The following is a 125,103-nucleotide window of genomic DNA, read 5'->3' as shown; positions in this document are numbered from 1 at the left end:
ATGTGGTCAATAGACTTCTACAGCACTCTTTTCATTTCAGCCAAATCTTGACAGCACAAAACCAATATTCTCACCTCATCAGAGTCTCAATCTGTTGCTTTGTTTCCTGTCACGATGTCCAAACATCAGAAGCTTGCAGAAAGTCCCTGATGTCCTGACAATGTTTAAAATTATGTGATGCCTGGCCTACAGAGGGCAGCACAATGCTGCTGTCTGGCTTGAATTCAGTTAGTCTTCATTTCTGGGTTTTCTTAGACACTTTCATCTGTCTTTGAACATCTCTCGTTCTGTCTTTACTGGCTGATCTGTAAAAGTCTGTTGCTTTATGACTATTGTAAGTTGGATTTGACTGAATTTTCTCAGGATTGAATTATACGTACATAGCATAAATATTTGAGCTTCTACTGAGTTACTGAGTGAGGGCTCCAGCTTTACTCTAGATGCTTAAAATTAAAAACAGAAATGAGGCAAAAATCGGACATGATGTTTCTTGTGAGCTAGCTGCTGCTGTTATTTTTTTATGTCCAGTTTGATCTATTTCTAGGTAGATATTTAAGACACTGTGTAGGCTTTTGACTCAGGAGCACCCAGCCTGCAAGGAGAAGCATGTAGACCTAGCTAGTCAAACAGCATATTACTCCCGTTTTACAGGAGATGCTGACTGATACTTTAACACCCAATTAATATATATGTAAAATTATTCTAGAGCCTTTTTAAGAAATGCATACTACTTATTTATTTTCATCCGAAAGCAGTGCATCTTCACCCTGTGCTCCTTTTGAAGCCTGCCAGCAATGAATGTTTGAGTAGAGATCATCATATAAAACACAAATGGGTCGGTGAAAGCTTGAAAAAGATCTGGTTTACAATCTTAACATCATGGTACTCTTGCTGCTGTGTACATATGTGCTTGAAAGATCATTCCCTTAATTTAATTTGGCCTGAATGCAAGGTAACAGTACTATATTGCAACATAAGAATATGAATATGCAATACATACTGTGCAGGTACATAGAATAATGAAGACTGATCTAAACTGTGAGGATTTTCTTTTCCTTGTTTATCCTTGATTTTTTTTTTTTTTTTTTAGTATATTATTTTTTATGCGCAATGAGCCTTTTAGGAGAAAAGCTCATTGTTATTCCTATCTATGCCAAACCCAATGCAATGCCACTCTGCTCTAATCATGTGTAAGATGCATTAGTATGTTTTCTATATTTCATTTTTGTTGCGCCTGGACATGTTTAATGTTTTTATATAAGATTTTAATGTTTTTACATGCTATGAAAATACCTCCTCTTAAGCTCACCTCAGGAATTGTTAATCTGAAAACTCAGGGATGGTTTTAGATTGAATTTGAGGAGTCAGTGTTCACTCCAGAACAAGCTAGGATTAAATGCTCATTTAACAAAATGTGAAAAATGTAACAAAGAAGCCAAACTACTGAAAATGGCTTTGTGAGTGTCTTGATGCTCATTTTGTTTTTTTAAACATGGTGAAAATTTATTGGCAAATTTTTTAAACTTTTGGTCAGGAAAGCAATCTTGCCCTAACATTGTATATCAACACAGAGTAATGGTGTTTTTTACATCTCCTTTGCCTAATATGAAGAAAGTGTTCTACTATTGTTGTATTCTTTCCTCTGTAATCGTTGTAGATTGGGATAAAAGTAGGATATTTTAAAGGGACTGGGGCTAGTAGTATATAATCGTTGTCTCATCTCAACACGTTGATAATTGGTGTTTCAGACTATCAATGCTTATGACAAAAAGAATGTGCCACAAATGACTTAACACACAAATAACTTATTTTATTCCAAGTGGATTTTCCACAAATTCAGAATGTGTGACGTTAAATCATTCAAAAGTATGATTTAGTTGTTGAATCATTTCACTCAAGAATTATTGGAATGCAAGACCTTACATTAAGTGAATATCTTTCATTTACAGTGCCAGTATATACATCAATTTTAGCAATTCACTCTCTTTTCCTTATTTGTCACTTATCTGAGCACTGAACTTCATTTGTTAAACTGACTTAGGCAATGTTTACATGTAATTCTCAAATTTGGAGTAAGTTAAACTGCTATTAAGGGTTAGGAATTAATTAGTTGTACTTTGCTATCTCAAATTATAACATTGAACCTCAGAAGTTATAAAAACCTACAAATTTATTGTCAAGTACTTGGTTCCTTTAAAGTGCATCAGCTTGTACGACTAGCCCAGGGTAACGTTTGAAGCAAATCAAGGCATTTTAATAGTTTTTCTTTTTGTACTCATGTTGTTTTTGACCATCAGTCAGTTCATTTGTGGTGTTATTGTATTTTATAAGACATATTTCTACAGAGCTACATCAGAAAAATGTGCATTTACTATTAATGAATGTATTAGTATTTACTGTCATAAAACTCGCAATTATCTGTAACTCAGGAAATTTAATGATTATAGTCTGTCAGTGATGAGCGGCATGTGAGATTTTCAAAGTAGTTTCTATATGTAAAATGTTGCTTCATTTCATAATAAACTTGTCAATATTATTTTCTTGCAGCTTTTCATTTTAAAATCTATGTCGTCAAGAGTCCTGTTTTGTTACTTCTGAAGTCAACTCAGTGACTACAATCAAAAGCAATGTATTTATCATGCTGTTACATATTCTGTCTACCTCTTGTACACCTCACATGAACTTTAATACATAGAAAATACATATAGGTTTTAATGTAATTTATGCATTTCCAAAATTTAAAACAATAACTTGCTGTCAGGAGAAGGACTTGGAAAAAAAAGGTAATTAGATGAGATACTAATTGTTATCTTATTTTCTTTTCTTAAGTATTTCTTTTTTATTTTTGACCAGGAAAGATCCAGAGATTTAAATTTTCACAAGAGTGCTGACAATATAAAAGCAGCTCACAATGCAGCTGAAATATAACACTCAGAGTTGACACAGTAAAGAACATAAAAAGGTTTTCATTTGCAAACTTATCAATTTATATAAAAAGGTTTTACAATGTTGAAAGATTGTGATATAAATTCAACTCAATATGGAGCTGATTCTATAAAGTATAATATCTGAAGGCTTAAGTACTAGCTACTTGGTGCATTTAATAGAAATAGGCAATATACATAAACCTGAAACTACTGCACTTTTGAGGAAATAGGATTTTTAGTATGAAGGAAGAAGGACCCTCCCATTCAACATAAGAATACAACATGGTATGAAAAACATAAATTGGTAGATTGTACCAAGTGTATGTTGGCACTGTGGACATACAGGACACATGAGACATAAATGTAGCATATATACAAATCGTTCACCAGCTCTAAAAGAAAATATGATTCTAGAGCAGTTTTAACTTGCTTTTTTACCAACTGCTTGATGTATGATCAAGCATGATGAGATCATACATCAAGCATGATGTATGATCTGTATGACACTGCTTTGATAATCACTTGATGAGGATGACATTCAATTAGCCTCCAATAATGAAGTGAAGAATTTCTATGCTATTTTTGACAAGGCTATGTCACTTAAATCCCATTCTAAACAAGTTTTTAGGATTTTCTTATTTCATCTCCGGAATATTGCCAGAATCAAACTATCTCATTATTTTGAGATAGTATCTTATTATAATGAGATAATTTATATATATATATATTTTTAACAGAGTGGAGGAAACTGGCTTCCATAAGGTTCACGTTTCATGAAGTGAAAAAACAAGAAATTAATTTCTCTCGACTTTGAGACAGAGTCATGTAGTACCGCGAATATCCATTAGGGGCGCTAATCTCTATTTATATTTTCAATGACAACCTCGTGCAAAACAAACATGGCTGCCGCCGCTACACTAGTCTCGCAGTCTAATGCTGCCTTAAATTACAGCTATTATTAAAAATATATGTATTACTACTAGCTGTGAAGTTGTATTTTGCGTTAAAATGGGGCTTCCGGTTCTCTCGGCTATTTTCAGAAGCCGGGTAGTTTGTGAAAGAGGCATTCTGGCTCTTTTGAATTGTCCGAAGCACATGAAAGCTAGAGTTTCTCTCTTCAGCCATTCAGCTGGACGCTGCGCACAGACCTGTCAAGCTCTGATCTACAGAAAACACGGAGACCCTTCTGGAGTGGTTGAGTAAGAATATGCGTCTGGAAAAAAAAACATTAAAGATTAAGTTTTTCTTTATATTGCAAAGAAGACTTACCTCTCTTTGGATCCATGTTGGGGCTGCACAGCGGCCGTAGTTGGTAGCACTGTTACCTTGCAACAAGAAGGTCCTGGGTTCGATTCCCTGCCCGGGTCTTTCAGCACGGAGTTTGTGGGTTCTCTCCGCCTTCCTCCCACAGTCCAAAAACATGACTGTCAGGTTAATTGGTGTTTCTAAATTCTCCCTAGGTGTGAGTGTGTGCGTGGTTGTTTTTCCTGTCTCTGTGTTTCCCTGCGACAGACTGGCGACCTGTCCAGGGTGTCCAGGGAACGTTAGCTGGAGATAGGCACCAGCACTAGGGACAAGGGTGTAAGAAAATGGATGGGTCCATGTTGCTTACCTCGTATGTCTCCTCAGTGCATCACATCTGTTGCATCTCCCCTCTCTGTGGTTGTTGTCTTGCTTTGTGCTCATAAGTGTCCGCCGAGGTTCTTGTATGGGAAATCCCTGAGTAGGACCGGGGTTGTGGTGAATGTTTTTCCCCCTCGATCACAGTCTCACCTTGCAGGGGACTGATGACATTGCAGCCCACACACCAACTATAACAGCTTGTTTTCATGATTGAAAACATTCAATCAGTTTTATGATTGACACATAAACAACATTGTATGATTGATACAATCACGCCTACCATATGAAAACAGATGTTTTTACACATCAACATAAATTAATGCACTTATATTAAAAGAAACGTTTTGAATTTATTTAACAACCCACAAAGAGATACCTTGAGTTTATTTTGTTCACTATTTTTATTGATCCCTTTCACTTTTATTTCTTGAGATAATAAACTCCTGTCTCACAGTTTCATAGGGCTGGATTTGCCATTTTCCCAATCCCACTTTACTGACATTGGTTTTGATCATTAAGAAAAACTAAACTTTAGTAATTGTCTACGGTAACAATTGTTTTTTTTAACTCATTCTAGGGCAATGAGAGCAGGTGGGAAGAAAACTAAAGCAATTTTAAACCAAAACCAAACAACAGAAACCAGTACATAATACTTTCTAACTGTTCAGGCCTTCCACTGAAACTGTACTTTCAGCAACTTAATATTGAGGTAAAACATAGTGCATTAGTTAAATTATGAATGACTACAGACTTGTAAGTTGACAGTTTTGTGTATTTTATTTTTTTTTATAAAAAAAACATATTTTGACATGTTTTTAATTCTGGATGGAGTCATTGACAGAGAGCTATTGGCAGTTTTACTGATGTGTATTTGGGTTTTATTCACCAAAGGAAGCACTTAGTTCAATTTTTAACAGTTTTTCTCACTCACTAACTTTATGTAATCTTTGTTTTGCTCTTTGAGAGAAAGTAGTTCTGACTACTTATGTGTGTGGCTGCGTATATTTCCTGATGACATTCTTAAGTTTGTTACCTCTTTAATTGTTCTTTCCCACTAAATCAATATGCCTGATTTATGAGGTGTTTTTTGACCTGGATTGCTGCAACTTACTGTATCTGTCCCTTTTTATTTCCCTTAGAAAGTACCCCTGGTTTTGTGCTTAATTGTTTCTTTTTTTGTAGTGTCATTGAAATTAACGTCATGTGTTACTGTGCTTTTTTGTTTTAAATTCCATTGAAGGTACCCTTGGGTACAGATGTTTTTGTGTAGCAAACCTAAATGGAAGGATTGATTGAGCTATGAACTCTGCTTTTCCTTTTTTTTTTTCATAAAGAGTACATATGGCACAGTTTTTTTTTCCACTTTTTCCCGATATTCATGTTATTCTGACTGTAAAGCAACATAATAAGACTAAAGATATCATGGTCTGTGTTTTTTAACTGAATGTGTATTGTATTTTTTTCCATTCCAGGTTGGAAGATGTACCAGTGCATCAAACAGGTGCAAAGGAAGTCCTGGTTAAACTGCTGGCATCTCCAATAAATCCATCTGACATAAACATGATTCAAGGTATTGGTTGGTTTCATTCCACATAATGCAACAACAAAAAAAACTACATTATTATGAAAATACTATTGGAATTCTAACAGTTTTTTGTGGTTTTAGGTACCTATTCTATTCTGCCAGACCTTCCTGCCGTTGGTGGCAATGAGGGAGTGGCTCAGGTTTTAGAAGTGGGCAGTCAGGTGAAGTCTCTTAAAGCAGGAGACTGGGTAATCCCCAGAGACGCAGGACTTGGTAAATTAAAACGATTCCTTAGTTTAAGACAGTAACATTTTCTGTTATCTTTTTGATCTGTTTTTGTTTGATTTGTGTGAGCAGGAACATGGAGGACAGAGGCAGTGTTAGCTGAAGATGACGTTATCTCAGTACCAAACGACATTCCTCTGCTCTCTGCTGCCACACTGGGAGTCAATCCCTGCACCGCCATCAGGATGCTCTCTGACTTTGAAGATTTGAAGCCAGGTAAGGTTTTACACACGTAATCCATATGTTCTTATTTCACCAAACTCTAAATCATTGGGGTTTCTAGTTTCATAAAAGCACCTCGGTATTCATTCGGAGTGAAGACATTTTTCACTACATTCATTGCAAATTTTTTATGATAAATAAAATTTTGTTGTGGAGGTGTCTTGACAATATCATTTTCCTAAATTTTCTGCCCTAATAGGAGACTCTGTGATCCAGAATGCAGCCAATAGTGGAGTAGGGCAGGCTGTCATACAAATTGCTGCTGCAAGAGGAATAAACACCATAAATGTTATTCGAGACAGGTAAAATGCCATTTAAGCAGCCAAATTTAACAACATTTTTATTAACCTTTTAAATATTTTTTTCTTCTTTTAAACCATGCTGAGGGTCTTGTTTGTTTCATACTCTCCAAAGGCCCGATTTCACACAACTCAGTGACAGGCTAAAGGCTATAGGTGCCAGTCATGTAATCAAAGAAGAGAGCCTGAGGCGACCAGAGATGAAGGAACTGTTTAAGGTCTGTTGTTTTGAAGATAAGCCCACTGATAAAAATAGAGATGTGATGTGGTTTTGGCCTGTTGTTCATTGATACGTTTTTTTCACAGACATGTTCAAAGCCCAAACTGGCTTTAAATGGTGTCGGAGGAAAGAGTGCAACAGAATTGCTTCGTCATCTACAGTGAGCATCTTAGATAGTCTTTATTCATATATCTTTTTTTTTAGTCTTAACAAATGGCCTGTTATTTTTCTTTTCCATTCATTTGATTCTGTTTCTAGAGTTGGAGGGTCTATGGTGACATACGGAGGAATGTCTAAGCAGCCGGTGACTGTTCCCGTGGTAAGGCATCACTTTAAACGATAAGAACAGAAAAAAGATAGATACAGTGACTTACAAAATTATTGATATGTCTTTAACATTTTCACATTTTGTCACATCACTACCATGTATTTTACTGGCATAATTATGAAGTGAAGGAAAATAAAAATCTTAAATGCATTTCTATCCAATAATAGATTCTTTGCAAATTTCTATCCAATAATTTCAGAATGACATTTTGTTGCAGTTTTGGCAGCAAGTATTTTGGCGCTTGTCTCTACTCGCTTTTCTTATTTTGAAACTAAAACTACTACCAGTTCTCCATTGAAACAAAAATGATCAGGAATTGAAAGGGACCCCTTGTTTTAATTTTTTAGCTATAGATTCTCAATTTGAAGTATTTCTGGACATTAACCAGGCAACTCTAAAACATAATCAAGCTTCAATCTAAAACACTCCTCTACAGATCTGGCTGTGTAATGTAAATCTCTACAGCTCCTCCAGAGTTACCAGAGGACTCTTGGCTGCATGTCTGATTAGAAAAGCTCTCAATTTGATATGGTGTCAGTTTATAGGCAGATGGTTATGGCTTGGGTGGTTTGTAGTTTGAATAGACCTATTTGAGATGTTTACAGCTTGGGATATTGTTTTAAAGCCTAATCCTGCCGTTAACTTATCAACAAGTCTCTGATAGGTCTCCTGTGTTCTTTGGCCTTGAGTAACAGAGTAATCTACACACAGGTGGACTTTCTTAATAAAATTAATAAAGTTGCTGCATTGGGTTTTATTTTCGAGTATCAAAGTTAAAGGGCTTGAATGTGTACGTATGTCACCCTTTTAGAAAATTAATTTTAAAAATAGATGACTATCCTTTTCAAACATTCAGATAAAATCAGAAATGTGAGAAATGTTTAGGGATATGAATACTTTTGCGAGTCACTGAAAATTAGATTAGCTGTTGCTGAAATGTTTTCCAGTTGTACACTAATTCAATATGGTGTCTCTAGAGTGCTCTCATTTTTAAGGATGTAAAAGTTCGGGGGTTTTGGGTGACACAGTGGAAGAAAGATCACTCTCACGGTAAGCAAGCATATTACCTGCTGTGTGAAATGAGAGTGAGAGTATCACAAAGAACTTTTAAAATAGGTTTGCTGTTATAATTTTTTTCCCTAGATGGGAAGGCATTCAGAGCCATGCTGGATGAACTATGCTCTCTCATCCAGCAGGGGAAGCTAACAGCTCCTGCCTGCACAGAGGTGCGCATACAAGACTATAAAAAGGCACTGGATGCAGCCATGCAACCTTTTTCTTCCCGTAAACAGATCTTAATTATGTGAATGTTCTGCTTTCATTAACCAGTCACCACAATGTTGTGACAGAAGTGAGTGAACTAAAGTGTAACCTGAGGCCCATGTCACATTATTGTTGATCCAGTTACCAGTAAACCAGTTACTGTGCTCAATAAACATGCTTTCTCAACAGCCTCAAAGTTCGCTGTCTGTCTTTTCACCTCATAGTAATGCTTCTCGGTGTTCGGTTTACAAGCAGTAACAAAAATCATATCAAACCTTTATTTGAACATAGGAGATAGCAAAAGCTATAAAAATACTCAGATAACAGCTATCTGTCTTGCTCAACAACAAATCACTGCGCTTCTAAAAAAAAAGAAATATGAAGAGGAGCAACACTGTTATCAGGAAGTGTATTTATTGCTGCAGAAATAAAAGTGCAGTGAGGTGGTTTTTTTTGTTGTCTTTATCTCTCCATTTAAATAACAGTTTCAGTGGAGAAAACATTTACCATAACTTCCTTCAAAGTTTTGAGTTATGAGAATACAATTGTTATGCACAGTCTAATTTAAGCTGAATGTCAATTACAATATTTTTTTAATGTGTAAGTGAAAACCTGAAACCACTTCTACATTAGACGTTTACAAGAAATGTCAACAGAGACCTGTCACTGTTATATATGGGTGCTGTTATTCTGGAGTCTCCAATATCTGTTGCTCTATGAACTAAGGTGTTTTCTCAGCTTTTATTTTAGGTGTGTAACATACAGTTTGATGTTCTTTGCCTCCTGAAGCTATTGCTGCATGACTTTGCAGCACAAACTATCTTCCAGTAAAGTGTGCCACATTAAATTCAGCTCATCAACTTATATATGCATTAAAATAAATGAACACTTAATTCTCCATTAATATTGATGGACACAATTCTCTGTGAAAAGCCAGCTTCGTTAGCAGTTAACTTATGTGTATTACCTTCGTTACTGAGGGTGACCGAGCTTCCGCAGTTTTCTTCTTCATTGTGTAGGCCATGATATAGAGACAGCATATTTTTATATATGTAAATAATTTTTATGTTATGTACAGTTATTACTTTTAGAGGAACTGATTACCCATAATCATAAAAATTAACAAAAATAAACATCTGAAACATCATTTGTGATAAATCTGTTTATGCATTTTTTGGATTGAATGCCTGAAATAAATAAGCTTTTTAATAATATTAAAATTAATTTAAATGCACCTCTAAATGTCTTAGAAACAAACTGCGATGCTGATCATCTCTATCACCCAGCGACCAACACAGTTGCTGCCATAGAAACAACCAGCAGCAGCCCTCCATAAATAGAAACGGCTCCTTCCTTCAACAGACATTGCTCATACCTCTTAAAGTCTACTTCTCTTGCTGCACATACATGATCAACACGGCAGTCGCCGTCACACTCTGTCAGGTCATAGCTGACAGAGTTGAACTCATAGTACTTCTGCAGGTAGCAGCGATCAGCCGCCATGCGTTCCAGAACCTGGTGCATGGAGCCTGGAGAAGCATCGGGTACTCTGAAGCTCTCTGTCAGACGGTACTCTTTCTCCCAGCGTTCTGCGTCTGCATTGGCGTGTGTGAGGTTCAGATAATATGTCACCACATCCTGTTCACACAATGGGGTTGAAAGACAACACGAAGCAGAACATTAAGAGTGAGAAGTATTATTTTTCTGGAGAGCTTATAAACTCCTAACATAAAAACAGTGTCACCCTCAAGCTATGGCTCCCATTGAAACGATTGCATGAGAGAGCATTACTTACTTTCACTAGCAATGTTTCAGTGTCATATTCAAAAACACGAATCCCAGGGTTGTTAGCTCCGTCCTTGACACCAGGAAGTGTTGTTTCCCATGGTGTGATGCCTGGGCTCAGAAACATTGCACTTATGGGCAAGCCTGTGAAAACAAAGTTCAAGTCTAACAGTTGCAAAGAAATAGCATTTCAAATGCAGTCGCGAAACACTTTGATGTACCTTTTGTGGTGTAGAACATGCGAAAGCTGTCAGTATGATGATGGCCAAAGAACTGCCCGATTATAACCGAATGATGCTTCTGAATCAGTTCCAAATATTTCGTGTTGAACTTTTGTGTGAACCATGATATACTTCTTTTCTTCTCAAAGAAACCTGGAGGAACATGACCAATGATGTAGACCTGAGAAAGTAAACCAAGTAAAGTTAGCTCAAATAACTGCTTAGTTTTCTTTATTCATGTTAGAATTAAAACAAACAAAAGAGGTTTATTCTTTCAAACTTGGCCATTTTTACACATTGCTTAGTCATGTAAAAAAATTATTAAGAAATGTTCATGTCATTTTTATCTCTGGAAGAGAAAGTGATTAACTTACAGGTAAATCCCTCAAATGTCATTCTTTAAATAAAATATATCGACAGAAATGTCCATCCTGCCCACTAACAACTAGTGTCACTCCATGCACCCACATTTTTTAGTGTGGGTATTAAATTTTAGCAGGTTCTGTTTTTTCATGACTGTTTATATCGCTTGCACATACAATGTCACGCTTTATACCTTCTCTTTGTTGTTGCTGGCTGCTGTAAGGGTCTGATCCAACCAGCTAAACTGACCTGCTGGATCTTCATCATTCATGGTCACCTTGTTCTGATAGTAGTAGAGGTTGGTGTTGAGGACCAACACTCTGTAACCTGCTCGGTTCAGGAGTTTTTCTGTGTAATATCCACCTAATCGAAAAAATACATACAGTGTATTTCACTGCCTAGTTTTGCTATGAACCGTGCAGGTGTTAACATTACAAACTGATCTTTGGAGAACAAATGTGCAAGAGTCACCGTTTTTAAATGTTTCTTTGGAGTCTGCCTCCAGCCAACCACGCCACATTTCTGCTATTTTGTCATAGATGGAGTTTGGGCCTGGAGGAAGTTGACTCTTGGGGTGGTAGTCATGGTTCCCCAGTGCAGAGTACACTTTTGTATCTGTAAAAGACATATGATCAAAACATTTCATTTATTAGATTAAATGTGTAGATATTGGTGTTAAATTGTTTTCTATATAAGCACCCAATGATGTCTTACTTGGAAACACCTCAGTTATGATCTGAGTGAGATTGCCAATGATGTTGATCACCTTCTCTTCTCCTAGATCCTCATTTGGGACATGCGGGGTGTCATCTCTGTAATGTTTTAAAATAACCATTTTAAGGATTAAAAACTCAAAAAGAGGGAACTGGTTGTTTCAATTCAAAAATGCAGTGATGGTTTCTGGAATCAGTCATAACAAGTGATGTTAGATAGCTAAATTAGTTCATTATTGCTTCTTGGTATGTCTGCTAAGGGGGGATTGGTAGCCCAACTGCGTTATACACATTGAAGGCAATCGAGAAAAAAAAAACACACAACTGCATTAAGTTTGGTATTCAATGTCATGTGATTCACAGATTATTTTTGTTTTTGCAGTTTCTTTTTAAAATCTAGACCAGAGGACTGCAACCTGCAGCTCTGGAGCCACAAGTGGCTCTTTATAACTCTGGCTAAGAAGATGAAGAACAACTAATATTTATATATGCAGATGCAATAACAACAACATGCAGGTTTTGCATTTGCTAAGTAATGTCAGTTTTTTTTCTTGACATTAGTTTGGAAACATACTTTTATTTTTTCCCCACAATTTTCAACAAAGATCAAGAAGACAATGTCTCAATCTTCTGTTGTCAATATTGGTTTTAATTTTCTTTTAATACCAAAGAAGATAAATAAAATCTTTACTCTTCACAAATTGACAGCAAATCTCCTACAGTAGATATTAATCAAAAATCAGAAGTTTCTTTTTTTTATAAGGTCTTGTAGCATGTGACTCTAAACTTGGTTTTTAGCTGCACTGATGCTAAAATTGGCTCCAGAATCCTTTGTCTTGACTATTTTTGAGATTTCAATCTGTCTGTCTTTCTATCTACCTATTTGCTGTATCTTGGTTCTCATTGGTTCTTATAATGAGAAACAATGAGAACCAAAATAGGTGTTGAGCTGGAAGGGGGGGCTGCAGGAGGACATGTTAGCCCTGGACAAAGTTCATGCAAAAACCGTCACTGCCAATATATTTGGAAAAGCAAAATGATAGCATATGGTTTTCATTTAGTTGCAGGGCAATGATGAATCATAAGTCCCATATTTTCCTTTACTGTTTTGCAAAAAGGCAAACTTAAGTCGTGTTTCCTTTTATAGTCCTTCGGGTTAATCAGATTTAACCAGAAAGACGAATCCAGTTTTTCATCACAGCAGACCGATACATAGCCTACCCTGTCCACACAATGAAGTCTGGATCTGGCAGAATCCTCTTCATGGCGTAGACCGAGGAGTTGATCAGGTGCCATGGCGCGTCACAGGCATAGGCTCCAAATTTACCAGCACTGAGCGCTGGACGTTTACCGCTGGATGCGCACACTAGCTCCGGGTTATCCGTTAGTTTGTACGTCGGGTCCCAGTGCAAATCCGTGATATGCCAAAACCTCCCTGGATAAAACCAGCGCGTAATTACGCATAGTAAGTGACCTCTTTAAAGGTCATCTGATACCGGAGAGATTTAAGAAGTCTCACAATGTGCAATAACTTTGCTTCTTACCTGACAGTGCAAGAGCCTCTCCACAGAATAGACAAGTTAAAAGCAACCTTACAGGAGACATGTTGGACACCTTGTCAACGGGAAACATTCGACAAAAGCAAAGGAGAGGTTTAAAAGGCAAGTGATTAAAGGGCAAAGAACGATAAGATATCTAAACGTCGTCACCTTGACGTTTATAGCCAAATATCTCATGAAATCACTGCAGATGAAAAAATAAGCACGAGCATGCTATGACGTTATCATTTTCAATATGCGCAATTAATGCAATAGATAGAAAGCAGAGTGACGAATCACTTTATTTGGCTCTTTGACCCCGCACTGATCACTTCTCGTATGCCAGTTCAGAATCCAAACACTAAACAGTATATGGAACGAATGGGAGAAGGAACTGCCAGGAAAGGCATTCATACATAAACTATTTTTATGTGGGCTAAAGATATCCAGATACTGTTGCCAGTTAAGTAAGATCATGCTTCAGTCTACAATAAAGAGGTGTCCAGAGTACAAGTTGTATATCATCTGTGTATTACATATGGCTTTAGATTTATTTTGTCTTTGAATTATGGGAAAATATGAAAAAATAGATTTGATTCACAAATTCATTTAAACTATTTAAACTCACACATATGCTTATTACACAAAAAGAGATATGGTCAATTGTTTGTTGATAATGTATCTGTTTAAGTCAATGAAAAAATTCTCAGTAATTTGGGATTTTCATTGTCAGCAAGCTATCATCAAAATAAACAGAAACACGTGACAAATGTCCCTCTGTGTGTGTGAATCTAGAATACATATTTTATGACTTCAACTACCAAAATAAGTTACATTTTTCAATGACATTCTAATTACTGAGAAGCACATAAACAGATGGCATAAACGGGATTATTCCAAATAGTGGCTCCTGTGTTGCGTTCATGGTACAGTCCTTTTTAATATCACTTATTTCAGAGCAAAACTATGGACAGTGAGATGATTAGAACTGAAGTGGGATCAAGTACAAAGATCATTATTGTAACAATGTCAGCGGAAAAGTTTTTTTCTTTTTTTTTGTTGATAATCCATTCCGCATTTAGTAGGATGAGAATTTGCTAAAACTTATTTTTAAATTCTAGGATTCAGAATTTTGTAACACTATTTTATTTTTTCTTGTATGTAATATTAACTATTTTAGTTGGGAATTTAAATATTTCCAACTAAATATTTATATGCGGAAATCTTAACCTACAAGTGTGCAGAGCATACTCAATGTTTACAGCAGTGAACGCTGTCTTGTGCTATAATTTGCCCTGATGTTTGTCTGCGAGGTTTCCAATACCATATCATAAGTCTTACTTCCTACAGAACCACTAAGTACAGATACCCAACAATTCTTATATATATAATAACATCAGTGGTTACCTTCTTAACGAGACAATATTAAAATATATGAGCTAAAGTTCACCTAGCAAGCAAATATCGGGGCTAAAATATACCCACATTCACTCCAGTTTCGCGGGATTTTAGGCTGTGCGCATGCGTCTTGCATAAAGTTTAGCGCGGGTACACACAAGAAGGGTAACAGCTGCTAATCCCCACTGACTACCTTGTTTAGCAACGTATTAATCCATTCACATTAGTTTTTAATACTTTATATCCGTAGTGCCAGTATGTGGAATCAGGGTGAGTTCACTTTCCACGCTATTCTGTGTGTTTATAAAGCGGACCTTATTTTGTTGGTGCTTTCTCCCTAGGCTAACGTTAGCTCAACAACCGTGTTGTTTTGTTGTTAATGAAGTGATTGTTGGTTAGAGTTGAATCCGGTTTTCTTGGAATTAAGGTGGATATGAAATAAGCGCCTACTTTTTGTACTCCCAGGAGGATACAGCGAGTCTGGGATGGTGGGGGGCTACACTCAGTCCCCTGGAGGATTTGCATCCCCTTCCCTGTCCCAGGGAGGAGAGAAGAAAGGGGTGAGTGATTATGTGACGATAATGTCAGAGAGTAAAATATAGTGGTTATGAAATCTAAAACTATAAAAAAAATTGAGTTAGTATTTTGTAATTTGTTACTGCCACCTAACCTAACATGCTCCTGTTCTTTTTTGAACATGTCTTTTCAGCACGTTATGTTGAAGAATATAGATGTTAATAGACTGAAAACTGAATTACAGGACCTTAAATATAGTTCTATTTTTTTAATTTGTCATCAAATTAGAGGACCCGGGCCACACAAATAATCCCCTGCACAGTGTCCCAGCTGATGTCCGCCTCGCAGGTCGATGAGGTCTTCAGAGTGGGAGATGTGGAAGTGACACAGGTACGCTGAAGAAAAACTGGGTGTGAATCTACATGTCGCTGACTAATGTTCCAGACAAAAGAGGCTGCTCTTGTTTGAATGACCAAGTTCCCCTTGAAAAATCTAGATTTTAGTATGTAATTTGTACTGCAACATAAAATCCGTCCACATTTTCTATTGCACCAATCAATCAACCAGTTTATTCCAAGCTATTTATTTTCTTTGTTGGCACTGATTGGAGATTATTTTTACTTTTTTTTTTTTATTAATCTTTAATCTTATTAAATGCATCAAAACCAATACATTGTTTTGAATTTATTAAAAATCAGATCAACATTATGTGGATAAATTTTGATCCTTATATGTGTAATTCCTTTATCTAATTGATTGAAAACTAATACCACTGTTAGCAGTTGTTTATTAGATTGTTTGTCTTTTGTATGGTTTGGTCCTTGCCATTCAAGGTTGGAATTAGCAGGTCAGACCTAAAATACAAACAAACAAAAAAGGATATCATAATTGTCCATTAAAAATTTGATCAGTTAATTTTTATTGATGATATAAAGAATCTGAAAACTCTAGAAAATGTTAGCTTCTTTAGCAACCAAAATCACCTGTTTTGTTTGCCAAAGAAGCAACCAAAATAGCTATTAGGCAGCACAGGTGATGGCTGCCTAATAGCATAAACTCCTGTATTATCGATCAGTGTAAATAAACTATGATCTCAGACATCCACTTGGTCTTACGAAGAACAAGAAATTCTAATACTTTTGAAACAAATATTTTTATTTCTGTGCTTTAGTCAACAGTACATAACACACAGACACATAAATATGAGTCTTTATGTTTACTTTATTTTTGAGTTTTAAAGATTTTTTTTTGGTATGTTTGTTCTAGGTCACCATTGTGGGCATCATTAGAAGTACAGACAAATCTATGACCAATATCCAGTACAAGGTGGACGACATGACTGGCGCTCCTATGGATGTGAAGCAGTGGGTAGACACAGAGGTACCCACTATCTGTCTATTGTGTATTCATCTGCCACAATAGACAGAAGTTTATTTAAATATAGAAGAAGTCTTTGTCATGTCAATTTTATAAGAGGAAGCTGCTGCTGCTGCTGCTGCTGCTGTTCTATGACATTTGTTGAGAAGTGTATATTTGCTGATCATCAGCATGACCGTTCATTGTTGGTGAAAATAATAGACAATGTACCCCCTGGAGCAGATTTTTATTTATTTATTTATTCACATTTGCATATTTTGTATTGTCTTTTGATTGTTGTAGATCTTTTTTAAAGAAACACTTGTGTCCTCATATGACTTTTATGATCAATATTTTGCATTATAGTACAGTTGAAAATGTTAAAGTTATAAAGCTTTACTCAGAAGAGATGCTGAAGTCAGAAGCAGCCCTTTAACTTCTTTCTGTTGGACTCAAAGTCTTGTTCATCCAATCTTTCATAGCCTCATCACCACCAAACAAAATGTGAGATTTGGGCTAATTTGCGAGCTTATTATCAGCTGCTTTTCCTATTGTAAAGCTAATGGGTTCATGTACATTTAGGCAACAAAAACACTATGTAGAAAGATAAATAGCACTGGCACAAAAGCAATGCATCGGGCTACAATGTCAACCATTGGTGCAATGAGTGCTCTATTTTGTCCATTAGGTAATGATTGCTTGGAAGAGTTCATACACTTGGTTGCTAGTTGTGTTGTTTGATTTTTGTTTCATATTTTAAGTATTGGGTACAGTTTCTTCCTTTTTCAAACAAAATGTGTCACTTTGGCCACAAGTGCCGCTGTTTTTGTTTGTGTTAACTTTTGAAAATGTGGAGCGTGAGTTTGCAGCTATATAGAAACAAGAAAGAAAAACTGTCAGTGGTTTCACATTTAGCACTATGTACACACAGTTGTAAGTTGTGACAAGAAACTTGGCTAACAACATCAAATTGTCTGGGCAGACATGAACTGACCAATTAAAAAACATTTTGAAAAAATGTAGTCATAACGACAACAAAGAATTAAGCAACCAAACAAACTAACCACTGTGTAAACCTTTAATATTAGGAAATAATAATTCTACCCATATGTTGTTGGTTTTTTTACCCCTCCAGGGGGCCTTTTGTGGGCTGTAGTGTCCCTTATATGAAAGTAGACTGACGGGACAGTAGGCTCTGGCTTCACCATAACCACACACCATTGAATCTCTATCTTTGAGTTTTCTGTGTCAGTAAAGCTAATATTTAACCAAATAGCATTAACTTGTCATCAAGGAGGTTTGTGCATCACTGTTGCAGATAGGGGAGCTTTACTGAACTTTATAAATTGCTCTCAAACATCAGAGTCTAGCTTTAGCACAGCTAGCATCTGTCTGTCTTCCTGCCTCATAGGGAAGATGCTCACAAACGACTCTTTTGTTAGTCTTGTCCACTAAGAAGGTTGCATATGTATTGTTTGTTTTTCCGAAGTTAAGACGTCCAGCAGCAACTCATTGCTTTGATCAGATGGGTAGCTACAGGGAGGGGAGGGCCTGAGTGTCTCTGTTATTGATCTTCTGCAGTAGAAAGAAGTGCAGCAATTTGGTCAAATGAGTATCTTTGAATATCTATATTGTTTTGCATTGAATATATTTAAATAGATTAGTTTTTACATTCCTACAGGAAACCTTGGGTTCCTCAGTTCTATTCATCCTTTTTTTATATCTATTTATCTAGGACCCGAGTGTGGACAGCACAGTGTTGCCCCCAGGAACCTATGTGAAAGTGTCAGGGAATCTGCGCTCCTTTCAGGTAAACAAGTTTGACCTTAAAAATGTAACCTTGTATGGTCAGATAAGAGGTTTCATCTGCCACAATAGACAGAAGTTTATTTAAATATAGAAGAAGTCTTTGTCATGTCAATTTCATATGAGGAAGCTGCTGTTGCTCTTTCATAACAATGTGAATTCATACAAACTAAAGGTTGTTTTTGTTTTTATTTTTTAATTCTTCCTCAAGAACCACAGATCTGTTGTGGCATTCAGCGTCAGGACCCTGGAGGACATGAATGAAATTACATCGCACATTCTGGAGGTTGTCCATGCGCACATGGCGCTTGGCAAACCTCAAACCATGGTGAGAAACTGCCTGCTTATCCTGACTGAGTCACTTATCTGTTACTAAAACGTGAGAATAAGGAAGTACGGTTCAGTTTATGTGTGTCGCAGCTTTGTTTAATTTCCTCATTTTAATAAATTCTCAGAAACCCAGTAGAGTGTTTTATGAAGTGCACTCAAGCAGAATCTCCACTTTTAGAAACTAAAGATGATCTTTAAAAGCCGAGTGACTGTGGTTTAGCTTCTGCCTTGGTCACAATTCAGAGAACAGCAACCTGAATTTTAACACAGGAACTAAGATGTGTTGTGTTTGAGTTTCTAAGTACATATGACTGTCAAATTCAACATGGATATAGCAGTGACTTGCAAAGGTTTTCAGATCTCTCAAACGTCATGGGTTGTGATGTTTTAAGTACTGTGCAAACATTTCATTAGAACTAAAACCAAATAAAAGTAGCAAATAATTGTGGAGTGGAAAAAAAAGATGCACTCTTCACATTTTTTTTCTTATGGTATAGCATGCATTATTATTCAGTCCTATTTACTCTGATACCCCTAAATCAAATTAAGTGCAACCATTTTAATCTCTGTGTAAATACAGATATTCTTTGAAGGCCACTGATGTTCTTTAGCCATTTTTACACCAGAACTGAATGGTTAAGAGAGCATGACTCAGAGAAACATTCAATATAGCGAAAACCAGAAGCAAGGATTTCAGTTGCCCACAAATTGCATAGGGAAATATGGTGCTGTGGTTAGGTGAAGCAGAATGTCACTCTAAACACACCAACCTTACAGTCCAGTGTGGTGGTAACATAATTTTGCAGTGGGTATTTTTTTCAGCGAGTACAGAAAGGCAAATTTAGATGCGGAGAAGACGGATGGAAATTAATGAACCCTGACCCTGCAGGAATACCAGTCTAAAAACTTTGGTTTTGCGACGTTCATCTTCCTGCAGAAAAACACCCCTAAGTAGACAGAGATAAAATGGAACAGATAAGATCAAACTGTATTCATACAGCATGTTGGAATGTCCCAGTCAAAGTCCAGAGCTAAAATCTTTGAGAATCTTGACAAGACACATAGATGCTCTCTAGCTGTGTGTTGTGATTTTATACACACAACCTACTGTATATGGACTTATTTATTAATAAGGTGACATCTGATCATAATCAGTTGCAAAAGGTTCATACAACCTTAAAAACCTTTTATCTTTTTCCTTTTTCTTCACAAATATGCACTAGTTCATGTTTGTTGGTTTATTACAAAAAGAGAAATAACTGAGTTGTAGTTTTACAAAATATGCAAACGTTTTTATTAACTTCAAGACATGAACAGATTTGGTTGGTCACTTCCATGGTTATTTTTGCAAATTTTGCCTTGTTCTAAATTCAAAACATGGAAGTTATTTTTCATACATAGTAGAACACTTTGTAGAATTTCTTCCACAGGTTTTTAGTAATAAATACATCATTAAGGAATTCAATTGCCCTCAACTCTCTCATATAAATTGACAATTGCATTTTAGGACTTGCTGCAGATTAAGGGAAAAAACCCATCAGTACCTCTTCTGTTTTTTTCTCTAACAGCCAGCTATTGGTGGAGGAATGGCTGTAAACAGCATGCCAATGCTCCAACAAGGCCCAGGGATGACTGCAGGGAGCTATGCAGGCACCAATGAGAACCCACTAATGGTCATTAATGGGTTAAGTGGGAATCAGAACCAGGTTGGTCTAAATAAGGAACAAAGTGTTTCCAATCATTTCAACCTAATAAGCTTCCATATTCTTCTTATCTTTTATTTCAGCAAAGTTTTTTTTAAGCTTGGTTAATACATAAATGTTCTTTTTTTTCCCCCTCTCACAAGGTGCTGAGTTTGATAAAAGGCTGTCCGGACCCTCAGGGTATTAGCATTCAGGATCTGAAGCAAAGGCTCAGCGGCATCAGTCTTGCAGTGATCAAGTAAGATACATTTTGCTTACAGTTTCTGTAAAAAAGTAATTGAACATAAATGTAGCAATGTGATTTTCTGTTGAGAATAACCAAGCTAGATAACTTAAATATTTCATTTTAGTCATCATTGGACAGACTTGTCTTCTTTTCTTTTTTTCAATATCACAAAACTGAGATAGTAGGAAAAACACCTCTTGAGGAAATGTCTAGCTTTCTTGGTACTTCCTAGCAAAGTAAACCAACTTCTATGTTGCTTTTTTTCAAAATGTAATGTTAAATAAATGAGTTGAGGATCTTAATTTGACCTTTGGTTTATTTGAAAGAAGCATTTAAAGTGGCTTTATGAAAGGTTACAGTTTCATAAATATTTAGGTTCAAAATCTGAAAGCTTTTTTTTTTTTTTTACTAAATAAGCTTCTTATATGTTCAGTTAAAACTTCAGCGATTTGATTTCAGTGATATTCTTGTACTTTAAACAGTTAGCTTTTATCATCCTTCTTCCTTCTGAATTAGATTAAAAGTTACTATCCAAAAATGTTTTTTTTTTCATTGGTGGTGAGTTCAAATGTCTCTTTGATCTAATAGACAAGCAGTGGAATTCCTGAGCAATGAAGGCCACATCTTTTCAACTATAGACGAGGATCACTACAAATCAACAGACAACGACGACTAACCCACTTCAGCAGCACTTGAGTTAAATGTTTGAATTTAAGCTGTTAGCTTGATCAGTAAAGAGTTAAAAACTGCAAGTGCCTGACGCCTTTACCAGTGAATGAGTAAGTGAAACTTTGTCGTCATTTACTTTGAGGTACTCTGGCCAATGTTTGAAGAAAATGGGGTTTGAGGAAACTTTTGGTTTCACATCCTGTTTTCCCCGGGGCTCACTTCTGCCTCCGAAGTGTGCAAGTCAGAAAAAGAATCCGTATATGTTTCTTTTTTTATATGTTCTGAAGTACTGCCCCCTCTCCTTCTGTAAAACAATTATTACTTTTAATAATTTGCAACGTATGTACTTCAACATCTAAAATTCACGTTTGATAAAATTAAAGATTCTACCAAAAGACTTTGCTTTCTTGATTGTTTTTATTACTTTTTCTTGACATTTTAAAAATGAAAGAGAAGACACAAATACACTTTTCACCATTTTATTGCATTGATTGTTCTACTTGATGCGTTTCATGACAGTTTTTGTTTTGTGCAAATGTATTACATTTTAAATGATAGCTTTAAAGTAGAATCTCTACTTCAGCCTGAACCACAGCATAAATTTGTATCTCAGGATCACACAAAAGTTGTCGTAAAACACATTTTAACAGTTTCCAAAAGCCATATGGACCCCAGTGCACTCACTGACATTTTTCTTTGCAGCTTAAAATATTTACGGTAATCAAAACCAAATGCAGAGTTTTAACATGTTGTCTTTATAGATGCTTGTGGTTGGGGGAAGAGTTGGAACTTTCTGAAGTGGTTTAGTTTGGCTCCCATCGACTACTTTCTGTTTAGTTTGCATAGCCACAGTAGCACAATGACATACACAAAAAAACGCCTTTTCAGGCAAATACAACCCCTCCCTACTTCAATGAGTCATAGCAGTTTGCAATTTAAGCTATTACCTTCATTATATAATTGCTTTTTACATTTTGAAGGTGCTATGCAAAAAACGCCTTGTATACAATAGATAATTGCTTAGTATTGCACTATAAATACAGGATCTGTACACGTAAATACAAAAGTCATCCTGACATATACACCACACTTCACTATATACATTAAAAATCCTCTAAAAGTTTTTTTTGAAGCACATGGATAGTATTAGTTTGTGAGTTCCAGTGTAGTAATCATGACTACTACTATTACATATTTCACAGGAGACTCTTGGACTAGTAGAAAAAGGAAAGCTACAAGTTTTTTGTTTCTTGTAAATAGGCACCATACCCAAATAGAGGAAGTTCTGCTCTTTTTATTTTTTTCTTTTGGGAAAAACTAAGAAAAACTGAGTATTCCAAGTACCACTAACCTATGAGACATTTTAAAACTATTATAGAAAAGCAATTATAATTTTAGAATGAATTCTATGAAAATGCCTATGCCTGTTCAGCGCAGAAAGTCATGTTGAAATATGCTTCATATCCAAATACAGTCAAAACAGACATTGAAGCTCGGTCTTGGTCAGCTTCTTATTGACGTTTTGACATCAATAACGTCTGAAGCAACTTTTCAAACCCAATGTCACTTTGCTTAGACATCGTCTGTTCCATGAAACATTACTCGGGGGGCTGCATGGTTGCAGGATGTGGTTTAACTGTGAATTTTCTATATACTGAAACGCCAGTATTTCCAAGATCCAGGTTGTAAAAGTAAATTGTCTTCTGAAGTCTGAATCACGGTTTGTACAGTTGGTGATTTCACAACAACCTAGACTTCAAAGTCCAATATGGCTGCTATGTGCTTAGAACATACATAATATCTGCACTTCTGGTTGTCTTCTTCTCAACAATTTACTCTCTTCTAACACTGTTCAACTTTTATTAGAGAATATCCTGCTACAATTTAATTCAAGACATTAAAAGAACAATTTTTATTGCCTTGTATTTTTCATAGCAGTTGGCCTGGTCACTGAACACAGCACAACGCAGCCACCAGAACTTACTGCTTCATTCACCTCTGCTTCTTATGGTGTTTCTTAAAATGTCTTGCACAATAACTGCTTTTTAAGTAGTTTTGACTGAAGCAAAGAATGACGTGCTTAAGTGGTTCACTTTTTTGCTGCTTGTGTCTATTATATTTTCACCACAGTTCAGCTCACAGTGGCTAATTCTGTTCATATTTATTTCCAGGCCTTGCAGAAGTGTAAAATCTGTCCTGCATTTTGCACCCTTTACAATGACAGACCCAAACTAAATCCTGATCGAGACCTACAGTAGATCCAATTGAGGATCTGTTGCAAAACTCAAAAACAGTCCCATCCAATCTGACTGAGAGGAATAGGCATAAATGTCACTCTCTAGATATGCCAAGCAGGTAGAGAATACTGCAAAAGATTTGCAGGTGTAAATGTAGGGGAACGTGAATCTTTAAAATATTAATTCTGTGACTAAATACAAATGCATGCTACACTTTTCAGATTATTATTTGCAAAAGAAACCAACTGTTTCCTTTTTCTCGAACTCTACCGTTAGTTACTCTTTTTATTGGGAAGTTGCATATTTTGGGGTTGCAATATGATAAAACGATGAGATACCATTAGTTTTTCAAAATAATAAATATTCAATACCTATATGTATTAAGTAGCACTGAAATGTCTGCAAGTAAAACCACTGGTATCACTGGTATCTGTACATCAGTTTGAGAATTGTAGATAACCACTATACACAGCTGTAGGTTTTTGCAGCTGCAGACCTTAGTAGCACAGAGTACTTTTTGTTGCGTCAAGACATTGAGCTTCTCCGTCAGTACGCTCTGAATAATGTTAACTAATAACTGCTGTAACGCAAATATACACAAGATCACCAAGAACTATTTAGGATGTAAGTGAAGTGACTGGCAACTGATAAGAGAATACAGAAGTGTTTTGAAGCAACAACCTCGTTCCCTTTAACAATGATGAAGCTAATAATTTTTGACAACACCACACTTTAGCCATCAGAGTGGCAAAGCAGAAATGGCCAATAATTTCAAAGAACAACCGCATAAATTTGGCACGACACCTCAAAACCCTACAAGATTTTGCAGAAATTAAGAACCCAGAGAAAATTGCCCATGCATCACTATTGCCCCATCAAAAACAGTGAGTGAAATTTGCTTTGCTTTGACACTTTCCTAATATACCAGATACCCCTGGACTTCTGAAGGTATCCATTAACTGCACTTGATTTCCTCGCAAATCCCACATTTTCTAAAACTTGCTGTGCTCCCCACATGGTTTGAAGAGCATTCCTCACTATATGGCTGGGTGTGCTATCCGCTTAAAGACACCAAAGCAATCAGGAGAGTATTATTTGTGACAATGCTTAGGTAAATGTTACTGTTGGTCTCATAATAGCTTGCTTGTTGGTGGCATGTATGCTGTCAGAACCAGCAGTGACGTCTACAGCAGTTTAAATTATAGTAGCTTGTCTGTTGACTCAAACCACTGGTCTGTGCCTTATCTCCCCCATGAAGCAATGAAACGTGGTGTCTGTTCCTCACTGACCCACTTTTGATAAATAATTACCAAAGACTGGGGATAACCAATAAAAGCTGCATTTTTGGAGTTACTCAGACGCACCAAAAATGTAGCACTCTTAAACTTTCTTGGAGTCTTACACTCACCACTGCTGATAGCACATCGCTGTGACATTCAAAATTTACCTGGCTGCCTAATATACATCACCCTGTAACAAGTGCAAATGATGAAGAGATAAGCAGAGTAACTCTTTTCAACCATCGGTGGTTAGAGGAAAAGCTCGAGCCTCACTCCAAACGAGTCTGCTGTGAAATACTGTAGGATCGTACTGGTATAAAGTTTTTCATTGGTGTAATAAAGAGGTAATTCAGGGAGGATTCTTGCTGACCATATGAGAAAAGCATTTATAACACAAGTACTTTCTCAACAGTGGTCATCATTGTAATAATAAATTTTTACTATGTACTAGTAATAAAAGACTGAAGGATGTGATCGCATCGTTTGAAAGGTCATGAACAATGCAGAGGCCGCTACTCTTCTAATTTAATCACTTTTAAACTCGACACTCCCTGGTTACCTCAGATCCAGCTCAGAGTAATGTTTGCAAGATAGGACTTTCTTTTTAATAGAACATCACGTTTTCTTGAGCTGTCTTAACCACAGCCACCAAAGTTTCATCCACAGTTTCATAGTCATGGTCACTTTCCACGTCTGCAGCCACATCACACACATGGTCTGGGAAAGAAAAAAATAAAATATTTTAATCAAAGAGAATAATTCACTATATCCCTTTTCATCTCCAACCATCTTATTGTAAAATGTTATTGCTTTTTCTACAACGTGTGCTCAAAGAAAACTAAATGCATTCTATTTATCTGAAGAGCTTTGATTAATCAAGCCAAATGTTTTTCTGAACTTCTGACAAGATGGTAGAGGCTGTCCATGACCCTGTTCAAATGTTCCATTTTTTGTGAAATTAAGACATTAGATATTGATTATTCATTACAAAATTATTCCCATCTTTAATGGGAAGTATAAAAAGTATATTAAAGTATAAAAAATAAGACGCTACTGTAACCCATTTGCACAGTTTATATACTTTTAGCATTCAGTCTTCTTGAGTTTACATCTGCTAACATTTAAAGTTTATTTCCTGTCGGGGTTTTTTGTAAATGTGTATTCCGTAAAATACTTTTTAATTTATCTGCAAACTATCTTATTGAACAAAGTTAGGAGAAGGTTAGTTTAATATCCACTACATTATATATTCAAAGAGAATGCAGTCACCATTACAAAAACTGTACATCTATCCAAAACTGAGGAAAAGAAGAGACTAAACTGGTCAAGTAAATGAGAGCAACACAGAATAAGCTGCAGCATCTTCTGGCAGGTACTGGTTGATAAAGGATTATGGTTGAAAGAACAGTTAAAATGTCCCATAGCCTTCTTAGAGTGTGTGTGATTTGGTGTGAAGAGTCCAAACTGGACTGAAATAAGCAAACAGAAAAAACCCCCAGAACAAAACAACATTTTGTATTTTATGGTTTTTATGTGGAAAAGATGCTGTGAAATCATCAAAGGTTACTTTTTCAGATGGAACTGATAGTTTTGACATGATCATTTAAAATTCAGATTTGATTCAAAACATTCAAGTATACAACTTTGACCAGATAACTGCATGAGAAAAAGAAATGTTTGCAGATGGCCAAGATTTGTCAAAAAATTTCCACAGGTCTCCTGAAGAGAGCTTCAGACAACAATTTTTCTCACAGTCTGAGAAATATGGAGATATGTGGTTTGCACTCTTTTGTTACCATGATTTGTTATAAAACCAAAAATGTTAAATTCTCTATGACTTCACAGTTAAATTTAGAGAAAATATGTTTAAATTTTAACTTAATATCTCAAATATAAGAAGAAAATTCTTACCCCTTTTTATTGATTGGTTTATCTTAACGTAAGTGTTTGGCGTGGCCTTGCTTGTGATATCTGCAGCTGAGTACTTTCGCGGTACCAGTGGAGGAGGTTCATCATTTACGCCATCCTGCATTAGAAGAGGAAGTCAGAAATCTTTTGGTTATTACAAAAAAATGACTGTGACCGCAACAAAAAAGAAGAAAAAAAAAGTGGAAGCTTCTAAAGACAAACGTTCCACTGAGCTTTAAAGAGAAATATGAAAAATGGGGTGTACTCACTGGAGGCAGTGGAGCCGGGGGCCGTTTTTTGTGATTCAACGTCAAGTCATTGAGCTTCTCCGTCAGTACGCTTTTGTCTTTGTTTTTCTTTGCCTTGGAGGATTTCTTTGTGGATTTAGATTTTTTTTTGACTAAGTTTGATGATGACATATCTCGTTTTGGTGGTCGAGGTGGAGGAGCCTCATCTGAGTTACCCTTTTTGCGAAATTCATAAAAGAACGTGTCTGTCATCTCACTAACCTTTTCTGTGAAACACTTGGGGAATTGGTCCCGAGGCCAAGGAAGAGCATCCTTGGTGAAAGAGACGGACAAAGAGAGCCACTGGGGGAGGAGATGGAAACAATGGTCAGGTCTGTCTGGAAAGCTTGCCTGAATGCTTGGCTCCAGCATTGCTCCCTCTATCCTCAGACAAGAAAACCCAACTAATGGATCAGTCTCTAGTTCAGTATCTCGACTCACCACTTTGACATCCAGTGGCAAACTAAACTCCTTACCCAAATCACAGAGTTTATACTTTTTGTTTTCACCAAGAACCTCTACAAAGTGACCCTGCATGTAGAGAGGCAGTAAGACCTCCTCTTTTGCCTCTTCCTGTTTATCCTTCTCTTCTTTCTCGTCATCTTCATCTTCCTCCTCATCGTCTGGCTCTTGGAGACGATAACACAAAAGAGCCTCAACAGACTGCTTCTCCCCTTTATTGTTTTCACAAGGCAACTCCATTCTAGTACAGTCCACAATCTGTAGCCTCTCCCCAATGCTGAGGCCTGGCAGTCCCTCCTCCTCGACTTCCTCACAGTTCCTTGTCACGCTCACTGTGAGGTTGTGTGTCTGCGTTGAAGCAACATACACCTCGTACACTGAGTTGAACTCTCTTGGCCTCCTCCGAAACCGTCCACCATACTGCAAGGATACGAGGAAGTACTGCTGAGTCTTCCGGCCCTTCAAGCTGGACATCAGGACCATGGGCGTAGTTCCTTTCTTGTGCAAAATCAGGTTGGTGCTCTTGACCAGCCCTGGCAGCCATGCGCACTTGAAAAAAGAGCGGCTCTCCGGTTCCTCTAATATCTCTGCCACCACAGGAAATGATTCGTCTGGCTGAGACAGGACCTCTGTCAGGTTTAGAGGTGTCACAAAATTTGCATCTTTACACACATCAGTGACATCGACCACATCCACCTCCAGGCTGGACGGAAATCTTAGTACATTCTTCCTCACTGTGCAAATGAGAGAAAATACAAAGAAGAGGCAGACAATTCATAAAGTGAATCAGAAAACACCTCTTCTTTTTCAGTATTTGAACTGAACATTTTTGTGCTGCAAAAATAGCAGCACTGTTGAATAAATATTTCCATTTACTGCCCTTAATGTCTTAAGGAATGAAATATTATAATCAAAATAAACAGTTGCAACTAAATGTATATAAAATACATAAGTATATTATTTTTTCCTCATTATTTTTCATTAAATCAGACTAAACCTTTCATGTTTTTAGTCAATTAGGATGACCAGAATTATTTTTATTTGCTGAATGTCAGAATAATGTTAGAAATAATTATTTTTGAACATTTGTATTACTGTTTCCAGACTGTTTTACATACACTGACATTAATGTGCCAGTGTTAATGTCAGTGTATGTAAAACAGCACAATGGTTTTGAAAGGCTCTCATTCAGAACTTCTGAGTTAAATGGAGGACAGATAACTTCCTTGAATGATATTATGGGAAAATAAAAACAAATCAATATATCAAGAGAATTCAGATGCCTGGTTCATAAATCGGTACAATAGACAGGGTGCCTAAACATACAATGTAAATATCTGGTTTCAGCTGTACCTAGGAGGGTAGAAAATTGTAGAATGATTGCAATCTGACAGTGAGAACATTTTCAACTCTGTCACCTCCAGCTCAGCGTACTGAAATTTTTTTTTTGCGGCGCTAGTGGCTTGTATTTTTTGTACAGTAGGCAGACAGGAAGGAGGATGAGAAGAGGGGGGAAGACATGCGATAAAGGTCGTCGGGACCGGGACTTCAACCTGCGACGTCCGCGTCGAGGACTAAGGCCTCCAAGCGTGGGGCGTGCTAACCCCCTGCGCCACCACAGCATGCCCCAGCGTCCTGAAATTTGAACAGTGCTTCTGTCTACAAACCACATATTACAGCAGGCTACTCTCCTATGTTGTAGTATTTCCTTTTCCAACTTGAGGCTATCCCATTGTCCTGTACGTTACTCCTGTCTTGACACTCGCCTCCACCCAATCCACCCTGTCTGCAATCTCTTCTTCACCACTGTTTTGCACGGTCAGCTGTTTTCGATGATTGACCCCAGCTATGGGAACTCATCCACTTTCACTACTTCTGTTCCTTCCAGCTTCACCTTCCAAGCCCTTATTCAGACACAGATATTCTTCTGCCTTGATCTTATTGACTTTTCTTCCTCTTTTCTTTTAGCAAACCTGCATTTCTCTTGTTCTTCGTTTGCTCTCTACTTTTACCGGAATCGTAATACCACCTGCAACCATCTTGGTCCACAGAGCTTCCTGTCTGACCTCATCTATCAACTTATTCATCACCTTCACACAAGAGGAGAGCTGATCCTTGATACAACCCCACACCTACCTTGAACCCATCAGTGACTCCAACGTACGCCTCACCACTGTCTCACTCTCTTCACATGTCCTGTATTATCCTACACATTTTTATGCCACCCTGACGTCCTCATACCATATCACAGTTCCGCTCTGGGTACCACATTATGCTTTCTCTATAGGTTCACAAAGACATAGAGCAAAAACTGTACCTGTGGGGTATTTTCTGTGCAAACCATCCCCCTTTTTCTATCATCTAGCATCTTCTCACGCTTCAGGATTCTGATAAACAAGCTGGTCAAAAACTCCCCTGCACTCTTTTCTGGACATATCTATACATTTTTATGTACGTATGTAATGCAGACAAGCGCCTTTCCACACTTGATTGCATTCAAAGCTCTGCAGTGCTGCAGTTATTTTTCTCTTCCCTTTTCTCTCCAGACAAATCTCACCACAAATATGTAAAAAGTAAATCCATTCAAATCAAACTTTTGTTTCTACTCTCCAGAACAAAAATATACAATTTTATAATAGAGCAAGTTGTGTTGATTTTGAAACAACCTTTTTTCTTTGTGTTTAACTACATAAAACAACACTGAAAATAACAACATATTAATTATTGTCAAAACACTGAAATGTATATCATTTTTAAGCAAATATTCAGTACAGAGAAGGTTATACTTACAGTTCATGATGGCCTGGACCTGATAAACTGGACTCAGGATAAGGATCCGCTCACACTTGGTGGTCTTAACGAAGCGAAATCTTCGACTGCGCAGGCAAGGCGAAGCCATGATCTCCTTCAGGGTGTAGCATTCCTCACTCTCGCATTCAGAAAATTCGCCTCGAGAAGACAGAGGAATGCACACCTCGGCTGAGGCCTCCGTTTGGCCTTTTACATGGCAACGCACCAGATCCTCTTCACCGTCATGCTTCTCGATAGAGAGCACGGTCAGGGCTTTGCCGGCCCCCAGCTTCAGACTGCCGAAGGTCATCTTGGAGTGGCTAGTGAAGGTAAAAGGAAGGGAATCATCCAGGCCCACAGGCCTCAGACTCAACATCTCCTCGACTGATGTGTACGGCATCTGCTCAGGGACCACTTTGAACAATCCTAGAAAGAACTAAAGTATGTTAGTGAACAGCAAATAGATTTAAAAAAGTATAGATTTTATTCAAATTATGTATTTCCAGCCAACCTGTGTGAGTGATTGGCAACTCAAATTTCTCATTGTTAGTGACATCTTCACAGGAAACAGATTGCAGTTCAATACCAATGACCTTTATGAGATCCCCAGTAGAAAAGCACACTTCACTTCCAGAAATTTCATATATTGAACCTGATGACAAAAAATAAGCCAAGAAAAGGACAAAAGATACTTTTAGTCAGGAAAGATTCTGTATTTTATAATTGTTTTTGACTAATTTTTTCCCCCTTGAAACTCGTGGACATGAATTTAAAACCGCAACAAATTCTTGACTCTCGTATTTGGCAACAGTAACCAATGATCTAGAAGTAACTGAGGAAAACATACTCACATAAAGGTTTGCAAAAGATTTACACTTATTTAGACAACCAGACACAATTGAATCCAATCTAATCTCATGTGATAATTCCTGATTGTTTAAACTTTGTACTCAGACAATGTCAGTTGAATTTCCCACCAATAAAAAAAAAAGGAATTGCTTACCTTGGAAATACACTCCAGAACAAACTTGCAAAATTTTTGGCAAACTGGTGCTTTCCAATGAGGCGATGAATTCTTGAAGCGGCAAAGCAATGTTGCCTGCCATTGCTGCTCACTGAGCTGCAAATAAGAAACGAAGGCAGGCGGCAAATGACAAGTGCAGCAAAAAGAGGAGTTGCACTCACAGCTCAAAACCACAGAAGTGAATGAGGAAGTTACAGGAGCTAAGCTTTTGCACAAGGTTTTTTTTTTTTTTTTTCATTTACTGAAGGAGCCTACGTGTTATTACTTGGACACTGTTTTATTGTAAAGATGTGGAAAAACTGGCTTTTAACATTTCGCTTTTAATTCATAATTCACTCCTTCATTCATTTCACTTGTCGGGCTCCATTATTTTGAGTACTAACATACTGAAACCAAAAAAAGAGGGACATTTTTAAAGGAAATATGCTTAAATTGAAAGAATAAAATATATTTCTGTGTCTGACAAAATATACAGTAGCTGAATTTGTTATTTTGTCAAAACACAAGGCTTTTACATTATATTATGTCTGCTTGAATAACTACCCATAAGCCACAACATTAAATCTTGCTCAGTCTGATGGAAAGTACTGAAAAGAAAATCTTAAAAACAGAAGTTGTAACTTAAAACATGAGCCAGAGAAAAATTAATCATCAATTTAAATCAATCAAGCATCAGCATTTTCCAAAAATAATAAGGCCATATGACACATCCTTATGCTGGCAAATTAAGGCAGACTGACAAATGCAAGGAAAAGTAAGCAGCCTCACTTCCCTATGCTGCAAAGAGACACTACAACACAGAAAGCATTCTCCTGTTTCTCTGAAAGGCCTAGAACGTAAACCCACAGTTTTGAAATGAGGCAGAAAAAACCTCAAACAACAGCCTGATCTGTTGGTTTGATCCCCCTCCCCCTACACCATCAAACAAAAGGTGCTACGTCCTTGCAGCAAATATAATACTCTGAGAAACATGTGGTGCTCAGGCTTTCAAACCAATGTCACAATATCTTTTTTTACAGTGCCACTTTCATGCTGAGACGTTTGGAATGAGGAGTTGGAGACCTCTAGTGCTTCTTTTTAGAATATATACTTTTTTTTTTTATTGATAACTTTGATTGTAGTTCAGATCAGTAATATGTTATGAAAAGAAAAAAGGTCAAGTTGTGATCTAGTACTGAGTTCAATCAAGAAAGGAGGTATCTAATGCTCTGATTTTCTGTGACACTTATTCCCTTTGTTATATTTGTTTAGTGGGAAATTATTTCTGTTTTACTTTTTGTCTGATGTAAAAAGTGTTTATATTAACAAAATTTTTAAAATACATGATTGGGGAATGGGGCATGAATCAGATCATCAGTAAAATATAGGAGATGTGAATCTCCTAACACCTGTGTTTGCTCACTGAGAAACAATTTAGCATATTTATATCATGTTGCATGTAGATCAAAGCATACTACCCACTCAAATTTCAGCCCAAAGATTCAAAATCTTGGAGAAGACTTGAAAACCAATTTTTTGAGATGCCCTACATGCAATCTGGACACTCTTGAGTTGTGAAGAACAGAAAATGTATCTATCTTCAGATGTGCAAACTTTTAAGAGTTATTGCAGAAGATATGCACCTGTAATTGCAGTAAAATTTGGTTCTACAAAGCATGGAACCAGAGATGCAGAACTTTCATTTTCCTCTTCCTTATCAATTCTACTTTTTTGAGTAGGTTCATTTCCTAGGAAAAAAACACATTTAAAGTCTGTGAAGTATAATGTGAAATAAAAAAAAAAACATTGCCCTGCTTCTACTGTTTTTCACATTTTTAGATGTTTAACTTTTTTTCTTAAAGAATACAAATATCAACAGATTGCATGTATACAATAACCTTTAATTATGTTCTTTGATATGTTCTAACCTTGAAATTACATAGTTTAATTATGCTGCACTAATCTGCATTGTGATGTTTTATCATGTAAAGCACTTTGAACTGCATCGTTGCTGAAATGTGCTATAGTCTATAAACTTGACATGATTTGACTTTGTTACACTTGGATAAAGCATAAAGTTGCAATTAAGGTAATAAGCTGCACATTTCGGAGTATGTTAATAGTTATTAAAGTAATCTATTTTTAATAACTACAATGTATTATTTTTCAAACGTATCCTGCCTTTACAGTCTCTTATTATTTTTATATTTTTTGTATTGTGCAAATATTCATGCCAAGTTTCCGTTGTAACACCTGCATTTTCTCACTGTGTATAATAAAGGATTAATATATTCTATTATATTCTATTCTATTCAAAAGTTGTAGTTTAGAAGCTTCGGTTACGGATAATATGATAAAACTACAACTCCCAGAGACACAGACCACTGTTCTCCCAAGATGCACCTCGGCTTTAATGCGCTGAAGCAAGATGGCGAGTAAAACAAGCAAAGACGGTCCTCCTCCTTTTGATTGTCCATCATGGTGAGCCAAATGCACACGCCAAAGTAGTAGCACGATGTTTGTAGATCATTACTAGTTGCAAACCAACAAAACAACGAACTTTAAAGTGTATGCGAGACTTTTATTAGAGATGAAATCATATCTTTTGCTAACATTAAATAAAGCTAGCAGGCTAACCCGTCAATGTTGGCAATGAATTAGCCAGAAAGATCAATGCATCGTGTCTTTCATTTGCTGAATCCTGTTTACCAAATTAAAAATGTTGTAGTTAAAATTGTGATTATTTTTCTTGATTAATTTTTATCTTTGATTTGGTAAATATGATTTCTGCAGTGTTCATACTAAGTAAATCATCACAGGAGTTTCTAACCTTTTGCTTGCAGGGCAGGCAAACCACCCACAGGGCTTCATCTGGACGTGATGAAGGGGGACAAATTGATAGAGGTAAGTGAAGCTCTACAGATGTAGGTTAACAATGCAGTGGTCGTTTTAATGTTAGAAATGTGCACCAGATACGAGTCTGACAGTCTGTTGCGTCCCAGATGTGGGGTTCCTCTGTGGCTGCTCGGCTTCAAAAGGTGCGAGAGCAACATCAGCCATGAGATTTAAGCCCTTTAGTGGAAGCAACACTGAAGAGTTATAACTCAGAGGCACAGATGCATCAGGATGACCTGATTTAGATGTGCTTTCAGTGTGTTATTCACAAAGACCTTCTCTCTTTATAGAAACTGATCATAGATGAAAAGAAGTTTTACCTGTTTGGAAGGAATCCCGACTGGTGCGACTTCACCATCGACCATCAGTCTTGCTCTCGGGTTCATGCGGCGTTAGTCTACCACAAACACCTAAAAAGGGTCTTCCTCATAGACCTAAACAGCAGTAAGAGATCTTTTACAATCACACTTTTTTTTTTAACCAATTTTCATTTGGACTAGAAAATATGTGGGTATTAATTGTGCAGAAAGACCACAATTGCCCCAAAGTCAATGTGGGCAAGAAATATGGTATATTAATAGAACTATTTTAGCAATCTTACATTTTTATTGTATTTTTGTGGTTCTTAACAGGAAATTTTGCTGATTTCACATTATATTTAAAGCCTTTAATGTATTTAGATATGTTTAGATATAACATTTTGTAGCCCAAACATTGTGCCTTTTATAATCTTCATGGTTTTCTTAGAAATGCGTTTATTTGCTGATGCTCATTTTAATGGACTCAAATTTCTCAAGAACTTAGAAATAACTATGTCTAATGTGTGGGTGAATTCAAAATGTAACCATCCTAACCCTGAAATAAAAATGAATGCATTAAAAAAATAAAAATAACAAAACCGATTTCCTAAAAACAACCCAGTATTTTGGACAAATGCAATCCAATTAAAAAGAATTACAGCATATCTCTTTTACATGTTTAGATGTTATAGTGCATGTTATAGACAACTGAAATTGTCTATAACATGCACCATATTATAAGATTTTGAAATACTCATTCAAAATGTATAACAGTTGTGTCTATCTTACATTTGAGTAGGCCTGTCGCGATAAACGATAAATCGATTAATCGTACGATAAATTAAAGCTATCGACGTCATTTTAATTATCGGCACTATCGTCTCTTCCGACCTTTTTCTCTTTCAGCTAATGAGACTGAATGAAAAAAAGCTCAACTCCGGTGCTCTCCACTGACTCCTCCCTTCCTCATTTCCTTAGTGTAAAGCCCAGTGCGCACTATACGATCTTAGAACTGTCGGCCGATTGTCGGCCCATTTTCAAAACCTGACAGACCACACATTAGCCGACAGAAATCCTAGGTATGACGGTTCGATCGGGTTCGTTCCTGCCGTGTGGTGTCCAACAATGGGCACAAAATAATGGCTACAAGTCCAGTGAACTAATTTTAAAACCAGGTATTAATTAATGCTTTACTACAATCTATCTGCAATGCATGTGGCTAGTGTCAGCGTAAAGTCCTGACTGAATGAAAATCATTAGAACCTATTTACGTCACGTTAACAAAGAACAGCTGAAAAGTTACCGGGTTTATCAACTGCGGTAGCAATTTCGCTCCAACTCCTCCCCTTGTCATTTCTATATTCTTTGCATATTGAATAAACATTAATGTTGTTTCCACATATCATCTCCAATGTCCGCTGGACTTCGGGTTGCGCCATGTCAGCTGTTTGGGACGTAATTTCCCCTCAGAAAACACGGAGGAGAATCCGCGCTTTCTGATTGGCTACCTGTCACATTCAACAGGCTGCGTTAAGATCCCAGTCGGGGAAAAACCTCTGATTTAGATCGGAGCGGCAACGAGGATCTACGGTAACACACAACACAATCTTAGAAAGACCAACGTTTTAAGATTGTTGTAAAGGGGAAAAATAGGATAAAAAAACCGTGTAGTGTGAACTATTGCATCAGGTAGTCGATGTGCCCATTTTCTCTATTTAAATCTAATTATTACTGAAGGGCAACATAATATACAGACTTCATAATCTGCACTCTTTTGGTTGAATGCAGTATTTATTTCCACTTTTACTTTATGTTGTTTAGTTTTTTTTTTCCAAGTGAGTTTTTTGTTAATGGAGACTGAGAATCCATTTTACTTTTGTTTTTGGTTGTTTTGTTTATTTTGTTTATCAGTTCAAGTGTTTAGTGTTCTTTTGAAAATAAACTGTATCTATCTTTGGCAGGAAATAGCATGCATTATTACATCATTTTCAGTGTAAAAAGGTCTTCAAACAATATTATCGTTTATCGCAATAATTTTTGAGACAATTAATCGCTCAGCAAAATTTGCTATCGTGACAGGCCTACATTTGAGACAAAGAAACCCCTCTGATTTAGAGTCGTATATTGGATCATTAAATCATTCATGTGTTCAGTGTAACTATAGCCTCTCTGTTGTGAATGATCATTAATTATTTATCAGAACCAAACACACAGGAGTCAAACACTGTGTGTAGGAAATATCTGAGTGTCTTATGTAACTCAGCAGTTAAACTGGATTTTACAAGTATCTATACATGCAGGAAAAATTATTATACATTCCTCATGTTTTCTTTGCTATATCAGTGATTAGTGTGATTTTCTTTTCTAAGATAAGTGTCTAATCTCTGTAGGATATGTACAGTGCATTTGAAGAGTATTCACCATGTTTCACTTTATCCACATTAACTGAAACTGGATAAAAAAAATTTCCTCTAATCTCTCCACACAATTCTCAAAAATGACATTGTGATACAAAGCTTTGAGATTTTAGTAAATCTGTAAGACAAAAAAAAAAAAAGTAAGATATCACATGAACAAAGGGATTCACAGCCTTTGCCTGGTACTTAGTTGATGCAACCAAGAGTTTGGGTCTTACATTTTTATTTAGTGAGTCAGTAGCTGCAAAGTTTAGGAACCAATTTTCTAACGGAAACTGGCCTTTACGCTAGCATGGTGCATTCACTGATCAGAAAAAGATCTGGTTATTTTAGCTTTTTGCAGCTGGTGCATCAGTGCATCTCTTGGTTAACATTGTTTTAGACTTGTAAATGGACTGAAGTTAGAACAGTGCCTTATGAGACATCAATATAAACTTCAACGCATGTTTCTGTGTAATATAATGCCATTAAAATATTTTTCATCAGCTTTCAAGGTTTCCTAACATTAGACATTTTTACTTCAGCACACGGTACCTTTCTTGGCCACATTCGCCTTGAGCCCCACAAGCCTCAGCAGGTTCCCATAGACTCTACCATATCTTTTGGGGCGTCGACACGGACTTACACCATTAGAGAGAAACCCCAAACCCAAGGCACCGCTGGCACAGGAGACAGCAAGTTGGGGGATGAAGATGAGCTCAAAGGACTGCTTGGACTTCCAGAGGAAGAGACAGAGCTGGAGGTACGTTATTACTATATTATTAAACATTATTATTATTGTAGGTTTTAGCTATGATGATTTTTTTTGTAAATCTTTCCATTTACTAAGTATGTCACTTTGAAGTTATTCATGTTTTGTGGTAATATCCAGTCCAGTGGAGTATAATTTAAAAAAACTGGTCTTGACATAATAAGCATCTATGCACCACAAATTTGGAACAAACTTCCAGAAAACTGTAAAACAGCTGAAACACTGACTTCCTTTAAATCTAGACTAAAAACCCACCTGTTTAGGATTGTATTTGAAATGTAATCAATTACAAATTTATTGATGGACTTGACTTAATGTTGTGTTTTGATTGTTGATTCAATGTTGCATTGTGTTTCTGTGTTTGATATGATGTAAAGCACTTTGAAATGCCTTGCTGCTGAAATGTGCTATACAAATAAAATTTGATTGATTGATAATAATCACTTAACTTTTTTTGTAATTTCTAGAACCTGACAGAGTTTAACACAGCTCACAACAAACGCATCTCCATCATGACAATCGAGGAAGGCAACCTGGAAATCCAGAGGCCAAAGAGGAAACGCAAGAACTCCAGAGTTACTTTCAGTGAAGAAGATTCCATTATTAATCCAGGTAAGTTTAATGTTTTGGGACTGATGTTTGTGAGAATAGTTAAACTTTTTTGTTTTTCTTGATTCAACAGGAAAATAATTAATTGAACTACTTTGTTAAAGATACTTTAATCAAAATTTCTCTGGGTTCTGTGTAGTCTGTCATAGTGTGATCACATGAGACTGAAAATCAACAAATGCAAGAGTAAAAACTTTATTTGAAGATTCTTTGTCCCCTAAATTTAAGCTTGGAGAATAAAATATTTATTATCTATGAACTGATTTTAGCAGACTCCCCATCAGAGAGCTGGATTTTGAGTCAATATAAGAAAATCAACTTTTTATGTTACATTTCTATTTAATCACTGTCAGCCTGCTCATTAATTACCCAAATAAGTTTTTTTTGTCTGTACACTGAAGTGTAACAATGTTTTTTTTTTTTTTTCATTCCTACAGAAGATATAGACCCCTCAGTTGGGCGCTTTAGAAATATGGTGCAGACAGCTGTCATCCCCATGAAGGTAATTCTTGACTGTATTTAAAATGATTCTCTCAGCTAAAAGATTTTGCTACAAAACGACTTAGTTTGGCTAATACACTGCTAGTCTTCTCTATGGCTTGTGAAGCTTTTGTTTTTTCATTCCTCTGCAGAAGCGGAGATCTGACAGCCAAAATACTCTGGGTTTTGATGACCTGGCTTCCAAGCGCATTCACGGCTACAACTTGGGTGGAGGTCTGTACGGGGACTTGCCCCCAACCAGCCACGAGAACAAGCCAACAGGAGCTCCAGGAGGTGCTACTATGCAGGGCGGGCTGCCTCTGCCCTTCCCCAACCCGGCGCCTGAGGTAGATCTGGCCCCAGAGGCTCCTCAGCCCCCGATCACACTCAACCCCACACCAGTGACAGCCCCCTACCTACCAGAGACCGTCAACGAGCCACGAAAAAAGAAGTATGCCAAAGAAGCTTGGCCGGGGAAGAAACCCACCCCTTCACTTCTCATCTAACCAGTTTTATAACACTGCTGACTCTCAGGTTCCCAGCAGGACCATCAGGGACTGTGACCTGTCAGAGGTGGAGCTCTTCGCCTCTGTTTTTATTTGTTATATTATACGAGTGCAAAATACACAACGCATCCTCCACAAACTACATCGACAGCAAAAGTATTTAGTTTTTGTTTTTTTTTACAACAAAATACCTGGCAGTTAAATGAACTACAGAGTGATAGACTATATGGATATAATGATGGAGTTATGTGCTGAATGACTTTGAGTTGATGTAAACTTGTATTTTATACATGTCCCAACATTTTTTCACTCTTTCAGAATATTGATAAAACTATTAAAGAGTTGCAAAAAAGTGGTTTTATTCGTATCTTACTGTGAGAAGTCAAGATAGCCCCAAGACTTCAAATGTAAGCAAAATTTTGTCAAAACACAGCTCTATTTTATTTTTAAAGCAAGTTGATAGAATGAGATCAGACATTTTACGAAAAAATGTTTTCTGTCTGTTTAGGAAGCTGTCAGTTGTGCTGTGTTGCATTTCCCCCCTTAGGCCACTTGGTGGTGACTTAAGCAAACAGACCGGTTTCTGTTAGAAGCTGAAAACTTTAGTTTTCATTTGCATCTTAAATCAGTGCTCTGTTATACTAACATCCTGTTTTTTTTCTGTTACAATAAGTGCGAAGTACTTTCTCATATTCCTCGAACAAACATACTGTAAAAAAAATATTTTTTATGCTTTTTTGGATTACTATTTAAAGGGTACAAGCATAGCAGATTGGAGAAAAGCACAATATCACAATAACAATTAACTACAACATAAAAGACTACTAAAATGTTATTCAAATTGTTGTAATGCATACTTAGCATTATTATCTGTAAAATGCTGCCTTTCCTACCCAGCTCAAGATATGTCTGCGGATTAGAAAACTAAACATTAGGCTCAGCCTTTCCTTAAGGCTTAATTTTGAATATGGTTTTATTGAGTGTTCAAATTTGAAGAATTGTATGAATCTATGTAATAAAATGATTCACATACAAATGCCTCAGACAAAAATTGCATCAGAAACACTGTAGTTATGCTTTCCAGTATTTTTTTGTATTTAAAAAAAAAAAAGTCTGGCAGCTTTGACATCTGGTTGGTTTATAATTGTTGAATTTCATATCATCTGGTCAAATTGGAGATTCCCTCTAAATTACAAAAATACTGACTGTTTTTGTGGATTTTCTGGTGCAAAAGAAAAATAAGTTGTTTTATTAAAAAAAACTACACCAGTGACTCTACATTTGATTGGTTGTGTGGATTTTGTAATATGTAAATAAAAACAAAAAATACTTTTTTGACACATTAGCTTGTCTGTTTCTTCTGTAAACAGTTTGTGCATTGACAACTTGCAATGTGTTCCATTTATACAGTACCTTGCAGAAGTATTAAAACCTTTAACTGATCATCTCACATTACCACAAATATTTGTTTTTAAGGATTTTATAAAACATAAAAAGGAATGATAAATGTGAATAGTTTTGTAATTATTGAATGAATAATGGAAACCTGCAAATTATGGATGTCATTATTCTCGGTAACTTTGGCTGAAAATTCACTGCAGATCATCCAGTATAATCCATAAGGTTCACTTTCTGACAGAGCAAATATATAGCAAGAGCTACAAAGGAATGGTTAAGAAATAAAGAGTCTTGTGTTTGATGGTCCAGTCAAAGTCCAGTTGAGAATCCATGAGCACCCTTGAAATTTGATTGTCACAGATTCTCTCCATTCAATCTGACTGAGACTGAGCACTTGAAGAGTGGCCAAAAACATTATTCTATGTGCAAAACCGACAGAGAATCTATAAGATTAATAATGAAATTGAAACATTTAGGTTGGAGAATAATGACTCAGTAAAGATTTATTTAAATGTGTGCCATTTTTTAAAGTTTTTGTTTTTAAACCATTTTGAAAGCCATGCACCCTTCTAGTATTATTGCACAATTATCAGCTACTCTGTGTTGATGAGAGACAGCTAGCTCAAATTGTAGCAGTGTCAGTTAAAGTGGCAGGTCCAATGGCAGGTCACACCGGAAGTGCTGCTATCTGAAACTGGTGTTGGTTTGGCACCTAAACTCCTACTAAAATACAAATAGGTTTGTGGTTGTAAAGTGTCAAAATGCGAGGTCATAGATGTGTAAATACTTTTATGAGGCACTTCCTGTGAAAAAAAGCTTTCTGTTGGTTTGATGCCTCCGCTAAACTACTGTAGGTATTTAGTACAGGACCCTATTTAGAAAATAAGGTCCAGTAATTGTGAACGTAGATTCTGTGGAGACCAGTGGGACACAGTAACACTAAAACTTGTATATTTTATCATTTGCTCTCTTATCCTGGTGCAGTCAACACAAACTTAAATGTATTTTTTACATCTCAATCATTCATTCATTTTGAGTTTGGAGCCTGCAAATGGGCAACACAACTGTTAGGATGTCATTTTTGTTCTTTTTCTATCAGAAAAGAAGTTGAATGCAGAAACACAGTGCATCTCAAAAGTATACACACCCTTGTCAAAATGTTGGGGTTATATGTCTCAGCATGCAATCTTGAGTTGCGTCCTGTAATACCCAGTTCAAAGGTGTGATAAAAAAAATTGCCTTATTTTTAGAGTTGTGCTTTTCAGTGTTGTAATTCCTTTGTAATAGCATATCTTGAGGTCATTTCCAGTGAACTCAAATTCAGACTGCGTTTTACTCTTCAGACTCTCATGGAGTTAAACATTCACTATTGACCTAATTTAAATGGAGAAATGTAACGCAGAAAATCATTTTGAGATTAGGTGACATGGCTCATAAATACATACAAAGTAACTATTTTTACTCTGCTACACAATTTTAGTTAAAACCTTTTAGGTTATTTAACCAGCCTGCACTAAGGTACACTTAGTGCTTATAGTTTAAAAACATTACACCCTATTCTTTCCTTAAATGTTTACTGTTTTAACCATCAGTCTGAACTCATGAAGTCTCCACTACAAATAAATGTGTGTACGGTACTTATTTTCTTGTTCTGTTTTAATTTACCCCAACAACAGAAATACAACATATTCCTAGCTGCAGAAATGAACTGTTAATGTAAAAAAAAACCATTCAATCTCACTGTTTTAGTCACATTCTTCAGTATTACAACAAAGTGCAATGTGTTACAACAATGTATAATGCAATGCTTATAGTTTTGCTTCAAGATTAAGCTTATCTCCAAATGTATAACAAACCCATTTTAAGATAAACATTTCAAATATTCCTAGAAAAACGGTTTAAAACACAACAAATTTCCTCGTCACGAGACATTAGTGTAAAAATTTACTCAAATTGCACTTCATGATTTTTAAAAAAAATCTAATTCACTTTCTAAGCAATTTGTTTCTCCTTGATTGAATCCAACAGAATCTTTTTCTCCATCACATTTCTGGTTCCACTGGTTTGATCTTGATGTGGATGCCATTAAGTGAGCGGAGAACCAGTCTGGGAATCATCTTGGGCTTAATGTTGGGGTCCTCTATCAGCTCGTACCGCTTTAGTGTCAAGGCCGTCACCACCTTCAACTCATTCATTGCAAAAGTCTGGCCGATGCAGTTTCTAAGGGAAGACAACATTAAGAAGGACATTAAAGGGTTAAGCAGAAGATAAATGATCAAAAACAAGTTGTAGCAAAGCAGCCATGCACTCACTTTACCTTTCCTCTGCTTTACCCTAGCCCCACATAACAGGACCTTTATTATGCATGTAAAACTAGGTGTGGGTGCTACGTTACACATTCACAAGCTGCAGATTGATATAAGGTTAAAGACAAAGTGGCTATAAACTGAGATAAGCCAAACAGTCACAGTGTCGAGTTTTTCCAAACCTTGGTCCAGCTGAGAAAGGCACAAATGCATGAGGTGACCTCTTAGAGACATTTTCTGGGAGGAAACGCAGCGGGTCAAAGACCTATGGCAGCACAGGAGGAGAGAAAACGTCAGGTTTTCTTACAGGCATATCAAAGAAAATGCATGTAGAAAAAAACCCCCAATCTGATCTAAGTTTATTTAAATCAAATCCTAGGTGAATAAAACACACAACAAATTCAAACATAGTTCATTACATAAAAAAAAGCCAAAAGTGTTAGTAATTGGATATTTCTTATGGCTTTGTCAGTTTTTCTCACTGATGTGGGGGAATTGTTTCCTCACTTCAGCTGAATTACTTCATACGTCTCTATAAAATATTGTTATATGAAGGATTCTGTTCTTGGGCAACAAAACAAGGCCAAATAAAATCACCAACCCTGCCATGTATTTTGCTTTCTTATCTATGGCTGAATTTGCTGAAATGTGCACATACTGACTTGTTGCTCAAATGCTGATAAATCCCCTTTTTTTCTATTCATTTAATGCATCAAACTAGTAACTTCTACCCGGTTTGGTCAGTAAATACATCAAGTACCGTAATTGTATACATTTTTTTTAGTATTTAAAAAAATCAGATGTAGGTTGGGAATTTATGATTTGATGCATAAATGTGGATCGTATAATAATTTCTTCTTTTTCTGGTGGATTAAAAACTTAGAGTTGCAGAACCTGTAATATATTTTCTATATTTTCTTTTCTAAATTCTTTTAGTACACTCCTCAGAAGAAAAAAAGATCAGAATAATAACTTCTGGACAGCCTGATCTATCCTGTATTAATGCTGTTTCTATAGTTTGGATCCATTTAAAAATTACATTTTCCAATGCCATTATGGTTATAATAAACTTTGCATGACTTACATGTGGGTTTTCCCAGACTGTTGGGTTTCTGTGAGTTGCAAACATACTTACTCCAATGTGAGAGCCTTTAAAAAATAAAGCTGTATTTTAGTTAGGACAGTGAACAAAATGCAAAAGTGAAATATGTATACACCTCTTCTTCAAACCTGCCTTGAAGTTAACATTGGGTCATCGCTGTAAAACTGCTTGTGTCAATACGTTTCTGAACATGCTGTAGGGATAAACTCGGTTTGTATAGAAAGTGCTTTATAGCAGTCTGCATAAAATAATGCTTATAATGACGTTTTTATGTGACTAAGTAACACAGTGACAGGGAATATACTACACAGTGCACATAGGAAACAAATATTTTTTTGCAACCACAGCTTCACTTGTTAATGTGTGGAGATTTTTATGTTAGACTTGTTTTGTAACAAGTTCCACATAAAACCAGTTCCACGGCTTAGAAAGTTAATATTTTATTTTCTCTTGTAAAGTTTACATGCGGTGCCCATCAACCTCAGTGTTTTTTTTTAAACAAGACACTAATGTCACTGACCTGCTGGCAATGTTCTTCCATCGAAGAAGGTGATAGGTTTAGTGATCTGCCTGGATATTCCTGGCACAGGAGGGTAAAGACGAAGGGATTCTTTGATGCACATTGTGGTGTATGGAATTTTATTAAGATCCTCCCTTAATATGGGACAAGAGACTTAATGTTATTCACAGAGAGGCGGTAAAGGTGTGCATAGTTTAGATTTAACTATTAATCTAGCACAGCTGAGGGCCAACTTTCTTATACAAGCATCATTTTCTCAAAGTTTGCCCACCACTCCATGGTGTCTTTGCCTTGTAAAGCTTCACAAATTTCATCCCTGCAGAGCTTCTGGTGCTCTGGGTGGCAGGCCAAGCAGTAGAGGATGAACGAGATGCCACTGGCTGTGGTGTCGTGGCCCTCGAACATAAACGTGTCCACTTCTGCTTGCAGGTCTTCATCCGACAGGCCCTGCTGGTTTTCATCCTGAAGAACGAATTAAAAATAAAAACAATTGCAGACCGTAAAGGCTACGTCGCAGGTCATTAGCCCAAGCATTTTTACAGGGATGTGCAGATTGTTTGGATGCGCCACACATTTAAAATTTTTCTGATAAAACAAACAACAAAAAGACATTCAAAACACATTGGCAAGCATTAAACACTTAGTCTCAATTATTTCCGATAGCTGTTACTCAAAGCAGCTTTTAAAATAGTGATGTTCACATCTGTAGGTTAACCACACTGTTGCTATTTGTTTTATTTTACGATTCTGTGGTAAATGTTCTTTAATCTGTCATTGCCCTCGTATCTCCATTCTACCACTTTGCTTCAGATAGAGGACGGCAACCTTGTTGTTCTTAAAGAAATCCTTATCAGCTGCTCAGAGTTGTTAAAAGAGACTATAAATGTTGCAAAAGGAAACATTCTTAGCTCTCTCTAGTTTTTCCCCTCAGCTTTTTGGCATAGAGAAACAAAATGGTGAAAAACTGCCTTAACAGAGAACATTAGTATGCAGAGCATGTTTACTTGCTGAGTCACTTCTGGCTGCATTAACGCTATGACCTTGTGTTGCCTCATCTCTAATCTGTTATCAGGTTTATGTAATTCCTTTTTCAATTTCAATTTTATTTTTCAGTGCTGGCCACATTGATTGGCAGCCTTGTAATAGCATTTAAAAAGCTTTAATGTAAATTCATCTTTTTACTGCACTGGCATAAATTCTACTTTTAAAAAATTAAATGTTAAGCCATTTTTATTTACAACATATCTTTTGATCGTCCTGTCCTCGCATATTTTTCTTCTCTTAAGTTCAACCAACAGGTTTTCTGTGGTATTTAGATTTGGTAGGCATATTCAAAGAGTATTTGATGTTATATACTCTAACAGGACTTTGGAAGAGAGACAGGCCCACAGCATCACATATCCTTCACCAATCATTAATTAGATTTTTGTTGTTTCATTTTTAAGTGTCAGATTTCAGAAGTATGAAAAATGTCTTCATTCTTTTAATAGTATTACACATCTTTGCCCAACAGACAGGTTGGGCAAGGTTCTCTATAAAACTCTAAATGCCATTTTGCTCTTCACTTTTATTATGAGTCCGTTAAACATTAACATTGTTGTATTAGTAAAAGTCTTATCACAATGTATTTAGGTACCTAGAAAGTCATATTAACTTTTAAAAAGTGAAAACAAAAAATGCATGAGACGTTTATTTAAAACTGGTTCATTTTGGGTACCAATAATTGTGCAACTGATGATTTCATTAAAAAACATTTTTCTGAATGTGTTGCTTTTTCCTCCCATGAATAAATGTTGTGTTTTCTAATGACGTTTTCTAATCTAATACCAAAAGATGAATTTGTTTTGGGTTATTTATGCATCTTCACCAGTTTTCCCTATATGCCCTAATTTGATGCATGAGGTACTTGCTTTACAATTATTTGCAATTATGGTGTTTGATAGTGTTTTTGCTTTAATCGCTTTTTAAATATGATTTTAGCTAAACCTCTGGTGGTGCTTTTAGTCAGCTCTCACTGAACAAATAAACAAAAGCCACACTTTTGCTTTTAAATCAGTAGTTTTGAATTGATGTCTCATACTCGTGCAAAGAGAAGAATGTCCAGAAAATCCAAGTATCTTTTGGCCTGTATGCGGCCCAGTTCCGTCTCTTCCTTTAGTGCTTCTTTCCTCCTTTTGATGACCTCATCTTGAAAAGAAAACAAACGTTTACTCTTTAAGTGGACAGATTATATTAAATAAAGATGTCGCTGAGTTCAGGGCTTACCTGTATGACTGTGAGCCACCTTGTATGCTTTCCTGTATCTGAAACCATGTGGGCTGAGGTGGAAAATGAGATTGCTGTGGTATGGAAACATCCTCACCCGTAAGTTAATAAGATTGGTGAGCTCATACACTGCTTTGATGTAGGCATTTGTTCCCCTGACAGAAAAAAGCAGGGAAACATAAAAGGTGATATCTTCCTTCTGCTTGTTAATAAAGCATCTGAACTTGTTTTGGATGGACGCAGAAGCTGAAATGGTGATTTTTGTTAAGGTTACTCACCCCTCTGTCTGACAGTTGCTGTTGCAGCTAAAGGCACACTTCAGGATGCTATCCAGTGTCATCAGGCTGACATGCTCAAACAATTCCAAGGTCTCTTTAGAGTTGGCATAGCGTTCCCATTTGTCCTTAAAAATATAAGGAAACAAATGTAACATGCAAGCAAAAAATGGAAAAAATGGGATACAAGCATTAACAAGCATTAACCTCAGTTCAGGTTCAGTCAGAGGTTATACTCGGCAGCAGCATAAACAAATTTATCTATTGGTTCTTTTCAAGAGTTGGAAAAAGAATGCCACACAACTTCAAGACTTTTTAAAGTAGAAAAGTTTTATTGGTTTTAAACTATTAGGGACTTTCCCTAACCCGCATACATACTCAAAAATACACCCACACTGATATTTAGATAATTTGTTCTATGCAGGTTGCAGAGAAACCACAATTTTTGTAGCCTTAACAAAGATTCTGGCAAAATTCTCTCAACATGTGTTGCTAATCTAGTTCTGATTTATATGTTTTTTGGGGGGGCACCTTTGCACTGAGCTGGATTTAGGCGTAGATCTTATCTTATCTTAGGGTTCAGGTTGACTAAAGAAGTTTGTCCTATCCTTATTCTTACTCAAAACCAGTGTTGATGTGAATTCACAATATTTGAGTCATTACAACACACAAGGTGTCCAAATTTTAACCATCTGATCCAACCTATCTCGCAGTTGAAGGACTGGTTGAAAAATATTGAGAACCACCATATTGTAGGCCTGTCATAATGTGAAAGATGCTGGGACAAACTGTTCACATTAAAGCGAGTTTAACATAACCACGGCCAGAGAGTGTGCTGACCAACAAATAAGCCTATGCTTAAAAAGCAAAACCTGCAAGCTGACCACATTAGGAATCAGAATGACTTCCGGAAAGAGTGGTTTCACAATTATTTCACTCTTGAAATGGGATAGGATTAGGACAATGCATTGCCTTGTTAGCAACATGTCTAATTATTATTAATTAATAAATTACATACCAGCATTGTTTTGGCAGAGTCTGACATCAGTTTCACGTATGGTTTTAAAACATCATAATGGAAACCTGGAGTCAGGAGCCTCCGGTGGCGAAACCACTTCTGGCCTTCTGACACCAACAAACCGTTTCCTAGAGAAAAAGAGACACAATGAGAGCGAGTCAGTAAAATGTTAAAAGTTAACCCTTCATTAAGACAAAACAAGCAAGTAGGAGAAAGCAAAGTCGTCTTACCAATCCAAGACTCGATGAATTCATATGCAAATTTATCCTTTGGCTCTATTATTAAAAAAAAGTAAATGAAAGGCAAGTTAAATTGATGCTTACATTATGGTTATGATACTGTAACAAAGAGTTAAAGTGAAAGAAAAATATGTTCCCACCTGTTGATGCTAGTATAGTTTTGATATAATCTGGGTGGTGAATATTGAGAATACAAATAGATGGGCCGAACCATATAGGGAAAGCATAGGGATAGCTCTCCGCCCACTTTAACAACTTGAACAAGTCGGTCCCATCTTGTTTAAACTAAAGAAGCAACAACAATACAAGACATATGAAAATACACACACATGCATACACTGGTACACTGCACAAGCTGAGATATTTACACACTCAGGTTCTAATTTGCATTAATCAACAAATATATGTCCAAATAACCGAACATATAATTAAAAAGCTTTAATATATATATTACTTCATTTCAATTTACAACTTCAAAAAACCATAGATGATTGAATGGTATCCACCATAGTTATCAAATTCTAACATGTTCCAAATTCTCCAGATTATAACAACTTGTCATATTAATGCATTACAGATATTTGTTTGTTTCCAGTATAGGCCATTGTAAAACCTAGTTGATTGCAAATTATAATTGCAGTCACATTGATCTTAAATTTTTAGAATTTCATCCTCTTAATGTTTTCACAAGTTGAGGATAATTTTCCATTATGGGGGCACAACAAAGAAAAAGTTATTCCCAGCTGTTTTTATTTCCCACTTGATTTTACCCATTTTTTATTTTATTTATATAACACAACACATATATATATATTCTAAGTTGAATATTTTATTGCTTATATCCGTTATTTTGTTACATTAATTTAGTAAATTAAACATTAATAGCTTTTTTCTTTCTTCGTTGTATTATTATTTTTACTATGACTATAACTAGTAGTAGTAGCAGTATTAGGAGTGGTATTATTACTGATATTTGTATTATACTTGTATTAATTCCAGTTATTTAACAAAAGGCTGAATGCTTAATATAAACTTTATGCCTCTCTCTCTCAGCAATGTCATTGTGATTATTATTATTAGTGGTGGTTTATATAGAAATTAGAATAAACTTCAAAGATTGTGTAAAACTTTAAACAAAACTTCAATTAAGAATTTTAAACTTGATTACACACAATAAAAGCCTTGACGTTGAGACTGTATTATAGCTTCCTTAAGGCTGCAGCTGCATTGCTGGATGCCACTAAAACTCGTTACCTCCAGAACATTTCCAAACAACAAGTGTGGCGGGGGTCCTGGAAAGGCGTCAAAGCTCTTCAGAACAGACTTCCGTTTGAGGAGGATGAAGGTTAATTTGTACACGGCGGCAACGAGGCACAGCACAGCTAAAAAGTAGTGCATATGAGGCCAGGCCAGCTGGTATTTCAAGAGAGCTTCTGTCAACTGCATTCTGACGACGTCCGTGTTGTGCAAGCGGAGAAATGACGCTCCCTCTGTGTGTGCAGCGACAGGCAGCCGGGCTTTGTGGTTGTGTGATTGACTGAGGAAGGCGGAGATTGGACATGTCGAGGCGGGGTCTGCACCCGAGCCTGCACTTGCTGACGAATATTTAAAGGGATTTGGGCCATCAACACTTAAAATGTTTCTGATTATTGCAAGTGTTCAATTAAGCAGCATGTTTTATGCCATCATGTCAATTGGTTGAAAGCTAATCCCTTTTTGATTTAATTTTGGTCAACAAAATGTTGAAATGATTTAAATGCGAAATAAAAATGTTTTTGGCGCGTCCTACATCTAAAAACATACTTTTTACTTCCTAGGTAACAAACCGGTACATCGCAGTAAAATTGATTATATTTTTTATAAATAAAACATGAAGAACAATCTATGAATTTGTAATGATTACAGTGACATATTTAACCTGTTTGTAACACTGATGAAATTGGCTTAAGGTTAGTAAAAACCCACAATTAATTTTCTCAGACAATTCAATATTGCTAACAAAAATTTTATGTTTAATAAAGAAATGTTATTATGGCTTGTTAGTAACACGATTTGACATTTGTTAAGCAGGCAACAAGAAGAGTAAACCACAAATTCTCATTATTAAAAAAAGCTGACTGTTCACAGAATGCTGCGCAATAGTGGAAAGTTTAGTGGAAGGAAACATGTCATAGAGTACATGCACAAGCAACATAATCTCAGCCTTGAGAGGATTATGAAGGAAAGTCCATTCATTCAGGACTCTTGCCTTTGTGGACCTCCACACAGAGATGCATCCTGGGAAGAATAGTTCTTTTGATTCTGGTTTTCATCAGCTACAGATACTTTTACATTTAGAAAAAAAACCCACAATAAATTATAATGAAGGAAATTGTGTGTCAAAGCAAAGCCAGGTTACAAGTGATTGGTGTCAAACTATTATTTGCTATATTGTGTTTGTTTTTGTACTGTATTGATTGCACATATTGCTTAATCATTGAGTAATTGGCAAATTCTTTACTTTATCAGTGTGTCAGACTAAACCCTTTTGTTGTTATCACTGGGGTTTTGAGCAACATTCCTGATTTCATCACTGTTCTACCTAAAAGAATGAAATGTACATCTTCCATGACAAATATAAAGGATGTTTTGACATTTATAATGTCTCTGGCAGATTTCAATCAGTACATGATGTACTCTCTATCCACTCAGCAAGCTAACTTTCCACACAATCTACACAGTGCCTTGCAACAGTCTTCTTACCTCTTGGTTTTTCTCACATTTTGCTTTACAACAAAGAACAAATCTTTGTTTGTTGTATGAGGAAGAATCATCATTATAACGTGGAAGTGAAAACTTGCTGTAGTGTCAATATGGACTTTTCCATCTATTACTAAATAAGGGAATAAAAAAGTTTCTAGGTGCCATTATTAATAATATGTAAATAAAAGAAATAGAAGTAAACATTCCCTTAAAATTATTTTATCTTTGAATTCCTGTATATTTCCTATCTGAAACTTATTTCTTGGTTGAATGAAAATCATTTTAAATCTAAATCTACTTAGGGTACGAAGTTTGGAGATAGAGACACTACTGCTTTCAGTTCAGTGTGTTCAGTGTATTTGACCTAGTATTAGACCTCTTGACCTAGAACTTCCTTTTGACCTAGAACTTCCTTTTACATATAGGCTCATCTTAATTTATTTAATTTGCTTTTATTTCATTTTTTTTTTATTTTGTAAATATACTTTGTAATTTTTACCTTGTGCTGCAGACGCACAATTGAATTTTCTGCTAGAAAAATTTCAATTTATATTTGGGGAAAATTTCATAAGACAGATGAGAAACACTTTAACCCGCTCCTGGATGTACTCAGCTTGTGTGACTCACGTCTGTTTCATGGTGCTCATGCTAAGCTGTGAAACAATGTTTCCACTGTTGGTTCACTGTCAGAAAATACCTCTAAAAATTAGAGTTTGCGAATTAACCTGAAAAACATTTCTGACAATCAAACTATAATAACTTTAGATGTTTAAGCTTCAATTTAGATTAAAGCTGGCTTTCACAAGGTCAATTAGTATTTTTCTAAAAAATAAAAAAAATTCTAGTAACATATGCACAGAATTATAGAGAACTGACACCTCTGTATGAGAAATCAAACTTGTTTGTGATGCACATGCAATATCTCGACACCGAGGAGATGCAGAAAGCGAAATACATAAGGCGCAGCGATAGACAAAAACGTGTGGGCGAGAGCTTTGTTAAATTTCCTATGCAGTGGCTGTTGGACCACTTCCTATGTGTCAGCCTCAGCTTAATTATGACACTCAAACTAAAACCTTGTGATGCTGCACAGAGTCTCTGAACTATGTTTTGATGAGCTGTGATGATGGTTTGACTGGAGAAGGAGTCTTTGATTTGCTTCATTCTGCCTTCGTTTATGCAAAGACATGACTTCATCACCTCGAAACGCGTTCATTTGTGTATTTTTTCTGACTTACTGGAACGCAAGCATTTTCCCAGGAAATGGTAAGTAGCTGATAAAATCACTGTCATCTCAATGTATTTCAAAAGCAACATTTTGAACCTGCCTCTTGCTTTTATGACTAACTGAAAATGGATACTTTAGCTGCAGCACATCAGCGTCGATCCTGGCTGAGATGTCGAGTTCTGATACATTGTCAGGGTCACAGTGCTGACTCGGGCTCTTTCAAATGGTTTTACAAGGAGGACAAGCACAGTAAGGAAATCCAGCTATTCTTTCAGAATAAGAATGGAATAAAACACTATGATGTCAGTCGTCCAAAAGTAGACGTTATGGCAAATCGTTCTCTGGTTATAAATAATTTTACTGACAAAGATCAGGGCGACTATTGGTGTGAAAACTGCTCTCAAGAAACCTGTAGCAGGGAACCATCCAGCTTCATCACTATTCAGAAAGGTTTGAGCTGCTGTCATTAATATAAAAGTATTAATCTGTATCATTCATTCAGTTCTAAAGTTCTACATCTTAAAGCACAATTTCATTGTGAGTTTGTGTTTGTTTTGATTTCAGAAATTATGGATGAAATGCAAGAGACATTTTACATTCTTTCCGGCAGCAGTTTCACCCGCTCATGCCCAGGTGAATTTGCTAACTTAAAATGGACATTTGAAGCCAGTAATGCAACCCAAAGGGAATTAGAACTAAGATCAGAAATGGTTACTGTTACTACCAACAAGACCTTGTATATTGGATCTGTAAAAAATACTAATGCTGGGAAATACACCTGTTGGGTGAATAGATGTGGTGGTCCGAATCAGAAACAGCTCACAATCAATTTATGCGTCGTCACAGGTGAGCATTTGATATTTCTCCAAAGTTTTGTTCTAAACTTTCTCCTTTCTTTTAGATTTATTAGATGAAAAATGTTTGTCTAACACTATTTGTTTGCTTTCCGACAGTTTCCCGCAAAGAGCATTCTATTTTCTCTTGTGCTGTGACATGCGATGTGGGATTAAAAAAAAATGTGAGTCTTCTGATGAGCAATCAAACAATATCAGTGGACATAGATCCATCCGGGTCCTTAATCTGTAATTCAACTGAGATCTTGGATGGGCAGCCTATACCAACTACAAACAGCTACACAGTGTCAGCTGCTTTAAACACAACAATGGGTGGGTATTTTTGTTCTACAGATTCAAATACGTTTGTTGGTATCATTGTACCAAACTTAAAAAAGCTTTAAATAAATTCATCTCCTATTGTAAAAGTACTACATAGTCCGAGTAAAAATGCTTAGAAAATACTATCTTTAATTTGAGTAGATGTACTTAACTAGAAAAAAAAACAATGTTAAGAAATAATTGTTTGAAACAAAATAACCTGTCAACAATCCTAAAAGTCTTATTAAAATAGCTACAGCTAACGCTCATTTGTGAAGTTTATACTTTACTTTTTAAAGTGCAATATTCCAATAAATAATCTGCTGTTAAGAACTTATTGAAATTTGATTTTTGTTGCTCACGATTAGTGTCTTATACTACAGTGTTCATTCCTGATTGTTATGGAATTTTCTCATGTTATATTATATTTTTGTCCCTGTATTTTCATTTGTCTATTTCTATCAGTATTTTCCCTGCTACTCACTTGGTTGTTCCGTTAGTAATCACTCTGCTCTATATTTATTCTCCTTTGTTCAGTAATTCATTGTTGGATTCTCCTTCTTTCTGCATTTTCTTTGCTTTTATACTCCCTGGTTATGGCAGATGTCTCCTCCCACTGTTATTTGTAAGTTTATCTTTGTCCTTAAATTACTTCCAGTGTGTATTGCCTATCCCATGACTGGGTTGGGTCCTTTACCACATACGGCGTACATTTCGTTTTGCTATGGGTACGTAACTGAACAAGGACTCATCTTTATTTTGCCTCCATGTATGATGAGCAGGATTAAAAGGAAGGTGAAAAATATCTCCCAAATTTTAGAGTACTGGAGATATGGTATCTTTTGTCACAAAGTCTTCATAATAACCATCAGATACTGCTTGCAACTGAAACCAAGCAGGTGTTTTATGGGTGTAAACATATTTTTTTGTCTTATAATACCATGATGAGTTTGCTCAATTCTCTTCCAAAGAAAGTGTGATTTGATGAAATGACATCCAGTTTTTCTGAAACGGTCGCTTTAATGTAGGCCTGGGGTAAAACAATCAATAAATATTTGGGGAATACATTTTCCGTCCACTTTTTAGTAGAACTGAAGATTTGTGATGCCCTGGGTCAGTTTCTTGTTCATAATTGACTTTTTAAATTGCTGCAACATTTTAACTAAAAATCTTGTGTACTCCACAACTTAGTGGAACATTGATCATTATTTGTTCTTTTTAGCAGAATACTTATTGAAAACATGTGGCACAATCTGTGCATAAACATCCTGCACAGATTCTGAAACATTATTGGACAAGACTTAGCATTGTCCTACACGGAGTTATGGTTTAGAAGTAAGAACAGTAATGCTCTCATTAATTTTTTTGCTGGAGATATTGTTGAAAACAAATATTTTTCTTAACATGGATTCAATTGTCAAAACACTAAACTCAAATGTTGAACTTTTCAAGAAGTTTCAGTGATATAATTCTGCTGCAATAACAGATTAATTTAATTAGAGATTTTCTGTGCATTTTTACAGCAGCGTTAGCAAACATGATCATGTCTGTATATCTCTGTCCTTAAAAAAATATGTTAAAATGACTTCATATTAAGGATTTTAAAAATTTTGTTTATATTGTTTTACAGGTGTTTTTGAGAAGACTGAATCGTTGATGCCAATTATTTATGGAGTTGTAGCTGCCTTAACATTTTTTATTTTACTTGCAATATTAACTTTCTGTTTGAAATCAAGAGTACAGGCTGGTAAGGCTGCAACTATTTACTTTTTTAAAAAAAACAACACTTCCTGTGTTTTATGCACAGCCGGCAGTTTGCAGTCTTGAAATTTATGCGCCCCCCAAATCTCTTTGTGTTTCTGTTTCTCCTTAGCATTTCCTTTTCATCTTTCATGTTGTGGCTTCACTCATGAGGTGAGAACAAATGCAGATAGATGCTGGTTTCCAGTGAACTTTGTACAAGCTTAAAAAGGCATGGCACTGACATGCCATCTTTGTTGTCTTGACCACATTATGAAACTTGTTATTTCATGCAGGCGGAAGAGGAGTCCACAGTAATTTATTCATCTGTTATCATCAGGACACCAGCAAAAACAAGAAGTCAACACACAGTTCCTGAAAGCTGTATTTACAGTGAATTACAGTGTAGAGGAAATACCATTTAGTGTTGATAGAAGTCAACACTAAATGGAACTTTTGGTGATCATAATTTCCATACTGTCAATAGATTTTGTAATACATTCCACGGCAGTGACTTGTGTTTCATGACACGTTGAAAACATCCACACACCTACAGGAAGTTTTTCATCTAGTTTTTGAACTACTGAAGAGAAATGATGTAATCTATTTATGATTTTACAATTATCTTGAATCAAGGAAACATAAGCTGCTCTGTTTGGCTTATGTTAGTCATAAATAATTCTGAGCCATTTTCCAACCAAAAATTATGTATCAGTTAATATAGAAGTCTAAATTTGAATTGTGTTTCAATGTTATCATATAGATAAGTGGTTGAACAATTTTCTAGAATTATCTAAATTTTATTTCCAATAAAAGGTATCCCTTTTTTACTCACATAGATATCAATCCTCAAAGTTTTTATAATTTTACATCATCCAGTTATGCTACCTTGTATTATTATTATTATTATTATTATTATTATTATTGTTGTTGTTGTTGTTGTAGAATAAGTATAATTTAAATTATTAACATTTTGCTACACTTAGAAGACTTTTGATATTTTGGTTTTATTTTTAAAAGGCCACTTTGCTACATGACAAAATTGCAACAATGGATTTATGTCACTGCAAAAGAAATCTAAAGGAAAGAAAAAAGAGATTGGAATAAATATTTGCTTGGAAAACCAATAACCGAGTCTGATTTTGATTTTACACCCACTCTAACCTCTAGAGGGCAGTAGTAACCTGGATGAAGTACGCATGTTTGCCTTTACTGAGAAGAAGAAGGAAAGCTGTTTTTCTTTCAGGCAGTAGGTGCAGATGTGGCGACAGTTTCAGTTAAATTGTAGCGAATAGTTTTGTTTTGATTGCCAACTTTTTTTTCTTTTTTTTACAATCTTGTGAAATGTTCAGACAATTATTGGCGTTACTGCGTTGCGCCTCAATCGCGATTAGTGAAGTAGCTCGGAGCTAACTGGGAAGCTACTAGCCTAGTGTTGAATGGGCTAACACTGAGGTTAGGCAAGGAGATACAAAATATACGAACATTTCCCCGGTTGTCCTCATTCGGCGGGGAGACACATTGTCTTTCTTGTATTTTTCAGGTAAAATTGTACAAAACACGCTGTTCATAAGCGGTGTGCATAACAGCTAGCTTTATCTGCTAGTTAAAATGGAAGTTGGTAACGCTCTGACAATTGGGAAACACATGTTACAAAAAGATTGCATTTTGCACTGAAAACAATAAATCAGTGTCTTCGATGTTACTTTAATACTATTTAATGTATTGACTACGTTTTTCTCCTTTAAGCTCCTAGAATCCTGAAACGAGATGGAGGCTCCTCCTGTTACTGTTATGCCCATCACCAGTGGCACAATCAACATGATGGAGTATCTGCTACAAGGTAGGATGTGTTTGATACAGCCACGAACAGGAACAAACATTTAAATGCAAGTGTTATCAATGAATCCTCTTGTATTACTTTACACATGAAGAAATAATCTTGAATCAATAGCCCGCTTTCAAAAATTCAAATTGAATTCATTTGTCATGTCGCTTGGAAAAACGTATTGATTGTTTTGATTTCAAATCGGTTTTAGTCTCTTGACTTTCTTGATTCATGGTTTGAAACTGGACTTATGGTTCTGCAACTGTTAGGATGAGAGATTTTACAAACTAAATAAAGGTAAAAAGTTCTTAATGTAAAAATTTTAAGAATTTGAATTATTTCCAAAAAAGTTGTGAAATGGCATTGTACCAGTTTCAGAGTCAACACTATAGTGTTTCATGATTTGAATTAATGAACTTTTTTACAGTTCAGTCTTAATATTTTATACTCGAATGTCTGATTTGCAACTACAACAGCAGAAAAAATGTAAACATTTTAGTCTGAAGAAATGTTAAACTTTGAAATAAGAAATGTGTATGAACCCTGCAAAGAAATAAAGGTTTCTCAGATCTCAAACTGTGCTGGTGTACAATATGTATCGAACAATATTTTTAATGTGTGTGTATGTCTGCGTGTTTTTAAAAGGAAGTGCTAAGATATTAGAAGTTGTGTAGTTTTAAGGTCTTGTAGCTATCAAGCTACTGTTTGATTTTTAGCAGATTCCATTGTCTGTTTTTGCATGAAAATATGTTGTCTATGTTTTATTCATCTTTTTGACTTTTAATTTCAGGCAGCGTGTTAGACGCGGCTCTGGAAAGCCTGTTGCATCGTCTGCGTGGTTTGTGTGACAACATGGAGCCGGAGACGTTTACAGACCACGAACTGGTGTACCTTTTGAAAGGCCAGCAGGGAAACCCTTTCATTCTGCGCGCTCGCCGCTCTCTCTCCCACCCCACAGCTCCGTGGCACCTCCGCTATCTGGGCCAACCTGAAGTAGGAGACAAGAGCCGCCACGCTCTGGTGCGTAACTGCGTCGACGTGGCCGCCTCTCACAGCCTTCCGGATTTCCTCAATGAGATGGGCTTCCGCATGGACCACGAGTTTGTGACCAGCGGACACATATTCCGAAAGGGAGCTATGAAGGTTGTGGTGTGCAACGTTTCCCGTGTGCTGGTGCCCGGGAACACTGAGAACACAGAGCGAATGTCGCTTTCACATTTGGTTGAACTGAGTGTTTTGGCACCAGCCGGCCAGGACACCGTATCGGAGGACATGCGGAGCTTTGCTGAGCAGCTGAGACCTCTGATTCATTTGGAGAAGATCGACCCGAGCAAGCAGAGACATTAAGAAGGTTTCAAAATGGGGTTCTGGTAAACGAGAAGAAGCAGCTTCTGTCTTTGCTTTCAGTTAATACCTTCATTGGTGTCTTTATTTAGGTCAAAGAGAGGCCACAATCAAAGGTGATTACTATCTAACAGGTTTGTTTTAAAACGGTATTTAGTAAGAACATCTATCTTCCTAAAATCATAGTTTTTGAAAATAATTGTCATGAAATAGTGTTTTCACAATTGGCAATGACCATTTTTAGATTAGAATAGTTTTATGATGGTAGAAATCATCTGACTAGGCATTAACATCAGTTTTCTGGACTAATCTGAATTTATAATAAAATGGAGACACCAAGAGAGCTAGCTGCTGTTTGTAAGATAACTACTGCTAAGCTTTTAACAGAACCTCACTTTAAATACTTTGAAGTATTACTTATGTTGATCTAGTCTATTCTGAATGCAAAATATCTTGTTAATTTTGTACTTAAAATATTTTTGCTACAGTTAATAAAATACAGTACAATTTTGACTATGCAGCTATATTTCTGGTTGATTTGTTCTGCAAGTTGGACAAAAGATAATCTTTTATCGGCATTGGATGTCTTCCCATATTAAGGCCAACCAAGAGTTTAAAAATGTACGGCTTCAACGACACAAACACTTTTGTTCTTATAGTTTAAATTCCTTTTAATCAGATGGGAGAGAAAGTGGTGGAGTGGTATTAGTAATTTTCTACTGCTGTATGTTACTCAGAACTAAGCCTCCCCTGTCTGCACACTGCTGATCGGCTGCTTGACAAAAGGCCACTAAACTTTTCACTTTGCTTAGAAGGCAAAGTTAGTGTGTTGGAAATAAGTCTAGCAGAAAACATATTTACAGTTGTGGTGTTGAAGCTAGAGTAGTGCCACCCGCAAGTATCATTAGGACCTTTATCTTTTGACAGCAAACTTGGAAAACTGAACAACCTGTTGACTGCAGGACTAACTGGGCATACAGCCTCTCATACCTGTGTTACTTTGTAATGAGCAGAATAGCACAAACATTGGGAATATATGTTGCTTTTTTTGTTGTAGGTAAAAGCAATTGAATAATATTTGCTTTTTTTCTAAACTTTGCTGTAAAATAGTGTGGCTTTTTCTCAAATATCAGTGATTTCATTTTTACAATATATATATATATATTTTTTTTTTATCTTAGTAATTTTATCACTTTGGGGTTTTTTTTAAGAAAAAGCAGATACATATAAAGTATACACTTGTGATTACAGCAAACTATGGGAAAGACGAACTGTTTAAACAGGTGGTATCTGTTGCCAGGTAATTGTGCTTTGCTCCTTTTCATCTTCCAAACAGTTGAACAAAATCTTTCCACGCTTTAAAGATGCAAAACCCTTTTAAGTCAAACTCGTTTTTAAAATGAATACGATTCTCAAAGCCACTAGGGGTCGCTCTTTTTCTTTTTTCCAGCCTTAATTGGCGCACACTGAATGCCACCTCTCCTCATCTACAGGAGCTCTGGTTGCCATGGAAATAATTAGCTGCGAGATCCGCACATCTTTTACCCTACTCTAATTAGCTTTCTCAATTGCTTAATGATACATAGACCTGTGAAAGCCTTTCTTTCTTCCCTTCAACAAAAGCATTGATTTCCACTCTCTTCCCCTCTCATTTCCACTGTTAACCCATTAGTGCCCCTTTTTTTTCCATGAACTTGAGCTGGAAGTGTCACACATGTAAACCCTGGAGCTGCCTCAGGTTCTTCCGTGTCCATGTTGAAATCAACGAAAGGACTCTGCACTGGTGCGTCAACATTAGGGGCCAATTGCCAGCAGAAGACGGAAGTAACTAATGCACATCCTGTCGGTTATGATAATGATGTTGGCAAAAAGACGTGAGTGCTTCTAATAATACGCTTGCAGGAAGATGCATTTGCTGGAGTTCAGATGCAAAGTGACCGCGTGCATGTCTGAGAGGAGAGCTCCAGGGCCTGATGGCTGTCTGTACACGTTGACCTACCTGCATGTCAAGGCTGATGAGGACAAGCTCTCTCACTGAGGTGGAAAGGTGAGGTGACTGTGCTTCCACATGCATTTAGTGCACTTTGAAAGCCACTTGTCTAAACACGAAAAAAAAAAAAAGTAATAATTGCAGAGATGTTTTAATCACTTTTTAATGATTGGTCTGTTTAGTTGGATCTAATTTTGCATTCAATTACTGGTTAGGCTTAAGTTTTGTCTTGGTAAGACTGAACTGTATGATGGAGACAGTTTTATGTTCCAATAACACCAAGCAGAGGGCTGGCCCTACGGACTAAAGTATGATGCTTCAGCTCCAAGTGAATTATGTATTAAAGAGACAGATGCCTCCTTGCCTAAGGCTTTATGTGTCCAGCAAGGATACACTACAGTCTTCTGGCTTTTTTCCACTTAAAGTTGTGTTTAGCGCAGTGCTCTTTGGTGATGAGCTGGTCTCCCACTGCACCTCCACTCCACAATGCCTAGAGAGCTCAGGCATAGCTGGGCTAATCAGTGTTTTGGCATCTGGCCTACTTGGCTATTATGAATGTTACCAAGCACTGACTTCCAAAAGTAAGAAGTCTGACTTTGCTGAAGACAAATAGAAAAAAAAAAAGCTTCTCTCAGAAATACATATAATGCTTTGCGAAGTTATGTATGTTTTTCACATTTAAGTTTTATGTGTTGTTTTTTGCTTGTTTTTTTTTTTTTTACAAAAACACACTGACTAATGGGGCACCTGTTTGCATTCAGCCCCTGAGTCAATCCTTTGAACCTCCTTTGCCTCAAGTAGGCAGTAAAAGGAGTATGTTTGCCAATATTTATTTGTGAATTAGCGTAAGCTGAGTCAGATTGGATGGTGAGTGTCCATGAACAGGGATTTTTACATTTTACCACTTTGACTGGGACATATGAGCCATCTTATTATAGCTCTGGTTGTATATGTAAGGTCATTTTTGTAGGAATCATTTAAGAAGAACTTTGTTGCTTTACTTTACTTTGACTTGGATTAAAACATTTCAGCTCTAAAACACTGCCTTGAAACATCTTTAGCTTTGGTACTTTTTGTTACACAACTTAGTCACTTACAGCCTTGAGTACGGGCACAGAACACACAGATTTTCCAGTCGGTTTTATTTGTTTTTCCCATATTTATAATTAAGTGGCTACGTTGGATTGTGTTAATCATATTGTATTAGACCTCTGATTGGGGATGGAAGTCATGCTATGCTTTCCAGTCTACAACATGACCCTTTTTAAGCTGTTTGGCACCAATAGTCTCCACAAAACAAAATTTTCAGTACAGAGATGCAAATGCCAGGATGTTGCATAAAGCTGGCAGTTTCTCCAAGCAGGAAGTCTTTAAGGCAGCCTACCTTGGGTCAATGCCACAAAGGGGGTGAGACTGTCTCCAATGTTCCTTGCACTAAATCGAACCACCCCCCCTCTTTTTTTTATTTTTAAAAAAAAAAAATTTTATACAAGGAGAACCTGTAGGCTTGTTAGTGGGGAATGTGGGTTGTTTGCTGAGAGGAGTGGAGACAGGATGAGGAGCTTTTCAGGACAGACATCCATTTCCCAAGGGGGGTCCGCTGGATGCTGCATATATCTTGTCCAAACCCCGCTAGGTAAAATGGGGTGCAGGGATTGACATGCATAAAGCTCTGACATGTTGTTCATGTGATGCTCTGCCTCTCTGGGGGCATTATGAGGTTATTACTACCATGCAGAACACACTGTTCCAGGGTCAGCCACTCAGATCTTTAGGGCAGTCTTGCTACCTCTGGAATGTCTGGTATGAAGAAAGACCCAGAGGGGACAAAGCACTGGTAGATTGCAAAAGAAACTGCTGGCTATCGCCAGAGATTTTCAAAGTTATTTATACCCTTTAATTTTTCCAAAGCTTGCTCTGGTTCAACCACAAATTGCCCAGGATTGTATTTGGATTTTATGATTGAACAACATGAAGTAATACATCATTAGAAAGTGATAGGAAATGATACAATGGTTTCCATATCTTTGTACAAATAAAATTATGAAAAGAGTTGCTGTCGGTGAAAAGCTCTTTTAGTGTGTCATAGAGTCTCAATTTGATTTAGGTCTAGGACTGTTCACCACACTCTCATGTCCAATAAGGCTTTCTTTCAGGATTGTCCTGTAATTTGCTCCACTCCCACAGCATGATTCTGCCAACACCATATTTCAGAGTGTTAACCACAAAGTGCAGTGTTCAATCAATCAATCAATCAAATTTTATTTGTATAGCACATTTCAGCAGCAAGGTATTTCAAAGTGCTTTACATCATTACAAACACAGAAACACAATGCAACATCATTAAGTCAAGTTCCATCAATAAATTTGTAATTGATTACATTTCAAATACAATTCTAAACAGGTGGGTTTTTAGTTGAGATTTAAAAGAAGTCAGTGTTTCAGCTGTTTTACAGTTTTCTGGAAGTTTGTTCCAAATTTGTGGTGCGTTCCGAATTTGTGGTGCAGTGTTAGTTTCTCCTCACACAGTTCTTTGAATGCAGCTCCAAGAGTTCAATTTTGGTCTCATCGGATCAGATCGCGTTCTTTCACATGTTCGTATAGCTTTTGTTCAACAGTGACTTTCCTCCTGCCACTGTCACATAAAGGCCAGATTTGTGGAATGAATAATTAATACTTCTCCTGTTGGTATTATACACTTTCAAATTACTAGATCTTCCTTGGTATTCATGACATTCACTAAATCCTTTACAGAACATCTGCAAATGATGTTCTGTAAAGGATTCAGTAAATGACCAAACTTACACTGAGATTGGATGAGTTTGGTGACTTGGGAAAGCAATTGGTTGCACTGGATTTTATGCCAGGATATCAGAGGGAATGAGCTCTGCACATACAATTTTTATTTTATGAAATTTTCAAAATGTCTCCTTTCCCCCTCTTATTTCACTTATGCTGGCTTAGATTGATATATCACATAAAATATCAACAAATATAATGAATTTTGTGGTTTTAATGTGACAAAATGTGAAAAAGTTCACAAGTATGCACACTTCTGTACGGCACTATGGCCCCGCCTCCGTTTTCTGTCGGAGCCCCTTTGCTTCCTAAGAGCTTTGTCTCCCTCGAGATTCAGTCCTGCTGTGAGCCTCTGAATATGGTTGTTTGCCTTCTTGATAGTCATTTGGTTTTCTTTCACTTCCCGTGTAATCAAGGCACATTGTGTAATCTCAAGTGTCACCAAAATTATGGCTTTCATAAGTGCTACTTGAGAAGCATCTCAAGCAAAACCTTGTGTTAAAGTGTAGAAGCTGGGGAAAAAAGCCTTGTCTGGGTTCACCGTTGGTCTCCTTGTTATTCTTGGCACGTAGGAATGGAAATATAATAAATCATTTCAAAGCAATCATGTCTTTAATGAGCAATTTTCCTCACATTTTAAAAATAATAAACTATTAGCAAGATGGCATTTTAATCATGTGATCCCACTGGTGCTCAACAATAAGTCATACCATGAGACATCACATGACACATCCTCCTGCATTTTAAAGGCCTGCTATTTCTGACAAATTTCTCAACATCAGTCATGTCTGAGTGCACAGTGTGGCCTTGTTATGCAACTTTTAATTACAGGTTTCTTTCATGCACACTCGAAGGCACCAAAGGGGGAGGTGTTCGTGCAAGCTACCTTGATGCACAGGAGTTCTTTTTTTCTTCTGATTTTGCTTTGGGAAAGGAAACTGTATTTTTTAATCATGTTGTTGAATCCATGGGTGTGAACCGACTGCTGTTTTATTATTTCATTAGAACTGTATTGTGCCTATAGACATGGTGAATTTTGAGGACACTCCTGGCAAAGATGCCTAAAAAGCCTGAAAATAAAGTCATAATTTCACACAGAAAATGTTTATGGGACGTTAAATTCAAGTATTTCTGTTCAGAGGGAAGAAAAACCTGTGTTTAGAAATGATTGTTTCTGACAGAATCACTGTTTTTACCACCATTGTCTGTATTTTAAATAGATATTTTTGGAACATGTAATCAGTAGTCCTTGACTTTCTGTTTCTTAGAAGTTTCTTTTTTCTCTTTCTACTCTACCTAATCTTACCCACGGCTATACTTTGAACCACATTTCCAAAGTTTAAAACAATTCAGGGTGAAAAACAAGAATCACTGAGGACCCATCAACTTCACACAAGTGTGAGGTAAAGAAAAAAAAATCTCCAAAACTAATTTTTTGACAACTGCAGCAAATGGTGTCATGTTGGTGTCATCAAGTTTCCATAATAACCATTAGATTCTATAAAACAGTTGTTTGGGAGTGATACTGGGAAAAGACATTATCTGTCATCAGAAACAAGCATGTGGAATCTTCTTGGACTGTAACAAGAACTGTCTGTTGGTAAATTTATAATTAGATTAAAAGTTTTGCCAAACTCAAAGTTCAGGAGGATATTGTGCAAAGCAGTGCAACAATGTGGAAAAAGGAAAACATCTCATGCCCACTATTAAGTACAGCGGAGGATCTGTGCGACTATTTCTTGTCCATAGATCAACTTTGTCAGTGCTACGTTGTATACCAGCGCAGAAATTGCTCATCAGTCTTCTGTTGTCCATCTCCCTCTTCCGTTTTGAATTTGTTAAAAACTATTATTTCTTAACTCTGGCGCTTGTATTTTTCTGATATCTTTCCTGTGAGATCTGTAAAAGAAGCTCTTTATATTCTAAGTTTATATATATATCTACTTGGGTACAGGTTATGTAAGTTTAAAGGCAACTTTCTTCACCCAGGAAATCTGAAAGTGCATTATTATTTATTTCAGTGACTGAAAGAGCGAGGTTGTTGGAGTTGTATCCACCCAGATTTCTCTTAAGCGCAATAATGAAATTAGCAGCCAATCCGATAAGAGCACCTGTGCCTGAGCGCCCACCCAGTAGGATAGTGAGAAGAGCGTGGTGATGGTGAACACCGACCCTCCCTCCCCTCTCCCCAACACACACACACATGCACGCCAACACACTTCCCCCTCCCCTGCCCATCCCCACACACATCTTCTCCTCCGTGTCTCGGTCAGGGCAGCCACAGAATTGCGCACCATGTCCGACCTATTGACTCTGGCACATGGTCTTTGAACCTATGTGATGGTCTTTACAATTTTTTGTCTCACTTGGTGTGATTCTGGAGCTGATTTTTTTCCCCTCTCTCCCCTTTTCATGATGACCTCTGAAAAGCAACACTTCAGCCCACTCCTCCCGGGATTAAGAATCTAGGGTTACCTAATCTCCCTTAATCTGAACTAAATCTGTCTAATCGGCAGAGAAAATTACACTCACTGAGGTATTGCTCGCGAATAATCAGCGGAGGTGAAACAGCCAAGTTCTCCCTGGAGGGCATTTGGACGCAGCGCGCCGAGCGCACTGGACAATTCGTCACACACCCGGGTCGTGTTTTTATTATTTCACATAACAAACAAACATAAAAAAGCATGAAGATTTGTGGAGGTATCTCTGATTCTGGCACATTCCTTTTGCTTTTCCTTTCTTTGAATCACGCGTTGAAGACAGATTGGCGCACTAAGAAATATGTTGAGTTGTTCTTAAGGATTTCGCAATAGAAATGGTGGATATGAGACAGACACAGAAAGAAAGAGCGTTAGAGAGAGAGAGAGAAAGAGAGAGAGAGAGAGTCGGGGATTTCGCTGTAATCATGTTCGAAGAGTATTGATTCCGTGAGCGCACTCCAATTGGCAGCATCTCTACTATATAGTACAGCGCCGGCGCGTCATCCTCGGCTCACATCGACGGGAGCGAGTTGTAAGCAAATGAGAACATGTGTGGCATCTGAGAGAGAGAGAGAGTGAGAGGAAGGAGCAAAAAGGAGGTGTGAGAAAAGCCAATTTTCTCGTCCCTGACAACTGGATGCGAGATTTGATTGCCGGGCTATTTTCTTTCTCTTCTTTTTATATATCTATATTATTTTTTCTTCTTCTCCCATCCAAGGAAATGATCGATTCGTCACATGCGCACGCCTCTTCATTATAATTGCAGACAGTTGGGGTGCTGTTCAGGCTGAATGGACTTGAATATGTCGCTGCCAGCGTAATCCGTGCAGACTGGAAGATTTAATAATTCACGGTAATCACGCATTATCGCCTCAGTGGATGCTCTCTGCACAGCCCTGGTGATTTTTTTAAAAACCCCCTCCTCATCTTCTTCTTTCCTGATTCTTCACGTTGTCTTCTACAGGATTTATCGACGGCTGCTTTTGCTTCCTTATCTGAAATATCATCTGTTGCTGCAACTGGAATGAAAAGCCCCCGTGACTGGCTGAGGAACGCTGAAGACTTAGTGTAATAGGATGAAACGGATTGAATAAGATATTTTTTTCCAATAATATAGCACTTTAGTTAAAATGGACAAGAAATTGCTATTATTTTTATTACTACTCTTATCTCTACACACAAGGTTGTGATTTTCTTTTTTTTTATTATTCACGATGATTGTCCTACTCCAGTGAATTGGCTCTGATTGATTCTGACTGAGCTTAATAGGCATATTACAAAGCAGATTCCAACGTGAAGTGCTGCTGAGGACAGTTTCGTCCCTTCATTTCGGTTTTTTTTTTATTTTAATATATTTCCCTCTAAAGGGATAAATGTTGATGATGGAGGACGACGAACTGGACGCTCATCAGGTTGATCCGGACTTCGAGCCGCAGAGCCGGCCTCGCTCGTGCACCTGGCCACTGCCATGCCCGGAGGACTTCCCCGGCGGACAAGAGGTGAGCGGGGGTCTCCCGCTGGCCAGCATCAAGGTGGAGCCGGAAGACGTGCCGGCGTGCAGAGCCGGGCTCGCGGGCGGCAATCCGGCAGAGCTAAAGCACCCGACTGGGGCCCCGGCACCCACGGTCGCGACGCACCCGTGCCTGGCCGGCGCGGCACTCGACGTGACCGGGTCCTTGCGCAAAGCCAAGTCCTCTCGTCGGAACGCGTGGGGGAACCAGTCCTACGCGGATCTCATTACCCGCGCCATTGAGAGCACCCCGGAGAAGAGGCTCACGCTGTCACAGATCTACGACTGGATGGTCCGTTATGTGCCGTATTTCAAGGATAAGGGCGACAGCAACAGCTCGGCTGGCTGGAAGGTAAGAGATGAGAGCTCGCGAACCAGCGTGGCTGGGTTTGACGTGTTAATCAGTGATACTAGTTTATTGATCATTATTCCCTGATTCATTAAGGTCCCCCCCTTGTACACATGTTAGTGTGGGATTCCGTGTCAGTTACGCATGAATGGTGCCATGCCTTATCTTGTCTTAGTTCATTATTACCGTCTGTCATTCTAATATATCACCAATTCGGGATGCAACAGACTGAGGCTTTCCTCCAGCCAACAGAAAGCCAAAGAGTCCTCAGTGTTTGTACTTGTGGATGAAATCAGTTCAGGAACACGGAGTGATTTATATAGTGCAGCAAAAGAAAAATTAAAAGTATTTACCCCTTACAAATGCCTTGGTTTTGCCATAATATCAGTTAGACATTTCAAGTTATAAAAAACGTTCTGAAAAGGGTAGTTCTGAAATTATTATTTTAATCAGCAAGAGTTATAATATATGCTCAATGTGTATGAATGTGTGGAAAATAGATCTTTAGACTCACCAAATAGCTTCAAGAGAACCTGTCTCACAACATGAAGTAGGCTACAGGATTTCTTAATGCAACACTGAAATCCATGAACAGATGGGAAACAAAACCATTAACGCCTATCAGTCCACATATGGTCACAATGCAATTTCTTAGGCATTGGCACTTCGGCAAACCGCAGTGAGCGCAATTACCCACAAATGGAGAAAACATGGACTAGTGGCACACCTTCTCAGGAGTGGCAGGAGTGCATCAGACACTCCATACATGAGTTGAACCCAGAACAATATTTGAGGCACAACTTCTGCTAACATTGATGTTTATGATTCACATCAGAAAGAGACGGGACAAAAATAATTATTTATGTGAGATCCTCAAGGCATAAAGCAGTGCTGAACAACAAGAGAACAAGTGTTTCAGAAAAGCATTTTGATAATACCCACAGCTCTGGGTGAAATATTTCATGGACTGATGATACAAAAGAGGAACTTATAGAAGTTATGAGTTCTGTTTCATCTGGCGTAAAACTAACAAACCATGTCAGAAAAAGAAGATATGGATAGTCAAACGTGGCGGTTGTAGTGTGATGGTCCCAGCTGGTTTGCTGCTTCAGGACCAGAAGAACTTATCATAATTGATGGAACCATGAGTTGTGCTCTCTTGCTCTCTGTCTGAAGATGTTGGAGTGACCTGGCCTAAGTCTGGACTTAAAGCCAACTGCATTTCTGTGACATGACCTTAAACAGGCCATTTATGTCCAAAACATGTGACTGAATTGAAACACAGCTGGAGAGAAGAGAGGAACAAAACTTTACAGTGATGCCACAGACCGATTGCTAATTATCAGCCAAGCTAGATGGAAGTTGTTGCTGTCAAAGGTGATACAACCAGTTATTGGTTTAGGGGGCAAATACTTTTTCACATAGGGCTAGTTTAATTGTAACCCTTCATAAATAAAATCATAAAGTTCAAACTACGTTTTGTGTTTTCTAGGGCTATTTTTAACATTTGTTAAAATATATTTGATGATATGAAATATTTAAGTGTGACAAAAAAAAGAAAAAGAATATTGGACAAATATATTTTCACAGCAATTGCAGATGTCAGAAGTAAGCCTGTTTCCATGAGAATTGTCAGTTTTCATTCTTTTTCATCCAGCCATTTGAAAGGGATCAGTAAATCAACAGAGTGACCCTTGTGGGAGACCACAGGTCAACCGTCCACAGTGTAAATATTCACAACTGACCGCAGCTTACCACCACTGCTGACTGGCTGGCTGGCTGAGAGCCTAACCTCCTGGACATCTGCCCATGTTATCAACCTCTCCAACCAGTCTCATCTTGTTTCTATTCATTATGGCTTTCTGAGGACAGCCAGAGGAGGGCAGTGAGAGCAGCAGAGCAGCGGTTGTTGTCCTGATGGTGAAACTTTGAACAGAGCTTTTAGAATAGATGCTTAAAAAATACTTCTAAAAAATCTCCTTTGTATGGGGAAAGTGATACCAGACTGGACTCAAATCCAGTTTCCTGGACTCAAAAATTAAAGCGACTACAGATAACTGCATTGCAGTTAAAACTAAATTACATTTTAGTCATAAGGCTTTGACTAAAACTGAATTAAAATGTGCTGTCTAAATTAACTCTACATTTCTTGTCAGAGGAACCATCTGACAGGAGCAAGGCATTGGGAAAATTAACAAATTAGTATTAAATTAAACTGCTGTGAGCATGTTTTTTTCACAGCTTTACTTTTTTTTTTAATCAGACACTTACTGACTGGAAAAGCTTTACAAGTTTCTTTCTTACTACCGTAAGTGTTTCACTCAGGGCAATCATTAGTGGCACACCACCTCCCTCTTTGCAAAGAATGCTTGGGATTCAGTATTTTGTTAGGTATCATAATCTAAATGGCAGGAATTCACAATTTGTATGGCAATAAGACATTCATCCTGTTGAGTGAAGTCTCACTGCAACAGGTGGCCAAATCTGACACACTGATGGTGCTCATGTGTGGATTTATCACAGCTGATGTGGTCACTGCAACAATCTTTTCACCATTGCATTTATATCTCAAATTGTGCAGTTTTAAATTAAAGGCTAAAAAATATTGTTTGTATTAACTTTTTTGACAATTTTGAATTAGTAGTTCTTTGAAGACTGTTGATGTCCAGTTTAGTCTTTGCCCCCTCAGGACTAGCTGTCAACTTTGGCCTCGGTGTCCAACTAACACAGAGGCCAACATTTTTCTGAATGAACATTCAGGAGAGGTGTAAGAGTTTAACAGAAACTCACTACTACCACTCTGAACTACCCCTGTAAACCATGCCTTCCCCCTTTTGGCCATCTTGACTGGTGAGGTGTGTCACCAGGTAAGCTTTGTTTCATTTGATCTGCATCAGCTGCCTTCAACCACAGGGCCTCTGCCCCCAAAGCACCCAATTCCCCGCCTGCTATTTATGAAACTGCAAATTAGGGGGATTGGACAGTGGCAGTCTGAGGTTGTTGGCTATTTCAGTCCACAGGCGAGACATTGACTATACCAGGTAATGACAGGGATTAGGAAAGTCATTTAAAGCAGGCATTGGTAATGTCAGTAACAGACCTGACCTGGTTTTGGTCAGAGGCAGAGTGGTAGTGTAAACATACACTATGAAGTCACATGTGGGAACCTTGGACCAAAGAACTTATTAAAAGTGTATACATTGTATTTTGTTCTGATGCATCAACTTTGCGATACATTTTAGGCTCTTTTTTGATTGGCTTTAATTTGTTAATTTGTTTTAACTTTGCAGAACTTTTAGTGTAAAATAAACCCTATAGCATAAAGTCCTGCAAATATCCAGGATTATATAATGAGAATTCCTGTCGCCGTTGCCAGAGCTTCTGCAAAATAAAGGATGCTATAACCTACATATAATTTTACGGTCATAGTAAGCAATTATATTTGACAGCAATGTTTGCAATTTGGTGAGCACCACTTCTGTCATCCATTATATTTTAATCTTAGCATGATTGTGTTGGAGGAAATATGTTTGATGTGAAACTTCCTTTTTTTTCTGTTATGGCACAAAAAGGGAGGAGTGTGTTGTTGGTTGCTGCTGATGAAATAAAATGAAATTAGGAGCCACAGCTTTGTAGCTTGACTCTGAGTTTTAGGGGTGGGAGTTGAATTGAGGGTGATGGATTAAAGGCAAAGGCAAATTTTAAGGCAGTTCCAGTAACACCTAAATTAGAACCAAGTGCAGAGGTTCTAGAAAAATCTTGAAAAGCTGTTTGTGCCTCTGCGACTCTTGTTGGACAAGACCCAATCCCGGTTTGTTAATGGGTGCTGGTAAGGCCGCTCACCTAGGCAATACAGTTAAGCTCCTATAAATACCTAATGCCTTCTGATTTCTAGGAAGACTGCTGTCCTGAGGTCACAGCATTTTAATGAGCTATTTACTGGAGGGAGAATACCTAGAACTCTGTTGTTGTTTACCTGTTACACTTTCCAGAAGGATTATTGTGGTTTTCTTGTTGGTACCTAAACTGGCACAATAAAGCCACAGTCCTGTAATTGATCTAAACAAGACTAAGAAAAGTAAATCAGGAAAGGTCCCTGAATCACCTCCATGTCAAAGCTGAACTGTTTCGGTTTCCATCCGCCCCTACAAGACATTAAGGACACATTTTTGGAGCATGTATGCTGGGAGACACATGCCAGTTGCAACAAAGCATCAGGGCTTGGTAGTGTGTGTCTTTGTGGGGGCTACTGCAGGGGGAGGGGCTGTCTACAACTATAGGCGTCTGTGTTTTAACCCAGTGATCGGTCTGACAGCATGTCACTGCAGTGAATGGTATATGTAGTCTCCCTCTTGACTTCATAATGCCTCTAATGATGGAGTAGCACTTGGTGTTGGGATTGCCCCGTAGGCGCCTGGAAGTTCATTAACTTCGAGGGGGTTAGATGATGCCATTGTTATGCTATGGGCTTTCTTTATTGTATATGCCAGTAGAAGTGGCTCTAGGCTACGAGAGTCCATAATTCATTAATGCTTTTTGTGTATTAAGTATAAAGAGGTGTTTGATAATCACTTCCAGGATATTAAGAATATTATATATATTTATGTGCAGATTATGCCTACATCTTAATACTTTACATTCACATTTTTTTTTTTCTGCTTTATTGCAGTGGCAGAGCTTGCTCAGGCGCTTACGCTGGTCAGATCCCAGCGGATTGTTCAGCAGGTCATTGAGAGTGCCAGGCAGTCACTCAGACGCTTTTATCCAAGGCGACTAGACTGTTATTTATAAAGCAACGTTAGCTCGAGGTTGGTGTAGGGTCAGCAGGGCAAAGGGTCATTGGGACTTCCTTTATTGACAAAAATCAGTCAGAGCAAAATAAAAAATAAATACAAGCATCAAGATCATAGCAATCTGAGAGGAAAATGGCCCCTGGATGTATATATGGGGAAATCTCAATAAATTGCTATATCTTAGAAAAGTTAATTCAATTTAGTAATTCAGTTCAGAACGTGAAACTCATATGAATAAATTACTCAAAAGTATATTTTGAGTACTTATTTCTATTAATTTCAATGATTATTGCTTAAAAGAATTCATCATGTACTTTTACAAAAAATACAGCATTACATAGGACCCCAAAAAACATTTAAAAACATAAATTTTATATTGTGGCCTTCATTATCATGGGGAATACTGCTAACTTGACAACTTCCAAACGGAGGGTGAGGTAAAAAAGATAATTGGTAATGGAGCTGGTTCTTCAGTGCTGCATCTAAGCATATTAATGGAAAGCTGAATGCATGGAAAGTGTGTAGGTTGTATGAATAATTGTGGCAACTTCACAGCAGACTTCAGGCAACTTGGATTCTGTATCTCTCCACTCTCCTTTGACTTTGGAACTTTAATTTCTAAATGAAATGATGAATATATTCTTATCTGTAAAGAAGACTTTGGATCATTTAGTGACAAACCAGTCCACGTTCTCCTTAGCCCAAGTAAAAAGCTCCTATCTTTGGTTCAAGAATCACTTAGCACAAGTAAAGCAATGGTTGTAGCCTATATGTACAGTACATCAGCCAAAGCCCATGTCTTATGAATCTCCACTGAACTCCTTTCTAGGTTTTGCATCACAATCTATGTAAAGCTGTGGTTATTGCTTTTTCCTTGCATTCCATTTTCTACCACACGTTTTCCTTCCACTTAAGTTTCCCGTTATGCTTGGAGCGAACTTGAAATGACCTGCTGAGGCTTATTCTCCTTATAGAGGGTGTCAATAACTATCTACTGGACAACTGTCAAGTAATAAATCTTCCTCATAATGATTGTGTATATAATAATGGCATGACATTTCTTTATTTAAAATATGGTCCTATGTAATAGTCATCATTTCTGAGAAATTATATTGTGTATTTTATTAGATTTGAACAATAATCCTTAAAATGAGCGTTGTATAGTTCTTTCTGTCTTTATATCATCTTGTATGAGCTTCAATTTTGAGTTTAAATGATCACAGTGATTAACATTTCATAATCTTTATTTACAAACAGAGAGGGAAAAACAGAACATATTTATGAGTCCGATTGATTCATATATACAGAGACAATCTCTTTTAATCCTGTCACTAAGGAGTGGCTCAAGAAGGTTCTGTCAATAGAGAAAAAAAACAAAACATGATTGAGTAGACTTGAAACTTTCAGCAGCATGTTTGATTTGTTGTATTTCTATGTCCTGATATATGCTTGCTCACTTGATGATGGTGGAGAAGGCTGGGGGGGAGCAGAAGCCTTCAGTTGACTCACAGTTTATCCTCTGTGTTGGCTCAGAGGAGCTAACTTATTTGGGAATGTGACTGAGGCATGCACATACTCACACTCACTCAAAATGAGAGCATATCATGCATGCTGGACGGATTTATGGTGCAGGATTATGAACACCTTACATCTCCCCCAGGCTCTTCTACCTGAGCCAGTTTGGGTTCGAGCAGTACATTTCGTTTGAATCAAGTATCTGATGCCAAGAAGCCCATTTTCTCCCCCCCCCCTTTTTCCTACAGCAGCCTTCAGGCAGCCGTGACAGTTTATTTCTCACTGAAATGATTAATGTACATGCAAATTACCAAGGCATGGGCATGCATTCAAATATGGCAGACAGCGATCAGGAGAGAGTAATATGAAAAACAATATTCCTTTGCCTTTGATATTATTTTGCCGCCTCTTATCACAATGTCTACCAGACACCCTTTTTATCTCCCCATTTATCTTCTTGTGTTCTTCTTATGCACTGACTTTCTATCCATTAGACATTCTATACATTCTTTCTGTCTCAGTGGTTTTAGGTATAAGGGCCAATTGAGGTGAAGAGTCTCTCCCAAGGGAGCTGCAGCGTCAAGGTTTTGAGCTTTAGCCACGATCCAGACTGCCTCAAGCAGTGTTCTTCTTCTTATTTGAGGGAAATCTCATATCTGGCATTACCACAGAGATAGAAGGATAACAACGCTGAATTTTGTCCAGATCAGATAGCAACTGGCTTTTTTGAGGAGGAGATTGTCATTCCCATTTGGACATATTTGAGCTAAGTTGTGTCTCATGCTTGTCTGAACTTAACTTCAGCTGCTCATGCAGCTTTTAGTAACCCATCTCTCTTTTAGTTTCAGATCCAAATAATTTGTGATATCTTCATGGAGATATTTTGAGATTTTTGAAGTGAGCTTATTTTAAAAGGTTGAGGTCACTCAAAAGCAATTCTTAAATCTATTCTAATTAGAAGCTCAAAGCCACTGACAAAACTACCCACTGCTGAAGTCCAGTAATTTGTTTCAGTGCACTTGAACTTGGCATGTCCAATGTGGTCTAAGGTGCTAATTATGTAACACTCGTGATGTGATGTGTTATTATTTTATCAGCTGGTATTATCTTACAAGACGTAAGTAATGCTCTTAGTGTTTTTATTTTTATTTAAATCCAGATTATCTGAAGCTGAGGTGTTACCAGAAGGGTCTGAGCCTAAGTGGAGTTTTAATGTATTAAAACAACTCCAGTCACAAAAACATCATAGATATTCATTCTAATGCTATTTTATGAACCTGTATGACATTATAATGTTTACATGTTTATTTACATAGAAGCCAATGATATATTAGACAGGAAATGGATGTATGTGTTTTACACAGGAAGATCACTGTAGGTGCTCCACTTCATGCCTTAATTTTAGGTGTAGATAATCATCAACTTTGTTCAAATACCCGTCCAATACAAATATGTTGATGTTTTTTTTTTTTTTTAGAATCTTGTTTGCATGACTTCTTTGAAGTTTTTGAGACTAAAGTTGTTTTTGCAGGGTAGAAGCCTGCTCCCAGACTAGCTGTTAGCTACAGCCCTCCATGACCAACTGATCTGGATTTATACTAAATTAAGACACCAACAGTATTTTATTATCTACTTTTAACAGAACCACTCTTCAAAAGTCCTCAGCAATGCCTTTAATTGTGGTTTTTGCTTTCCTTAGCACACTTAACCTTATGCCTATGCTATTCTGTTCCCATTGCACCATTTAGTGGGTTGATTTCCAGTATTCTCTCTGGCACAGACACACATATTTGTAGAAAACACACAACTGTATTACTACCTCAAACCACCCATGAAGGAACACTCTGTTCTTCAGCGGAAGAATCCTTTTTTTTTTTTGGATACAAGTGGGCTGACTATCTGTTAGTGGAACCAACTCAGCTGTGTTTCTTCGCAATCGTATTTGTTTATATGTTTTGCAACCTGTCCGACTTTTTGACAATTGCCACATTGAGAGGGTGTGGTTGGGTTCATTAAGCTCTTGTGGGTTTTGGACAAAGCCATTCTTAGCTACAGGGACAGAATGCAGTGTTCATTTCTTTTTGAGGCCATGTTTGGTTTGATACCATGGAGATTTAATTGGCCAAGAGAGGCCTTATGAGTTACCCCACTGGAGTGATCTCTTTTTATTTCCGTGGAACCAACCCGGAAGGAAACACAGAAAAAATACAAGTTGTGGACTAGCTCTTGAAATACCCACATTTTATAGAAGAGGAACAAAAATGTTAATTTGCTTCTTCTTGGTTACTTGTCAGTTAAACTCCTGTAACACCATCATCTCTGTTACTTCTAGATCTGTAAATACTCTACACAAACTCTACTTACATTTTAGGGGTTAGTAGCTGGTTAGAGATCAGTGGTAGTTCACAAGAACAAGATGAGAAAATATATCTAAAAATCAAAATGGCTTATAGACATTTGTTTTTTTAAATAGGTTTCACAAATCCATACTGTTTTGTAATCAGTGTCAAGCGGTTCAGCTGGTCTGTACCAGTAAAAGCTTCCCCCATGATGCTGTACAAGCTAAACAAATTTGAATCAAAGGTTAAATTAAGAATGCTATGTGGGATATTTGTGTATATCATGTCGAATTGTGCTGTTATAAAATTTGAGAGAAATATTTGTGGTATAATTGTCAGAAGTGGTTCCGATTTCCACCTATGAGTTGACTGTTTTGGCCTTCTTGTGGTTGAAGTTTTGGACGCTGTCTGTAGAGGCACGCTTGTTGCTTATCTGTGTCAGTGTGCACGTTGTGTGATTGCAGATGTGAGTGCCTCCCTCTCTCCTCTCTCCTTTATGAGTGCGTCGGGGTGTGCATGTGGGTGTGTTGTGGTGGTAGCGGTGGAGGTGGTGGTGTGGGGGGCTGATGGGCTCAGTGGGAGCCTGGGTCCTGGGGGAACAGCTCTCGTTAATAATTCAGACGAGGCTCATTATCAAGGCAGCGCAGATTTCTCCCTGATTCCACCTTAATTGCAGGCAGGCTGCTCCACTCAGGCAGGCGGTAGTCACGCTGGGTTGACTCTCTCTTGTCTTTTTTTTTCCCTCCACCACTACAGGGCCCGCTCTGCTCTGCCCCGTCTTCGGGACTCACCTCTGTCACAGCGAGACAGCCTCTGGCTAGTCTGCTTCATGTTAACGTGTGCCTTAATAGCGTATCGTACAGCAAATATGCTATTTTTACTTGTAATTAAAGATATGCTTCATGCATGTCCAATTAAATGCAGACTTTGTGCATTGCCATGCAATGTTTTAGCATCTTGGTCGACAAAGAGTCAGCCTGTATGATGGTTTATAAAGCCCATTATTAAATTAATGGTGAATCCAAACAAATAATCTAAAATGTTGTCATTCATAATAGGGGTGGGCTTTTATTGTGTTGTTTACCATTTATTGTGAAAGGTTTTTGAGCATAGGAATTTTGATCTATCATTGTCATGATAAATTTCACTTATTAATGTAAAATAAAAAGCAAAACAAAACTGACAGTATAATCTGAAATTTTATTTTTGCTATTGTCTCCAAAGTTTGTGGAGCAACAATTAATATCAGCAAATTCCAAAATATCATTAAATTCCGTTACTGTGTGCAGCTTAGTGAAAAAACTCACACTTTTTTAAATAAGCTGCATCCCCAAGAAGCCTGTTGTAAAATAGAATATTTTTCAAGAACAATATTTGTGTGCTTGGTGCTACGAATTCTGTGCAATACAGTCACTGCTGTGCAGTTACCTAAAAAGTAAGTAACAAAAATGAGATTTTTTTATCTTTATTGCTGTCACAATCGTACCATAATATATCGCAATAAAATCCATAACGTCCATATCACCCACCACTAATTCTTGATAAAAACAATCCAAACATTTCAGTAAAAAGAATATAATTATTTTCCGCTCTTTTGCATATTGTTTGTGTTTAATTCTTTACTGCCTTGCATCTTGTTACAGATTCATCTAAAAAATGGGCCATAATACCTTATGAAGCACAGAAAATTCCTAATAGGTTTTTCTTTCATTATAAGCTTTGTGAAATATTATAATGGTGGGTTTATCCTTGAAATCGCCCATGGCATATTATCATACTGATGACATTGTAGAACGTGATTGATATCACACTACAATAATACCCTTCTTCATGCCCATCTATAAGCTTATGTAATGCATCTTGTCTTCATACTGTAATTTACACTGACTGATGGCTTTCCATTCAGTCCATTTAGTGAAGCCCTGCAGAGAGATCAGCATAATGGGCCTGATCTTGTCATACATGTATATGAATATTTCAAACCATGCCATTGTAACTAGATGGGGGGAGCTTTAGATAAACAACACAGATGCTTCTTCCTCTTTGGCCGCGCTTGAAGATGAAGTGCGCTCCAAGCTGTATTTTCTCTCCCTGCCTCAAAACTGCCTTTCCACAAATCACGGTGCCCATATTTCCTAATTCAATTTTTCTCCCTGTCTGATACCTCTTCCTGTATGCAAGCGATTGATGGCTTTGCGCTCGTGCGTGCGTGTTTACGGGCGTGCACGTTGCCACGTCTGTCCCTGAGAAAGAGATGATGTACGCCGACGTAAACGATGTATTTCACAACACTCCATCTCCAGACCCTTCCTGGCAGCGGTGTGCCGGGTCGCTTGCTTCCCTGAGCCTGTCCATCAAGTATCCCTCCCCACCCTCCTGTCACGGGCCAAAGAATTGTGGGAGGAGAAAGTGGAGCGTGTAAGGGGCCGCCGATCAGTTTACCTGAGCTTGGCGGTCCGGGCGAGTGATGGAGGGAGCCGCAGCATAAAGGGAAATATAGTTAATGCTGACTGATTGGTGCAGGTGGATGGAGGAAAAAAAGAGGGAGCGTATTAGAAAGGAGAGGTAGTGAGAGTTATGATCAGGAAATATGCTTGTTATGCTAATGGTGGCTATACTGCAACCGTACCACGTGTTCGGTGCTGATGGATGGAGCTGCAGAGGTCACATCAGGTAGCAGAGGGTTGAGGACCCTGCTGAGCTGAAATGTCAGCTCATTTCTGCTGAAAGTCCAAAAGCCATAGGAAGAAATCACTTCATATTTTAAATCTTGCACTGTAACAGTGTTCCCACCCCACAGACTGTGAAAATATTTTGTCAAATGCTAATTACAAACTGTTTAATGTAATAGACTAACAGAATCTAGTTCAAACATAAAGAGCCTTCCATATTTTTTGCGGAATTTGTTTATATTTGTCAAGCAACTCATGCATGAGCAAATTTGCTTGGGAGAGTCGTCACGTGTGGGAGGAGGTTACTGGATTTGTGTGAGGTTAGGGGGTGACTGTAAGAACAGCTGGGATAAAAGGGGTGGAGGTAGGGGGCCCCTGGGTTACAGATACATTCGGTCATGCATGGGGGTGAAATTCTTTACGGTTCAGATTAGCATGTCAGTTGCATAAATCTGGGTCAGGACACTGGCTCCTGTGTTTAGTATGCTGACCGTGTGAGGTCTGGACTCTAAGTCTACTCATAGCCCTGAATGAACTCAGCTCTGTCTCCAGACTGTCTCCTTTACCTTTCCGTCTTTCTCGTGGACTCATTTTCAGCTTCCTTTTTCATCTGTGGTTCTTTCCACTCTTTCTCCTCAGTTTTCTCTCTGAGCCAAGAGCATTCTTCCAACCCCTCTTCTGTCTCTGTGCCTTTTTTCTTCCCGTACTCTAGGCTCTTTTTTTCTCTTGACTACACTTCTCTTTTTTACTGTCAGTCACTCACAGCTTTCCCTTCTTCCCTCTCTTGTTCTATTTCACACACACAGTCCTCCCCACAAAGTAGCCTTTTTATCACTCATTTCCCTCTTCCCTCGCTTATTTCTCCTGCTCCTTTCATGTGCTTTTTGAAATTCCCTTTTCATCTTTAGCAGTTTTCCTCTCTTGCCTGTTCTCTTGCTCACACACACACACACATAATGACACACACACAGGCTCATTCAGTCATTCTTTTATTATCCCAAAACTAAAGTGATAAATGGCTCTCTTTCTTCTCCCTAAATGTCACTCGGGGAATTGTCTCTGCTCACTGATTGACTGGAGTAGAGGGTTGGCCACACATGCACATGTGCCATTCATGTGCACATACAAAGTTGGGGTAAAATGGAATAGGAAAGCAAAAGAGAGAGGTAATGTCTTATTGGAAATATTAACTAAAGTTCAGTAGGGTTTCTGGAAGTTTCAGTAAGTTAAATTTAAAACACGTAAGGCCACTTATGAATGATTGTAAATTTACTGTTACAAAACGCTAAATAAATTTTCCTACTAGTGTTTTTTTTTTAATCTTAATTTCTAAAACATACAATAAGCTTGTTTCAATCATAACTATAGATCACACACACACAAAACTGTTGTAGTTAAAATTAACAGATTAATAAACTTAAGACTATAAAAATCTGTATATATTTAGGCTTTTTTAGAAAATCACATCTGCATTCTGACCCTCCATTTCAGAGATAAGTCTCTTGTAAATAAATAAATAAATAAAATAATAGAAAAGAAATATCTTGGCAGCTAACTTGGGACTATTGACCTTCTTCATTCTCCTTGATCTAATAAGCCTTTGACACCAAATCCCACAACATCCTACTGAACAGCTATATAGAATCACCAACACTTTAATGTTTTCATCTGGTTGCACCTCATACAGCTGAAATTTTTCGAACCCAGGTCACACACTCTTGTTACTTCTGGTGTTCTCTAAGGTTCTGTCCTGGGACCTCTTCTGTGTATTATATATGACTTCTCTTTAAGATTTTTTTTCTCCCATGAATGATAAATGGACTGAACTTATATAACTTATATAAGTCTCTTACCTCCCTCTATAATTGTTTACAAGAACAATTGTTCCCAAACAATTTCCCTAAATTGAACAGTCCTACAACAGAAAATTTAAGAATCCTTCACAATCAAACCTGAGTTTATTGCTATTATTATTATTTTATTACACAGACACTCTGAGGGAACCTGCATTCACAAAATATATATACCCTTTATGTGACGTCACAGTTTATTGTTTGAGATTCTGTGCAATTAAAGAAAAATACATCTGAAGAGATAATATGGCAAAATGTGTGTGATAGTAATGGTTAATAATGCTCAGTCATTTTCCTAATGTCTCACTCACCGTGCCTCGGGTGCTGGAGACTGAAAAAGGTCAACACGACTGGTGGTTACACGTCGTCTTCCCTTATTTCATTCTCTTCACTGCTCAACGGGAACCAAGAAGAAAAAGAGAATCCAGAGCTGAACCAACAAGGATGCGGCTCTGTGTCATCTTTACTTTCCAAACCAGGATAAAGAGATTTAATGGGGAGACGGTCGGGAGACAGACAGACGAGACTAGGGCATGAAATGAAGAAGGGATGAAAAATTAAATTGATGGAGACACGGATGGGGACAGAAGTGGGGGAAATGGAGAAATAGAATAGTAGAGAGTAGATTATAGGGCTTCTATGCAGGACTGGAAGTTAGACTTGGCTGCACTTCAGCTACACTCTGCACACTTCAGCTCAAGTGTGGCTCCATTAGTGCAGTCCCACTGCACTGAGAATGCCATGCACTCTAAGATGTAACACACACATATGCACGCACACATACACAGACAGAGTAAATGTTATATCCACTGTTCTTGCATGTGCATGCAAAGCCACACAGATGTAGTGTACAGGTGATTTACAGCAGCACTACTCTCAGATGCACATTTACCCAAAAAGCTACACTGGCCTCGTGCTGCTCTCCGTTTCCCTTTTCTCTTCTGTCCCATGCCTGCATACATACACACACATTTGCAATCTCTTCACTATCCACCAGATTGCTTCCCGTCAAAATAAATAATTAAATATCTGCAATAACAGCTTCTGAAAAAAAGATCCCTCAATTAGTGCAAAATGGGTAAATGGCGTGGGGTAAGAGTGGTGGGAGGGAGGATTGCACTGCACGCACACACACATGAGCTGTTACATAAGTCAAATCATGACCCATGACATTTTTTGCACAGTTGTGCAATGGTAATTTGCCCCCTTCCCTTCCAATCAGCTTAGAGAAGTCTTTTCTCAAATCCTTACAAGTGATCATACAAGAGATCAACGGGGTTGAGATCTGAATGAGTGGCAACGAGGTGCCAAAAGGGCAACTGAGGGGAAGCTGCTGAGGTCGAGGCTGCTTGTATGTCTGTGAGTGTGTTGTGCGTATTTACAACTTTACAACAAATATCCTTAACACTCTTGTGGTCATAAGAGACAGAGTCATTCAGACCTCACAAGTTTTTTACTCTGTATGCAGTCCGTCGGGGTCGCTCTGACCCGGTGTGCACTTTTACAAGTTTTTGTGTGTGTGTGTGTGGTTTTGGAAATTGACGGTCTGACGGGACAATCGCCCCGCTATCCCGCTGTCAGATCGTGAAATTTACCACGTTCCTCCTGAGCATCGTTCTAAGACTGTGGGAAGGTCAAAGAACCCATGTTTTTAGCCAGGAAAAAATATTTTTTCTTGAGAAAGGTTTGACTTAATGAGTTGTTAACTGAAAGATGTTAAACACTATGGTACGGTTCTCATTTGGATCGGTAAATCCAGGTGGAGACTTTTCAGTTCAAGTTCTGCTGGAGTAATTGTCCTTTGAAGGTTCGCTTTTCTTCCATTTTGTAATAATAGCTCTCACCGTGGTTGAGTTGAGTCCTAAAGCCTTAGAAATAGCTTCGAAACAGGGGCCATTTGTTCAAATTACTCTTATCTGATATTATAATTTGTTCAGTTCACAAAAAGAATAAATATTTTACAGGGGAAATATTTTTACAGGAGTGTAAGAATAGAAGAAGTGTCACTCTCACCTATGAAATATGTTACATATGTCTAAATAAGGCAACAGTGACGTTTACATGCCCTCTGTTTCAGTGAGTCACTCTCAGCCTCATTTTATATCTGACTCAGAGCATCCAAAATCTCTGTGTTTTAGCTGAGCTGGCATCTGTCCAGGTTACTTTGCACAACCTCATGATATTGCTGTCCTGCTGTCATCAGCTGGGTTGTAGCGCTTAACTGCACCCACAGCTGGTGCCAACACCAAGCCCACTAATGTTTCACTGGGACAAGTGTATTACAGAATCGGCCCTAATCTGTGTGTGATAAATGCTATGACAGTAATGCAAACAGATGGATCCCTGAGTGTGGAAACTTTTTGAGCCAGGATGGGCAAATTTACACTTGTGCTAATAGAGCTAGCCTTCTATGTTTATTTAATTTGTCTCACATGTTGATGGTAGTATTGGGTTTGCTGCGCAGGTAACAGAGGTTTATGAATCTACAAGTGATATACCAGCACAAACTAACTCATAATTGTTAAGTATTAGGAAAAGGGTATGCTGATACCCCTAAGTAAAACTCCAGTGCAACCAGGCGTCTTCAGAAGTTATACACATTTGTATAAGTTGATGTGAATAGAAATACGGCTGACTCTGGGGCACTGGATAGTACTGAAGCGTTTAACTGCCAGAACTTGCAAATAAATTCAGAAGCAGCATCTTGTTATCACAATAACGTCTCTCGTGATAACTGGATATAAAACTCATTAAAACTAGAACACTGTATCGTTTAAATGAGGTATAAAACTCGTTATGATGCAATTTATATCTCATTAAAATCAAAATATCTTCTTATTTAAATCAGGAAGGTCGTAACAGTAAAACAGCAACACCTCTTGGGATGTTTAAGTATCATCTAGAACACAAGTATCAAACTCAAGGTCCTCGGGCCAAATGCGGCCCACCATAGCAATTAAGGCAGCCCTCTAGAGGCTAGAGGGTCACTTAAATTGAACTTTAAGATAACATTTGTTCGGTTATTTATTTATTCATCAGTCAACTCAATTTTCATTTGTACAGGACCAAATTACAATAATGTGAAAAGATGATAAAAATGTTTACATTTTAAGGTCTTCTAATGGAATACGGATAATATTTTATATTTAGTAATATCTAAAATATTTTAACAGTTTGCTAATGGGCAGTTTTATTAATACATTCTGCCACAACTGACCCTTTTAATGACATTTATGATGTTGATGCTGCCCGAAATGAAAATATACCCTGATCTAGAAAACACAGGATGCGAAGGAGTCAGAGAAAACCTCTTCATACCCTTATAAGAAGTTGTAATCTGTCAAAGTAGTGCATTTTTATATCTCTTTCTCATGTGAAAGTTTTTCATTTTTAACCAATTTTGAGTCTTGCTATAATGAGAATCTTTCATTATAACAATCTCATCACGTTATAACGAGATTAAAACTTTCTGTAACGTGAAAGTTTCTTGTTATAACGAAATACTGCTCCTGAATTTATTTCCTGCCTCTGACAGTTGAAATGCACACCGGACACAAAATATTTTACTTGTTAAAACATTCCACAGCATGTGCTTTGCAAGGCATCATACAACTGTGACCTTATAATGATGCATACTCACGCAAACTGCTAGACAAATCACATTCAATGCACCTGTTTATACCTACAGGTGCATTGGATGAAGAACTGGGAAACACTGCAAGATGAAAGACAAAAACAGAAAGATGCTTATTCCTCAAATGTGTAGAACAGTTGTTTCACCTTGCTGCAGTCAAGAACAGGTCAAGTAGCATATGATTCTCCTGAGCAAGGAGAAGATCAGCTGTGTGAAGCAACGTGAGCGAAGATAAAAGCAGGGGGCTGGGATAAAGTGATGGTTAGTAAGAAAGAATGCAAGGTGGATCAATGTGGAGCAGGGAAATATAAAATCTGTGACATGTGGAGCTTAAAGAGCACGACTTGGTACTAGGAGGGACAGAACTGGTTCAGAAGAGATGAAGGGGGGAACAGGTTAAGATGGGTGAAGGCACACAGAGTGACAAAACGGGAGACGATGACAGAGGAGGGTACCATGGCGGGCCCTCTGAGGTGGGCTGATTGCGTGACTGAGAGCGAAGTGCATTGCCGTGTGTGTAATACTCTCAAGACGGATATTAAGACGTGCTGCCCGACTCACCCAGTCGCTGCCCCTCTCTCCTTTTTTTCCTCCCTTGCTCTCCTCCATTCTGCTCCCTCCATCTCTACTAATGATCCTCGCGTACTGCCACACTGCAGGGCTGAGTGATGCCCACTGACAGCCGCGCTCAGGCGGAAACACTCCAGCCCCCCTTCCAGGAGTGCCAGGACACACACACACACACAAAGGAACATATAGAGGTGTAGCAGCACCTCACATATGTGTCTTAGTCCATCCAATGCTGCTGACAGATGTGTATTTACATTTATGGGATCCTGACAGTTTGTGCACAAAAACCGAACCCCCCAGTGGTGCTCACAGCCATGCATTTATTGTAAATATGCCTCTATCTATCGTCATCTGTCTTCAGGTGTTGGTGATAGATAACTGTGGGCCATCAAAGTAATCGCTGGGTACAGCCTGCTGGTTAATGATGCTACCAGCAACTCCTTTGCCCTGCGAGTCTGATGGGGAATATGTTTTTAAAAGGAGAAATTGTGAAAATGTCTGGACAATAACAATGCACATACAATAACAACGTTGAAATTGCCCAACAAAGATGCAAAATTGTCTGCTTTGAAAACAAAGCATCTTTGTTTCTGTGCACCATGTGTGAAGATCTCTATTTTTAATTAAATACGCGCTAATCAAAGTTTGTGGCTGATTTCCGACGTTAGCTGTTTTAAATTTCTTTTGAAGAAGTATTCAATACCTGTTTTTTTAGCCGTCCTGGGTGTGTAAATGACACAAATTTTCTGTAGTTGCTGTGAAAATGTGGTGATTTTTGTGAAAATCTTATGCTATTCCATCCCTTCATTCAAGGTTATGTGACTGAGCTAAACATATGCTTCAACCTAATTTAAATGCTTGATGGACCTTGGGGATTGAATTCTAGTTTGTGTCCTCTTCATTATTATTTTCTCATTTCAACCACTCAAAAATCTCTTATTTGTAAAGTGATGAACTGCATTTTCAAAGCCTGACATCCCAAATGTCTGCAGCTTTTCGTATTTTTTCAACATTTCTTTTCTAACATCTGTTGCTGTGTTCAGTTTATGGTCTTGCAATCAAAACAATTGTCTTTGATGCTGCTAGTTTTAAAGTGTGTGTCAATAACTGATCTATGTGAGATAACGTTGTCAGAAGGATTTTCATGGCTCAGAGTGAACAATATGAATTTCTTCACCAGCTCTCACTTTCTTCTGAAACAATATTAGAATTAAAGAAGAAAATAACTATTCTCCATTATATAATATGATGCTGAATACATGTCATGATACTGGCCTTGTATGTTGCAACCCCAGTTTTGTACTTACTGAATGAGCAACACTGAGATTTTGCTGTAAGATTAATTTATACATTTTTTTAAAAAGCCTATCAGCATAAACTGAGACATTCTCATTTTATTCTCATTTATGACATTCAGTAAATTAGAATGTTATAAAAAGTATTTATTTTGAAGTGTTTATATTTGTAATATGTCATGATTTAAAGCTGCAGCTAATAAAAACCAAAAATTAAATTACTAAAACATACTACATATAGCTCTTTTTGTATAATTACTGGATCATTGTGGTGTGTGATGGAGCGATGAGACACCGTGGTTAATAAGATGGCCCTGTTGAGGCATTAAAGAAGCCCAGATTCCCTCTATATGGGCCTCCAACCTTTTAATATTGTTGGCCCTCGCTGTCCCTATCAAAACACGGGCTGATATGTTTGGCTAAGCAAACAGTGATACAATGATCATTAAACCAAATGATGGTACTTTTGACATTGTTCACAGGTGTTAAGTACTGCTGGTAAAGGAAATTGGCATTACATACAGGTTGTGTGCTAAATGAGAATGAAAGGAAATGTGCTTCATGCATCCTTTTTCTTTCCCTCAACTTCCCATCAATATCCTCAGATGCAGCATGGTATGATCAGCCAGCAATCACCCTCTGTGTGGAAGTTATCAGTGATTATCTTCTGGATAATGTTTAAGTAGATAAAGACAGTGAGCGAAGAGAGCAGGCTCCCTTGGTTTTGGACTAGATGTAGAGAGGAAGTGTGAGGCTCACAGTTTTGAGAGTGATCATGAGGATTGTCTAAAACATGCAGCTGTTTACACAGCTGAGGAAATGGTACTGATAACTTGAGAAAACCTCAACCTTGCTTTTCTATAGCACTTTTTCCTTCCACTGAACTTTCTATTTCTAAGCTTGACCTTTTTATGCTTGCCCTTTTTGTGGAGCGTGTCAGTACTGTTGTCAGTTCAGTAGTATTCTTTAAATAGAAAAATAAATTTTCTTGTGTAATTTTGTAATTGCATAAAAAACTGAATTTTGCTTGCACAAAATCATTCTGTATATAATGTTTCAATAACTTTTCGAATTTCAATTCCAGAATTAAACAGACTTTGATGATATTTCTGATTTTTAAAACACACCTGTACTTGTCTGTATTAGGCCCTTTGCATCTCCCATCTGAATCCAAGCTGATGCCCGGACCCAGACTAACACAGAAACGTCTGGAATTGGGTCACATCATCCCATGCCTCTAATTAGATGCAGTGAGAGTATCTATGTTGATGCATAGCTGTATGTCTGCATACGCGTCCACACGCCAGGCACTTTTAATCCGTTGTTGGCCTCTATGGTAATGAAGAGTCATGGGAAGACATGTTAACCTGCATTTCTGTTTTTTTTTTGTTGTTGTTGTTCAGAAAGAGACATTTCTGGCATTGCTGCTTGAAATGTGATGAAGTAATGACAATAGAAACGATGCTTATAAATTATCAGCAGGGTGAGGGAAAGGTCAGGTTCAGCTATCAATGTTGCATGTGAAACATTAACATTCAATGTGGAACAATCTCCAATGGAGAGGACCCTTTGGCCTCCAGTACATGCTCTGCTTTGCAAGATTATTTCAATCCATTTGTGAGATGTAACTCCAATTTCCCTGCAGAAGTGAATGGTGCTTGAGATGAAACAACTCTTTACCTTCCTCTTGTAAGTTTAGTCTTTCCTCTTCCTGCGGTGTATCTACATAGGGGGTGAGGAAAAACATACCTGCTCCTGCAGATTTAATGGATCTTTGTTTTTCTCTTTTTTTATTTGTAATTTCACGTGTTTCTTTGTATGCCTCAACATGACTAATAAACTGGGATGTTTGTTAAAAATGAACAGAAATCTTTGAAGTTTTATCCCTAGAAAAGAATTTTACATCAGCTCTGCGGGGTGTATGTGCAGAAGGAATCGAGGGTAAATGATCAGCATACACTTGAAGGAGGGTGGATGGGAGGATAGCATAAAATTGTGTGCGGGCGTGGGCGTGTGTGTGTGTGTGCAGGCAGGCAAGAGTGTGTGTAGAAAAGGAAGTAAAAGAGAGAAAGAGTAGCGCAGGGCTAGCCTTAATTAAGTTTTCAGGAACCTCTTAAAAGGTCATGGCATGCCTGTGCAGCCCTTCACCACCTCTACCGGCAGGCACCGCCGAAATTTCACTTTCTCCACTTCCATGCTTTTCTCGTCTCCCTCCCTCAACACCCCGTTGCGATCTATCCAGTCATCAGCCCCCCATCTGTGCACATTAGCCATTCATGAACACACTCATTAGGGTGGGAGTTTGAAGCGATTGTGTTCTCTAGTCTGCGGCTGGAGCGTGGCGATTAATATTTCAGCGTCTCCTGCCGAGGAGCTGAGAGCAAGTTTGGCCCTCTTAGGCTGGAATGGGAGAGCCCCCCCTATTACCCCCTCCCACACACAGAGGCCTACCAAACTGCACCCCCCGCCCACCCCCCGTCCCCTATTCTGCCTTTCTCAGACAGCTTCACAACTTACAGTACGTTGCCCCTCTGTATCCTTTATTACACACACACGCACTCATGGTTTGAATACACATTTCGCTCACACACACACAAATGACCCTAACTCAAACTGACTTAATTGGGCTCTTTTTGTTTCAGGAAACGGAGACAACGGGAGGAGGGGTAGTGAATTCTGTCTCTTCTTGCCCCCCTCCCTGCCCCCATCTTTCTCATTCCTCTGAGTCGGAGAGGAATGTCCTCTTTCAACCATTCTTGATTTTGTTTCCTCATAAGCTCTCACTCAGTCAGCTCAAGCTTTGGTCAAGGAGGTGGGAGCGGGCGACGGGGTGTCGGGGCTGTAATGGGAGGTGGGTTGGTGGCATTCTTCTGCATTCATACGCAAGCTGAGTTAATTCAGACTGAATCAATACCCTCTCTCGTCCGTACAGTACTCTCCCACTTAAAATATGAGAATTTGAGGGAGCCAGGGGCATTGCAGGTTATCAGACTGTCAATATTTGAAGCACAGCTTGTGCATACAGAAGTCATTTTGACGCTGCCTGAGAGCGCTCTTGTTCTCTTTGAATTCACAGACATCTTGTGTCTCTAGACTCTGTCCAACAATTAAGTTGGAATGATTTGGAGGCATACCTTTTTTTTCCCCCACTATTTGCGTTCCACTTTAAGTACCAACCTTTGATATTTTGCAATAAAAGAAGAATGAATGCTTTCACATTTTGCAAGTTCTTTCTCAACTCTTTCATAGCATACATTTGTGTGAACCACTTTATCTTTTCTCTGTAAGGCACAGAAGCATTCAATTGGCTACCATTATGTTGGAAAAGTGTGGCATATATCCACTATTGACAATCCTAAGAACTTAACCTGAAAGACACCACACTTCTCTTGATTTTTTTTTTTTTTTTTTTTTACAATACATTAGTCTAGTGTAGCATCATCATTTGTCTTAAAGATTTAGCTTTGTTGATGTGACTAAGCTACAGTATTCAATAAATTCGTGTTTTGATACTATGGACAGTACATTTAAGGCTAACATTAGCATGCTTTCTCTATATGTTAATATGACTTATTGATTTCAAATGTAAGTGTGATTCCAGCTAAATCCTGACAAATGATTAAATTCTTAGATTTACCATTTTATTTTGAATGTCAGAAATGTTTTAACTGGTGTTTCAGCTGCATTTTGCTCTCCTTTACTCTGGGGAATAACTGAGCACAGAGTGCAGAGCAGAATCTGTAAATGGTGAATAACATTTTTTTAATTTGTCAGACCAACAAAATAATGTGCATGGTCTAATATACAGAATTGGAACCAATGTACAGAAAAAATGGAACATGGGGTTAGAAATGTCGCCATACAAAACTAGATGTCAGAGAATCTAATACCGTTTTCGGGACATTGCCAGAGCTGTTTGTTTGACTCAGGTGTGTTGGAATGGGAAAACGTCATCATGCAAGAGGGGATTTCAAAATGTTTTTGAAACACTGCTGGCTTGTGAAATATTAATGTTCACACAGTTTGTCTGAGTGCAAAAATATTTTCCGTCATTGTAGGGGATAGTGCTTGTCACTGAAGGTTCATGCTGCTTCAGAGGGAACACATTTACACAGATAATTGTCCTAATATCGCTTTTAGCTAACAAAGCCTCAGAAATTTAGATCCCTACAACTCCCTCCAAGCAGGCTCCCTTGTTCAAGATCTTTCCTTTGTCATTCACCCACCTCTACCCTCTCAACCTCTCCCATGTGCAGATAAACTAAGCTTTTCATTCTAAACATGCCGCCCCTTTTTCATTCTTCTCCTCTATATAGGTGTATGAATAGGTGGGGGTCCATGGTCTGTGCGTGGGTAAGTGGAAGTCTGCGAGCTGAAGTGCAGCATGTGAGTAGGCATTCATAGGGCGCATTGGTGGGTGCAGTGCACATTGATGGCTAATGAAGTTCCCCTGCACCTCATAGCCCCATTAAACTGCTGCCCCCTACCTCTACCCACTTCACCCCCCACCTCTTGCCTTTTTTTCTCCCTAAGGGAGAGAGTTGGCAGGGAGAGAGCTGGCTGCTATAGCAACAACAAGGAATCCTCCCTCTCCCACAGGTCTCCTTAGCAACTGGTAGCTTGGCATTGCAGTAATGAGCGTGCCCAGTGTGCCAGGCTTTGTGTCATGTTTTCCTCTATGTGTCAGAAAGATGGGATAAATTTCTGCACAGGTGTGTAACTGTGCCTGAGCATGATTTAGTTGGCTGCTGGGTACAGCTTTTTATGAGAGTTAAAATGTGTTATGACAAAGCTGGACATGATTTTTGCCCTCTAAATTGCCAATCTGATTTGATTGAAAAATGAACAAACCTAGCCGCTGACTTTTTTTGACAGACTATTTGTCTTTTCTGAATGTTTGTGCCCTCTGCAGATGTGCCCCTGTGGCCCATATTTGTATATTTGTCTTCCTCTCTGTAATTGTGGTCATTCTTCTCTATACTGTGAAATTGAAGCAATTAAAGGGACAATCTGATGAATTTTGCATGCCATGTGCATGGCTGCCTATGAGTTTCCTGCCTTGCTGAAATTAAATTAAACGCTGAGAATGATTTTTATTAAAGTGTGATCTGAGGTGTGCACTGACCTTTAGAATGTAGGAAATGAGAGTCTCATTGTTATGAATGAGATTATGTGGAGCCTGAGTGTGAAAAAAACCCCTTGGTCTGCATCGATTCTGTTGTTGGCTGACAGTTTCTTTGTATATAGCAGAGGGAGATTTCTGCATAACCAAATGCACACTATTGCTGTCGGCTATTAAACGACCCGATACAAAAATATTGACACACATGCTCTCATAAATGCAGATTGACTTGCGCATGCTTGCACGCACACATATTTTGCAGATCTTGTAAAAAGAGCTGTAAAAGCCTCTCCAGAAACGTGTTGGTCTTTAACAAGAGGATGGCGAGCCCAGTGGAAAATGTTAGTTTGCTCCCCAGTCGAGGTGTGAAGTGCGAGCAGGCGGCCGGCCCCACAGGTGGCCCAGCCCAAACACCTGTTGTGTGAATCCTCTGTGGGAGGGTGTGAGGTCTGCCTACCTTGCAGGCCCCTGTGGAAAAAAACCACACCCATGCTGTACTGTGGCACGTGCATGTTCATGTGCTCTCTCCAAATCCAAGGCTCCCCCGTTCTGTGTGTGGGCGTCAGACGCAATGCCCAGATTGTGTCCTCTTTGCGCCCACCGGAAACTCTTGGCTGTCCCTGGCATCGGTAAAGCGGATTTTCCGATCCCCTATCAGGGTCTCAGATGCTACTCTAATCTGTTAGCATCTATTTTTAGCCACAAAAGCTGCGGCAGCCCTTCTCTATCCCACACCCTGTCGCCCCAATGCCAACCCTTCCCCTGGCGCCAGGGTGGGCACAGATGATGGGTTGCCAACCATTGGCTGCAATTAGTGCACAGTCAGGCAGGAATCCCCCACCAACTCCATTACACCCCTCTCCACAGCCACTTCCTGATCTGAGGCTACCAGACACGCTACCACACACTTACTTTCCATTTTAAGCCTTTTTATAAATGGCACTCCTGCAGTGTTGCGGAATAATGGGGTCGAATTCAGAGCACCTTTCACTGTGCTTGGACTCACTCTGCTGTGAAAACTACAGTCAAGTACAGCGGAAGCCAAAGGAATGAAGATTCAAGTTGTACATGTTTAGTTCTGGTGCAAAGATTAGGTGCAGAATGCCGATGATTCAACACAAATCAATGAACACAACTTTTTTCCCCCTAAAATTAGAGTTGTACTGAGTTATATTACTAACTTTGATTTTGTAATGCCAACTTTATCTGATTATGATTTCTGTTTCAGATGTATGAATGACATTGAAAGACTTTTTAAAACTTTTTTTGACAAATGAAGTGTTTTATAAATAAAATGTTTATAGTATAAGTTTAGTATTTATTTGTTCAAAAGTTTCATTGCTCTCTATTTTCCTCACTAAAATGTTCCACAGATATAGATTTTTTTCCTCAAATTTATTATAAATGATTTATTTAAGTATTTAAGAAGAATTTTTGGTGAAGTTTTCAATTGTTTTGTCATTGCAACTGCCTTCATTAAACATCATCATTAATTATTTTATTATATATATATATATATGAGAATAGCTTGCCTGGTTAGCATGTCTAACCACATTCCACATTAGTAAATAGATCCTTAATATAAAGGAATCATTTTAATTTTTTTGTGAGGCCATGTGAAAGTATTATCAGGAGTATGTAGTATGCAAATGTTATATCGTCAGTTTGTAAAAATTAAATAAATCCTCGAGGCTATGGTAGGGTGTGACTCATCAGTTCACTTAACAGTGGATTAGATTTTTTAATTTGCACAATGGCATCAAAAAGGAGATGCTTCTGTGTTTTTAGGTCTGACTATCTTTTGGAAATTATCCCAACAGACTCACTGTCAGTAACAAAAGTTGCTCAACTGACAAACAGCGACAAGTCAAACAGCACTCAGGTAATAATGTTGTCCTTTAATACCCACTGATATAGCACTACATTGCTCAGGTATGATAATTCCCATTTCACTTGCTTTAAATTGCTCAAGCCAGCCAAAACAGGACAGATGAGTGGCTAAAACCTAACTTACCACCATTTTGAAAATTCAGTGACTTTTTTTTTAAAAACCTACTGTGGCATAGTATCTTTGCAACAGGTCAGAATTATCAATGACAGTAATTTCACAGATTTCAAGCTTATTACTGTCCAATTTCCTTCATCAGTCTGATTCTAACTGCAGCTCTGTATAAGATGGTACGAATAAGACCCAAATATTTTTTTTATTTTTTTACAGCTGCTTTGTGTAACAGATTACTGTTGCAACCATTCATCAGTATTACAACAGTAATGCACTGAGATTCATGTATTTCCTAATCCCAGGTTTGTTTCTTTCCCAATGAGGAATACAATGTGTCTTGCATGCCAATGCAGTCGTGACCACTGCTGTGGAGGCGATGATGGCATGTGGCAGAGAAGTAACTGTTTCTCACCTCCTAATAAAAGAGACTCCTTTTTAATCTTTTCAATTTGATTGCGTTCCAAAACAGGCCTGTCTACCCATCTGTCTCTCTTAAAGAAGCCTCCTAAAGGGATTTTAATCATCTGGCTCTGGGCTTCTCAAGCAAATAACTACATCTCTCTCTTTTCCTCTTTCATGCATTACCTCTCATACACACAGTCAATTTCAAATTTTATTTCTTGTACTCACTGTCAAAGGTTTGCTTGTCTTTTCTCTTTGATACACCGTATCATCAGAGCCTCATCATGCCATATCTGTGCCACCATCAAGGCCCTACAGTCACATTTTAAGTCCCCCCTCAGACACATGAAATTCCCCCAACTCTGTCCCTTTTAATCCACATGGCTTCAAATTCTTTATTTTCCTTCAAAGGGACAACTCAAGCCGTAACATCAATCACGAAAAGCGAATATTTAGCTGGCGCTAATTTCCACCAATAGCCTGGAGACAGGCTTAGCTGACAAAACTCATTCCTGTGCTGAACAAAACTGCTTGTGTTGAAATCTCCCCTCCCCCTGATCCCTCCTGCCTTCTGCACAGGCAAAAACAGCATCACAATAAACACAGTTAGTGCTTCTGTTACTCCCCGTTGATTTAGGCTTATCAAATGAATGTGCACCATGGAGGGATACCCTTTGACAATACATAATGGATCCATTCTGCATGAAATGGTTTGGTAATACCAGTCGAGTGTGGCAAACGGCTTTACCCGGTGCCACTACAAGAACAGCTGCTGTGTTCTTAGCTGGGCAAGCGCACCACACTGTTTCACCCTTGAGGTTGTTTGAATCGGGTGAGTGGTTTCTTTTTGCCCGTTCCCAGACTCCATTCACACTTCTTGGTTTCTCACTAGGTTCTGTTTGAATGAATGCACATTTGCCACAAGTTGAATCTTCTAAACCATTTGACCCGTTTCCTTGCCCCTCTCTGTGTGAGCGGGAAAAAACCCAGTGGATACTAACAGAGGCCTAATAAAGGGGGATGGGCATTTTGAGGGCACTTCTTTTGTATAGTTTGGAGGGGGCCCCTTGTGGTACCTCCTATTCACACCCCTTTATGCACAGCACCCTCCACCACAGCTGAACCCATGCCAGTCAATCAAGTTGCTTCAGACGAATCAATGGGCACTATAACAAACCCTGACCAACTCCCCCACACATCGCCCCGTCTACTCGTATTTTCTCCCAACTCACACTTGGAGTAGGGGAAAGAAGGGTGTGTGTTGGGCATGAAGCCAAAGTGGCCAAGTGGGCACCGTCAGTTAACAGACAAGCTGGTGATGGTTAGGCATTGTTATGAGAACAGTGAGGTTTATTGAGCACCCCTACTGCCTTCATAATGTCGGTGGATTGTGTACTTCAATCAGACCTTGATGTGTGCTAAGCTCCAACTCTGATAGCCATTAAACTTCATTGATTCTCACCACTAAAGAGGCCTCTGCAGTGCCTGAATTAAACTGAGTTTGAATGTTTAAGAAGAAAACGAGAACAGGGAAGTAGTTGATCGGTGTTACAGGATTTGCAAGAGCCAGATGAATGGATTTTAACGAGGATGCTCAGGATAAATAATCACGGTTTCTAAACAGTCTTAAAAAGTCAGAAAATATATTCAATTCAACTGGAGTATTTTTAGGTCTGCAGAAGAAGGAAAGAAAGTAAAACATTTTATTTTCTTACTTGGTTACACATTGAAGTGTTGTATACATACAGTACATACAGTACATACAGTACATACATACATACAGTACATACATACATACATACATACATACATACATACATACATACATACATACATACATACATACATACATACATACAGTACATACATACAGCTAGAAATTATGATGGACTTTTCCATTTCTACACAAACTTTGGAAATTAGGTCTTAAAATCTATGGTATTTTCTATTTGAAAAATTTTTGCGAGACCCAAAATACCTCAAATCTGTTCATGTGCAACCTTTGTTCCATCTATTTTAGTACAATTTCCTTCTTTTAAGTTACAAAAGCCCTTGCAGCATCTCATTCAACCTGCCTGTTGTGGAAAAGTGTCAGCATGTCAGACTTGTTTTTAAAGACCCTAAGCTTTTAATCTGAGGACAAAGAATCCCATCCTCTTATTTCGTATCTATTATCTAAATATCTAAATCAGCTATTGGGATTTTAAAGACTTAATGAGAGTTGAACCCAAGCTGATTCTGCTACATCCTCGAAACTCTTGTTCACCTTAATTGGCTTTGATTGCCCTGTAAGCCATTACCCTTTACCTCTTTTGCTTTATGGCCAAATTAAGTTAGTTGTGATTGAAGACTGATGAGGGTGGATGTGCCTGATTGATGGGAAAAAAAAAGAAAAGTAACAGATCTACTTATGACTCCATCTGTTCATTCCAGTATTAGGGGACCAAGCAGTGCATCTTTCTGCATAAGCTTTGCCACTGGTTCATTCATTATTTAGAGCCCTCTCCAACAGGCCCATTGTATTAAAGGGGTATGATTTGAATAGGAAGTAGCTTCTTGGGCCCAAGCGTGTGATGTGTGTGTTCCTCTGTCATTGTATGTTTCTGTGGGCTTCATTCGTCTGTCTCGGCAAGCCAGGGGGCTGAAAAAGAATTTCCATTTTATGAATATTTAATACATAATAAAGTTTTCAATTTTATTCTGTTCAAGCTGTAGGGGTAAAGAAAATGTGACAAAGCCAACCCTCAAGGACAGAGCACAGAATAAAGGTGGTTGATTTGATGGAAGCATCAAAAATATGGTTAACACTGGCTTGCTGCTTTATCATCAACTGTAATATACATAAACATTAGTACCACCTTACTTCGACATCCTATAAGGTTTTTATGTCATTCTTTTTTCTGCACTTTATGCACTCTTCTTATGCAGCATTACTATAGGATCATAGTACAACCACCCTGTCCGTTGCCTCTGAGTTGACCTGGCATAGCTTTGTGTGAGACACCCAGCTGGGAGTGCCTCTGAATCAACTTGGGATTAGCCCAGGATTGTCTGGGATTACTCAGGGATGGAGGGGGATTAGCAATGACTGCCTGTTTCGGGGGCGTGAGGACTTCAGGCTGGCCAAAATGCCCCTGACTCAGAGAGCAGAATGTGAACGGAACCACACCCACGGCGGAACCACCTGCAACCTGAGCTATTCTTAGATTCCTGAACATGATCGCACACAAAAACAGGATGTTTTGGGGACAAGAAATTTGTTGGAATTTATGTAACAGATTTCCGGCTGCCAGTTATGATCATGGTGTTGATGCCATGGCTGGCCACCATCCGAAATCTCTCAAATCTCTCTAGCAGGTGGATTCATCAGATAAAGAGGGTTTGGGATGACAAATCCCTTCAAGTTCAGTGGGGCTGCTCTTCTTTTACAGAGGGATAAATCGAGATTTGAATCGGACAGGTCACACAGAGTGGCAACGCGAAGTGGTTCATTCTCTGAAAGATGTCCCATTTACAACCGGCTTACATATGTTTTAATTTAGGCATGCATGGGGCTTGGTGGGGGGATGATTTGGAGTGGTATGATAGGTGGATGATCCAGAGATCGAGACAGGGAGCTGGCGCGGCACGTAGAGAAGCCGTCAGATGCAGGGAGCGGGCATCCCCTGCGGACCTGCACTGCCAAGATGAAAGGCTGCTTAGTGTTGGAGCAGCAGCATCAAACACCCGCTTCCTCTTGCATCCTTTCCCCATCCCCCCTGCTCTCCCTCCATTTCTCTCTCTCTAACTCTCTTGACTCTCACCACAATATGATATAGTTACGCTGCTTCACGTTTACCAGGTTGCCATGGTTACCCAATGCCGGAGGTGTCACAGCAAGATAACCCAAGGAGGCATTCACAGATCACCTGAATTCAGCTTTCCTCCTATTTATGTGTTTTTCCTCACAGCAATTTGATTTATTTGTTTCCCTGCTGAGCAGTTCCATGTGAATACAAATAATCTGCAACATAATACAGATAGTCAAAGAGTTAGAACCTCTCAATTGGAAATAATCCATTGCACAAGTATATTCTCAAACAAAGAATGCTTTTGGTTTGATATTTTCCTGCTTAACAGTCTAAACGGCCCATACAAAGTAGGAGCAGAATTGCGACAACAACAGCAGACTTTGAGATGCAAATGATAATGAAAAAAATACACTTGATTTTATGAATTACTGAGCCATTGACTGTACTTGCAGGCAGAAAGGATAATGGGAAAGTAATTGGTGGCACACTTTCTAATTGAAAGGATGGAGATTGAACGCAGAGGTGGAAAATGACTTATGTTCAAAGAAGTGTGTAACATAAGAAAAAGGAAAATCTAGACAAGTTGAAATATGTAGCACTCGGTAACAAAAGAGAAAGCAAGACTCTGAAAGGCTGCGATAAAGACGAAACAAGGGAGGGGAAGAGAGATAGGCATTGAAGGTTGATGTCAGAGGGTTGGATACATCCATTAGCCTTCCTTGCTCCTGGCTCAGTCTTGCAATATGCCCTCCCTCTCTTCCCAATTCAAGCTAGAACAGCAAAAGAGACAGGGCTGGCACAAAGCCAGACTGGCACCAACTTCAAACATAGAGTAAGCTCAACCTCGGCGGCTTACATCAGCCCAGCTGAAGGAAGAAATAGAAGAGGACAGATGGATTGATGAGAATGAATGTGCGAGAATTGATGTGCAGAAAGAGAATCTCTCAAGACTGAGTCTCAGGTCACTTCAGGTTGGATGAGGCTGACACGAGTCTTGCCTCATGCCAGTTGAGGCTGTCCTCTGAATTTAATACTTTTGAGATGGCTCTTATGATTAGGCATGTTGACTAGAAAAATACCTCCATATTATTTGTAAGCAAAAAATGTCTCAACATCTGTGTTCATAAAAGAACAATATTGTAGATAAATGAAAATTTATTTTAAGTAAATTACTGTTTAATTTGAGATTTTACTCACTTCCTCTCTTTCATCTGTCTTTGCAGAACTCCATTCGACATAACCTTTCCCTCCACACTCGATTCATCCGGGTGCAAAATGAAGGAACAGGGAAGAGTTCCTGGTGGATGCTAAATCCAGATGGAGGAAAGATGGGAAAAGCCCCAAGGCGACGGGCGGTCTCCATGGACAATAGCACTAAATACTTAAAAAGCAAAGGCAGGATCAGAGGCAAGAGAGTAGGTCGTCCTGGGATTGGAGCAGGATCTGCTGTAGGGGGCCTTCAAAGCTCCCCAGACCATGGTAGTCCATCACGGAAAGCCCTCCCAGGGCCGGGAGTTGCATCTGGGACAGATGGAGAGTTTGACGCTTGGACTGACCTCCATTCTAGGGCTAGTTCATCAGCTTCCACCTTAAGTGGACGTCTCTCACCTATCTTAGCAGAGGTAGAACCAGAGGAACCAGAAGAAGGTGGTCTATCCTGTTCTGCCTCCCCTCACCTTTATCCATCACCAACCAGTGCCCGCTCTCCATCAATGGGGGCAGGAAATCATTGTCCTCCACTTGAACAGCTGCCTCAACTGGCTAACCTAGCAGGTGCCATAAGTTTAGATGAGCAGATGATGGAGGATGGTTATCATCATCATTGTCCACAGCAACATCAACAACATCCTGCTGTTGGCCGAAATAAGCACCAAACTCCTGTGTATCACTACAACTCTGGAATGAAGGGGCAGGTCTCCTATGGTGGAGGAGTCTACAACACAACAGGGATGGGTATTCTTCGTCACCACTCACCAATGCAGACCATTCAGGAGAACAAGGCTACCAGTTTTTCTGGAACCATGCGGGCATACTCGAGTACAAATGCACTACAGAGTTTATTGACAGGAGGTTCTGCGGTGCAACAGTATGGTTCTAAAGACCTGATGCTGGGACAGGAGAGGGAAGGCCATCCTATGTTGGGTCAAGCGAGTAATGGAGTAGGACCCAACCACCACAGCCACCATCCTGTGCACCACAATGGAATTCATAACCATAATAGAACTCACAACCACACCACTGGTCATAATCACAACAGTGTAAGCAACCACAACCCACCTCACAGCCTTGCTCACAATGGTCACAATCTCAGCCGGAGCCATACCCACACACCACCACGAGCGGCAGCTCTGACCCCATGTGGAAACAGCAATCAGCTACAGACTTACAATCACAAAGCTCCCTACTTGTACAGCCCCCCATCCCATGCTCACCTTCCTGCTTCTACAACCCTGCCCCCTAACCCAGCGGGTATGCTTGGCATGCCTCAGGATTCCTGTCACGTGGCTTCCACCCCACACCCTCGTCACAGTCATTACCCAGACTCACAACACCAGGGTTTGACTAATGGACCCTACCATCATGGCCAGGGAATGGGTAACGGCAGTGTTGGTAGTAGCTACCATGGCTATCATCAGCCTTACCCTCATGACAGATTACCAGCTGACTTAGACATTGACATGTTTCATGGTAGCTTGGACTGTGATGTGGAGTCCATCCTCCTACATGACATTATGGACTCAGGGGAGGAGATGGATTTTAACTTTGACTGCTCCCTTGCTCAGGGGGTTGGGATTGGAATGGGAATGGGAATGGGTGTGACTATGGGCATGGGAATGGGAATGAGCGGTCTGGCCGGTCCACAGCAGGCCCACAGCAACCAGAGCTGGGTACCTGGCTGAACTGAAAAACAAAACCTCCAGGACTGCGATCCAACTTTTGAAGCACTGTGCCCTACCATGACATTCCTGGCTCTGAATAAAGCCTATAGGACCAAGCACCCCACCCTATCTTTTTTGTTGTCTTACTCTATCACCCCTACTCTGTTTAATTCCCTTCTTACTGAGAGATCTACTTCATGTCAGATTAATTTTTTTTCTTGAATCAGCTGTACTGTGATGACAATCTCTCAGCTGTGCTTGCCCGGCATCGCTTCTCATTTACCATGAGAACTGAACTCTGAATGCACTTTATTGCAAGTGGGTCACATCTCACGGTGCAATGCCTTCACAGAGCAGCTCAGGCAGAGCTTGGCTTGTTTTCTAAGGTGCATGCAACATTTGACAGGAACAAGCAAGGAACACAACTAATGAAAGCATCAGAAATAGGAACTAAAAAGCTGGATTTTTTTTCTGGTGCGGCAGAGACTAATTTATAAATGTCTACTAATGTTGATTGGATGCTTGATTACAGTGATTCTGTATTGGGGTGCAAAATGTATTTCTCTAAAATTTCATAATTTCTTACAATATTTAAAAGATGAATTCTGACAGTGATTTATTTGACAGTTTTTTATTATGATTAAAATTTATTTCAAATAATTTATACACATGCAAATTCAGAAATTCTAATTTATTCTTTCTCTGCTGCCATGCTATTTTAATTTTTCTACGTTACGTTACGAAGGTTGGATTTTTTTCTTGAATGTAACATGTAAAGACTGCATTGCCATTGGTTACTAAAGACTCATCATATCATTAAATGCATGCCATCATTAGTGGCAAGCATGCAATTTGGCAAATTACAGATTTTTTTATTACCTTGCTTCACCTGCGCTTCTTGAACTGGTTTGTCTTTCCCCTGTCTGTCTGGTGTTGCAGACAAAGTGACCATTCCTCACACCAAGCCATTAATGTGGCTTGATTGAAATTCAGCATCTTGCTTTTAATCTCCAAAGTGATGCAGAGGCAATGTGTCATTATTGAGAATTTAACGTGTTGTCCTTCCTTGCTCACCCCCAGCTGTCTTTAGCATAATGCACCAGGAGCATTCAGACAAAACGGTGATTAACTTTATGTCACTCTGCCTGCCGCTCTGCTCTGAGAAGGGGCAATGTCACTGTCCACTTCCCCGCTCAAGGAGGGTAAATAATACAGAGAACAAAGCCTGTTGTTGCAGTGGGATCAGTTAGTCTCAGTTTTTATGCTCTTTGGATCAATGTGTCTGAAAAACAGTAGTGTACTCACATCGTAAATGATCTCCATCATCTGTGTTATGTTCCTTTGTTTTCAAATCTAATAACCTGATGTTCAATCTGTAAAACAGGTGCAAAGGGAAATACTTAAAGGGACAGGTATGGATTTTTGAATTAAGGTTCTGGAGAAAGGTTAACTAACTTCTAAAATCATATGTGAAATATATATTTGTCTTAGCATCTTCATTAAGTCTAAATCAAGATTAGTTGAACCTAGAGGTTCAAGCTAATTTCTAGTCCAAAGTGGACTTATTTTGTCTTGAAACCAAACCTTTGATCTGAAAAATGTGCAAACTCTATTTTATAAACCTTTAAACTATTGTCACATTTGCATTGGACAGTGGTTGGGACTTACAAGGGAAATGATGGTAGGTGGTGTGCCACCAATGATCTTCCTTTTATAAAAGAACACAGAGTGGAACGTAAATCGCTTTTCTTCAGAGTAACCACCTAACAGAATGTGTATAACTATAATGTTTTTGCTTTTTACACTTATCTTGTGTCTTAAACATTTACTCTTACCAGAAATGCTTTATAGCTTCTGTTCTCAGTATGTGTTTTGCAAAGGAAGATAATTTGTGGTGCATTGCCTCCCACCTGTTTTGTGTAAAAGCTGCTCAATGCAAACATGACAGTGACAGATGTTTCAAAAGGTGGCATGGAGGTGGTGTGGGGAAAGAGGGGTGAGAATGATATACTTGAGTTAATACACCAAGATTGGATAGAAGCCATGCCAAATTTCAGAAATAGTATATTATTTCCATTAAATATAGGCTGACTTTATTTGCATTTTCTAACCGTAATTTAACTAAGTGAACTACAAATCTATCTATCTATCTATCTATCTATCTATCTATCTATCTATCTATCTATCTATCTATCTATCTATCTATCTATCTATCTATCTATCTATCTATCTATCTATCTATCTATCTATCTATCTATCTATCTATCTATCTATCTATCTATCTATCTATCTATCTATCTATCTATAGATATGTTGATATATATATAATTAAAATTTTTTTACAGGGGTGTCCTGTCATAATAATTGCAGGTACAAGGGGCTCATAAACAATAGACATTTGATTATTGGACAACAATTTGGCCAATAATCAAATGTCAGTTTAGCCAATGCCAGTTTAGCAATAACTGCTAAGTAAATAAATAAATAACTGTTGCAATTCACTAAAACTTGTGTTCACTGCACTTAAATTCATACTCTCATTAAATTGTGTTCATTAGATCTTTCTGGCTATGCAGAGTGATTAATGGGTCAAGCCAATATGTTAAAGGTTCATAAAATTAGTGCTCATATTAGACATTTTTTAGACTGAAGGTGTTTTAAGACAGTAGAAAACGACATTAGTTTTGGTCTCTTTCAAACTACATAGCAGTGTCATGTTACAGGGCCATCTAATCTGGATTAATACCAATAGAATAAATAATGTTGTGCAGGTAAGACATTAACTGAGTATGAAATTCTAGCAGAGCCACAGTTCAAAAATCCTGAACTACTTATTTTCAAAACAAGCAGTCTGAGTGGTTATCATAAAGAATGGGGTCAAAATGCCACACAATCATCCACATCTACTTTTTGTGTGTTTATTCTGTTGTCTTGTAGTTGTTGTTGTATTGTTTGAAATCTAAGGGGCAGACAATGACAGGACTTGAAACATCATAGTGTATGAATTGAATCCATTGGTGAAACAATGTTGGTATAGTGCAGTATGACCTTCGCAAGATCCAATGCCATCTGCCCCTCCCATATGTGCTTTGCTCAGTCGTTTTGTTGGTGAGGGGGCGTGTCTGCAATTTGGTTTACCACTGGCCTTGAGAGAGCTAAAGAGAATAGGATACACCTCTTCTCAAGATACCCCAAGAAGACTCCACTTTCTGCTCCAAGCACTCATACAAAAAAGAAACACATTGTAAGGGGATGAAGGGTGGAGTGGGTGTTATTTTTGCAGCCAAAGGTCAAGCATGGCACAGACTATCAGACCCAATATTGAGGTAAATTACGTTTCTTTCAGGCCTTTTAGTTGCGCTGGTTCCAGTTAATCTTTGTGGAAAATGCGTGGAATTTTATAAGTACTTCGACCTCAAGAGGCAGTTATGTTCTATTCTATGCTACAGATGTTTAGCAATCCCCTGCTATTGGAAAGAGAGCTATATATGATGTCTAATTTTCTTATATTTATTTATGAAAGAGATCTGTCTTTGTCTTTCCTAATTGTGATTGTTGTACAAGTCCAATGTTGTCCTTTTTCTGTTTTTTTTAAACTGACCTTCTCCTTTTGCCAGTTTTACTGACTTTTATTTTGTAAAAATATCTCTCTCTCTCTATACATATATATATATATATAAATATATATAAAATGTACAATAGTTTCTAAGAATCTCAAAAGATTATCAGTTTGCTGTCTATTTCTTTTTTTAAGAGAATGTATCTCATCATCTGGTGACTGTTAAATAAATGAAATTTAAAGAAAGAAATTACTTATTTTTTCCTTATTCCTTAGTATTCTGAGTCTTAAGTGTTCTTTTAGAACTGTTTTGTGTTTGTCATTACCATTTGTATTTTGTGTAGCTACATTTTAATAAAAATATGGCTGACAGTAGCCATATATTATTATAATATAATATATTATATTACTATAATATATTATTATATTTTTGTATATTCTCAAAAATGTAGAATATTTAATTAACTTATGTCAATCAATCAATCAATCAAATTTTATTTGTGTAGCACATTTCAGCAGCAAGGCATTTCAAAGTGCTTTACATCATGACAAACACAAAGTCATGTCAATTAATTTAAAAAAATGGAATATCATTTTCATTAAGCTCGTCATCTGTAAAGATGACTTTGGACTACAAAGTAACAGTTTAGTTCATTTTTCTCCGTTGTCCAGGGAAGACACTGCTGACGTTTGCTCTGGTTCATAGATGGTTTTTGAATGAATTTGGCTTTACAACCTTCTCAAGGTTGCAGTAATCTCTATTGCTTATGCACCACTTTCGACCCACACCCGAGTGTCCTGGCCTGATTCCTGGCATAGAGTATGAAGAAAATGGATCCTTACATGTGCAAGGGAATTATTTTCACAGAAGGGATATCTGGATGACTATCATGAGACTTACTCTCAATGTGCAGGGCATCAGTGAATATCTAGCTGGACAACTTTCAAATCAGCAGCCATGATCGTGTAGGACATAGCTTAAAACTTGAGTTGCTATGAAATGTTAAAATTTTCTAAACAACATTCTGGATTTTCATAATCCTCTAGAGTAAGATGAAGAAATGCTTAAAATACATCCTAATTTAATGTAGCTAAAACTTGGTTTATTTTTGAGTACAAAATTAAACTTTTTAATCATATTCTAATTTATTGAGTTGCACTGGCATTTCTGACTTGTACTAATGTACACTTGCAGGAGATGCATTTGTCGCTTTAAATTTTTCTTTGTTTTGGCTTGTTTGTCATTTTTAAAGCATAAAACATCTCACACAAATATGATGAGTTCTGTCTGTAGTCAAATTTGAGGGTCACTATGTCATTGTGTGGGTGGCTGTTGGAATAATGACAAAATAGAGAGGATAAAAGTACTGTTGCATGCATTGTGGGAGGCATCTCTTAAATGAAAAATAAATGGAAATTGGACGAGTGTGCACGATTAAGACAGAAATACTGACAGAAAACAAAAAGCACAACCACATTTTTCTGGATTAGAGGTGTGTGAGTATCACAAGGCTTATAGCCCACAAATCAGTATAGGTTGGCCACAGCTGTCCGGGTCCCATTGGAGGTGTTTTCACAGGAGGAGTCTGGAGCGCAACAGCGCCATACTGCCAGGCCCCAGGGGAGTCTTCGCCTCCATGCACACACACACCAACACGCAGAGATACAGACGCCACACCAAATGTTTGCGCACATGCATTTGAAAATATCACAAATTCACACATTTGCACAAAAGAAGTGCACAGCTTCATTATAAGACCCAACACACTTATTCAAACAGATATTTCTCACTTATATGTACACTTTTAATTGACTCCACTTGGCAAATCTTCTCTGTAGGGAAAAAAGTGAGAAGTAGAGAGAAAGAGAACAACAAAGGTGCCGGGAAAAGGTGCCGGGAAAAGGCGCCAGGCGGCGTTTATTTAAAGCTAAAGATGTCTGACAAAAAAAAAAAAGAAAACAATTAAATAATTGGTTTTTCATGGGTGTAGGAGGTGGGATGTCTTCAAACACGGTTCAGTGACTTTATGAGATGTTTTGTAATTTCATGGATTTAGACCAGACTTAGTGTGATTGAGTGTAACCCAAAACCCAGAGCCTGGCGTGAGGCCAGAGTCTTGCTTCTCTCTGTCTGTCTCCTGAGAGACAGATTTTAGGGCAGACAGGAAGGCACTTCAGTCCAGGTGCGATGCCTCGGGGACGTTCTGGTCCTCTGCTTCTCATTATGAGAGAGGCAGAGAGAATCCACGTTACAGTGTCATTATTCATCCATTCAAGCATCTGGAAACAGGTTCTTCCTCAGTTGGTATAGTCTTGCTGTTGCATAGACTGCCCTTGGAGCTAAGGGCTGGCAGGGGACATTGCTAACTACAAACAGACAGAGCCACCCAGGCAGGACTCCGGGGTACACATGTCCTTGAGTGCTTATGAGGAATCAGCACTTCTCACCTTCCTGCTGCAACGTCAAGAGCTGGCACATCTTAAAAACAAATATTTTGTTCTACAATAAAATCATCAAAATAACACGTATATAAAATAAGCTTTTGATTCATAAATATTTGAACACACTTCCATATGGCCTGTTCATAAATGACTTCCTTGAAGCTCTATCTGTGGTTAACTGCACAAGTTAATCTGATGGTCCAAATGAAGAATAATTTCGCAGATGATGAAAGGTGTTTCTAAGGATACAAAGCTCCAAACTGAATAAGGGACAAGTTTAGATGAGAGAGGGTTGAGATGGCTGAACTGTTAAAACTGTCCCACTGGGATTAAACTAAAGTTCAAACAACAAGGAGAACAAAGACATTTTTTTAGCAGAATTTCAGTACTTAACAGTATAGAGCACCACATACACTGTAGGTTTGTGAGTTTGGTACTGTTAAAATCCCTTAGTCTGTTTAGTCTTTTTTAGTCTGAATTTAGTTTGAATATTTTTATTATAAATAGAGCACAAATCAAAATAATAAAGCATAATCACCAGTCTCAGAGTCAGAAGACAATTTGTAGCAATGATCAGTAACCATTGTGACTGCTGCCAAAGCAGAGCCTTTCCAATAGTTTTGCAAATGATGAAATTGTGATATTTTTACAGCTATTACAGATGCAGAAAGTGGAGCTTGCTCAGAGCACTTCTCATAGTTTGCCCTTGAATTTTCCAGGTGTGGCCTGCATTTATATGAAGCCTCAATAAGTCAAAACTGTGTATAAGCACATTTTGCTGCAGTCGCAACTACCAAGTTTTATAGCATGCAGATATTAGCTTTTCACATATACAGACTGAAATTTGTGCCTATTATTCTTTGCATAAGCTGAGTCAGATTGAACAGACCATTTGCACAACTTTGTAATGGTTCTCTAGATAACTGGAGCAGAGATTTTTGTTAAAATGTGAGTACTGTGCAGGCAAGCTGTGGATGTGCATTGGCGCGACATGCAGCAAAGGCGAATGATTCAGAAGTGTCGACTCCTGAGTCAAATGACATGTGCAGCTGACCCAAAAAACATTATGAATAATACTGTATGAGCACATAGTCATCAGTGAGTTTCCCAACTGCTTCCAAGTTTGGTGAGTTCTTAATATTGGGCTCAATAGTATTTGAAATTTTGAGAAAGCATTCATTTGTGAGTTGAAGATTTATTTATTTTTTTTAACCTGTGTGTCTTTGCTTTGCAAATCCAAAACTAGGCAAAAACGTTTTACTCAGGTCAATTCATTTTTTCCTACTTAGCACAAGCAGGTCCTCTGTATTGCTTTGGATGGTCAAAACATGATGCTTGACCTCACCTGAGGCTGGAGGTGGCAAACCAGAAACCCCTAACATAGTGCTGATGGCTCATGATGCTCGAGATATGAATGGTTTACATATCTGATAGGCCTGTGAACGGACAAAAAAATACATAAACTTCACAAAAACAGGTTTTTCAAGCCTCAAAAGCGTAAAAGGATTAAGAGTTTTGTCGAAGAAGGTGTTGAAAAACCTTCTCGGGTTAAAGCAAAGGCTGAACGGTAGTAGTGGAAGAGGTTGTCGGGAAGGCCTCTGAGGATTATCTGTTGAAAACAGGGTTGAAAGCTGTGGGACTGCACTGCACCTGGACAATAGTTAGAAAACAACATGTTAGAACTGAGATGATGGACAGTCAGACACCTTTTTTCCAAAACAACAATGACATGTTTCAGCAGCTTGAACCACATAAATACATTATAACTGTGTGAAAATCATATTTAAAAGCCATCATGGCAGATATACTATTATTGAATAATTAAAGCCAGCAAAAAAACAAAGGATTAGTTGCCACTTTCTATAAACTGCGTCTACAGAACGGTCTTCATATTACTTTAGATAGCTTTAATGTTCCCTACACTGATGTAAACAAACCTTATAGCATCAGCAAACATTAATAACTTCGACTCAGTTGTTGTTTAACGATAGTCCCTGTATTAAAGGAGATGTCAATCAGTTTAGGAGTAGTCTGAGCTTTAGTCTGCCGGTAGTGATTATTTTTGGAGTATCATACCTTACACTCATAAACAGTTTATTTCTTTCTAAGGATTATCTTTTAGTGTCTTATTCATATCACTTGAGCTTCTTAACAAAAAATTCACAAAAACATTATAATGGCATGATTATGTTTTTAGGGTCCACTCTTAAAAAAATGAGTTATTTGCCTTTCGATGTCACAGAACAGAGTCCTTAAAGTGTAAAATTTAATCTGAAAAAACATTTTTTCTGTGCAGGATTCAGAGGTTTGTTAGAGGTCATTTGTGAACAAACCGCACCATGAAGAGCAGTTTAAAGCAGGGTTAGAATGTGAAAATAACATTCGAAGATGTGAACATCTCTTGGAGAACTGTTCAATCCATCATCTGAAAATGGAATGCTTTCTAATAATATAACATTATTTGCCAAGATTCATTGCCACTGCAAGAGAATAATCAACCTCAATCAACATAAATATCCCAACTTTTCTGTTTAGTTTATTTCTTAAAATTGTTGCAGCAGCATATATTACCATCTCACTAACTGTTAGAAGAATTATTATCTAGGTTCATTTACTTTTGAGTTTATTTTAACAGTTATGTTTTCATATTATTATCTGTTTTATGTTTACTTGACTTCTCTCTTTTGTAGTACTTTATTAATCTTTTGTAGTAGATTATTAACTTTGTTTAGGATGTTTGCCTGGAAGCTAAAAACGTTAAAACATTCAAGTGTTATCAGTTTCCTGTGAAACTGATTGGTTGCTGTCAGCCTCATGCCCTTGTAAGGGCATGACCACAGAAGGTTCCAGAACATCCTATAGGAAAGATCATTGGTCAATTTTCTGTGTGACTGTGTGAAGAAGCCCAACCTCCTTTTTCTATACATAATAAAGAGCAATGCAGAGAAAGAGCTGGCAGAGTTGATCACAGACAGTGTTTGACGGCGGCTATCCGCGTCTGGGCTCAGCTCTCCTCTTCTGCAGAAAAGTAATTTGTGTCTCTGGTTGATTCTTTGCAGGTTAGGACCTAAAATAAACCTATCACTAACATTTTGGTTGATTAAAGCTAATTCCAGCCTGATAATGTCTGGACACTCAAACCTTTTAACAGCTGTTTGGTCTTGTCAGTGATGATGGAAAGGCTGAAATGATAGAAGTACATTTGAAAAGAAGAAGCTTACATACAATGAATAAAACAACACATGATTTTTTTTCTCACTGTCAGAAGCTAAATCAGACCTAACGTCTCTTTTCTACATTAGCTAGATTTATCAAAATTATTTCTATTTGCAAAACACCAATTAATGACAAGAATTTGTTAGAGATTTTCTGTGTCTTCAAAATCAGAAGTTTACGTACAAAACTATAACTATCTCTTTAAGCAATCAGTAAAAGCCAGATGATGATTCTATCACTTTGGGAACTTCTATAAGGTAACCGACACATTTAGATTAATCGGAGGCAGACCTGTGAATGTATTTTAAGATCACACCTTGAACTTATGCTGATAATGCTTTAAGGTCAGGGGTATCTGCAACTGAATAAATATTCAATCTGAGGGTTATCTATATTACTTTTAATTAAAATATCAACAGCAACTTCAAACTTTGTCTTGAATATAACTCAAAAGTTTAATAGTCAAAAATTTATTTTTAGAACTACCTCCAATTAAATTCATTTTGTTGTGCTTTTGAAAATAAAATTGGTGACAGGACACACAAAATGTCTTTTAGGAGTTCAATGCTACAGATTTTTATTCTGATTAAAAGAAAATGACCTTTCATGAGATCGTCCTGATCTCTGTATTTATGTGTTATTAAACCAATCACTGTCCTTAATGACTCCCAGCCCTCTCCCTCCTGTCTCTTCCCACATTACCCCATTTCACCTTGTTCTAGTGCAGACAGACAAGACTGATCTAATCAGATATTTCTTTTCCATCTCTGTTATGATCCACTCATCAGGAGTGGGAGATGAGGAGAAGTGCGTGCAAGGGAAAAGAGGGAGGGGTGACCTAAAGCGGTGATGACATAATTAATGGCAAATTAATGCTCCACCTGAGCGCCAGCATCACCTCATCTCCCTCTTGTATTTTTTCCTCGCTATCTCTTTCCCTCCAGCACACACTGAGCCTGCTTCATCCCCCCTATCTAACCACATGTGGCCTAATCTCATATGTGGGGGAGCTCATCTCAGCAGCAGCTAACTTAGCTCACTAGTACACTGTACAGCGCTGAGTGCTAATAGGGGCTGGGGGGAGGTAAGGAGGAGGTAGCGGGGCAGGAGCCTGATTGCTGTCTCTAATTACGGCTTGATACTAAAGAGTAATTAATGAGTTTGTGGCTGATGGTAGCAGCTTTGGAGCTGCACACAGTACTGCAGGTAATAAAAGCTGTTTCTGTTGAAGCAGTGTAAGGTCCCAGGGGACAGGCACGTATATGTGTTCACATGCATATCCAGGGAGAGTGGTGACAGTGCTCATTGCACGCTTCTTTATCTGTTGATTTACTTCACTTCCTCAAACATTGAGAAAGACTGATATAAAAAAATAGAAACACACTTTCTAATCACATAGACTATATATTAGGAACTACTGTACACTCACTGGTCACTTTATCATTTGCACCCTACCTGTACATACTTGGATGCCATTTTGCCTTAATTCTTGATGGCATAGATTCAACAAGGTGTTGGAAACATTCTTTCCAATTTTTCAATTTTGGCATGGTAGCATCATGTAATTGCTTCTTAGCAGTGCTAAATTGGCACCAAGAGTATTCCAAGGAAGTACCTTCTACCACTTTGTGCCATCACTGGCAGCCTAAGCTACTGATACCATACAGGATGGATGCATGCTTTTGTGCTGTTTACACCAAAAACATTTACCCAACCATCTGAATGTGATAGTTGTAACTGAGACTCATTGGACAAGGTTACAAATGACCAATCTGTCATTCTTCAAATGTGGCCTAACCTCCCCTTTGACACCAGCAGCGCATTTTTGCTCACATAAATGTTGCTTTGTGCATGTTTTCTGCGTTTTGTGTCATCCTCTGAAATCCTTAGAGACGGTCATGCATGAAAATCCCAACAGATCTGCAGTTTCTGAAATGCTGGTACCAAATTCATTTGATACCAACAACCATGCCATGTTGGAAGTGACTTAAGTCCCCTTTCTTTCTCATTCTGATACTTAGTTTTGAATTCACCATGTCATCTTCCCTATATCTAAATGTGAAGAGCAGCAATTGATTTTTGTTCCATTTGACTGGCTGGTTCAATATTTGCACCTCGTGCAATGGCACAATTATTACAATTAATTTTTAAATCATCACTGTGTTTTTTTAGCAGTAATATTCTTTATTTTTGTTTGGAGTGTTAACACAATTTTTAAATATTTAAGTATTATTCTACAATTTTGGAGGTCTATGTTTTTAGTTTCTGGTTTAGATCATTTTAGGCTTTGGATTAGTGTGTCTCTTCATTTTTATCAAGAAATCCATTTCTCTCTCTCTCTTTCCTTTTTGTCCGAGTCTCACCAGCCTTGTATTCAAAATTTCCACTCATTCACTGCCTAGTGCTTGAAAGCTTCTGAATCGAATAATTTGGAAGGCTTGTAGGAAAGTACAGTATGTGCTAAACCTGTTTGAAATTTTTGCTGTCACATCTTTAGAGTTGACATGTTCCAAATAGCATTCTGCAATCCAAAACAGAGACCATGGTGTTGATATTTAGAGTAAACGACTAAATATCTGCAATGCAGCATTGCTCTTTGCTTTTTAATCAGGTAAATGACCAAGTTTTAAGTTATAACAGTACTTGAAAATTGCTAACCATTCTGCATTAAAATCTGTCAAACTCAAATAAGCTAGCTCAGTCAGATGTGGAGATTTTGTGGTAGAGATGACATGGTTGCTGGTTTAATGATTATCAGTGTTAAACAAAAAAAATATCAGTATTTACTTAGAATTAGCATTTCGACTACATTTCTTTTTTCTTTACCATCTAAAAATAGTAAAAAGTTGTGAAAGAAATTGAGTAGTAGGTCATGAGCCCCAGAACAGTATTTCTGTTCCGTATAAGCACACAAATATTTCAGAATCCTTTCCTTTTCATGTAGATTTAGAACTTGTTAAAAATAATTATATCCCTACCTTATCTACAAGGTAACCCTTGTTTTCAATGGCATCTACTTTATGATCATCTTTCACCTTATATTTTCTGTTGTGTCAAAGAGCCACACACTGGAAGGCTTTTAGAGCATTTTAGGTTGTTTCTTTGTATTCTTGTGTGGATGAGGACATTTTGTAGAAATTATGATGTGTTAAAAATGACAAACAGGAGAATCATTTTAGAAAAAATCATAAACACAATGCCAGAAGCCTCCAAATGTCTTTGTTTGTTCTTTAACGTTCGTTGTCTATTCAACAGTGTGCTCTGGGTTTTGTTCTTGTTTCCTTGTTTCGTCAAGGAACAGCTTTTGGTTTTTTATGTTTTTGAATCTTATACATCTGCAGCCCCTTGGTTATTTTTCTGACTGATTCTTGAAGTTGAATATGTTTTTTTCCACTTTCAGTTCATATCACAGCAACATGTTTAGCTTCATTGAAGTACATACTGTTACAAGCAATCTAAATGAAGGGTTGAGGAAGAGGTACAGTACATGTAGTCTGTGCTGTTTTGTCGACAAAAGCACAGTCCTTGAACTGCTTTTTCTTGGGTGTAGCTGAAAAAAGTATCTATATAAATAGCTGTGGTACTGAGATTTCAATTTACTGTGGATGCTATAAAATTAATACCAAATAATTGTGGTGTTCCAAGGGTTCAAAATTGTTTTCAACATGTTTTAAACCAAGAACCAAGGGACCTCCATGGCAAATCTCTGTCGTAAAGTGGAAGCTGCTGGAACACGAGCGTTGCTGTGTACTGTCAAGCACATTAAAAGCACCTGCACCGGTGTGCAGTGGTGGCGTAGGGGATAGCGTGACCCATGTTTGGAGGCCTTGAGTCCTCGATGCGGCCGTCGCTGGTTCGACTTCCAGAGGGGTAAAAATAAAAAGGCACCTGCATCCAAACCTGTAACCCCTACTCAAAAATAAGTTTAGGTTTAACTCTTATTCAACCACAGAGGCAAAAACACAGAATCACCATGTTTCAGAATGGGAAACAAATGAGTTTAGGGTCATGGGTGTTGCATGTAAGAAGCAAAGTTCAATTTTGGTGTCGTCTGATGAGAGGTCCTTCTTTCACATGTTGTCTGTCTGTATAGGAGTCATGTCTACATGACTTATGACAAACAGAACTTCTTGTTGAATTCTTTCCACAATAATAGTCGTAATGTCAACTGATTCACCCACCTGAGCTGTGCTGTCATTCTTTGACCTGTCAGTTGGGGTGGACAGTCATGTCTTTGTATTTTGGCAGCTCTGCCATATTCCTTCCATTTCCTTATGACAGTTTGAACAGTTCTTCATGCAGTGTTCAAGACTTGGGTCACTGCTCTGACTTAAACCCTGAACTCAACAATTGTATCCTTGAGCCATCTGTTGTGTTCACAGAACTCAGATTAAACTTTAGATAATTTGACTCTATTTAGTAATTTGGGAACTTCTGAAAAGCAGTTGGATGCCGTGGATTTTATTAAAGAATATTGAAGTTAAAGGGAATGAATACAAATGCACTCCACACTGAAAACCATGGATCATTTTCCTTCTGTTTTACCTTTTGTTGCAATCTTGTGTTGGTATAGCACATAAAATTTAAGTTAAATTAATTGAAAGTAAAATATATACCTGAGCAAGACACTTAGAAATTTATTTCGTTTTTGAATGGCGTCTCATTGAAGCTCTCTGGTGACACAGATTTAAAAACCTTAACCATTAATATTTTTCTGGTCATACCTTCAGCCTGATAGATAAAAATAGATGATGCTACAATATATATCGAAATTTAGGCAAAAAAAGAAAAAAAAAAAACATAAATTTGTGTAGCTGTGGTTGTGTTTGAACGTTGCAGAAGACAAAGAGGGAAGGGAGATGAAATGTACATGTGGCTTTTGGAGACATCGAGAGAGAGAGAGAGAGAGAGAGAGAGAAAGCGTGCTGAGGAGTGTCTCTAATACAGGGGCAGCTGTAGTGCAGTTAATGAGGCCTGCAGTTGAAAGCCCAGTGAGTGAGCATGTTCTCTGTGTGTGTGGGTGTGTGTTTGTGCGGGGGGGTGTACGTGTATGTGTGTGTGAGTGTCTCAAGGGGAGGTAGAAAGACAGTAAACGTGTGTGCTGAGCAGAGTTACCCAGAGTGCAGTCTTCCTTGACCCTGAGTCAGTCTGTCACCTGGAATCAGCCCTCAGAGAGGGAGGGAGCACAGGGGAAACAGAGACAGAATGGGGGAGTTTTTCAAAAATCTGTGGCACCTTTCACTCAGCTGAATAACTGCAGCAGACTTTCAGCACTGCTGCTAACAAGCTCCGCATCTCTCTTTCACCGGCTCTTTCTCACCCTTTGCGTCCTTTCATTTTCTCTCGCTCTCTCGTTACCCTTCTGTTTCTTTGCCCTTTGCAAAGTGGCACTTTAATGAACACAGTGTGTGTATTCAGTGGCCAGGTTACCTTAAGAGATGCCTCAAAAGAGCTTCTTATTATGAGACGCATGTAAAGAGACAAAGAAAGAAAAAAGAGGAAGGTCTTTGTGAGACAAGCTCCAGCTTTTCACAGCTCACCCCCACAGGGAACTAAGCTGACAGACGATATGAAGTCCGCTACCTTCATACAAGTATGTTACCTGCTAATAGCTGCCCCCTCAGTGGCTCCTTAATGGACTTTATTTTCTGACACCCGAAAGATGATAAAAATGCTCCACAAGGAAGAAAATAAATTTTTCAGATTGAAAATTAGTTTATAAAATATTTAATCTTTTTTTCCAACATGGTTTTAGTTTCATAATATTGAAAAATGTACTGCAGTTGATTATTTTATGATAAAGAATTTTAACAAGAAATTTGGCAAATTTTAGATCACAATTTAAATCACCCCTGGGAGATTCTTTCTTCCCTGTTGCTGTACTTCTTCACATAAAAAAGACTGTTTGACACCAATTTACTTTATATTTCTATTTAAGGTGAACTATTGAGCAAAAATGACATCATGAACTGGTCCCTACTAGTAAATAATCACATTCAGCAATCATGCTAAACTTAAAGCAGTACAATGCAAAGTTATGGGTTCTACTGCAGTGGTGCAGTCAGAAAACTTTCAGAGGTGGCCAGGCTGAGTCTGTTGATCAAATTGTCATACAGAAGAAGAATACACATTGTATTCAGAGTGGTGATCATTTTGACTGATCTCTTCATAATCTATGTTTACCTGTCAATTTTTAAAATGATAGTAAAATTTTTATTCATTTTAAATAATACCCAAAAGAGCTGAACAGAGATATTGTGCCATCACACAGCGAGCAAATAAATATATGCAAATGTTTCTCCACAGAGACAAAAAAACACTGATTGCGGCCCCAAGAACTACATATAAACAATGAAATTAAACAATTCCACATAAATTGTCAACGATTCACCTGCTGTGGCTTGAATGCACAGCCTTACAAATTCCTAATGGTTTGTATGGACCAGAATTATGCAAGCACTTACAGAATCTCTGGTGTGGAATTGCATAAATGTTATTGTATTGTAGTTTTGGACTTTTGCTTCGGACAGATGACTTCTCATGGCTGCTTCGATGTTGACCTGGATGCTGAATCTACACTATGCTGCCACACTGGAGACTAGAGATACAAGCACAACTTCAGCTGAAGTTGTGAAATCGAGGAATATTTCTCCAACTTAAGTGATCAGAAGTTGACAAGACTCTCTGAAGGAGCGGTTTTCTGATCCGCAAGTCCTCCCTTCAGCGGAAGAAAATCCCATAGATATGTTTCTTCTGTAGCGGTGGTATAGCTGATCAATTCTGTGACCTATAGAGGTCCAAAGTCTCTTTGATTATTCAACGCATTATCAGCAAGATACATTGAGCACAATGCCCAAGACTGAGATAAAACTCAGATGCTCTCATGGGAACCTCTTTATTTTATTGATTTAATTACATTTACTGCGTACATTAAGTTGAATATATCCGTGCGTCTGCACCAAATAGTCATTAGTGTGAATTGTAATCTGTAGAAATGGCAAATGGCCTACAGATTTTTCTGTCACCTTTTTAAACAACCAGTCAAAAATTATCCATTTGTATTAATAAGACATTCAAAAAAGTTTTGCAAAACATTTTAAAAGAGGATGTAATTTTGACCAAATAATGTGATTTTACACTAAAAATAAAGATGTTTTCTTTTATTTCCTGAAACGATGCATTAATATAAGGTTTCTGTTTGACAAATATAACATGTAAAAGTAAATAAGAGTGAAAGATGACAATAGTCATCTTATGCTGGATCAAAGTCAAGCAAAAAAAAGAAGAGAACCAAGAACGGATCCTTATGGTGCTACCCTTAAGCGAGCTGAGGAGAGGTGAATATAAAATCGTTGATGCAGACCCAAAACCGTCTTTGTGACAGGTAGAACTGAAATCAGTGGAAAGCTGAACCTTTGATCAACTTTGGCAGCCTGTAGAGGCAGTGACAGGAGAGGACATTGCTAAAAAGATCTTACTAAATACCCTGAAGAGGGCAAATTGACTACTGTGGTGAGTCTTAAATCTAAACTGGAACATTTCCAAGATTGCATGCTCACCCAGGAAGGAGTACAGTTGATTACTGACAATATTTACCAGCAGAAGACAAAAAGTAAACATTCTATTACAATATCTTAGATGAACACTACTCAAAATGTGTAATTGAGTCCTTACTGTGACTTTGCTGGTAGAAAGGTCTCTCCAGAACAACAGGGGTCCTTGGTGTTAGCAGGGATCCCTGTGGTGCAGTTCAGCCAATGGGCTTGCCGATGAGGAAACACAAGAGGGCATCGAGCAGTATTGTGGGTCTTGAGCAAAGACCTTTTTTTGTCAGCTTGTGAGTGGAGAACCCTAACAGGCAATCACAGTGGAGGATGGTGTGTGAGTCTGTATGAGGGCATCCATCATGATATTGTCTACCCAAGGGCCAGTTTCTCACAAACTAGAATTATAGAGCTGGTACACTGACAGTTGGACACACTGTCACTCAGAAATGTGCACAATATACACAAACAAGACAAACGTACAAAATAGAGCTCAGCCAGAAGAAATCTAAAAAAAACAAAAAAACACACACTGACACACACACACAAGGCCACCGGTTCACACTCACCTTCCAGTCACACAATGTCTCATACACCACATTTCAGTCGCACACTCTCCAAACACATACACAAACCTTGCCTTGTGGTGTCCCCGGAGCTGCAGCAGCAGCAGCTTGCAGGCAGACAGGAAACAGTGTATAGCACAGAGCAACATGGTGGTGGTGGTACTTCGGTGCCGACAGGAGCAGTCCAGTCTAGACAGAGGCGAAAGACATCTCATTAGGCTCTCACTTGCTTTCTCTCCTCCACAGCGCCCGCCGGCAAGCAGCTTGCCTTCAATGTGAAGGCCAGAAACTAAGACTGAAACAAGATGGGGAAACTGTACTGAGGAGAAGACGTGTGGGACAGAAAAGAGAAGACGCAACAAGAAGGAAAAAAAAAATCTGACAGGAAATGAAGAAGGACAAGCAGATGGAATAAGGAAGACAAGCAGGAGGGGGAGCAAAGGAGGGAAAATTAGACAATGATCACAGCAATAATAGTCTTGATCCTCCAGGAGGCCCACTCCTACAGGCTCCTTCTCTCTTTCTTTCTCATGGCGTCTCTCATGCTCTGTCTCTCGTTCAGTCCCACAGCTGCCCCCTCCTCCTATCTTGCCTCCTGCTGCTGTTTCACTCTTAATTAATTTCTCACTACTCACCAGAGCCCAGAGCTGCAGCTCTCCTCAGCCGGCCTCTGAGACTGCTCCCAGATCAGCGCTCCTATTGCCTCAAAGACACAGCAGCTCATATCTACATACTTGAGCTGAATTTGGCATCAAATGAGCGCTGAAGGTAGATGGAAACGATGACATTGCCAAGAGAAGAAGACCCACACTTAAATTAGCTTCAACTGAGCAAATCATGCTAGAGCCGTTTCCTCACCGAGTCTGTCACAATCAGTAAAAACTGAGGTTTAAAGGATCATTCTCATTTATTACAACTGATTTCTTATATTTGGAGTTCGACCACACTCTCTAGCAAAAATAGTAAAATTATCCTCACTTTTAATTGTTTTAATTCAGACAAGAAACAGAAAATCTAGATAAGGAAAAAGATAAAAAATAAAATAAAAAAACGAGGGAAAAGCATATGAGTGGTGAATAAATTTGTCTTGGTTTTCACTTTTTTCTACTGGAAAGTTTTTTGACTGACCTACATAATCAACTCTTCCTGGAATATCCAGATCAGATTTTTTTTTCTTTACTGTACAAAAACAATTTAGATTCTGTGATGAAATTAGTATCAGGTTGTCTGTAGTGAAATGAAGGTTTTTAGTCTGTGTTTTAATAACTGCGTATGGTGGTTTCAATATTTTTGACAAACACCTTTATAAATGTAAGTGAATGAATGGGCTGTAACCTGAATTTGGAGTCATAATTGCTCATGAGAGTTGACTTACCCATATGATCTAAGCAATCAAAGAAAAATAGGCCTGTAACTTTAAATCTTCTTTGTGACTGTTAATAAATTAAAAATGGTTAATTGCCAGAAAAAAATACCTGTGATTAGGTTATAAAATAATAACCAGAGTTTTGATCGTCTTATGAAGTACTGTTCAATCCATCATCTAAAAATGAAATAAGTATGATATATTTCCATCATATACATCATAGTTTTTTCTACTGAAGCAGCTTATTCTGCAAATATTGAGTTATACTGTAAAAGTACAGAAGAGATTTCAATACAGTTCAAGTTTTAGGGTAAAAATGCATCTGTTCCTAAGTGGGTAAAAATGTATACAACCCAGAGCACACTTAGCCCTCCAACCTTTGCCTTCCTTCTTAATTCTCAGGCCATGGTAATCCTAGCCCAAGGCATACCCTAAAGTACTCACTGAGGCAATTTCTGCAAGTCTCCTAATGCATCAAGAAAAGAGGAAGGGGCCCTGATCCAAGGTTGACAGCTATCCACCCCAGCTCTGACAGAATCACTTGAACTCCTGAACACAAAGTCTCTTCCCTTGGCAGGAATAGAGGTGCCTTTATTTTTGAGCCTCCTTTGGCAGTCCTTTTTCAGCAAGTTTGTGGGAGAATAAGAAAAAAAAGATAAACAAATATGAAAAAGCAAGAATTTCAGCAGGCATTCTCAAGGTCAGTGTAAGGTAATGGTAAAACAGAGAGGAGAAACATGCACAGATGAACATGAGGTCATATTTGTATTCTGACCTTCTCTGTGAAACTAATAACTAAATGGCCTTTCATTTTAACCTTTAACCCGTCGTGGCACTAACCGGGCTACAAAGCAAATCCTATATGGAGTGTCACTCTCAGAAGGTTTATCTCTCTCTTTAGAGACCGTTTGACCTCCTCCTGTCAGCAAGCAGACTTACGTTACATGGATATTCTCAGCTTTGGGCTGTAACCTGATTATCTTAAATGCCATGCCACAAGAAACCTGCTTGGCTCAGCTTGGAAGAAGGATGAAGACAAAAGATGGTTAATGCTGCTAGTTGTCTTCTGGGGAATCTAAAAGTGTAGACTGCACAGGATTTTAGCTGTTTTTTTTGTTTGTTTTGTTTTTTTTTGGCTTACCATACGTATAACACAGACACAGGGCAGAAAAAAAAAATGTAAAAGTCAAGTACAAAGGAAAAGGAAGATCATTACTCATGTCCTTGCCATGCTTACAATACTAAAAAGTTTGAAGAAGTCTTTTCTGTTTCTAAACAATGCACTCCAATTATTCAGACTCCTCATTTAGACAACTACTTTTACTCAATTATTGGCTTTTTCTTGTCCACATTTCTCTTTTTAGATTAAACCTTGTCCGGTCTTTGCTGCTCATTTTTGACGATTGTTCTTTGATTGGTAGCATTTCTCTCATAGAATCTCATCCATTCACACTTTCATTACTTTGTCCCTTCTGCCTCAACGCGCTCTCCTCTCCTCTTTTACTTCCTTTCCTGGTTAAATGAGCCACAGGGGAGCGTTACCAGAGCCTTAACCCAGCAGCTGGAGCTTCCAGCTGGGTTAGAGGCAGAAATAGAGAAAGAAGGAATGAGACACTGGATACCTTTTCCTTGTGGAGAAAAAACACAAAGCACAAATGTACAAGTTTAGGTTCCTATGCTTAAAGTCAAGTGTCTGTTACGTTATTGCCAACCATCTTCTCTTTAGACAGTCCCAGTCACATTTAATGGCACTTCTGGTAAATGGTTTCATAAAAAGCCTTAAAATAAGAACCTATCTTTTGCAGTATACTGAAAATTGGAGAAAAGCCCAATATTTAATTTGAGTGTGCTTATTTATTGGAGGATCAGTTCTGCTGTGTGCCTGTTTCTCCTCTAAAGGCACTGTGAAATCCTGTTGGGAACCCTGTTTGAGTGAATTTTTAAAACTTAAAAAAAAAGAAAAAAAATATCCATGAAATTTTAATATAAAATGTGTGAGCCTCTTTCAGTAAACTGGAAACATATCATTCCAGAAAGATAGAATATTATCCAAAACATATGGCCAAGTCAAGACAGAAAGGTTTTAAACACAAATATTAATTTCTGTCCATCTATCCATAGCCAGCCAGCCAGCCAATACCCGAAACACAAATTAGACGCTTATATTTAAATTTTTATCTCATTTGTATTATTTAGTTGTTTCAAATGTTTTCATTATGCTTCAATCAATTTACTTTAATTTCAATGTTTTATTTTGGCCAGGCTCTCCCTTCTCTACAGCTTTAAATCAAACTTTAAAATGTGCTTATTTTGTAGGAGAGAAGATTCTGAAAATTTAACTCAAGAAGGAAAAAGTCTCTTCCTGACCCCCAGGAAAAAATCCTGACTTTATTAAACAACTAACAAAAAAAAATATTAATAATAAGTTTTTTATAGTAGGCCAATTCACAGTGAACTGACACTTTAAAATTAAGTCAATGTGTCATTAAGTTTTCCTTTTGTCTAAAATGCCACCTTTGCATTTCAGAAATTAATACAAATGTGCCTCTGATAAGTGGGATATCCTCTGGGATCTCTATTTATTATATTTGATTTCACATTTATAACATGACTCTTTGGAAATAACATCACATCACCCTGCTCTCAAGAATCCTCAGTGGTCTCTTCCTCATTAGGAATCAAACCCCCCGCAGGTGATTCAAAATCCAACATCCTATTCAGTACATGTGGGGTAAAGCAAAGGATCAGTGGTATAAGCAGGACTCAGCAGACAGGGAATGCCTTCCCCAACAACCCACCCGTGAACGTTGACACTAATTGAGAGGTCTATAAAATATAGATGATCTTTGCTGTGGTCTCTCCTCGATGCCCCTTATCACCCTCTCTGCTCCACTGTTCGTCACATCCTCTCTGTGCCTGCTCAAGCAGCTCAAGATTAAGACGGCTGCTTACAGGCGCCATGCTGGCATGCATATGCATCACTGCACATCAGGTATATCGGGAATGGTCTGATGAACAGGACTGTTCAGCCCATTTGGTCAGTGTGTAAGAGTCTGAGTAAGAGAAGGGACCGAATGGGAAGGGGCAAAAGTGCACAACTTAATCATCAGTTATATGGAACACAAGCAAAGCAAAGAAATATTCTTTCATGTGGAAAATGCTGAAAACTATGTGCTTTCACTTTTGTTGTGTGTTTAAAACGAGGAGAAAATTTATCAATTTGCATCACAACTTTATTTTGGCACATTTTTGCCAAATGTTTGCAAAGAGGTGGTATAAACCTCTGTTTTCAAATCTCTGCATTATTGATACTTTTTTGTTTTATTGTAGTTAACTTTGAACAGTAAACATTCAGCCAATGAAGCTGTTTTTTAATGATTTGTGGCTGTGCAGGACCCAAATACAGATGGATGGCAGGCAGAGGATTAAATCAAGAGCAAAAGTGAAGGCACCATGGAAAAAGCCCAGCGAGAAACTTGGAGGTTAGCATGTTAATGACTGGAGTAAGGTGAGTCTAATTGAATGTGAACCACTGTTGGGACAAATAACTGAGGAAGAACTGTGTGAGAATAAATGAAAGTCATTGAACACTAAAGAAAATGCAGAGATGAGTAAATGAATCAACATAAAATTGCTAAGCACTAAACTAACCAGGATTCAAATACAAATTCACTGAAGTAAAGTAACACGAGCTATTTAAACATAGCTCATGCCACTGTTGTTAAAAAGACATTTTATTAAAAAAAAAGAAAAAAAAGCTATTTGCCTGTGGATGAGAGATGCACATATTTTCCAAATTATCTCAGTGTGGGAAAGATATAAGACTCTCAGCAAAAAAATAGCGCATTGATGCAACTACTGAAAATTCCCATTTAATGATGTTCATGCACAACATTGAATACAACCAACATGAAAATAAGTTGCAAAGTCAAATGTTTTGGTTAAGCCCAGATAAAGCATGATGTCCATCACATCAGCCAGTCATTGAATTGCAAGGCATCTTTTAAAAAATAAAATAAAATAAAAAATGTCTGCTGGTGTTGATTTAGAGAACTTGGATTCAATTGTCCAGTGGAAGCCATTTGGGAATATGATGTTGTGGGTGGAGGTTAAGGTTAGAGGTTAGTTTCTGAAGGTTTTCACAAGTGTAATTTCACAAACATTTTGATGTGTGTTTATGCCTGTCTTTAGAGGAAGCACAAAGATGGAGAGGTCACTGACTTGCCCTGGAGCAGAGAAAGAGGACCTTTAAAGGCCAAGGTTAGAAGAATTCAAATCCTCCATCACTAGAACTGGTCTGTTCTTACCAGGCTGACCAAAACTGAATACACAGAAGAATAAAAAAAGGAAAAATTTTATCTAAAGTACTTTGTTAAACTGTCACTCCACTGTACAGTCTAACTATGGATCATCTTTTTCTATATGCAATTTTATTTAATGTTATAATGTTTTATTTAACTGAAGCTAAATGTTACTAAAATTCTTCTGATTTCACATTTTTATCCAATTTTCTGAACGTTTAAAATATTTTTTAAAATCCCTCATGGGATTTGCTACATCCCATGAGGTGCTTTGCAGTGCTTTCCTCTAGGATTGCATTGTGTTTAACTTATGTCATCATCTCATTACCTGCCTCTGTTGGAAAAAAAGAGCATTCCCCCAGAATGATGCTGCCACCGCATTTCAACATGGCAATCTTCAGCTTGATGTGCTGTGTTACTTTTCTACCACACATACAGTTTTGAAAGTTAAAAAAAAGAAAGAAAGGAAATTGGTCTCATCTGATAAGAGCGTCTTATTCCACATGTTTGATATGTCCAGAGTGTGACCTACAGGAAACTACAAATATGACTTCTTATTGCTTTGTTTTAAAAAAAATAAAAATAAAATAAAAACTCCCTTCCTGCCTCTTTTTATTAAATGCCAGATCTGTGCAGTGCATCTCTGCAGCTCCTGTAAAGATACTATAGATCTATCAACTGCTGGTCTGATTAATTCTCTATTTTTCTGGCCTTTCGGGTTTGGATAGCCATGCCTTGTGAGTTTGCAGCTGTGCCACAATCTTTCCTTTTTAACATGATGGATTGAACAATGAGATACTGAAAATTGAGATACTCAAAGCTTGGGATGTTGTTTTACTGCTTTAACTTTTCCACAGTTCATCCATGACTTGACTGGTGTGTTCCTTGAGTTCCATTATACATTTTGCTCACCCATGTTCTGTAACTAACATGAAAGGCCATGTCAAAACAGCTACAACAACATACTGAAATTGAAAAGAAAAAAGTTCTTGCAAAGCACTGAACTTAAAATTCTGATAAATCCTGTTCAGGATCAACACAAGACAAATTTTTGGAAATATTTTTTGAAGCCGCTTGACAGAATCTTAGAATCCAAACTCTCCTTCTAACTGTAGTTGTCTTCTACTGTTCGCAGACACACAAACACAACCATCCATCTCGACTTTTGAGATTTCAGTGTTGCTTACCATCAGCACTTTGTCTTGGCTGTCAGTCGCCTCGCTGCTCTCTCCAAACGACTGCCTCACACACATGTGAGAAGTCATGCCTTTGTGTGAATATATGTGAGCGTGTGCAGAGGGTTTCTCTGCACTCGGGCTGATGCACTTGAATGTTAGAGTGCATATGTGAGGAAGCATGATCAGCTGAAAATCCGAGCACCATTCTGAAGCTATAAAGCTCAGCAATTAAAAAAGAAAAAAAAGTCCAGTAAAAAATGGATTTTGGAAATGGTGTTCCCTTTTGTCTGGAAATAAAAGATTCTACCTACAGTGCTGTGCCTTGCACTTTTACAGATGATAAGTGACACAAGCTGACATTGGGGTCAGCCACGCAGTCAATTGCAGAGCTGTGGAAAGCCATTCTGGCCCACTCCAGTGGTGTTAAGCCCCTTTAAATCTCATTATCTCCTTCATCGGCATCTGCAATGCATTTTCCACCAAATGTCACATTATAATTTGAGAGTCCAAACCAGCACTATTTTTTTTCCCCTTTTT

The 125,103-nt window shown here is 38.0% G+C and overlaps 9 protein-coding genes and 1 non-coding gene across 16 annotated transcripts; 7 read left to right on the top strand and 3 right to left on the bottom strand.

Moving 5' to 3' along the window:
• The first annotated feature begins 3,813 nt into the window (after positions 1 to 3,813).
• mecr (mitochondrial trans-2-enoyl-CoA reductase) lies at positions 3,814 to 8,883 on the top strand. Of its 3 annotated transcripts, none has more exons than XM_032558635.1 (10): positions 3,814 to 4,126; positions 6,023 to 6,120; positions 6,217 to 6,348; positions 6,433 to 6,576; positions 6,782 to 6,884; positions 6,997 to 7,099; positions 7,188 to 7,261; positions 7,360 to 7,420; positions 8,407 to 8,479; positions 8,623 to 8,883. In XM_032558635.1, the coding sequence occupies exons 1-10, from the start codon at positions 3,936 to 3,938 to the stop codon at positions 8,673 to 8,675; spliced, it is 1,032 nt and encodes a 343-aa protein (XP_032414526.1). In that variant the 5' UTR covers positions 3,814 to 3,935; the 3' UTR covers positions 8,676 to 8,883. The 3 variants fall into 3 exon arrangements, with proteins under 3 accessions (XP_032414526.1, XP_032414525.1, XP_032414527.1); XM_032558634.1 differs by having other exon boundaries at positions 8,573 to 8,883; XM_032558636.1 differs by lacking the exon at positions 3,814 to 4,126 and adding an exon at positions 4,141 to 4,358 and having other exon boundaries at positions 8,573 to 8,883.
• A 204-nt stretch (positions 8,884 to 9,087) lies between these two features.
• On the bottom strand, positions 9,088 to 13,429 carry smpdl3b (sphingomyelin phosphodiesterase acid like 3B). Its single transcript, XM_032558633.1, has 8 exons — positions 13,319 to 13,429; positions 12,996 to 13,209; positions 11,776 to 11,873; positions 11,533 to 11,676; positions 11,255 to 11,424; positions 10,699 to 10,879; positions 10,488 to 10,621; positions 9,088 to 10,330 (listed from the first exon to the last, which is right to left on the bottom strand). Exons 1-8 carry the CDS (start codon positions 13,404 to 13,406, stop codon positions 9,971 to 9,973), a joined length of 1,389 nt encoding a protein of 462 aa, XP_032414524.1. The 5' UTR covers positions 13,407 to 13,429; the 3' UTR covers positions 9,088 to 9,970.
• A 1,392-nt stretch (positions 13,430 to 14,821) lies between these two features.
• rpa2 (replication protein A2) lies at positions 14,822 to 21,711 on the top strand. The gene is made up of 9 exons (XM_032558638.1): positions 14,822 to 14,980; positions 15,176 to 15,270; positions 15,515 to 15,616; positions 16,493 to 16,606; positions 18,318 to 18,392; positions 18,600 to 18,716; positions 20,287 to 20,424; positions 20,565 to 20,659; positions 21,236 to 21,711. Exons 1-9 carry the CDS (start codon positions 14,968 to 14,970, stop codon positions 21,321 to 21,323), a joined length of 837 nt encoding a protein of 278 aa, XP_032414529.1. The 5' UTR covers positions 14,822 to 14,967; the 3' UTR covers positions 21,324 to 21,711.
• A 70-nt stretch (positions 21,712 to 21,781) lies between these two features.
• On the bottom strand, positions 21,782 to 31,462 carry themis2 (thymocyte selection associated family member 2). 2 transcript variants are annotated; one of them, XM_032558631.1, is made up of 6 exons: positions 31,284 to 31,462; positions 30,792 to 30,932; positions 30,281 to 30,706; positions 27,011 to 28,224; positions 26,745 to 26,859; positions 21,782 to 25,550 (listed from the first exon to the last, which is right to left on the bottom strand). In XM_032558631.1, the coding sequence occupies exons 1-6, from the start codon at positions 31,384 to 31,386 to the stop codon at positions 25,438 to 25,440; spliced, it is 2,112 nt and encodes a 703-aa protein (XP_032414522.1). In that variant the 5' UTR covers positions 31,387 to 31,462; the 3' UTR covers positions 21,782 to 25,437. The 2 variants fall into 2 exon arrangements, with proteins under 2 accessions (XP_032414522.1, XP_032414523.1); XM_032558632.1 differs by having other exon boundaries at positions 21,782 to 25,547.
• A 2,213-nt stretch (positions 31,463 to 33,675) lies between these two features.
• Positions 33,676 to 40,582, top strand: ppp1r8b (protein phosphatase 1, regulatory subunit 8b). Its single transcript, XM_032558535.1, has 7 exons — positions 33,676 to 33,764; positions 34,127 to 34,187; positions 34,469 to 34,622; positions 37,419 to 37,636; positions 38,113 to 38,257; positions 38,692 to 38,756; positions 38,887 to 40,582. The coding sequence occupies exons 1-7, from the start codon at positions 33,712 to 33,714 to the stop codon at positions 39,238 to 39,240; spliced, it is 1,050 nt and encodes a 349-aa protein (XP_032414426.1). The 5' UTR covers positions 33,676 to 33,711; the 3' UTR covers positions 39,241 to 40,582.
• On the top strand, positions 34,247 to 34,401 carry LOC116717969 (small Cajal body-specific RNA 1). Its single transcript, XR_004338858.1, has one exon.
• On the top strand, positions 34,516 to 58,917 carry med18 (mediator of RNA polymerase II transcription, subunit 18 homolog (yeast)). Of its 3 annotated transcripts, none has more exons than XM_032558538.1 (3): positions 34,516 to 34,622; positions 56,977 to 57,070; positions 57,846 to 58,917. In XM_032558538.1, exons 2-3 carry the CDS (start codon positions 56,998 to 57,000, stop codon positions 58,400 to 58,402), a joined length of 630 nt encoding a protein of 209 aa, XP_032414429.1. In that variant the 5' UTR covers positions 34,516 to 34,622; positions 56,977 to 56,997; the 3' UTR covers positions 58,403 to 58,917. The 3 variants fall into 3 exon arrangements, with proteins under 3 accessions (XP_032414429.1, XP_032414428.1, XP_032414427.1); XM_032558537.1 differs by lacking the exon at positions 34,516 to 34,622 and adding an exon at positions 56,402 to 56,476; XM_032558536.1 differs by lacking the exon at positions 34,516 to 34,622 and adding an exon at positions 56,458 to 56,770.
• Positions 42,277 to 49,896, bottom strand: cyp4t8 (cytochrome P450, family 4, subfamily T, polypeptide 8). The gene is made up of 12 exons (XM_032558532.1): positions 49,618 to 49,896; positions 48,504 to 48,648; positions 48,355 to 48,399; positions 48,125 to 48,252; positions 47,110 to 47,234; positions 46,832 to 46,986; positions 46,647 to 46,753; positions 44,838 to 45,028; positions 44,567 to 44,700; positions 44,029 to 44,093; positions 43,127 to 43,209; positions 42,277 to 42,858 (listed from the first exon to the last, which is right to left on the bottom strand). Exons 1-12 carry the CDS (start codon positions 49,807 to 49,809, stop codon positions 42,681 to 42,683), a joined length of 1,548 nt encoding a protein of 515 aa, XP_032414423.1. The 5' UTR covers positions 49,810 to 49,896; the 3' UTR covers positions 42,277 to 42,680.
• LOC116717282 (uncharacterized) lies at positions 51,562 to 56,354 on the top strand. Of its 2 annotated transcripts, XM_032558533.1 has the most exons (7): positions 51,562 to 52,371; positions 52,472 to 52,783; positions 52,898 to 53,179; positions 53,287 to 53,499; positions 55,118 to 55,234; positions 55,361 to 55,401; positions 55,524 to 56,354. In XM_032558533.1, the coding sequence occupies exons 1-7, from the start codon at positions 52,293 to 52,295 to the stop codon at positions 55,650 to 55,652; spliced, it is 1,173 nt and encodes a 390-aa protein (XP_032414424.1). In that variant the 5' UTR covers positions 51,562 to 52,292; the 3' UTR covers positions 55,653 to 56,354. The 2 variants fall into 2 exon arrangements, with proteins under 2 accessions (XP_032414424.1, XP_032414425.1); XM_032558534.1 differs by lacking the exon at positions 55,118 to 55,234 and having other exon boundaries at positions 51,563 to 52,371.
• A 6,964-nt stretch (positions 58,918 to 65,881) lies between the features above and the next one.
• Positions 65,882 to 102,632, top strand: LOC116717716 (forkhead box protein O3-like). Its single transcript, XM_032559269.1, has 3 exons — positions 65,882 to 66,521; positions 66,633 to 67,530; positions 98,739 to 102,632. Exons 2-3 carry the CDS (start codon positions 67,042 to 67,044, stop codon positions 100,413 to 100,415), a joined length of 2,166 nt encoding a protein of 721 aa, XP_032415160.1. The 5' UTR covers positions 65,882 to 66,521; positions 66,633 to 67,041; the 3' UTR covers positions 100,416 to 102,632.
• Positions 102,633 to 125,103: the final 22,471 nt, after the last annotated feature.

Source organism: Xiphophorus hellerii, chromosome 3, assembly GCF_003331165.1.
Source record: "Xiphophorus hellerii strain 12219 chromosome 3, Xiphophorus_hellerii-4.1, whole genome shotgun sequence".
In the NCBI taxonomy this organism is placed as follows: domain Eukaryota; kingdom Metazoa; phylum Chordata; class Actinopteri; order Cyprinodontiformes; family Poeciliidae; genus Xiphophorus; species Xiphophorus hellerii.
Note: the sequence above shows the minus strand (reverse complement) of the source record. Positions and strands in the feature narration are given on the sequence as shown.

Coding starts and splice junctions, on each gene's coding strand:
- mecr (XM_032558634.1), top strand. CDS start 3,936: ATGGGGCTTCCGGTTCTCTCGGCTATTTTCAGAAGCCGGGTAGTTTGT. Junction 6,577..6,781: donor CTTTGAAGATTTGAAGCCAG/GTAAGGTTTTAC, acceptor CTGCCCTAATAG/GAGACTCTGTGATCCAGAAT. Junction 6,885..6,996: donor ATAAATGTTATTCGAGACAG/GTAAAATGCCAT, acceptor TACTCTCCAAAG/GCCCGATTTCACACAACTCA.
- smpdl3b (XM_032558633.1), bottom strand. CDS start 13,406: ATGTTTCCCGTTGACAAGGTGTCCAACATGTCTCCTGTAAGGTTGCTT. Junction 11,677..11,775: donor CATAACTGAGGTGTTTCCAA/GTAAGACATCAT, acceptor TGTCTTTTACAG/ATACAAAAGTGTACTCTGCA. Junction 10,331..10,487: donor CTGAAACATTGCTAGTGAAA/GTAAGTAATGCT, acceptor TTGTGTGAACAG/GATGTGGTGACATATTATCT.
- rpa2 (XM_032558638.1), top strand. Junction 18,393..18,599: donor GGAATCTGCGCTCCTTTCAG/GTAAACAAGTTT, acceptor TTCTTCCTCAAG/AACCACAGATCTGTTGTGGC. Junction 18,717..20,286: donor TTGGCAAACCTCAAACCATG/GTGAGAAACTGC, acceptor TTTCTCTAACAG/CCAGCTATTGGTGGAGGAAT.
- themis2 (XM_032558631.1), bottom strand. CDS start 31,386: ATGGCAGGCAACATTGCTTTGCCGCTTCAAGAATTCATCGCCTCATTG. Junction 30,707..30,791: donor GTTGCCAATCACTCACACAG/GTTGGCTGGAAA, acceptor AGTTCTTTCTAG/GATTGTTCAAAGTGGTCCCT. Junction 26,860..27,010: donor CCCCGGCTCCACTGCCTCCA/GTGAGTACACCC, acceptor CTTCTAATGCAG/GATGGCGTAAATGATGAACC.
- ppp1r8b (XM_032558535.1), top strand. CDS start 33,712: ATGGCGAGTAAAACAAGCAAAGACGGTCCTCCTCCTTTTGATTGTCCA. Junction 38,258..38,691: donor AGATTCCATTATTAATCCAG/GTAAGTTTAATG, acceptor TCATTCCTACAG/AAGATATAGACCCCTCAGTT. Junction 38,757..38,886: donor CAGCTGTCATCCCCATGAAG/GTAATTCTTGAC, acceptor ATTCCTCTGCAG/AAGCGGAGATCTGACAGCCA.
- cyp4t8 (XM_032558532.1), bottom strand. CDS start 49,809: ATGCAGTTGACAGAAGCTCTCTTGAAATACCAGCTGGCCTGGCCTCAT. Junction 44,094..44,566: donor TGGAAGAACATTGCCAGCAG/GTCAGTGACATT, acceptor TATTTTTTAAAG/GCTCTCACATTGGAGTAAGT. Junction 43,210..44,028: donor CAGTCTGGGAAAACCCACAT/GTAAGTCATGCA, acceptor GTGCTGCCATAG/GTCTTTGACCCGCTGCGTTT.
- LOC116717282 (XM_032558533.1), top strand. CDS start 52,293: ATGACTTCATCACCTCGAAACGCGTTCATTTGTGTATTTTTTCTGACT. Junction 53,180..53,286: donor CAATTTATGCGTCGTCACAG/GTGAGCATTTGA, acceptor GCTTTCCGACAG/TTTCCCGCAAAGAGCATTCT. Junction 55,402..55,523: donor GTTGTGGCTTCACTCATGAG/GTGAGAACAAAT, acceptor TATTTCATGCAG/GCGGAAGAGGAGTCCACAGT.
- med18 (XM_032558538.1), top strand. CDS start 56,998: ATGGAGGCTCCTCCTGTTACTGTTATGCCCATCACCAGTGGCACAATC. Junction 57,071..57,845: donor GATGGAGTATCTGCTACAAG/GTAGGATGTGTT, acceptor TTTTAATTTCAG/GCAGCGTGTTAGACGCGGCT.
- LOC116717716 (XM_032559269.1), top strand. CDS start 67,042: ATGTTGATGATGGAGGACGACGAACTGGACGCTCATCAGGTTGATCCG. Junction 67,531..98,738: donor ACAGCTCGGCTGGCTGGAAG/GTAAGAGATGAG, acceptor CTGTCTTTGCAG/AACTCCATTCGACATAACCT.